We start from the raw sequence: 144,179 nt of genomic DNA on the forward strand, positions 1-144,179 counted from the left end.
CACTTTATCCTAACAAGATGCGTCTTTTTTTTTTTTTTTTTTAATAAATTTATTTATTTATTTATTTATTTTTGGCTGTGTTGGGTGTTTGTTTCTGTGCGAGGGCTTTCTCCAGTTGCGGCGAGTGGGGGCCACTCTTCATCGCGGTGCGCGGGCCTCTCACTCTCGCAGCCTCTCTTGTTGCGGAGCACAGGCTCCAGACGCGCAGGCTCAGTAGTTCTGGTTCACGGGCCCAATTGCTCCACGGCATGTGGGATCCTCCCAGACCAGGGCTCGAACCCGTGTTCTCTGCATCGGCAGGCAGACTCTCAACCACTGTGCCACCAGGAAGCCCAAGATGCGTCTTTTACGAATGTTTTCTCCGACTCTGTGGCTTGTCTTTTCATTATCTTGATAGTGATTTTCAAAGAGCAGAAATTTTCTATTTTAATGAAGTCTAGCTTATCAATTCTTTCTTTCATGGATTGTGCCTTTGGTGTTATATTTTAAAAGTCACTGCCATACCCAAGGTCATCTAGGTTTTCTCCTATGTTATCTTCTGGGAGTTTTACAGTTTTGTGTTTTACATTTAGGTCTGTGGTTCATTTTGACTTAAGTTTTATGAAGGATATAAAGTCTGTGTCTAGATTTTTTTTTTTTTTTTCACTATGGACATCCAGTTGTTTCAGCACTATTTGATGAAAAGCCAATCTTTGCTCCGTTGTATTGCCTTTGTTCTTTTGCCAAAGATCAGTTGACTGTATTTATGTGGGTCTATTTTGGGGCTCTTTATTCTGTTCCATTGATCTATTTGTTCTTTCACCAATACCACCCTGTCTTGATTACTGCACCTTCATAATAAGTCCTCAAGCTGGGTAGTGTCATCCCTTCAACTTTGTCCTTCTTCAATGAGGTGATAGCTATTCTGGGTCTCTTGCCTCTTCATATGGACTTTAGAATCAGTTTGCCAATATCCATAAAATAACTTGCTGAGATTTTGATTGGGATCGCACTGAATTTCTATAGATTAAGTCGGAAAGAACTGACATCTTGATAATACCGAGTCTTCCTATTCATGAACATGCAATATCTCTCCATTTATTTAGTTATTCTTTGACTTCATTCATCACGGTTTTGTAGTTTTCCTCCTATAGAGGTTGTACTTATTTTATTAGATTTATACTGAAGTATTACATTTTTGGCAGTGCTATTGTAAATAGTGTGGGGTTTTTTTAAACCTATTCCACTTGCTCATTATTGGTATATAGGAAAGCAATTGCCTTTTGTATATTAACCTTGGATCCTGCAACCTTGCTATAATCACTTACTAGTTACAGGAGTTTTGTGTCAACTCTTTAAGATTTTCTACATAGATGATCATGCCACCTGTGAACAAAGACAGCTTTATGTCTTCCTGCTCAATCTGTACACCATTTATTTCCTTTTCTTGCCTTATTGCATTAGCAAGGACTTACAGCACAATACTGAAAAGTTATAATAAAGGAGGACATCCTTGCCTTGTGCTTAATCTTAGTGGAAAAGCATTGAGTTTCTCTCCAGTAAGTATGATGTTAGCTATTGGTTTTTTTGTAGATTGTATTTATCAAGTTAAGAAAGTCCCTCTCTATTCCTAGTTTACTGAGAGTTTTTCTCATGAGTACACACTGGATTTTGTCAAATGCTTCTTCCGCATGTATTTATATGTTTTTTTTTCCTTTTCTTTGTCTTGGATGGATTATATTAATTAATTTTCCAAAGTTGAACCAGCCTTACTCACCTGACACAAATCCCATTTGGTCATGGTATATAATTGTTTTTATGCTTTTGTGGCGTCAACTTGCTAACATTTTGTTGAGAATCTCTGACACAATTCTTATCACATTTCTACTATAAAAGGTTTGGGAGTCTAATGAATTTAAGCTATTAATTAGTCTTATCAAATTGTGCTTTTTATTCAAAGATACACCATAGCAGAACCCTGAGGGAATAGATGGTGAACTGTAAGGCCTGAATTTACACTTCTTTTCTTCTTTATACCCTGAACCTGTCTCTCAACAAGTGTTTACGGCTGATGTTTATTTTTTTGGAAATTAGACATAGCCCACTCCATTCATTCATTCAACAGATTCTACAGCAGAAGGGAGGCTTCTAAGGAGGTAGTGTGTATTAGTGGGACTGCAGGTTATTACAGGGAATCCAAGCAAGGCCTCATAATGGAGACAGTGATATTTGAGAAAAGACCTAAAAAAGTGAGTGGAATACTACAAAGCTACAGTAATCAAGACAATATAGTACTGGCACAAAAACAGAAACATAGATCAATGGAACAAGATAGAAAGCCCAGAGATAAACCCATGCACCTATGGTCAACTAATCTATGACAAAGGAGGCAAAGATATACAATGGAGAAAAGACAGTCTCTTCAATAAGTGGTGCTGGGAAAACTAGACAGCTACATGTAAAAGAATGAAATTAGAACACTCCCTAACACCACACACAAAAATAAACTCAAAATGGATTAGAGACCTAAATGTAAGACTGGACACTATAAAACTCTTAGAGGAAAACATAGGAAGAACACTCTTTGACATAAATCACAGCAAGATCTTTTTTGATCCACCTCCTAGAGTAATGGAAATAAAAACAAAAATAAACAAATGGCACCTAATGAAACTTCAAAGCTTTTGCACAGCAAAGGAAACCATAAACAAGACGAAGAGACAACCCTCAGAATGGGAGAAAATATTTGCAAACGAATCAACGGACAAAGGATTAATCTCCAAAATAGATAAACAGCTCATTCAGCTCAATATTAAAGAAACAAACACCCCAACCCAAAAATGGGCAGAAGACCTAAATAGACATTTCTCCAAAGAAGACATACAGACGGCCACGAAGCACATGAAAAGATGCTCAACATCACTAATTATTAGAGAAATGCAAATCAAAACTACAATGAGGTATCACCTCACACCAGTTAGAATGGGCATCATCAGAAAATCTACAAACAACAAATGCTGGAGAGGGTGTGGAGAAAAGGGAACCCTCTTGCACTGTTGGTGGGAATGTAAATTGGTACAGCCACTATGGAGAACAATATGGAGGTTCCTTCAAAAACTAAAAATAGAATTACCATATGACCCAGCAATCCCACTACTGGGCATATACCCAGAGAAAACTGTAATTCAAAAAGACACATGCACCCGAGTGTTCGTTGCAGCACTATTTACAATAGCCAGGTCATGGAAGCAACCTAGATGCCCATCAACAGATGAATGGATAAAGAAGTTGGGGTACATATATACAATGGAATATTACTCAGCCATAAAAAGGAATGAAATTGAGTCATTTGTTGAGACGTGGATGGATCTAGAGACTGTCATACAGAGTGAAGTAAGTCAGAAAGAGAAAAACAAATATTGTATAGTAACGCATGTATGTGGAACCTAGAAAAATGGTACAGATGAGCCGGTTTGCAGGGCAGAGGTTGAGACACAGATGTAGAGAACGGACATATGGACACCAAGGGGGGAAAACTGCGGTGGGGTGGGGATGGTGGTGTGTTGAATTGGGCGATTGGGATTGACATGTATACACTGATGTGTATAAAATTGATGACCAATAAGAACCTGCAGTATAAAAAAACAAACAAAACAACTAATACTAAACTTTCATTGGGTTATTTGTATGGAAATATGTTAATATAAATGTTTCAGACATTACATGAAATTTCTAAAAATCTTATATGTTCTGGTATAATGTTATAAGTCATAATCCTAGTTATTACTTTAAAATGTATATCTCAGAAATAACTAATTTTCTTGTCAACTGCATTATTATGGACTTTCATCAAATCTTTAACCGTGGTCATTTTTAAGTCTTTTGTCATTTACAGACAGTTCTGGGTGTACTCTGATGCTTTTGCAAATATGTTCCTATAAAAGGGTTTCATCTTCAAGAAATTCATGGAAAAGACTCTGACAAGTACAGGTTTCTGGTAACTGACTGTACTGCTGAACTGAATGAATAAGTATTTTCAGAACTCTAATGAAAAGCTGACGAACTCATAAAAGTGCTAACAAAAGATCAAGATGAAAAAAAAATTAATTACATGGGACTGAGTGAACTGATGAGGATGAGTATAATTTTTGTGACTTTCTGTTTGAATTAAAGAAAAAAAATCCCACAAGGACTCAGAGGCAAAGAATATACAAATCAATTTTCACTGCAAAGTAAAGGAGCTGTTACAGTGGAGGATTACTGGACTGAATGTCAATATTATGACATAGTATGAGTGTGTTTCATGTGTGGTAATTGCAATCATTGTTGTTTTTGTTGTGGGCATCCATGTACAATGCTTGCTGTCAGTCTATTTACCTCTTGTAAAAATAAAATACAGTGTGTGTGTGTGAAAAAAAAAGTGAGTGGATGAGTACTGTAGATAGTAAAGAGAACAGCAATTCAGGTAAAGGGAACAGCAAGTGAAAATGTCTGCCTACTATACTTGTTGAACATCAAGGACTAAAGAGTATAAGGTGTTTGGAAAAGAGTGAGCAAGGAGTAGAGGTAGAGGAGATGAGATCAAATATATAATGTGGAGGGTAATCATGTAGCAACTTTCCAGCATTTTAAGAACTTCGGCTTCAACTATAATGAAGGGGAAGACACTGAAGTCACATAATTCTTCTGACTTAGATTCTCAAAGGGTTCTCTGGCCACTGTGTTAAGGACACATTTCAGAGGGATAATAATTAAGATGACAGACAACGAAATCTTAATCCTGAGTGATAATAGTGGAAAAATCGAGAAACTGTCAAATTCTGGTTCTATCTCAAAGATAGGGCCGACACATTTTGCTTCTGTATTGGATGTGAAAGGAGAGAGAAAGGAAAAAGTCAAAGATGAATCACATTTTGTAACTGAGCACCAGGAAGAATGGAGCTGCCCTTTTCTGCTTTGGAAAGTCTACAGGAAAAGCATGAGTGACTATGTGTGTATTTGATTGCAAGGTATATTAAGTTTGGGATGTCTATTAAATGACAAAACAGAGATATTCTGTTAGTAAGCAGTCTTGTTAGGTGGACCCAGTCCATAAAGGACAACCATCAACCTACCTAATCTGCTCAATTTGAAGACCCATAAAGGACTTTGGGGCATTAGTGTGAAGAGGGCTTCCTTTTGCGTTTGTGTGTATGTGTGTTATTTGCTTTGACACTGTGGTTAGGCTAAAGTAGCACTATTCTGGGCTTTCATCTTTGGCAACTTTTTTCTCACCAAGAAGCTTTTTTATTGGGTTGACGCCAAATGAGTATTTGCTTGATTCATGTCCTGATTCTTTAACTATTTTCCTAGTTTGGACAGCCACAAATTTGGTTAGTATTTGTTCATTTCACCCTTCAACGTGGACACACTTGAAGCGAAGTGAACTCCCACCACACTGATGGTAGACTCCATCTGAGCATGCTCAAAAGAGCACAGAAGGTTGTCCACGGGGAGGGTACTATCAGAGGCTGATTGACAGTATCTGTGTTGTAGACCAACTTAAGGGCAAACACATATGGTTCTTACGCTTTCCTGCTCCTGATAATAAGCAATGGCAGGCTCTGGATCACAATGTTTGAACCCAGCAGGAATAGTTTTGCACTCTATGTGGCATGACTATGATAAGGGGGTCTATATCTTATCTATCATGTATCTTCTTTTTTATGCTACACAAATACAAGGCTGTCACTTTCTGAGACAATAAACTTTCTCTGGCTGTGACAGATTCAAAGCAGATGCCAAGTTAGAAACATTTCTGAATTAGGTGATTTGGGTTCCTTGACCAGGTGAAAAAAACAAAACAAAACTGTTTTTCTTCTTGGTTTCACATTTAAACAATATGAGTTAGTCTAAACTATATGACCAAAAAATAGAACTACTAAAATAACAGGCCCTTATCATTATTATTTTGATATAATAAATAATAGAGGGGTATTGTTTTACTAATAATTACCAGCATTTAGTAACGACAAGCCAAACATTAAGCCTTTAGGAAATTTGTGAACTCCTTCATTTCTTACAATAACTCTGTCAGATTGGTTACCAGTATTTATCACCATTGATGAAGAAACTCAGTTTCAGAGGAAGACACTGAGGCACAGAGAGGTTAAATGTAACTTGTCCATAATTGCCCTAGCTGCTATGCTAGTCTGTTTCATCAACCACTATCACCACTATCACATTTCTTTAATTGGACTTTAGATTCAGATAAACAATTTTTCCTGGTTGCAAGGAAATCATTTAACAAGCCCAGATTGCAATGCTTGAAATGCAAGTCTGAGCCCAAATCTGAGAACCCTAAACCATGTGATCACTAAAAATACTGAGTATCAATTCTGAGCCTTCTAATATGAGTTTGCATTTAAAATAACAGGTCCTATTAGGAATAAGTGTACAAATGGCATTCTAGGAGGGAATATATCCAACAGGTGTTTTAAATTCCTTTAGTGGCAATGAAAAAGTATGAAGGCATTTCCTGCAATACTAAATGAGCTGATTTCCTTTTGGTGGGTAAACACTGAACTTTGTATACAAAACTTAACCTGAGGGCTTCCCTGGTGGCGCAGTGGTTGAGAATCTGCCTGCTAATGCAGGGGACACGGGTTCGAGCCCTGGTCTGGGAAGATCCCACATGCCGCGGAGCGGCTGGGCCCGTGAGCCACAATTGCTGAGCCTGCGCGTCTGGAGCCTGTGCCCCGCGACGGGAGGGGCCGCGATAGAGAAAGGCCCGCGCACCGCGATGAAGAGCGGTCCCCGCACCGCGATGAAGAGTGGCCCCCGCTTGCCGCAACTGGAGAAAGCCCTCGCACGAACCGAAGACCCAACACAGCCAAAAATAAATAAATAAATAAATAAATAAGAAAATCCTTTAAAAAAAAAAAAAAAAAAACTTAACCTGAAAGTATTTTCTAAGTATCTTGCTATTACTCTACTCAAAGTTAGCCTTGTTATCTCCTTTACAAACAAGAATGGTAAGACACAGTCTCAGTCAGTATAGTACGGATAAATCATTTGCAGTCTTGGGGAAACTTGTACCTTAACGAGTGTCTTCAATTTGGGGAAGACGGGAATTCACAATTGCCATTCTCTAAGCATATTATTGACATATAAACTAACTCCAGCAAAAGAAACCTATAGTTAGGTAGATCCTTTCATAAAGTGACGCAGTCACTCAGGAATACTTTATAACCTAAAACGACTGGACAGTCAGTAACCAATGAATTATCCTAATGCTGATTCATCTGAGAGGTCCTTTATTCCAATGATTTTCGCTGCTATCCTTCTCTTTTCCTTTTGGGACTAAGACCTATGCATAAAGTCTTACTTACTCTAAGGTTCACCTTGTACCTCTCCTGTCATACAACTTGTCACTTTCCCCATCATATGCCACCAAATGCCAAAAAGAAATCTGAGTACTCTGCGGTCATGGCACAGGTATTTCTAAAGAGATGAACACCTGTTCAAAAATCACTAATCCGAGAATAAATATATGGGGAAATGACCTGGGGACATGACTGGAATCAGCTGAAACTGTGAGAGGCCAGCAGGGCAGATATGTGTGCCTGTATGTGCCTTAAAGAATAATGTTCTCTATGAGAAAAAATGCTTTATTGCCCCAAACTTTAATCCAATTAATATCTGGGAATATATTTCAAGACCACTTGTATATATGTGTATGTACATAATGTTAGCATTGTATATTATTTGTGTTATGTTCTCCCTTCTATTCATGTCTATTCAACATGGGAACATGTTGCCTTTAAAGTTTAACCTTTCTTGTTGATTTTGCACATGGATGAAGGTTCACACAGTAAGATAAGTTCAAGGATTTCTTTCTCCAATATCATGAATTCCTATTACTTAATTTCTTTATGATAGATTTTCAGATGACAGTCCAAGATAGTTCTGCCAATGGAAATCACAGGACTACCAAATATGGAAAAGACTTTGGAACACTTACAGTGTGTTTTCATGGTCTGCATCAGAATTCTACAGAAGGCTTTTGGTTGAATTGGCAGTGAAATGAGAATGGAAAGTTAGTGTATCAGTTACTTTTCAGTGTGGTATTTTTTCTTTTCTACTATTCTACTATGTATTAGAAATTATGTAAAAATCAGGAGAAGAGAAATGGTTAAGAAAAAGTATGATCTGTCATGTTAAAGACATTTGGCACTTACCTAGACTCACAGGTAACATGAGAGAACATGAGAGCTGGCTTGTGAGAACTAACCTTGTTCCAATTCCCTCACTGTCTTGATGAAAAGCTTTGAGGCTCAAAGAAGGAAGTGACCCTGCCAGAAGCATACCATGAATCAGTGATGAAAGGGAGACTCCTTGGCTTCTGTAGAGCCATGCCTCTGTGCACAAGGTATTAAAGAAGCATTAATTAAATGCCCCTTTACCTAACAACGTGGAGCTTAATCATAAGGTTTGGGCTTCTTGTCTCTTCTTTTGCTTTCTATTTTACATCCTTGGGGGTCTTAATTTTTAGTTGCTCTCTTGAACTGGATTTACAAGACATTTATTTTCATTAGCCCTTATTGTTTTGGATTGTAGGTTGAATTTTTACGAAGTTGGGGAAGGATACTGAGCTGCCAAAAGTTAACAGATTATTGGCAAAGAGATAAAAATAATTATAATGCCAATTTCCCTGGGTATTCCCCGTGTACTTTAGGGGTAAAAATAGTATTTGTAAAGTGATTTCAAAATGTGCAAATATTACCTGTGGGACATAACCTACTGGTTAAGAGCACTAACTCTGAAATTAATTTGCCTGGATCTTTTTTCCCCAGCTCCACCACTTAGTAGTGGTGGGACTTCAGGAGTGTTACTTCTTTGTGTTTCGCTTCCTCTTTGAAAAACAAGGGCTTAATAACCTCACCCATTTTACAGAGCTGTGGTGTGGAGTTAATACAGGTAGAGTGCTTAGGAATCCATGCCACTCTTAAGGCTTTTAAAATCAATCTTACTATTTTTGTTACTACTATTATTATTTTGTTAGCTGTCCTTGAAAAAGTTTGCCAGCAGTACTCACTTGCTTTTCTTTTTGTTGTATATTCTCTACATCCCACTTAAGCATTCTACCAAACACGAAAAGGCTCTTTTCAGATATTTTACACCTCTTTACTTGTTTGTCACAGCAAAAGTAAAAGGAGTGTGGCTCCCCTTGATCGAACAAACCAGAACTTTGGTTTTCTCCCATTCACACACATTGGTGAAGAGATGTGAAAAAACGACTCCATGGGGCTTTCAGTCTGGAGCCAAACATCCAGGCTCTGTGTAACTCGACACTATTATGCACACATGTTGTTCCCTTAGGACCCAAAAGAATCTCAACTAAGCCCATCATTATTTCAGGAATATGAAGAATGCTTTTTATGAAGTAGCTGAACATAACAGAAACGCAAGAAAAGGCAGAGGTGTTTCGTATCACAACTTTTCGAGAAATGCTCAGAGCTCTAAGATGTAGCTGACAATTCCCCCATCAGCTAATGTTTTCAAAATTACCATAAATTTCACCATAAATACATTTTTTCAGCAATGGCAATAACGCGGTGACTATACCGCTCAATTCCTCACAGTGTCAGCATTAAATGCATTAAAAGGGTAAGTTAAAATAGCTGTCTGATTGCTTCTGACATAACCCCGAGATCTCTTTTATTTCTGTACTCCATCAATTATAATGTGGAACATTAACACAAATTATTTCTAAACACTAACAAGCAATGTAGCAACAAGTGGCAGACAATCAAGGGGAATTTTGCCATAGCACGGTGCTTATTTTGTTACAAGCAGGGATGCAAACCCAAAGGATGTAATATAGAGGAAACTCTGTCCTGTCTATTCTCTAGGAACTAGAACAAGGAGACTGAGAGAATATGATTCTGGGTAAATCAAACCGTTTTCTCCTATACAGCTGAATAATAGGGAGCAAACTCCCATGGAAGGTTGTGACCTGCTTGGAAGAAAGCTAGAAGGTTGCCCTGGCTAGGGTCTTTCATATACAGTTATTCAAGCTCAGACTTGATCATCTGTCAGGGATGCTACAGTGGGGAGAGTTTTGCCGTAGCTGTGAGACTCAGCAAGATCACTTCCAACTCTAAAACCTACAGTTTTAATTTAATCACCAACACCAGCCATCATTAAAAGCGACCTCAAATAACTCCAAATCTGTTCATCTACTCACATATTCTTTACACAGTCAACAGGCCTCGAGTGATTACTACATGCCAGACACAGTTCGAAGACACAGAATAAGGGATAAGAAAGGTAACAACCTCTGTCACTGTGGGGCTTGAGTTCCTTGGGAAGAAGTTCATTTAAATACAAAGAGACACCAAAGATAATATTTGTTTTGATTATTATTCTGTGAAAGAAGTAAGGTAATCTGATAAATTGGGACTGAGTTCGGCTAGTAGGACAATCAAGGAAAAAATATCTTTAAGAGATGAGTGCCAAAGCATAGAAAGGAATCATTTATGGACAATTTTTCTGGAAATAATATTTCCAAAACAGCAAATACAAAGGCCCTGAGGCAAGATGAAGCTTAACTACAATCAAGGAACAAAGAGAAGCTAAAAGGTTAGGTCAGGAGATAACCACACAAATTTACACCAGCTGGTCCCTAACTTCAAGTCTACGTGGATATATTCTTGAGGTGAGTTAGACATATATATCATCCAAAAAACAAAAAAAAGTTGACTCCAAAATTACCCTGGAAATTCTGAGTGAGACTCTTTACAAAGGCACAACCATATTAAAGATCACAGCCATCATTCTCCAAACTCCACTCTGGCCATCACTTGCAGGCATTTAACGGGGGTGTTTAATATCCTCTCTAAAATATTGGGCAGGAAGAACAAACATCCTAGCATGTCTGCACCGTGCACCTAGTGTCTCACAATTGAAAAGTAGCTGGAGCTCACCCTGCTGATGGCTTTTCCCGGTTTTTTTACCTTTTATTAAGAGTGCCATCTCTTTTAAGAACTGGGATATATTTTTTGAGGGAATTCAACTATAGGAAAATTCAACTGACAGAGATCATACTGTACTTGACTTTTCTGTTCTTTGTTACATTTATTTGTTGAGACAAGCGTCTGTTCTTAGCCTTTTTGTAATGGCTCTGTTAAATAGAACGGACACACAGTACACTGCACATACTTAAAGAACACAATTTAAGTTCTGAAATATGCATATACCCATGGAACTGCCAACACAATCAAGAAAAGGAACACATCCATCACTTGCAAGTGTTTTTATGCCTCATTCATAAAGCCCCTTTTTTTCCCCACATTCCACCCCTCCACATCCCCAAGTGACCACTGATATGCTTTCTATCGTTAGAGATGTGTTTGCAGTTTTCTAGAAATTTATATAAATGGATTCACACAGTGGGAACTCTTTTATCTGGCTTCTTTCACTCAATGTAATTATTTTGAGAGTAACTCATATTTTTGTGGGTATCAATAGTTGATCACTTTGTCTTGCTGAGTAGTGTTTCACTGTATGAGTATACCACAGTATGTTTATTCATTCGCCTGTTGATGGGTGCTCGAGGTTGTTACAATTCTGTCTATTAAAAATAAACATGCTATGATGATCCACGTACAAGTCTTTGTATCAACATATGCTTTCTTTTTCTTGCATAAATATCTAGGTGCAGGAAGGCTGGATCATATGGTAGGTGTATGTTCAACTTATAAAGAAACAGCCAAACTGTTGACTGAAGTGACTGTACCATTTTCCTTCCCACTAGCAGTGCAAAAGACTTCCAGTTCCTACACTGCCTCACCAGTACTTGGTGTGCTTGGACTTTTCTAATTTTAGCCATTCAACAGGTGTGTAGTGTCATCTCCTGGGGCTTTCATTTTCATTTAGATAATAATTCATTACATTGGGCAACTTCATGTGCTTATTTGCATCCGTACACCTCCTTGGCAGCATCTCTTTTTAAATATTTTTACCCATATTGTTAATTTAAAAAATTTTTTCTGATGACTGAGTTTTGAGAGTTCTATACGTGTTAGAGACACAAGTCTTTTCAGGTATATAATTTGTAAATATTTTCTTCCAACCTGTGGCTTTCCTTTTATTAATAATGGCTTCCAAAGATGAAACCCAATTTATCACTTTTTTTCATTTATGGATCTTGTTTTTGGTGTCATCTCTAGGAAATCTTTGCTTAACCCAAGGTCAAAAAGATTTTGTCCAAGTTTTAGAGATTTATGTTTTGATCTACATTTAGCTAATTCTTTATATGGTGTGAAGTAGGGATCAAAGGTCATACTTTTGCATATGGCTATCTATGCACAATATCCGTGTGCTATATACTTCCAGCACCATTTGTCAAGAAGACTATCCTTTCTCCTCAAAGTTGGCTTTGCAGCTCTGTTGAAAAATCAATTGTCCTTATATGTGTGGATATGTTTCTGGGATCTACATTCTATTTGACTGATGTATTATATCTGACTCTTGGTTATAATATATTCTTTCACTGATGTCTTTTCACTTGCTCATGTAAATAGTCTCCCAGTAATATAGCCTTACCATTTGACTGGACATACCTAGGTATACCTGAAATGCATTTGATAAATCGATGGATCTTGCACTCAAACTAGGGTTACTTTCCAAAAACACTTAAAATGTTGAGGTGTAAAAACGATGTATTCTACAGCCTTCCTGCCTCAACCAAGTGTATGTTAACACATCCCCATGAGCTATTTTGCATGTGTATGGGGCTGTAGAGTCTGGGGAGTATGAGAGTGGTATGTGCTGTCTATCCCAAAAGATCATCATACGAGGCAAAGGAAACATTAAGGAAATAGATAGGAATAGTCAAATGCCAAATGTTAAAATATTTCTCATGTGTTTTAAATATTTACATTGAGATAAATAAGCAAATTATTATAAAATAAAATACAAAACTTTAGAGAATATTTCAAAATGCTTTTTTTTTGCCAGATGCAACAAGATACTAGGAATAAATAGAGGAATTTTCTGGAACCAGCTTGTCTTTCCTTTTTTTATCACCATCGAGTGATGGGGTTGTATTTTATTCAGTGTATTGTACATGTGGGTGTGAATAAGATGGAACTTGTCTCAAAAAGAGAAGTGAGCAAAGAATATATGTTGTCAACTTGTCTAAAACATTTTTTCATGTTCTGACTCATTTTTCTTTGTATTGGCATTTCAAGGGATTTCGTTTTTTAATTTGACTATTAAAAAACCTTGGTAACTTCAGTGAAATCCCGTGAAGATAATATAAACAACTGGAATGGAAAATGAAAAGATGATAACAGCAACCAGCACTGTGATATTTCTTGTCAGTGTTCTTTACTATTTAGAATAGTAACAAATCCCATATTCATTTGACTTTTTGAACTTTGGCCTTTACTTTGGTGGAAGAAGTTCCTTTCACTTTGCTTATTATCTGTTTGCAATGAAAAACAATTAATGACCATACTTTGATATGATCATCTTAGAGTTGTTTAGAGGGAGGATAGTTATGCAACTATTTATATATCTATGGGTTCAAGGAAGTTTAAAGTCTTGATATTTGAATCCCGTGGAATGTAGCCTCCTTTCCCACAGGGAAATGAACATATACATGTACTTAATGTAGTTTAAAATAAAGCAATACCTGTTCGTAGAGGCACCTTCTATTCCAGGCATGTTTAGGTATAGGGAAGGGGAACAAGGGCTATAAAACATAATTCTTGTCTATAAGGAGTTTACAGTTTAGGGGGGTTGAGGGCACTCAATGACTCAACGGGGATGAGCCTGATGCAGCTGGCTACAAGGTCACCCTTGGATAAACTCTGCTTTAGGAAAGACCAGCCTACTCTTATTCTGTTAAACTCTTTAATGCGGTGTCCAATAAACCTGAATATCAAGCTCAAACGCCACTTTAGAAATGTTTCCAGGGGTGCTAACAGCCAACAAGTTAATATGATTCCTACACACCTGACACAACTCACCAGAGGTCTTGAATTCGGTGAGCATATTGACCTCCTTTAAGAAAGATCACCATTGAAACTTCGAATGCTAAGTTCTAAGAGAATGAAGTAAGTAATAAGTGATATTCAGCTTCAGAGGTGGAAGAGAAAAGAGGTCTCACCTTGAGTAGAACATGTTGTTGGATTCTCCAAAGTGGCAAACAATAAGGAGAACACTAACCAACTAAGACTCTGAATAAGTTGAGAATTAACATGAAAGCCTAAGATGGAGGTCAAAATGTCCCCTAGATTGAAGGATACACTTAGGCTGAAAGGGAAACGATTGAAAAAGATGTAGAAAATGCTAAATATTTCACAAAAAATTTATTAGAACTAATAAAACAACTTAGCAAAGTTTGTTTGCAGAATATGAAATCAACATATACGCATCACTTGCATTTCTGCACATTAGCAATGAACAATCCGAAAAAGAAATTAGGAGAACAATTCCATTTACAATAGCATCAAAAAGAATAAAATACTTAGGAATAAGCTTAACCAAAGACATGAAAGACTTGTACACTGAAACCTACAGTGTTACTGAAAGAAATTAAGGAAGCCATAAATAAATGGAAAGACATCTCATGTTCATGAACTATTGTTAAAATGTCCATATTACACAGAGCTATCTGCAGATTTAATGCAATGCCTATCAAAATCCCCTATTTTTGCAGAAATAGAAGAAACGGCTCCAAAATTGATATGGGACCACAAAGGACCCTCAATAACCAAAGCAAACTTGAAGACCTCACACTTTCTTTTGAAATGAAGTTTTCTTGTTATTGTGGGTTAAAAATCCAAAGTCCTAAATGTCCATAAATTATCCTCCTAAATTTACATTTTGGTTCATTCTCAGTGACAGGGCTTTCAGTGCCTGAGTGGCATTGAGGGCTCCTTCAATATCTCTAGCTTGGACTTCTGTCACTGACATGGTGTGGGCATCTCAGAGCCTTGACTCTTTTACCAGTTGATCAAGTCCCGCATGAACCATGCTCAGAAGGGCCCCACGCTTGCTTGCTTTCATGCTCTGCTATTGCTGTCTTGAAATTCTTAATGATTTTATCTTTGAACTTACGTTTTGTAAGTAAAATTTATGGGACAATAAAATATACGCATGAGCAGAGGAGACATGTGCAATATGTGTGTCTGCCACCATTCCTGCTGCCCCATTCCCATCTAGTTTTCACCCTGCTTATGGTGTGCTTTCCATGACATGCTTATTTGGTACCCATTTGGAGTCTTACTGAGTTCCACCAGAATTCTGTGCTACTGGTCACATCCAAGACTAAGTGAAGGTGTTAACAGCTCCGGGAGGCCATGCTTTCCATCTGAATCTGAACTTACTTCTAACACAGAAAGAAAGCAGTTGTTTTTTAAGAAACAAGAATGTCCAAGGAATCTTATCATATCCTTTCTTACTCTTGTCACTTCCCAATATTAGCCAAACACTTCTGCTGAAAAAGATGACATATATGAAAAAGAGAAGAGAGAACAACCCATAGAACCCATTTAGGGCTCACCCTAATCTAGTATGATGTCATCTTATCTCGATTCTATCTGAAAAAAGAATTTACTTGGGCACATTCACAGGTTCCAGGTGAACATGAATTTGGGGAGGACACTATGCACCCCAGTGCAAATACTTTCAACAACACTTTTTCTTTGCAGTTTGAACAAGAGGCACTATAGTTTCATTTTGCACTGGAGCCCACACATTATGTCACTTTTTACTGTTAGAGCCCATGTTGGAAAAAGGGGCTTCATGAGACAGCCAAGTGAGTCTGTCAACTGAATTCTAGAATTATCCAGACTTACACACTTTGTTGCAGCAAGTTGGTTCCAGGCAAACCCATGTGAAAGGGGCGTGTCCACAGTGGAGCAGAGAACTTTTGTCTATCACCACTCCCAAGATGAAGGAAAGAAGAGCTTAGCAAAGCATGGCCAGTTATTCTTCCTAACTTTGCCAGTCAAGTAGGTCACCTCACCCAGCCAGTGTCAGTGAATATAAGAGCAGGGAAGTTAAAAGTTATACTAATCAAATTCCCTTCACATGGAGGTACCATTAGGAACGAGAAGGGAAATTGTCACTAATGCTTCCCTGGTTTTTTCAATCTCTTAACCCACTCAACTATGCCTTTAAGCCTGTAATTAAGGGAATATCGCTCTCCCTTCAGGAAAAAGAATAGACCTTTATCAGGACAGTCCTGCTCACACTTTTATGGGGCTACTCATTTGAGTGGCCTCCGGGAACTGCTGGTGGACGACTTAGAGTTTCATCCCAGAAGTCTCTGATATGGGTGAGAAATTGCATTAATTTAAATTAACTCCAGGGCTACTCATATCCAATGATCAGAAGCAACTTTTTGTTCTACCAGCCATCCACAGCACAGCTAACCACAGAAAGTTGATGAGGTTAAATGACACACTAAGGTTAAATACATAAAAGCATCCAGTAATACAATTCAGAAATCATAGAAATGTTGCAAATTTGAAAGTACACCTTTGCCAGTGTCAAATTCTTCACAGACAAATTAAAAGGGCACACATTAAAGTATTAAAGCCCAACTTTGAAATCAAGTGTCCTTGTTACTGTGGGTTAAAAATCCAAAGTCTTAAATGTCCATAAACAATCCTCCCAAATGTACATTTGGTTCATTCTCAGTGACAGGGCTTTAACTGCCTGAATGGGACTGAGGGCTCCTTCAGTATCTGTAGCTTGGACTTCTGTCACTGACACGGGTGTGGGTCTCTTAGGGCCTTGGCTGTTTTATCAGTTTATCAAGTCTCTCATGAACCATGCTTTTAAAGAGTCTAAAGAGTTCCTAAGATACAATTTGATTTTACAGCACTATCCCCCAAATTTAAAAACAATCTCAAAAGCAAGCCAATCCCCCACTCCTAGAAGAGTGAAACTAGGCACATTTTTGTTCCCAGAATCCAGTACAGAATTCGACCAAAGAACATAGCAGAAACTCAATGGTATTTGAGAGAAAGATAAAGTCTCTTTCGTTTTAGCCTCACTAGGATGTCCATTAGTCTATGCCATTTATTTGAAATTTCTGACCTGCCAACTTCGAACCAGGAGGAATCTTTTAGCCTGACGTTGATTTATCACTATGAATTTGCCATGTGCAGTGCACAGCCCTGAGCATCTGTCACACGTGGACTCTTGAGTTATCCTTCCTCATTGATGACCTTGTGGTTCACACTGCAGTACTGAACTGATTATGGCTTCTGTCGAGTGACATTACACCTCCAGTTCTGATGCGTAGATTTGACAGTCCTATGCCGCCATGGCCATTTTCACTGCCTCCTGCTATGGAACTGCGTAGACCAAAGGGCTTTAAGAGAACATTTTTTTCTCCAACATAATTGACAAATCCAGTGTCAGCTTGGGTCCACATGTAAAGGGATTCACTTGAGCCTACGGTAGACCATATGTGTCAATGCCGACAAGTTCTACACAACAGGTTTTCCTTACAACTGAGTCTTTGTCTCGGTCAAGCCTGCTTGGGAAAAACTGTACCTGAAGAGTAAGGCAAGGTGGACGGCTGCCTGAGACTTTCTTGCCCTGTAAACTCCTGCACACTCTCAAGTCAAGTGCCAGGTAAAGGTCTCTGTATACTAAAGACCCTCCAGGTGCCTTATTCATTCCGCTCCAGGTATTGCTCAGTCACCTGCAACTCCCTAACGCCCCTTTTCTTTATGTCAGACGTTTACTTAAGTGGCTCTAAAGAAACAGCCACTCTCTCACGCCATAAGCTGCAGTCATCAGCCGAAATCAAAGTATCTTACGGCTGGTATAGTGGGTTGGATGGTGGCCCCCAAAAGGATATATCCATGTCCTAATCCTTGACTGTTACCTCGTTTGAAAAAAAAGGTTTTGCAAATGTCATTAAGGATCTTGAGATGGGATTTCCATCCTATATTATCTGGATGGGTCCTAAATAGAATGACAATTGTCCTTATTATACAAGAAGGGCAGAGGGACATTTGAGACAGACAAAAGAGAAGATACAGACACAGAAAGGGGGTGATGTGAAGACAGAGACAAAAGCTGAGTGATGTGGCCTCAAGCCAAGGAAGCTGGCTGCCACCAGAAGCTGAAAGAGGCAGGGATAGAATCTCCCCTAGAGCATCTGTAGGGAGAGCAGCCTTGCTGACGCCTTGATGTCACACTTCCGGCCTCTACAACTGTGAGATAGTAAATTTCTATTGTGTTAAGCCTCCAAGTTGATTAGTCTCCCAGCAAGCACGGAGGACACTTATACAGCATGCATTAAACCTTTTCTAGGCTTCAGCAGTATACTGCACAAACCTAAATATTTTCAAACAGTCAAAGGTCTCAACTTCCCACCATACATTAAAGACCAAGGCACTAGACTACCTTCCTTGGCAGTACCAAAATATTTTCCACATGGACATTTTCCTCTCCAAAATGCCTGCTCCTTTCTTTTTATTTCTCAGTGTTCCCAGGTAATGCACCAAATGTTAGGGTCTTTTCATTACCTTCCAGCAAGTACAATGCCTTAATTCCATTTGGTTTGGAATAAATTAGGAAATAAGAGAAAAGAGAAAAGATGGAGGGCCGAATATTCCTGTTACTGTGGATAACTCTGGCTTGAGAATCCAGTTTGAACTCAATGATCACATAACGGAACCCCAGAATTGGGCAGATTTATTAACTCGTAATACACAGAATGAGAGAAACAGTAGACACTCACACTCTCAAGGGAGAGAACAGAATTAGTCAAGGCAAGCATGCTCACTTAATTCTTTTCAAGCTTTCTATATAAGTCACTTGATCACCCTGGGGCAGAGTCAGTAAAGAAGCAGGGCTGAAATGACCCTAAGAGCTCTCTTGACGGGACTGAGACATCAGGAGCAGGAAAGGAACATTCCCTCACTCCCCACCACCACACCCCCAGCAGTAAAAAATGATCATCCACATTGACAATGTAAAAGAAATCAGAAACTACGCTAACTCTGATTCACTCTTAGTATACCAACAGCTAATCAGGGGCCTTGTACAAAAGCATCTTGATTAGTTGCTAATAAAACTCTTTAGAAGCAGACCCCTCCACATGTCTCAAAGGGAAGATGCAGACCTGTATGCTTCAGGATTTTCTCACCCAAACCCCACACAATTTCTTTACTATTCCAGCCAAGTATGGCCTAGCCCTACTCTTATCCCTGTTTTTCTTGGTTTAGTAATAAAGAAACATAGATGGAAATAAAGAAGAGATATCAGGTAGAAAGACATAAAATAGTGGGGAAAATAATATAAGTAAAGTCAAGTACCACCACCATTTACTATAAGTGAACTTTCAGCACCAACATTAATATTTTTTCCTGTTATATCTGTAAAGTGATAATAAGTAATATGTACATAACAATTTTCAATTTAATCAAATCTCATTTTTATAACTAACTACTTCACAACAAGTAACATGCTAAGGCAGCATCAATAGATGAAAAAAGGTAGTCCCTGGCCCCAAGGAATGTTGCCCAGGAGAACACAGAGATATGTAAAAAATACAATAACCTTTTTATGGGAAAATTTTTCCAAAGTATTGACAGCAGAGAATAGGGTCATTTTTTATCAACCCAATTTTAGCATAAAATAAATTAGAAAGCCGGCTGGGCCTTTGCTGCAAAACGTGGGCTCCCGAGTCTCAGTTCATGGTAATATATTAACCACTGCTTAGATTCTCGACTTTTGTATTGTTCAGTCATCTTTGCCTGCTATTTTGGGTGTTCTTTGTTAGTTACCCGGTGACTTGCTGCCAGAATATGCTTACAGAGATTTTACTGTCTCTCTCTAGATTCAGCAGTTTGAGAACGTTAAATGTGCCTTGCAAAGCTAAATCTGCTATGGGATATATAAGGCTGGTCTCTCATCAGTTGTAATTCTCTGGTAGTTGCATTGTTAAGAGGAGTCATCTATTATTCCACATACTACATTCCAGAAGAAGCTAAAGCAAGTGTTTAATGCATGCTTTCCAGGGCACAATACTGCACAGTCCCTAGAGTGTGATGACTTGGGACAGCTGCCCCAAGTCAATATTCAGGGAACCCAGCCATGCTGGCAGCTTGTCAGTGACTCAAGGAGCACCAGCTGGGGCCCTGTAACATGCTTGTACCACACTCACAGAGAAACAGTCTTTTTTATTAAAATAAATTTATTTATTTATTATTTATTTTTGGCTGCGTGGGGTGTTCGTTGCTACGCCTGAGCTTTCTCTAGCTATGGAGAGCGGGGGCTACTCTTTGTTGTGGTGCATGGGCTTCTCATTGTGGTGGTTTCTCTTGTTGTGAAGCCCAGGCTTTAGCCATGCGGGCTTCAGTAGTTGTGGCACGTGGGCTCAGTAGTTGTGGCACACGGGCTTAGTTGCTCTGCGGCATGTGGGATCTTCCCAGACTAGCGCTCAAACCCGTGTCCCCTGCATTGGTAGGCGGATTCTTAACAACTGCGCCACCAGGGAAGTCCTGAAAAACACTCTTAACTTGCCTCCCTTTCCTGGAGTCACCAGAATCACCACCTATTCCCTTTGTACCCCAGCATTCCCACCACAGAACAAGGTTAGTAGGTTACCTTCTGATATGAATTGTATCCTCCATGTGAAGCAGTTGTTTCCTACGTCTGTTTAGGACGCTTGCATTTTGATATTTTAATGATGTGATATCATTAAATTACATAAATAGATGAAATATGAAGACAAAGAAAAGATTTGTTTCTAGTGAACAAGTCAAAAGCTTCAGAAAGTGTGAGTGATATAGCTGCAAAAGATTGTGGGAAAAACTCTAGAAGAATTCTGCACTCAGATCGCTTCCCCTTTATCTATAAGTTTTCATTCTCCTTTAAAGACACCTAAATCTCAGTTAATGTTATGGATGTTCTTTATTTAAGAGTGATGCCCTGTGCTCAAAAGCCTTGCTCCTATGTCAAAAGATTGGTCAACTTATATATGCTTGTTTTCAGTGAAACAAAATGCTTTTGGAAATTTTCATTTTTTGACTTGTTACTTTAACCTACTTTTTAACAGAGCAACACATGCTCCTGAGGAATAAGTTGGCTTGAACTGTACATAAATTCAGCTCATCTCTACTTTCTGTTTCATCACAACAAATAAAGAACTGTGCAGACTGCCCTTTCCTGCTGCCAAACTACAAACTGCCACTTTGTGATTTTGTTTTCACATCAAGGATACTCTTCAGCTTTAGCCAGATCCCCCCAAGCCATTTCCCTCTCACTTTCCAGATTAATTCTAGAGGAATGTGATCTATTCCTGCCCCCACAAACCTCACTGGGATGGTGCTAAGTTCATGTACACAGGGAATCCTCTGCTATTTACCCAAATCTCAAAAGCTCCCCTACCCATTGCCCCAGGCAATTCCCTAGTACAGCACCTGGGTCCTTCTCTTCTTTGCTTCAACCAGTGTTTATTGGGCACCTATCACATGTCAGGCTCAGCGCCAGGTACTAGGTGTGCTGCAGTGAATAAAATGTGTTTACTTTATATTGTCAACAACAGATATGTAGTATGCGCAGAAGAGCAGTAGCTACGTCTTTTTGTCTTTTTTTTTTTAATTGATAAATTGGTAAACGAATGAAGGAGAATTTCCGTAGCACTTTTGACTTGGGAAATTGTTAGTGTATGTCATTATGTATGCATTTAGATATGGTATGTATTTATTTGCATTTCTGTGGAAATTAAAAGGGCATGTAATACTTTAGTTTAAACCAGGGGCTAACAAACTTTTTCTGTAAGGGGGTCAGAGAGTAGATATTTTTGGTTTTGTGTCACAGGGTGTCTTTCACAACTACTAAAGTAAGTAAGCTGTGACAACATAAAAACAGTCATAGATAATACATAAATGAATGGGAGTGGCTGGGTTCCAATACAATTTTATTTATAAAAACAGGCAGTAGCCCTAGTTTGCTGACCCCTGGAATCTATTAAAATACCTTACTGCTTCTCCTACTAGCAATTAAACTTGCTTAAGCCTCTTCCCTTTAAAAAAAAAAAAAATCCAAGTCCCACATCACTGCAAGAAGTTGTCTTGGACACACCATCTCTACCTCCCCACCTCTCATTCACCTCCAGTGCTAGACAGTCTGACCTCTGTGCTCACCGCCCACCGAAATTGCTCTTATCAAGGTCGCCAACAATCTCTGTGCTGCTAAATCCCTGAGAGTCTCCAGTCCTCTCTTTCTTACTCACTCTCTCCACAGCTTAGAACACAGCCGGCCACTCCCTCCTCCTGGAAACACTCTCCGCTCTTAGCTTCTGAAACCTCACAGGATTCGTTTTCCTTGTACAATAGTAGCCACTCTTTCTGCCATCAAAGGCTCCTTTTCCTCTTGACAAACTCTAAATGGCAGAGTTGCTCAGGCCTCCATCCTGGGTTCTGTTGTCTCTCCTTTGGGGACCTCATCCACTCTTTAGCTTCAAATGATATACTGAAAACTCCCACATTTATTTCTGCAGCCCACATCTTTCCCGCGTTCCTGCCTCACATATCCAACGGCCCTCTTGACATTTCAAATCTCTCAGGTGTCTTAAACATAAAGTGCTGAATAAATGAATGAGCTTCCCTGGTTGCCCAAGCAGAGCCCAGAGGCTAATCGCTAACCCCTCCCTTTTGCTCACCTCAAGCATTCCCCAAATGTAAGCCTTCTCTTTCCTACCCATCTCCTGAATCTTTCCCTGGCTCTCTATACCAAATTCCCAGACTACTACAGTTGCGTCTGGTGCTGAAATATTCAAATACTTCCATACTGGTTGCAAAGAGCTGCTAGTCTAAGCCCCGGTTGTGTTGGCCTCACCTCTGGGTTCCACCTGTCTATCCAGCCTGGCCCAGCAGAGAGACGTCTGCAGACCCTGCTCAGTACTGAAGCTACCATCCATCCTGATGAGTTAATGCTCATGCCAAACTGATTGTTAAATATTTTAATATTACCTCTACCTAATAGCACTGTTACTAAAATATTCTGGCACTAGGAAATTCTTTCTCACCCAGTTCACTGGAAAAGCCATCCAGCTGATCTCCCTACCTCTTCCTTCTGCCTTGTTCATCTCCAGACTCTGCACAGCAGCCAGAATGATTTGTCTAAAATACAAGTTGATTGCATCTCTCCTCTACTTAAAACCTTTAAACATGGATAACCATCAAGATAAAACCCCAACAGCCAGACCTAAATAGACATCTCTCCAAAGAAGACATGCAGATGGCCAAGAGGCACGTGAAAAGCTGTTCTACATCACTCGTTATTCGAGAAATGCAAATCAAAACTACAATGAGCTATCACTTCACACCAGTCAGAAAGGGCATCATCAGAAAATCTACAAACAACAAATGCTGGAGATGGTGTGGAGAAAGGGGAACCCTCTTGCACTGTTGGTGGGAATGTAAATTGGTACAGCCACTATGGAGAGGAGTATGGAGGTTCCTTAAACAACTAAAAATAGAATTACCATATGGCCCAGCAATCCCACTACTGGGCATGTACCCAGAGAAAACCATAATTCAAAAAGACACACGCACCCCAATGTTCATTGCAGCGCTATTTACAATAGCCGGGTCATGGAAGCAACCTAAATGCCCATCGACAGACTAACGGATAAAGAAGATGTGCTACATATATACAATGGATATTACTCAGCCATACAAAGGAATGAAACTGGGTCATTTGTAGAATCGTGGATGGACCTAGAGACTGTCATACAGAGTGAAGTATGTCAGAACGAGAAAAGCAAAGATCATAAATTAACACATATATGTGGAACCTAGAAAAATGGTACAGATGAACCAGTTTGCAAGGCAAAAATAGACACAGAGGTAGAGAACAAACGTATGGACACGCAGGGGGGAATGGGGGAGGGGGTGGTCGGATGAATTGGGAGGCTGGGATTGACATATATACACTAATAGGTATAAAATAGATAACTAATAAGAACCTGCTGTATAAAAAAAACAAAATTCAAAAAAAACCCCACAAAACCCACAACTCACTAATGAGGTTCATCAGGCCCTTCATGATCTGACCCTTTTTCATCCTGCAAATCTCACCTCCTCAGAGATGTCTCCTCTGAGCCCATCTTAAGCAGATTCTTCCTGTTACTCTCTCCTCACACCCATTTGTTTTCTTCATTGTATTGACTCCAATTTGACATTAGTGTTGATTTTTAAAAATCTTTTTCTCCTACTAAACTATTAGCTCCCTGAGGGCAGATACCATGTCTATCTTTTGCACTGATAGGCCCCTGGCCCCTGAATGTTTACGTTGATAAATCTGGCCCCCTGAATCCCTTTTAGCTTTGTTTTTCACCACTTTCTCCCTTGTAATCTGTAGTTTAGCTGTATGCACTCAACAAATATTCAATAATCATTTGATCACAAACTATTCTCAGTTCCTTCAACATTCCTTGTAATGGAATACTTTGCCTGGAATACTTTGCATCATTATGTCCTTTCCCCTGAACTCCTGCTTACCTTCCAGGTATCAACACTGTCATTACACCCTCCAGGACAGAACTCTTGATACTATAGTTAGTATCTAGTGCTTTCCTCACTAGATGGTAACCTTGTAGAAGGCAAGAACCGTTTGTGATTTTTCATAGTTGCATCTAAGGCACCTTGCTCAGTACCTAGCTAATATTTAGCAGACCAATTCAGCCCTAAAGCAGACACCCCAAGTCCTGAGAGGGAGTCAGTGAGTTTACATCCATTTGGGTGGCAATATACTATTTGTAAATGGGATATCTTCCCTCGAAGGTAAGGGTTTTTGCTTTCATGGGAAACATGGGAATTTTCCCATGAAAATTCACGGGAATGAATTTTCCCTTAGTGACATGCTTCTGTGATCTGCAGTGACTTCACCTGGAGCTCACTGTTTGGCTTTATGGGCAGAAAGTGGTTCTTAGTGGGAAGTACAAAATATAGGTTACTAAAAAGATCTTTAGTGAGACTGGGTTTTGTAATGTCTTAGAGGACATAACAAGATAGCAGTTTCCCTTCTTTGAAATATTTCTTTTTATATGTTCATCCTGAATTCAGTTAAAAAAACAATCTCTTTCCTCTGCTTGTTAATGGTGGTTTTCTGGTTTCATTCTTCTGGGCACATAAATATGTTATAATATGAACAAGCCAATAGTGTAATGAATTATTGCAGTCTTATTGTGCGAATGTTTTTACTAGAAATCTTGGGGGGAAAAAGCTATTCATGCTCTGCATTTTTAAATCATGCTAATGTGATTAGTCATTATGATCCTACTTACTCTTCATGATGGAGGCAAGATGTCTAAGCATCCAATGTACTTGTGAGGGGCCTGATTAGTACTTGAGACCCAATCAAGAAGCTGCTGATGAAGCTCACATAACACATTAAAAAGTTACTTAGGACAGAGGAGTTGATCGTTGCTTATGTAAGATTGTATAACAAATAAAATAAGTGTAAATTGTCCTAATGTACATTTTTATTCTTCCATGAGAATTTCAACTGCTACCATAACCTCCGAATATATTTTGCCAGGATATGTCCAGACCACTGTTTTTGTAATCAAAGTGTGAAAGTGACAGAGTAAGCTGCTATTATTGTTCAATAGGAAAATTCACACATCCACTAAACATCACTAAACAGGTGTTTTCAAAGCCCAGACTTCAAAATAGTTCACCCATTCTAGCATTTTGATCTTGTAATCAAGCAAAATGAAAAACAGAAGAGACACATTTTGGTTGATTATTATCCTGTCAAATCAGATTGTTCCTGTTATTGTCTTACACAAACACCAAGCTCAGAGGGAGAAGTGGGGAGCAGGGAGAAAACCATGGGTGTGTGTGAGAAGAGAGAAAAGATGGTTTTAGAATCTTAAATGAGTCCAATAAATGGAAGACTTGATTAACAATGTCAGAAACAAAAGTCAGTAGAAAAAGGAGTGTAACACTTTACATTCAGTTTTTTAAAAGACTTTTTTTAGGAGTAGAACCCTCTTTTCAGAAGGAATCTTATGAAGAATCACAAATATATAAAACAGATAGGAAGAATATTTTTAGTAAACATTGTATTAGTTCAGATTTATCATATTTATTCAAATTCAATGTAAAAACAAACCTGTTGTGATGAATGCCAAAAATTAAAATTAGGGGATTAATGACAATTATCTTACGTGAGCTTCAGCAACCAATTGATTTCTGTGATTTCTTACTTCTTGCATATTATCAAGATTTTTCTTGATTACAATGATAAACTGTTGGAAATGGTAAAAAATAGAGTTTTTAAACAAGTTGCTTTGTGATCTAAGGGTACCATTCCATTTCTAAGTAACAAGGGGGAGCTTCATTTGTTCTGAGGGCTGTACCAAGAGAGTTAACCTGGTGAGGCCAGTTAGCATGTTGTTGGCCTCTACTGTAGTAACATTTTGTATGTGACACCCTTGAATATGCCTTTTAAAAAAAATATATAGTTTTGTAGTAGTTAAAAATTAAGTAAAATTTGATAATGGCCATTCTGACTGGTGTGAGGTGATACCTCATTGCAGTTTTGATTTGCATTTCTCTAATGATTAGTGATGTTGAGCATCCTTTCATGTGTTTATTGGCAATCTGTATATCTTCTTGGAGAAATGTCTATTTAGGTCTTCTGCCCATATTTTGGATTGGGTTGTTTGTTTTTTGATATTGAGCTGCATGACTTGCTTGTATATTTTGGAGATTAATCTTTTGTCAGTTGCTTCATTTGCAAATATTTTCTCCCATTCTGAGGGTTGTCTTTTTGTCTTGTTTATGGTTTCCTTTGCTGTGCAAGAGCTTTGAAGTTTCATTAGGTCCCATTTGTTTATTTTTGTTTTTCTTTCCATTTCTCTAGGAGGTGGGTCAAAAGGATCTTGCTGTGATTTATTTCATTGATTGTTCTGCCTATGTTTTCCTCTAAGAGGTTTATAGAGTGTCTGGCCTTACATTTTAGGTCTTTAATCCATTTTGAGTTTATTTTTGTATATGGTGTTAGGGAGTGTTCTAATTTCATACTTTTACATATAGCCGTCCAGTTTTCCCAGCACCACTTATTGAAGAGGCTGTCTTTTCTCTATTGTATATTCTTGCCTCCTTTATCAAAGATAAGGTGACCATATGTGCGTGGGTTTATCTCTGGGCTTGCTATCCTTTTACATTGATCTATATTTCTATTTCTGTGCCAGTACCATATTGTCTTAATTACTTATTGTCTTAATTGGAGCTTTGTAGTAGAGTCTGAAGTCAGGGCACTGATTCCGCCAGCTCTGTATTTTTTTATTTTTCTCGAGATAGCTTTGGCTATTTGGGGTCTTTTGTGTCTCAATACAAATTGTGAAACTTTTTGTTCTAGTTCTGGGAAAAATGCCACTGGTACTTTGATAGGGATTGTGTTGAATCTGTAGATTGCTTTGGGTAGTATAGTCATCTTCACAATGTTGATTCTCCCAATCCAAGAACATGGTATATCTCGCCATCTGTTTGTATCATCCTTAATTTCTTTCTTCAGTGTCTTATACTTTTCTGCATACAGGTCTTTGGTCTCCTTAGGTAGGTTTATTCCTAGGTATTTTATTCTTTTTGTTACAGTGGTAAATGGGAGTGTTTCCTTAATTTCTCTTTCAGATTTTTCATCATTAGTGTATATGAATGCAAGAGATTTCTGTGCCTTAATTTTGTATCCTTCTACTTTACCAAATTCATTGATTAGCGCTAGTAGTTTTCTGGTAGCATCTTTAGGCTTCTCTGTGTATAGTATCATGTTATCTGCAAACAGTGACAGCTTTACTTGTCTTCCGATTTGGATTCCTTTTGTTTCTTTTTCCTCTATGATTGCTGTGGCTAAAACCTCCAAAACTATGTTGAATAACAGTAGTGAGAGTGGGCAAGCTTGCCTTGTTCCTGATCTTAGAGGAAATGGTTTCAGTTTTTCACCATTGAGAACAATGTTGGCTGTGGGTTTGTCATATATGGCTTTTATTCTGTTGAGGTAGGTTCCCTCTATGCCTACTTTCTGGAGAGTTTTTTTTTTTTAATTTTTTATTTATTTATGGCTGTGTTGGGTCTTCGTTTCTGTGCGAGGGCTTTCTCCAGCTGCGGCAAGCGGGGGTCACTCTTCACTGAAGTGCGCAGGCCCCTCACCATCGCGGCCTCCCTTGCTGGGGAGCACAGGCTCCAGACGCGCAGGCTCAGCAGTTGTGGCTCATGGGCCCAGCCGCTCCGCGGCATGTGGGATCCTCCCAGACCAGGGCTCGAACCCGCGTCCCCTGCACTGGCAGCAGACTCTCAACCACTGCGCCACCAGAGAAGCCCCCCTGGAGAGTTTTTTATCATAAATCGGTGTTGGATTTTGTCGAAAGCTTTTTCTGCACCTATTGAGATGATCATATGGTTTTTATCCTTCAATTTGTTAATATGGTGTATCACACGGATTGATTTGTGTATATTGAAGAATCCTTGCATTCCTGGGATAAACCCCACTTGATCATGGTGTACAATCCTTTTAATGTGTTGTTGCATTCTGTTTGCTAGTATTTTGTTGAGGATTTTTGCATCTATGTTCATCAGTGATATTGTCCTGTAGTTTTCTTTTTTTGTTAAATCTTTATCTGGGTTTGGTATCAGGGTGATGGTGGCCTTATAGAATGAGTTTGGGAGTGTTTCTCCCTCTGCTATATTTTGGAAGAGTTTGAGAAGGGCAGGTGTTAACTCTCCTCTAAATGTTTGATCGAATTCGCCTGTGAAGCCATCTGGTTCTGGGCTTTTGTTTGTTGGAAGATTTTTAATCACAGTTTCAATTTCATTACTTGTGATTGGTCTGTTTATATTTTCCATTTCTTCCTGGTTCAGTCTTGGAAGGTTATACCTTTTCTAAGAATTTGTCCATTTCTTCCAGGTTGTCCATTTTATTGGCATAGAGTTGCTCGTAGTAGTCTCTTAGGATGCTTTGTATTTCTGCGGTGTCTGTTGTAACTTCTCCTTTTTCATTTCTAATTTTATTGATTTAAGTCCTCTCCCTCTTTTTCTTGAGGAGTCTGGCTAATGGTTTATCAATTTTGTTTATCTTCTCAAAAAACCAGCTTTTAGTTTTATTGATCTTTGCTCGTTTCCTTCATTTCTTTTTCATTTATTTCTGCTCTGATCTTTATGATTTCTTTCCTTCTGTTAACTTTGGGTTTTGTTTGTTCTTCTTTCTCTAGTTCCTTTAGGTGTAAGGTTAGATTGTTTATTTGAGATTTTTCTTGTTTCTTGAGGTAGGCTTGTATAGCTATAAACTTCCCTTTAGAACTGCTTTTGCATCATCCCATAGGTTTTGGGCCATTGTGTTTTCATTGTCATTTGTCTCTAGGTATTTTTTTATTTCCTCTTTGATTTCTTCAGTGATGTCTTGGTTACTTAGTAACGTATTGTTTAGCCTCCATGTGTTTGTCTTTTTTACGTTTTGTTCCCTGTAATTCATTTCTAATCTCATAGGGTTGTGGTCAGAAAAGATGCTTGATATGATTTCAATTTTCTTAAATTTACTGAGGCTTGATTTGTGACCTAAGATGTGATCTATCTTGGAAAATGTTCCATGCACACTTGAGAAGAAAGTGTAATCTGCTGTTTTTGGATGGAATGTCCTATAAATATCAATTAAATCTATCTGGTCTATTGTGTCATTCAGAGCTTCTGTTTCCTTATTTATTTTCATTTTGGATGATCTGTCCATTGGTGTAAGTGAGGTGTTAAAGTCCCTCAGTATTATTGTGTTACTGTCGATTTCCTCTTTTATAGCTGTTAGCAGTTGCCTTATGTATTGAGGTGCTCCTATGTTGAGTGCATATATATTTATAATTGTTATATCTTCTTCTTGGATTGATACCTTGATCATTATGTAGTGTCCTTCCTTGTCTCTTGTAACATTCTTTATTTTAAAGTCTATTTTGTCTGATATGAGTATTGCTACTCCAGCGTTCTTTTGGTTTCCATTTGCATGGAATACCTTTTTCCATCCCCTCACGTTCAGTCTGTATGTGTCCCTAGATCTGAAGTGGATCTCTTCTAGACAGCATATATACAGGTCTTGATTTTTAATCCATTCAGCCAGTCTATGTCTTTTGGTTGGAACATTTATTTTTAATTTTTTTAAAAGTATTAAAGAAAATAACGTTACTTAACATTTTTTTTAATACATTTATTTATTTATTTACTTATTTTTGGCTGTGTTGGGTCTTTGTTTCTGTGCGAGGGCTTTCTCTAGTTGCGGCAAGTGGGAGCCACTCTGCATCACGGTGCGCGGGCCTCTCACTGTCGCGTCCTCTCTTGTTGCGGAGCACAGGCTCCAGACACGCAGGCTCAGTAGTTGTGGCTCACGGGCCTAGTTGCTCCGTGGCATGTGGGATCTTCCCAGACCAGGGCTCAAACCCATGTCCCCTGCATTGGCAGGCAGATTCTCAACCACTGCGCCACCAGGGAAGCCCCATTATATAATATATACCACATCTTCTTCATCCATTCATCTGTTGATGGATACTTAGGTTGCTTCCATGTCTTGACTATTGTAAATAGTGCTGCTATGAACATTGGGGTACATGTATCTTTTCGAATTAGAGTTTTTGTCTTTTCTGGATATATACCCAGGAGTGGGATTGCTGGATCATATGGTAGCTCTATTTTTAGTTTTTTAAAGAACCTCCATACTGTTCTCCATAATGGCTGTACCAATTTACATTCCCACCAACAGTGTAGGAGGGTTCCCTTTTCTCCACACCCTCTCCAACATTTATTATTTGTAGACTTTTTGATGATGGCCATTCTGACTGGTGTGAGGTGATACCTCATCGTAATTATGATTTGCATTTCTCTAACAATTAGGCATGTTGAGCATCTTTTCATGTCCCTATTGGCCATCTGTATGTCTTCTTTGGAAAAATGTCTACTTAGGTCTTCTGCCCATTTTTTGATTGGGTTGTTTGTTTTTTTGTTATTGAGTTGTATGAGTGTCTGTATATTTTGGAAATTAAGCCTCTGTTGGTCACATCATTTGCAAATATTTTCTCCCATTCCATAGGTTGTCTTTTCATTTTCTTTATTGTTTCTTTTGCGGTGCAAAGCTTTTAAGTTTCATTAGGTCCCATTTGTTTATTTTTGATTTTATTTCTTTTGCCCCTAGAGAGATTGACCTAAGAAAACATTGGTATGATTTATGTCAGAAAATGTTTTGCCTATATTCTCTTCTACGAGTTTTATGGCGTCACATCTTATATTTAAGTCTTTAAGCCATTTCAAATTTAGTTTTGTGTATGGTGTGAGGGAGTGTTCTAACTTCATTGATTTACATGTGGCTGTCCAAGTTTCCCAACACCACTTGCTGAAGAGAACTGTCTTTTCTCCATTGTATATTCTTGCCTCCTTTGTCAAAGATATAATTGACCATAGGTGTGTGGGTTTATTTCTGGGCTCTCTATTCTGCTCTCTATTGATTCATATGCCTGTTTGTGTGCCAGTACCCAACTTTTATGACTACTGTAGCACTGCAGTATTGTGTGAAGTCTGGGAGGGTTATTCCTCCACCTTTGTTCTTTTTCCTCAGGATTGCTTTGGCAATTCTGGGTCCTTTGCGGTTCCATATAAATTTTAGTATTATTTGTTATAATTCTGTGAAAAATGTCACGGGTAATATGACAGGGATCACATTAAATCTGTAGATTGCTCTGGGTAGTATGGACATTTTAATGATATTAATTCTTCCAATACAAGAGCCTGGGACACCTTTCCAATTCTTTGAATCACCTTCAGTTTCCTTAATCAATGTTTTATTGTTCTCAGCACATAAGTCTTTCACTTCCTTGGTCAGTTTTATTCCTAGGTATTTTTTTCTTTTTTGGATGTGATCTTAAATGGAATTTTTCTTTTACTTTCCCTTTCTGATATTTCACTGTTAATGTAAAGAAATGCAACGGATTTCTGGATGTTAATCTTGTACCCTGCTACCCTGCTTATTTGGTTTATCAGTTCTAATAGTTTTTGTGTGGAGTCTTTAGGGTTTTCTACATAAAGTATCATGTCATTTGCATATAATGACAATTTTACCTCTTCCCTTCCAATTTGGATACCTTTTATTTCTTTTTCTTGTCTGAATGGTGTGGCCAGGACTTCCGATACTGCATTGAATAGAAGTGGTGGCAGTGGGCATCCTTGTCTTGTTGCCAGATTTTACAGGGAAGGCTTTCAGCTTTTCACTGTTGAGTATTATATTGGCTGTGGGTTTGTCATAAATAGCTTTTATTATGTTGAGATATATTCCTCCTATACCGTTTTTGGTGAGTTTTTTTTTTTTTTACCGTGAATGAATGTTGAATTTTATCAAATGCTTTTTCGGCATCCATTGACATGAACATGTGATTTCTGTCTTCTCTTTTGTTGCTGTGGTGTTATCACAATGATTTGCATATGTTGAACATCCTGAATCCGTTTTCAGTTAATTTTTGTGTATGGTGTAAGACAGTGGCTCAGTTTCATTCTTTTGCATGTGGTTGTCCAGTTTTCCCAACACCATTTACTGAAGAGACTATCCTTTTCCCATTGTATATTCTTGGCTCCTTTGTCATAAATTAATTGACCATATATACGTGGGTTTAATTCTGGGCTCCCTATTCTGTTCCATTGATCTATGTGTCTGTTTTTATGCCTATACGGTTTTGATTACTACAGCTTTGTAACATAATTTCAGATCAGGGAGTACGATGCCTCCAGCTTTGTTCTTTCTCAAGATTGCTTTGGCTATGGGTCTTCTGTGGTTCCATTCAAATTTCAGAATTGTGTGAGTTCTGTGAAAATGCCATTGGAATTTTGATAGGGATTGCACTGAATCTGTAGATTGCGTTGAATAGTATGGAGATTTTAACAATATTTATACTTCCAATCCATGAGCATGAAATATCTTTCCACTTATTTGTTTCTTTAATTTATTTCATCAATGTCTTACAGTTTTCAGCATACAGGTCTTTCACCTTCTTGGTTAAATTTATTCCTAGATATTTTGTTATTTTTGATGCAACTGTAAATGAATTGTTTTCTTAATTTCTCTGATAGTTTGATATTAGTGTATAGAAATGCAACAGATTGCTGTATCTTGATTTTGTATCCTGCAAGTTTACCAAATTCATCTATTAATTCTAACAGTTTTCTGGTGGAGTCTTTAGGGTTTTCTATATATAGTAAATTGTCATTTGCAAATAGTGACAGTTTTAATTCTTCCTTTCCAATTTGGATGCATTTATTTATTTTTCTTCCCTAATTGCTCTGGGTGAGACTTCCAATACCATGTCAAATAAAAGTGGCAAGATTCGGCATCCCTGTCTTGTTCCTGATCGTAGAGGAAATGCTTTCAATTTTTCATCATTGAGTATGATGTTAGCTGTGGTCTTATCATATACGGCCTATATTATGTTGAGGTATGTTCTCTTTATACACACTTTGTTGAGAGATGTTGAATTTTGTCAAATGCTTTTTCTGCATCTATTGAGATGATTGTATAATTTTTATCCTTCATTTTGTTAATGTAGTGTACCATAATGACTGATTTGCACATGTTGGACCATCCTTGCATCCCTGGAATAAATCCCACTTGATCATGGTGTATGATCCTTTTAATGTATTGTTGAACTTGATTTGCTAATATTACACTGAGGATTTTTACATTGATGTTCATCAGGGATACTGGCCTGTAATTTTCTTTCTTGCAGTGTTACTTGTCCAGTTTTGGTGCACCAGCTCTTTAAAGCTTCTTCCCAAAGCAAGTCTCATGGCCACACTTAACTTCAAGTGGGCAGAGAAGTATAATCTTATCATATGCCAAGGAGAGAGGATGAGAATATTTGTCAACAGCTCTAATCATTACTATACCTGAGAAGTCAGAGGAAACACCTCTGATTATTACTCTATATTACTTTTATTGCTTGACCACTTTACAAAGAGCATATGTTACTTTATCATTTAAAAACACATTCACATGTAGATTTCATATCTGTCCATAGATGAAGATTTATACTTTGGACTGTGGGGTGAAAACTGAGGAAATGTTACTGTCTGATTATAGTAACCTTAACTACAAGTTCAATTTTAAGTGTCGGTAATAAACTTGTTTAAAAGAGGTTGTATCAGCAGGGTTAATGTAATAAAGTAACATCAAATTCTACAAATGGTTTTTAGTTTTTCTCTTAAGCTACACAGATTAGTCTAATAAACTGGCAATTATCCATCTCCCCATTGGCCTCAAAAATGTGAAGCTGTCTCTTTTAGTCCTCAGAATAAATATGTGTATGTGCAACCTGGGTATTATTAACTGCAATTTGTAAAAAAGGAAACTGAAGTGTGAGACACATAGCAGTTAATTCAATGGGCCATGATTTTCCCCCCAACACTTTATTTTAAAAATTCAAACAAATAGAATAGTTGAAAAAACTTCTCAGTGCATACTCAGAAAGCCAACACTTAGAATCTATATTTAACATTTTGCTTCGTTTGCTTCATCACATATATATTCATCTATCTATCATCTATTGATCTTATTTCTTATTCATTTCAAAGTAAGTTGCAGACAGCACTATCCTTCACCTCTAAACATCTTAATTAGATTTCGGTATTTATATTCTATATTTTAAAAGTTAAGTTATATATTAGAATGCACAAGTGTATACTTGCCTAAGTTCTAATAAATACATCCACCCATGTAACCAAAATCTCTATCAAGATATACAACAATTCCATTATCCCAGAAAGGTCCCTCACATTGGGCCTTGATTTGAACACAAGATCTCTAAAGTCTCTAAAGTCCACAGTCTTTCCCACAACACTATGCTACTTCTTTTACAAAGGCCCAATGTATAAATACATGAAGCAATAAGAATTCTATTTCTAACCCTCAATAATTAAGGTAGCTGAAATATGGAAATATGAAAAGTAGAAAATACTAGAGATTCCCTCCACTAAAGCCAGACAGCCTAGGTATTTAATATCTGTAGCACAATGACTGTACCACTTTTTGTTTACTAATTTCCACTGAATAAATACAAATCTCTACTTCCTTCCCCAAGAGTTAAAGAATTAATCAAGGAGGTATGGACATGACAATAACAACCATCTCATATGTTCATCTCTTATACCTTCAATTAAACTAATAATGCTTCAGGGCAAGACCATTTCTTAGGCTTGTAAGGCAAGCACTAGGTCAAGTGCTACACACTTTAGTGATTACTATGAGAGGCAGGGAGGAACTGGAGAAAACACAAAACCTTTGGAATCAGCCAAATCTGGATTCAGATCTCTTCATATTTATTTAGCTATATAACCATGTACAAGTTAAACTTCTCTAAGCCTCAGTATATCATATGTAAAATGAGGCCTATATTTGGACTTCCTATCAATGTCAGGTTTCTCAAATAGACGATCTACATGCAGACCCAGGCAAGAGAAGCCCCTACCCTGGACCTCAGGCTTTTGGGGGAATTTTATGTAACAGTTTGTTAATTTAACTTAGTATGTATATGGTATGTAGGTCTACATTTATATTTGCTCCAGATCCTGCAGATGTTACAAATGGGCCTGCCTGTATCTGCTACTAATAACCTAACATGTGTATTGCCATATCCACTTTCAAATATTACCCTATTTAGTCATACAACATTACCATGAGTTAGGTTTCATTAATCCCCTTGTGCAGATAAAGAAAGAGATGTGGTGAAGAAACCTACCCAGCGCCCTTATCTTCTATCACCATATCACTCTCTTCTTAACTACCAAATAGCTGAGCTTCCTTCTCTAACATATTATCAATATTTCACTCTCCAAGACAATATGCCCCTAATCCCTAAATCTACTCCCTATTTTCCATGACCTGTCGGTAGCACCTGATACTGTTAATAATTTTTCTTTTCTTAAAACAACTTTCCCTTTGGTTTCTAAGGCTAGACTATTTCATTTCTTCTCTTAGCTTTTGCTCTTTTTCTGTCTCCTCTTGTTAGAGTTTTGGTGAAGAATGAATAAGATCATGTTTTTGGAGAGTGTCAGCATAAAGCATATATTCAATAAGAGGTAGGGTTTCTTTTTAACCTAAAAAGAATAGCTACCATTATTAAGAATGGTGTCAATTACTCTACTAGGTGATACACACACATGCACACACACTATTCCATTTATCCTAAAAGCACCATAAAATTGAAGTTCAGATTGGCTGACAAATTAACCTGTATTAGAAACCTGGCTCCAACAATTCCTAGGTTTATGATACTAAGTCACTTAACTTCCCTGAGCTTCTGCTTCCCCATCGTGTAATTTTATAATGTTCTTGTGAGAATTAAATGAAACACAGGATATAAAAACACAAAGTACATGGTACACAGTCAGTAAATGTTAAACTCCTTTCTCTTCTTGTTGCTACCAGGTGAATACATTAATTTTTTATCCTTCCCTTGTGTGCATTTCTAAAAACTAAGTCCTTGATCTCTTGACCTTCTTTCTTTACTCTATACCTACACTCTGTCACACTTGGGAGTCCAACTCCTCCAGAAAGATAGTTTTGAATTATCTGTGATCATTTCTAAGTGGGCAGGCCCACATCTCTAAGTTTTGCTAGTACTTTCTGCTTGAGAATCCCACTGCATACCATCTCAAACTCTTCCTTTCCCTCACAAAGAATGGAAAGCAAAAGACTGGGAGTGGGTGACATAAAATGTTACACAGACAAAATTGATAGGATGCATGATAAAGAAGCTAATTTTATGGTTTCAAGCTTGCCTGAGAAAATTACAAAACTGGAGAAGATTCTCATAGATCATGTCTAAAGTTTTCTCCCCTTTTCCTCATTCTTCAGACATGAAACTCTAATCCTTCTATTTCCCTAACCCACAAAGCCAAAAATGTTCCCATTCCATTGAATTCCCTTACATTTAAATGCTCCATTCATCTAACACCTAATAATACTCTGTCTTCTATTACCAATTTTCTTACATTTACATCTTATCTTCCTAACTATGCTGTAAGTTCTTTAAGGCCAATAACCATCTCTTATACTTTTCGTATTCTTCATAATGCTAATCGACTACTGCTATAAAGATATGGTCAAGAATTCAGAAATTATAAATTAAGATGTTTTCACATCTTTTTCTGACATGGAAGGAAAACTTTTCAAGCCAAAAGCTGTGATCCACAAATAGAGAAGGTGTGACAAACAGGAAATTTTCTATTTCTCTCTCAAGGATTTTAGTTTTGGCTTTAAACAGAAAAAAAATCCTTTAACATATATTTCCTTAGCCATGTGTTAATACTTTATAAATTATTTCCAGGAACTGTACAAGCTTTTCTTCAAAAACTACTTATACCAGCATACCTTGGAGATACTGCAGGTTCGGTTCCAGACCACCACAATAAAGCAAATATCGCAATAAAGAGAGTCACACAAATTTTTGGTTTCCCAGTGCATATAAAATTTATGTTTATACTATTACTGCAGTCTATTAAAGTGTTCAAAGGCATTACATCCTAAAAAAACAATATACATACCTTAATTAAAAATACTTTATTGCTAAAAAATGCTAATCACCATCTGAGCCTTCAGCAAGTCATTATCTTTTTACAATAGTAACAACAAAGGTCACTGATGACGGATCACCATAACAAATATAATAATAATGAAAAAGTTTGAAATATTTAAAGAATTGCCAGAATGTGACAGAGAGACATAAAGTGAGCAAATGCTGTTGGAAAAAAGACGCCGATAGACTTGCTCCATGCAAGATTGCCAAAAACCTTCAATTTGTAAAAAAACACAATATCTGAGAAGCACGGTAAAGCAAAGCACAGTAAAACGAGATATGCCTGTATTTTCTAATACAGTTACTAGTCATTAATTTCTGTAGGAAAATAATTCCTAAAACTATAAGTCTCAAAAACCACACAATGTAGACTGATGTGCTATTTATTAAATATTAAATAATTTAAAAACTTTCAAAACCGAGATGATAAAAATACTTAGTCTAAAGTTTATTAAAAGAAATGGCTTTCTTCTTTGGTTGAATATATTTAATAACTGGGAAAATTTGATTAAATTAATTTTCTTTACTGTGATCAAAATAGAAGAACTGATTTTGATTTGCTTATTTTACCTGAGTAGCTTTATCTTTCATGCATGAAGGGTAATGAACATGAGGATCTCGTGGCCACTGTCCTGTGAGATAAGGTCGTATCCAAAGAAGAGGTTCGCCTTATTGTACCAGAGGTTCGAACTTGATGAGATTTTGGCCTGTCCACTCTAAAAAAGTGAAAAAAGATTAGATTAGTCACTAATGAATAAAGTAAAACTTAAAATTATTTAACCTTCATAGTTTGTAAAATATCACTCTGTCAATTTTCCCTACAATATTTATTTACCCTAATAGCCCTCCTGCATGATGTGATGAAATTTATAGACCCTCTCCCAGAGGAAAATACATTCACATATTAAATTTTGCACACACTTCCAGGGCTGTCAACCCTACAAAGCCCATCCATTTTAGAGACCTACTCTAAAACCTGTATAGCATCTCCACTGCCATTACTTTATTTAAGACTTCATCATGTCTCAACTGCCAGTTTCCTAAATGCTATCTCTGCGTCCACCCTAAGTAAATCTTACAGTGCCACCTCCCTCCACTGCTTAAAAAAATTTCCATGGTTATTCACTGCCTTTAACTTAAAGCCCATTATTTTTCACAGTTCAGCTCCCATATACATCAATACTTGATGTCTTGCTACTCCTCCATAAACCCATGTTAACTACGAAATGCCATACAAACTAACTGCAATTTCCCAAATGTAAAACGCTCACTTCTCTGCCTCTATACCTTCTATTATCTCCTGCACCTAAAATGTTCTCCTTCCCTGTTCACTTGACAAAAACTTATCTTCAAGATCAGCTCAGGTGTCACACTGCCTCTGTGAAACCTTTCCCAATGCTCTTCTTTTCTCCATCTCTGTCCTTTTTAAAGATATACGCACTCTCCTCTGCTTGCGTGGAGCCCTAAATTTGTCTTTCTTCCCCAACTAGAGCATAAGTTTGGTCCCTACAGATTGAAAAGAACTTGATGCTCAATACTTATGAATTGATTCACAGCTACACAAAAATAACATGTATAAAGAATCTTATATTTTAATTCAGCTTCCTCATTTATGGATGAAGAATTTGAAGCCCAGAGGGATAAACTTAAATTGTCCAATGAAACAGAACTGCTAACAGGTGATAGAGGTAAAAAGGAACCAAGATCTCCAGACATTCTACACAGTTCAATCAATCTACAGTAATAATCTACTTCTCCTCTCCATATAGGTACCATAGGTACCTGTGCTGAAAATTAAAATGATCATACTGAACTCTTTAGTTTCATTACAAAGAAACTATAAAGGATTTTTCATATATGCATCTCAATTAAGTTACTACTAATGTGCATTGAATAATCAAATCCAGTGGATTACAAGCACCAAGGCTCAGTCTTACTCAGAGTTATATCTCACATCAAACAAAATGTCTTGCACATTACAGAGGGCCAAGAAACATTTGTTATTGAATACTGTCCTTTAACTACCCTTCTGAAACCAAAATACAAAATTGGGCTTTTTAAATTGGAAAACAAAAGAAAATGCAGCATACTGTGAACTATCATATTATTTACATACAGTCGTCCTCAGTTCTGTGGGGGACTGGTTCTAGGACCCTCACGGATACCAGAATCTGAGGAAGCTCAAGTCCCTTACATTTGGCCATCCACCTCTCCGGGTTCCACATCCTTGGACACAGAGGGCTGGAGGGCCAACTTTATCTTACAACTGCAGTTCTGATTTCTTCTTTGACCCAAGAGTGTTAGAGAAGATCTGAAAATTACAAAATTTCCTTCCTATCTTTATTACTTAGCTCTAATTTTATTTTGCCATAGGCAGAGAGTCTAGGACAATCTATTTCTACTCTTTGGAATCACCTGAAATTTTATTTGTGACCAAAAATCATGGTCAATTTTCATAAATATTTCATGAGTCATGGAGAACACATATTTTCTGTTTTCAGAATAGTTATTTTTCTTGTATAGCAGCTGAAATAAAAATATAGAATATAGTAATAATAAAATTATTATCTTTATCTGTCACAGACTTAGAGAACTACTCAAGTTTCTAAACTACTCTTCAGATATAACAATTCTCTTTACCTCTTGCAATTTTTATCATTTAAATTTAGTTCTGGGGAATTCCCTGGCCGTCCAGTGGTTAGGACTCTGCACTTCCACTACAGGGGGCATGGGTTCAATCCCTGGTCATCGGGGAACTAAGATCCCGCAAGCTGCGCCGTGTGGCCAAAAACAAGAAACAAACAAAAAAAAGTTTATAGAAATTTAGTTCTGTATAATTTGGTTACATATTGATTCATGACATCATCATTATGGCTTATATGCTTCACCATTGTAGTCTGTTCCATTTATTACTTTTAAGCTCTGTCAAATTGAACATTATCACCCCTTTATGCTTTCCTTCTATTATAATGTATCTGGTTTGCCTATTCTTTTATTTTCAATTTCTTTCAATCATGCTGTTTAGGTGCTACTCTTGTATACTGTATGTAATTAGGCTTTTTGAAAAAACTTTAGAGTATGTCTTCTCCTTATAAAAGGTATGTTCATCCCACTTATATTTATTGTTATAACAAACTTGATTAAACCTGTCATAACTTTTTTCTTCCTCTTATAAATGCTTCCTTGCTACTTGTTTTCTATGTTTTACTGTTTACTTCTTTTTCCCTTCTTACCTTTTCCCCTACCATAGGTAATTTAGAAGATATGCAGATTGTTTTTAGTTCTATTACTAGGAGTTACTTCTATTAATTCTTTTAAATATTTTTTCTGGCTATAAAAGCAATATGCACAAATTTTAGCAACTTCAGGAAACACGGAAAATTAACATGTCTCTCATAATCTGATTTATAATAATTTGTTTAAAACTATTTAAAGTTACTTTACATTCCCTCCACCAAGAACAAAAAGACAAAAACAGTTTATCCCTTGAAAAAGAACATTTATAGCAATAAAAAAGGCCTACATAAAGGTCAGCCACAACCAGAAAATGAAAAGCCACTATATGCGAAATACTTGTGCCTGAACTTTAAACTGCTCCAAACTATTATGAAAGTTGTATGTAGTCTACTTATAGTTAGTAAAACTCCTGTTAACTTGGTGAATACGGATCATTTTTATGTTTTATAATAAGTATATAAAGAATCTATAAACAAATCACTTGATACATATAATATTCTAATCTGTACTTTTTTATTATATTGTTAATCACTGGACCTTTGTCTATCCCTTTCAAAGGATCCCATTTCTCCCCTTAGTGTCCATTCTCTCTGATTAGCTACTGTCAGAACTGTGGTCTTTAAGTTATTTTGACTGAGTACTCCTAATAGTAAATAGCTAAGTATGCAGCAATATGTGCAGTTATTTATTTATAAATGAGGTATATATTATATGACTAATATGTTATATATAGTGTAAACCTAAGTAGAAATTTGCATATGATATAAAAAATAAAAATATGTATAAAAAAATGGAAGTTACATTTTCTTCCTGTATCTCATAAGTGGGTGGCCTTACTTCAGTGTGAAGACCACTGGGATAAGGGACTTTAAATTGGGTGCTCCCAAGTCCCAAGGACCAGTGGCAGTCATCAGCTTGGACTCTGAAAACCTAGGCTCCAACATTTGGTGTAGAAACTTTCACCTTGTGCTGAGTATCAGAGGGGGACATTCTTACCAACGAGAGAGCCAAGAAACAGATTTGGCTACCTTTTTCTGGGACAGCGCGGACCAGAACTTCTGGTGTCATTAAATTTATGAGTTTTCTTGTATTGTCCCTTAACCAAAAGGAGCTTTTGTACTTTTAAATGTTGTATAAATGTGTTATGTTGCGTGAGAGCCTGAGGTTTTTGAACTGGAAACTTCCTGAAATTTATATCTCCATGTGGTTACCATAAAGATAATGTAATAAAAGGGAAAAATATGAATTGGGTGCTAAATTCAATCTACAGATTGGCCAGTTAGCTCTAAGTCTATGATATACCGCTATTGCTTAATTGTGTTAAGAATGTGTAAACAAGCATCACACATTACCAATACCAAAATAACAAAAATGGTCTGCCTCAAACAGAAAGAATAAGGTAGAACAACATGATATCAATATCCTGTTATAAAATTCGCTCTACCAGGGACTTCCCTGGTGGCCTAGTAGGGGGGACTCTGCGCTCCCAATGCGGGGGGCCTGGGTTCGATCCCTGGTCGGGGAACTAGATCCCACATGCATGCTGCAACTAAGAGTCCGCATGCCTCAAATGGGAGCCCACATACCGCAATGAGGATCCCGTGTGCCGCAACTAAGACCCAGCACAGCCGAGATAAATAATAAATAAATAAATATTAAAAAAAAATTCGCTCTACCAGTCATGATTTTTAAAAAAATTATAGTATATGAAGTAAATATACTTGAAAGGTTATATTTCAAACATATGCTTTAAAAGATTCTCACCATTGCTCACACAAGGAAAATTTCAAAGAAATGTAGTTGTTAGTAATTTCCACGTAAATTATTTGAAGGGTTAAAATTCAAAATAAGTTTAAAAATTGGCAAGGATAGTACTCTTCCAAGATATGATTAGCCATAATAACCCCACTTAACCAAGTATCAGTAGGGCCTTTTTTACCAACAGATTCATCATAAGCAGTGCGATTCTACTTTAACTTATTAAATAAGTTATTAAATAAGACGACTTATTCCTATTATCCAAACTATCATGGCAATGAGTTAGACTTTAACTGCCTCAACATCTAAGCCTTGATTCTCCCAAATTTTTATTTATTTAATTTGTGGTATTATTGCCTACCAATTCAGGTTTTACAATTTAGTGCAACAATAAAAATCAACACTGGTTTTGCATTATAGTAGTCCCCTCTTATCCTCACTTTCACTTTCCACAGTCAACCATGGTCTGAAAATATTAAATGGAAAATTCCAGAAATAATTCATAAGTTTAAGATTGGGGGGAAGAGTCAAGATGGCGGACTAGGAGCACATGGAATTCACGTCTCCACACAACTAGGGCACCTACCAGGCACCAGTGAGGGACCACAGACACCTAAGGGGAGGGGAGAAACCCCCAGTGACCAGGTAGGACGTGGGGCATGGGGGGAGTGAGAGGGGGAGAAGTGGAGGTGGGATGGGACTGGCGCCCGTAACGGGTGGCTGCCGGAGGGGAAGGGATCCCACCCCCAAAGGGGGAAATTGGGGGACCACTGGGAGGGCAGAGGATCAAAAGGGAGCATGGCCAGTTCTCCCCTGCCCACTTGGGCCCTCAGGAGCCTGCTGAGATCCCGGTCCTGATCCTCTGCCCATGAATGTCCCCTCCAGCTGCATGGGTCCTGAGGGAGTGGGAGGGAGGGAAGGGAAAGCAAAAGTAAAGGCCAGACCTACTGGACTCAAACCCCTGAGGGGTGGCTGGGGGAGGGGAGGAGTTCCTACACCCAGCAGGACACACCCACGGTTAGGGGTCCAGCGGGGACTGGGGAGACCCCGGGAGAGATGGGGAGTGGGGGCATGGAGGAATGGAAGGGAACGCGGCCAGTGCTTTCCCTGTCCACTTAGGCACCAGAGAGCCTGTTGGGCTCCTGGGCCTAATTCTCTGCCCTCAGAGCCTCCCTCCTGCTGTGCAGAGACCAAGCCCCATCCTTACACCCCCACCCAGGGCCCGACCTCTACACTCAGAGAACCCCTCCAATGAGCTGGGCCTAAACCGCACCCACACACCCTCACCCATGGCTTTGCCTCCAAACCCCAGAACTCCACACTCTGAAGGCCCTCCTTTGGATGTGCTGCCTCTCCCCTTCTGTAGGTCCTAAGTAGAGGCCCTGCCCGACACTTGAACATCACCCGCCCAGGCCCGGCCCCCAAGACCTTTTCTGGCTGCATGGGTCCTAAGCCTAGGCCCTGCCCCACCATAACCCCCACCAATGTCTAAGTTCCAACCCTGCCTAAACTCCGCCCCCCATAGCCAAGGCTTTTTTTTTTTTTTCCTTTTTTCCTCTTTTAGATTGGGGTTCTGTTTTACCTTGTTGATTAATTGTTCTTCATTGGGCTTCCCTGGTGGCGCAGTGGTTGAGAATCTGCCTGCTAATGCAGGAGACACGGGTTCGAGCCCTGGTCTGGGAAGATCCCACATGCCGCGGAGCAGCTGGGCCCGTGAGCCACAGCTGCTGAGCCTGCGCGTCTGGAGCCTGTGCCCCGCAACGGGAGGGGCCGCGATAGTGAGAGGCCCGCGCACCGCGATGAAGAGCGGTCCCCGCACCGCGATGAAGAGTGGCCCCCACTTGCCGCAACTGGAGAAAGCCCTCGCACGAACCGAAGACCCAGCACAGCCAAAAATAAATAAATAAATAAATAAATAAAATTAAAAAAAAAAAAAAAAGATTTAAAAAAAAAAATTGTTCTTCATTCATTTATATGTTTATTTTTTCTAATAAATGTTTTATTTTTCTAATTTTATTTTATTCTTTATGCTTTGTTATTGTTCTGCTCCTTTTTGGCTTGTTCCCCCACCCCCCTTTTTTCTTTTTCTTTTTTCTGTTACAGTTTTATTTTACCTTGTTGCAGTTGTTTCAATTATATTATTATTTTTCCTAATATATTTTTGATCTTTCTAATTTTATTTTTTTTTTATTCTTTGTTATTGTATTGCTCCTTTTCTTCTTCTTCTTTTTTTTTTTTTTTCCACGCCACATGCCTTACGGGATCTGGTTCCCAGGCCACAGGTTAGGCCCGAGCTCCTGTGGTGGCAGCTCCGAGTCCAAACCGCTGGACTAACAGAGAACCTCAGACCCCAGGGAATATAAATAGGAGTGAGGCCTCCCAGAGGTCCTCATCTCAGCACCAAGACCCGGATTTATCTAACTGCCTGCAAACTCCAGTGCTGGATGCCTCAGGCCAAATAATCTGTAAGACAGGAATACAGCCCCAACCATCAGAAAAAAAAAATAAAATGACAAAAAATATGTTACAAATGAAGAAGCAAGGTAAAAACCTACAAGACCAAATAAATGAAGGTGAAATAGGCAACCTACCTGAAAAAGAATTCAGAGTAATGATAGTAAAGACGATCCAAAATATCGGAAACAGAATGGAGAAAATAAAAGAAACATTTAACAAGGATCTAGAAGAACTAAAGAGCAAACAAACAGTGATGAACAATACAATAACTGAAATTAAAAATACTCTAGAAGAAATCAATAGCAGAAGAACTAAGGCAGAAGAACGGATAAGTGAGCTGGAAGATAAAATGGTGGAAATAACTGCCAGGGAGCAGAATAAAGAAAAAAGAATGAAAGAATTGAGGACAGTCTCAGAGACTCCTGGGACAATAGTAAACACACCAATATTCGAATTATAGGGGTCCCAGGAGAAGAAGAGAAAAAGAAAGGGTTTGAGAAAATATTTGAAGAGATTGTAGTTGAAAACTTCCCTAACATGGGAAAGGAAATAGTCAATCAAGTCCAGGAAGCACAGAGAGTCCCATACAGGATAAACCCAAAGAGCAACATGCCAAGACACATATTAATCAAACTATCAAAAATTAAATACAAAGAAAAAATATTAAAAGCAGCAAGGGAAAGGCAACAAATAACATAAAAGGGAATCCCCATAAGGTTAACAGCTGATCTTTCAGCAGAAACTCTGCAAGCCAGAAGGGAGTGGCAGGACATATTTAAAGTGATGAAGGGGAAAAAACCTACAACCAAGATTACTCTACCCAGCAAGGATCTCATTCATATTCAATGGAGAAATCAAAAGCTTTACAGACAAGCAAAAGCTAAGAGAATTCAGCACCACCAAACTAGCTTTACAACAAATGCTAAAGGAACTTCTCTAAGTGGGAAACACAAGAGAATAAAAAGACCCACAAAGACAAACCCAAATCAATTAAGACAATGGTAATAGGAACATACATATCGATAATCACCTTGAATGTAAATGGATTAAATGCTCCAACCAAAAGACACAGACTGGCTGAATGGATACAAAAACAAGCCTGTCTATATGCTGTCTACAAGAAACCCACTTCACACCTAGGGACACATACAGACTGAAAGTGAGGGGATGGAAAAAGATATTCCATGCAAATGGAAATCACAAGAAAGCTGGAGCAGCAACACTCATATCAGATAAAATAGACTTTAAAATAAAGACTGTTACAAGAGACAAGAAAGGACACTACATAATGATCAATGGACCAATCCAAGAAGAAAACAAAACAATTGTAAATATTTATGCACCCAACATAGGAGCACCTCAATATATAAGGCAAATGCAAATGGCTTGAAAAGGAAAAATCGACAGTAACACAATAATAGGGGACTTTAACACCCCACTGACACCAATAGATCATCCAGACGGAAAATAAATAAGGAAACAGAAGCTTTAAATGACACAAGAGACCACACAGACTTAATTGATATTGTTGGGACATTCCACCCCAAAGCAGAAGAATACACTTTCTTCTCAAATGCACACGGCACGTTCTCCAGAATAGATCACATTTGGGGTCACAAATCAAACCTTGGAAAATTTAAGAAAATTGAAATTGTATCAAGCATCTTTTCCGACCACAACACTGTGAGATTAGAGATCTATTACAGGAAAAAAAACAGTAAAGAAAACACAAATACATGGAGGCTAAACAGTGTGCTGCTGAATAACTAAGAGATCACTGAAGAAATCAAAGAGGGAATCAAAAAATACCTAGAAACAAATGACAACAAAAACATGACGATCCAAAACCTATGGGATGCAGCAAAAGCAGTTCTAAGAGGGAAGTTCATAGCAATTCAAGCTCACTGCAAGAAAACTCTCAAATAAACATTCTAACCTTACACCTAAAGCAACTAGAAAAAGAAGAACAAAGAAAACCCAAAATTAGTGGGAGGAAAGAAATCATAAAGATCCGAGCAGAAATAAGTGAAATGGAAACAAACCAAACAATAGCAAAGATCAATAAAACTAAAGGCTGTTGCTTTGAGAAGATAAACAAAATTGGTAATCCTTTAGCCAGTCTCATCAAGAAAAGGAGGGCGAGTACTCAAATCAATAAAATTAGAATTGAAAAAGGAGAGATTACAACTGACACTGCAGAAATACAAAAGATCGTAGGAGACTACTACAAGCAACTATATGCCAATAAAATGGACAACCTGAAAGAAATGGACAAATTCTTGGAAAAGTACAACCTTCCAAGATTGAACCAGGAAGAATTAGAAAATATAAACAGACCAATCACAGGTAATGAAATTGAAACTGTGATTAAAAATCTTCCAACAAACAAAAGTCCAGGACCAGATGGCTTCACAGGTGAATTCTATCAAACATTTAGAGAAGAGTTAACACCTCTCCTCCTCAAACTCTTCCAAAAAACGGTGGAGGGAGGAACACTCCAAAACTCATTCTATGAGGCCACCATCACCCTGATACCAAAACCAGAAAAAGATATCACAAAAAAAGAAAATTATAGACCAATACCACTGATGAACATAGACGCAAAAATCCTCAACAAAATACTAACCAACAGAACCCAACAACACATTAAAAGGATCATACACTATGATAAAGTGGGATTTATCCCAGGGATGCAAGGATTCTTCAATAAACGCAAATCAATGTGATACACCATATTAACAATTTGAAGAATAAAAACCATATGATCATCTCAATAGATGCAGAAGTATCTTTTGACAAAACTCAACACCCATTTATGATAAAAACTCTCCAGAGAGTGGGCATAAAGGGAACCTACCTCAACATAATAAAGGCCATATATGACAAACCCACAGCAAACATCATTCTCAGTGGTGATAAACTGAAAGCATTTCCTCTAAGATCAGGAACAAGACAAGGATGTCCACTCTCGCCACTCTTACTCAACATAGTTTTGGAAGTCCTAGCCACGGCAATCAGAGAAGAAAAAGAAATACAAGGAATACAAATGGGAAAAGAAGAAGTAAAACTGTCACTGTTTGCAAATGACATGATACTATACATAGAAAACCCTAAAGATGCCACCAGGAAACTACTAGAACTAATCAATGAATTTGGTAAGGCTGCAGGATACAAAATCAATGCACAGAAATCTCTTGCATTCCTATACACTAAGAACGAAAAATCAGAAAGAGAAATTAAGGAAACAATCCCACTGATCATTGCAACAAAAAGAATAAAATACCTAAAATACTCAAACAATCTTTGAATTTACAAGAGCTTAAATAATAACATTTAATAAAACATTGAATAAAAAATTAAGAGTAGCAATAAAATTGCTAAAATAAATATTCTAAAGTATGAAAGAAAATCAATTAAATAAATACTTATCATCATTACTTAAGCTAAACAGGCATCAGGAAAATAGTAATTTCATAGGTAGTGAAACCAGGTAACCACTACCACTAAACAAAACTTGCTGAATGTCTACTACTACATATGAAAAGCACTGTTCCGTATACCAAGAGGAATTACAAAATCAGTTTCAGACTCTCCTCAAGGAATTTACATTCTGGTTGAGGGAGATACAATATGTACAATTAAACTATAATATAAAGTGGTATATTATGGCACATGCACACCAATGAAGGACAGGAAGCAAACAATGCAAAAAATAAATGAGGCAGCAGATAGCTAGAATGATGTACTCCAACTACATCAAGGGAAACTTTCAAGTAGTAAGGCTCTTACCATGCCACTTATAATCCTGTTGCTAACATCGCCTACTTAAATATTTGAGGATAAAATAGAGAATATCTAAATTCAGCAATAAAATATGATGGTTAGAAAAAAATCACATCTATTTCCAGTACTAGCATCATTGTTAGGACCAGAAAATGACTCCTCATGTAGCATTCTGTAAAAAGACTTGCTCATTATATCCATCTACAGGTTGTACTTTCCCCCTCCAATTCCCCTCCCTCATGAGGGAGCAGTGGTAGGCCTGGGGTTCCTCTGGGGTTCCTACTGAGGACTATACAAAATAATTATTGCTTTCTAACAGCCAATTGGAAATTTAACTTTAAAGTGATAATAGTATAATAGGTTTAAAAACAAGGAGCTGTATTAGATAACTCTGCATCTGAATAGCATACAAGGCATTACTCTAAATAGGCAAAACTGCTTAATATCTAACTGCCAGAGCACTGTAATATGAGGTTAAACTAATTGTTCCCAACAATTTTTACTTTAGTAGCAGTGACTGAAGATTGACTGGTTAGTGAGTTTGGAAATCTGATGGATTAAGAAGCTCACCTGAAGGAGAAAATTAACAAAGTTAAGTGGAATTTCTGCAAATTAAAAAAAAGTTATTATTAGAAACTTTAAGAACTTTAGCTACAGAGAAATATGAAACAAGCCACTACGCCTTCTAAACCAACCTTAACAGGTGGTAAAGAGGATGCAATATTTTTGAGTGACATAATGTAGCCATACAGAATGTAAACTAACACACGTAATAAAAAGTGCTCACATTCTTTTCTTGGACTTTAACACACTCCAACCTTTTTCATAGGTTCAGTGTGCATAAGTAACTAAAAAATAAAAATTGTTGATTCTCTGTGTTTAGCTCTCAAGAAAGATTATTCGCCAAAGCTCTCCATTAAACACTGATTATACAAGCAAAGCACATCTAAACTTAAGAAAGCATTTAAACCTTTTGAAAAAGAGCTATTATTCCTTCAACTACTGTGTAAAGACTATAACTGCATGAAACTTAGCCATTGTAACACCACCACCAAGAATAAACTGCTTCTTACTTTATTCAAAGTTTATTACCACTCTGAAGAATCCTCAAGCCATACATTTATTACAACTCTAAAGAATCCTCAAGCCATACAATTCAGCAAAATGCTTAAGATAACTAAGTAACAAATACCAATTTTTCCAGACCTTTCTACATAGAACTCACATTAAGTAACTAGTTTTACATAAAAATATCACATTAACAATGTTAGTCAGTAGTATCAAAACACACATATATAATAATACTTTGTCTTGAATTTAAGTTCCTAAAGTGTGTAAAATCTTTTTATGTTTTAACAATTATGTTCAAAAAGAAGCTGCCATTAAATCCCATAATGTGTGCGTGTGTGTGTATGCCTTAAATCACCTAGTATTGATTAGAAAAATGTTAAAGAATGGTTAAAAAAAAAAAAAAAGGCAATACTTTTTAGTCAGTACAGTGTCAACATCTGGGCATGTCTGAGAAGTAATAGCAAAAGCTTTCTAATACAGTGTATCACCCAGAAATTAGATCTTGGGAGATCCTAGAACAGAAAGGCTCAAGGCCCTCAGGCATAGGTGGAACTAAGCAATGGATCTCAAAGATGGGATCCTGAGATGTGGCTCTCTGTATAAGCATCACCAGGCAGCTTGTTAAACATGCACGTTACTGGGCCACACTCCCAGAGATTCTAATTTAGTAGCTATAGGGTGGAACCAGGTATCAACATATTTTTTAAAATTTTTCTTTTCTCTTTTTAAAAAATTAATTTATTTATTTTTGGCTGCGTTGGGTCTTCGTTGTTGCACGCGGGCTTTCTCTAGCTGCAGAGAGCGGGGGATACTCTTTGTTGCAGTGCGCCGGCTTCTCATTGCGGTAGCTTCTCTTGTTCGGGAGCACGGGGTTCTAGGCGCACGGGCTTCAGGAGTTGTGGCTCACGGGCTCTAGAGCACAGGCTCAGCAGTTGTGGCGTGCGGGACTAGTTGCTCCACGTCATGTGGGATCCTCCTGGATCAGGGCTCGAACCCGTGTCCCCTGCACTGGCAGGCGGATTCCCAACCACTGCGCCACCAGGGAAGCCCTCAACATACTTTTTCAACCAGACCAAATTGATTCAGATGCATCATCAGCCTTGGGAACCACTGAGGTCCTAAAGCAATGTTTCTCAAAGTGTTAGACATTTGTTAAATATGCTCAATACCGGGCCCAATTTCTCATCAACAATGTGAGACTCTCTGCTAGTGGGACCAAACAATGTGAATTTTAAACACGTATCTCAAGTGAATCTACTGGTACTAAAAGCTTCAGAACCTATGTCTAAAGGATTGGGACTAGATCCTTTAGAGCTGCAGGTGCTCAAAAATAAAATCATTTTGTTGATTATAATCTACTCCATTTAGAGGCACTGAAAGCTTGAATATAATTCCAAGAAAATATCCTGCTGCAAAAAAGTCAAACAATTCTTCGAAATCTGCACTTAGCAGCTAACCTTCTAGAATCTAGTAAATTTAAACTTCTAGTCATCTCCTTCAAAAAGGTCACTTTCTAAACTGAGTGCCAGCCATGACAATAAGAACCTTCAAACCTAAATACAAAGCACTCTAGACAGAATGCTTAGGAATGCTTTCTTAGAAAGATGAGATAACAGAGAAAAAGTTCAATACAGCTTCTTTGAAAAGATTCCCTCCCACCCAAACAGGGCATTTTGCACACAAAAGTTAACTACAATAAAATTTGCTTCCTAAAAAATACAAGAAATTCTGAAAAAATACATTAAGTACGTTCCTTTTTATAAAATCAAAGTGTCAAAGAAAAATTAAATAAAATATATAAGCAGAGTAAAATTTAGATTTTAATAAATAATTTGATTAAAGAATTTAAGCCTGAGTCTCCAAATATTACAGTATTTTATAGCCTGTTTATTTAAAACCTTTATCTTTTAAGAGAAAATAAGTGTTTCATGGTGTCTGAATTTGCTCCTTCATATTATAATTTCAATCCTTATCACTGAAATCAAAATAACAAATTCATGGAGCAGAGACTGAATATAAGGCATTAAGTTGCTTTTCTTCAACTTCAAAAAAACCTGAAATGATATAGTTCCTAATTTAGTGATCAAAAATAACCAAAAGTAAATACGGGTAGAGAATATCTTGCTATTGATTCACTGAGGTTAAGCATGAACTTAACTAAAGGTCTGTTTTGTTTTGTATTTTTATAAATCTATTTATTTTTTATTTTTATTCTGGCTGTGTTGGGTCTTTGTTGCTGTGTGTGGGCTTTCTCCGGTTGCTGTGAGCGGCGGCTACTCTTCATTGCAGTGCACGGGCTTCTCACTGCAGTGTCTTCTCTTGTTGAGGAGCACGGGCTCCAGGCACGCGGGCTTCAGTAGTTGTGGCACGCGGGCTCAGTAGTTGTGGCTCGCGGGTTCTAGAGCGCAGGCTCAGTAGTTGTGGTGCACGGGCTTAGTTGCTCCGCAGCATGTGGGATCTTCCCGGGCCAGGACTCGAACCCGTGTCCCCTGCATTGGCAGGCGGATTCTTAACCACTGTGCCACCAGGGAAGCTCCTAAAGGTCTGTTTTGTTCATAGAGATTTGCTTCAGTATTTCTGTATTGAGAGTTACTTCCTTGAAAGTTATAGTTTTACATTTATTATCACTGTTGAAGAGTCTCTCCTTGACCAAACTTTAGTCAGGCTCCTCTGAACTCTTTCCAATTAGGCCCTAACTTTTGGGCTTCTGTGTTCATCTCTGCATTGTCCAATTTTAGCAAGAAACCTACTATGTCAGTTTAACCAGAATCCCCCACCCTCAATATTGATCATGCTGGATATCTGATTAGGTTCCTCATCTATACCATCCCCCATGTAATAACTGACCACCTGGCCTGCCTTCATCAACAATCCTGTTTAGGTCTGTGTAGCAGAATCCCCCTTATTTTCATGTTTCTTTCCTCTTAGTAATTTTTACTCCACCCTTCTACTTGGCTATACAGCCCCAGTTCTCCTAGTTGTATTCCAACTTTGAGGCCAATCTCTCTCCCCCACTGCAAAACCACATTGCAGTGGTCCCTACAACTATCGTGATAGTCTCCCTGAATAAAGTCTGCTTTACGAATCTTTATAAGTGTCATGAATAATTTTTTCTTAAACATCACTACCAACATTATGAGTAATTTTCTCCTTGCCTCTCGGTTACAGAGAGAAATTTTCAAAGTAAATCCCTCCCCCACCACCAGGAAAAAAACAAATTTAAAGAACTATGTAACTAAGAATAAAAAAAGTAGAAAGGAGGAGACTGGTATACATCTCTAGCCAATCTAATGCACATTAATACTGATCATCTAATAGAATTATTGTTACATTCAGTTTTCCAAAATCAGCACAGTCTAGGCACCTCACCAACGGCCTTTATGGGCCTTTCTTGCTTAAAATATAAGAAGATAAAAAGTTAGCCAAATACATGGGCCACATAAAATAAAATCATCAAAATCAAATGAACTTTAGATGAGACAGGAAGGACACCAGATCTGAATATGCTACCTGAAATAAAACTAAAGGGCAAAAGCTAAAGCCCTCTCAGTGTGAGCAGATTCTTTTTTTTTTTTTTTTTTTTTTTCCACACACACACACTGTATTTTATTTTTACAAGAGATAGATAGACTGACACCAAGCATTGTACATGGATGACCACAACAAAAGCAACAATGATTGCAATTACCAAACATGAAACACACTTATACTATGTCATAACATTGACATTCAGTCCAGTAATCCTCCACTGTAACAGCAGTGTGAGCAGATTCTGAAACACTAATCAAGACCTGGAATCCTGCCATAGAAGCAATCTAGAAGACATGCCGAAATGACCATATGGCTGCCCTGCAGAAATCTGGAAAGGAACCAGTCAAGAAGCTGACAAGAGAAACAAACATGCTTCTCACCAAATGAGGCCTGACACAGCCTGTAACCTGAGGTCTGTCAAGAAAAGCAAACAAAAAAATGTAGTCAAGATACGACATTTGGAGGAAGGCCTTCAGCCTGTTTTCAAAGAAAACCCAAGAGAGTATCTTCTTGTATCAAGGTTGTAAAAGAAAACTTCACCAAGATGGCCATGAAGGCTGGTGACAAGCACTGGAGGAATACACAACAAATTAAGATGGAGTTCTGACATCTGGAATATATCTATAAAGAAATTACATATATGGCAGCTGAGATGCTAAAGATTTTTAAGTTCATTTTTTTTCTGGTGGAAAATGCTATTTCTTTAAGGAACCCTGGCAAAGTCATAATTAGTAGAAGAACATTCTATAAACTTTATGAACTTCCAATGAATTCAATTAATAGAGCTTCCAAACATCTGAAATCTTACATAACTAATGGTCTCAAATGTTAAAGAAATAACCACAAAATATTAGCAACTATAAAACAACCAAAATCAGATGACCAAAAATGGATATTAATACAGTAAGTGAAAGGAAAGCAAATATTCCTTAACCAGAAGGCAAAATGTTTAACAAAATTTTGTTTCAAAGCACTTAACTTCCAGTTAAAGCAGCGGTAGAGCTTAGAAAATTTTTAACCAAATGAGACAGATCCACTATTATATCCCAATTAAAAACAAAAAAAACTAACAAAAAAGACTATAATAAAGGCTACAGAATGGGCTATATCTTTACCACAGTATGACAAGCAATATTACTGATCAAACTCCTTGATTTTTAAAGTAGGGAAAACTGTGATCTAATAGTTCAAAACAAGCTAAAAATATTCTTTAAATGACAGAAGCAACGAAAAACCTCAGAATTAGAAAAACTGAAAAATGTTGTGTTTGAGAACAAGGAAGATATGAAAAGAGAGGTGATCAAACTCAGGAAAGATTTAGAAATAAAAGAAAAACTTATTTCAGGAATGAAGACTAAGTTAAGAAGAAGCACAGTGGGTTAATGCCTTACCAAAAGTACAAAATGGAACATAAGACAAATTTTAGAATTAAAAAAAAAGAAGAGGTAAAAAGATTTTAAGAGACAATAATTAATATGTAACATAAGCAAGACTGTCCAATATATGTTTAGTAGGAGTCCCTGAAGAAGACCAAAGCAACAAAGCAAAAAATACTAAAAACTATAATAAAACTCTCCTGGAATAAAAGATAACTTCAAACTACATATTGAAAGACTATACATGTATCTGAGAAAATGATACAGCCCAAATCGAACACATTTTAATGAAGCTAGAGTGACCTTCAAGTATAAAAACCCATAGATGAAAACTTCTTATAGTCTTGTATATTCTTGCTACATAATACATGAGAACTCAAGGAATATTGTTCCCATAAGTCTGTCCTGAAGAATCTACCAGAGAAAAAGCTTCAAACAACCAACAGCTTGGAAAGGAATTAACATAAGGGCTCCTGGAATGTGTGAGCCATTCAGGTAGTAACTTTCAAAGGGGAAGAGAGTAGCAGAATGCTCAATATCTCTCAGGTAAGTCCTCCATCATTCCATGAAAGAAATGACCAGAGAAGGATTGGAAATTCATATAGTTATTCTCTCAGCACATCTGTAAGACTAAGAATTTCCAGAATATCTGATAACCAAATGTAGTTATTAAATTTCTTATAGAACCAGATATATATATATATATATATATACATATATTTTTAAACATTTTAATATTCCTCCAATATTTTATTGTGTTGACTCTGAGAAAAATTAATGTTAGTCTTAGAGAGGTATACTTTCTTCCTAGGTAACCTAGTAGAGAAATTAGCTCCTGCCCTACCTCGTGAAGAAACTAATTGAAATGGGGCATCCATAGTCACTCCATTAATAGAATTTTTGCCCATCCCCTTCCTCTAGAGCTGGCAATTACAGAGTAAAGTTTGAAAGTCAATCCTACAGAAGCCTGCAGCAAGAACCAGGAATGGATCAAGGAACGGGAATTCCTCTTACGGGGAAAGGTGGAGTTTACCAGGGGAAAAGGTAGAACAATGGGCTGAGGGGCTTGAAGAGAGAGTCATTTCGAAAAAAACAAGATGGAAAGAAGCCTTGAAGAGCACCTTCACCTTGCAAGGAGCTAAATCAATAAGGATCTGCTTTTTGAAGGAACAAAAGTAAGCAGCCTCTGTCCACATCATCCCAGTATCTATGGGACAGGTCAATAAAGAACAAAAAGTCCTCAAATAATTGTCAAGACCAAGAAAGAACTGATTGACTATTAACATTATGGAATCAGGGTCTTACCACTATTACAAAAGGACAACCAAATTTTACCATGTAATACAAGATCTTTATGATGAAATCTGTATGAGGACTACAGTTCCTCTGATCCTGAAAAAGAGTCTGAAAATTATCAGCTTTCTCATCTCTTATTTGAATAAAGAATAATGACTTAATATGGCAGAGAAAGCACAACAGTCTCCTAGACAAGTAAATATCTCTTCTTAAATCTAGACTGAAAATTTGTAGAATTCTAAATCCAAATACATTTTAACAACATACCATTTATAGTGAAAATAAGATTCAAGCATTTAAGTCTAAGTTATAAACATTTTGTTTAGGTAATAAAACCTACAGATTAGCTCATAATAGCATAATAATAGGGTAAACAGTTAACTCCATGGTTAAGTAGAAAAGATTAAGGAGAAAGGCTTAGGAAAAGAGTAACTGCTTAACCTCAAAAAGATAAGACTGCTAGTCAAGCTAATTTACTGATGGTAGGCAAATGATAAACAGAACTCTGAACTGAAAATACATCTGGATACCACGGATTTGCTTCATGCAAAAGAATCTAGTTAATTAAATCTAGCCGACCAGCTGTATTTTCCCCCACATTGTGTCTCCAAATCCAGCAATGGTGAATATGCTGTTGACTGGGAAATATATAACTACGCTTCTGTAGAATAAACCCAAAATCAATAGGCTCAACAGAATGAAGGCTTCAGAAATAAGGAAACACAGATGTTTATTCTAGCATTTACTTTCATAAATATTGACAGCAAAGAATCAAATATGTAGCTGTGAAGCAGTAATGTATCCAAAATTGGATGCTTCATTAAAGCTGGATATGGCCCAAAGCTGCAGGAAAACATCCTGACGGAAAAGGTCTTATACAAATGATACCTTTGTAGAGGCCATGGAGTAAAACAGAACATGGTAAAAACCAGTTCCGTGTTTGCATACACAGGACACCTTCCACCTCAACAATTCTACAAATATTGTGCATAAAAGGTTGCCAGGAAACACTGCCAAGGACTGGGATCAACTTCAGAAAAAAATGAAATAAAACTACTAGCGGCATGACTAAGAGTAGGGGAAAAGTGTCATAAAATATTTTAGAAGAGCATCATATTTTATTCCTCCAGAACAGGCATAGAACTGGCCATTATAATCTTAGCCAAAAATAGTCTATTGATATTACTGATTGAACGGGACTTCAATCAAAATGGCACTGCCCAGGAGCTACAAATGGACTGAAGTCACAAAGTTCCAGAGTTTGTTATTAGCATCTAAGTTAATTTTTTCCCTTAAATGATGAAAGAACATTGTTCAATCCAAAAGCCCAAGAAATGAGCGAACAAATATCAGACTACACTTTTTGGAAATAGCTTGAATCATTAACAATACCTACAATAGCTAGGGCATTTGTAATAAAAACCTGAACAACACTTCCAGATGTACTAAAAAGACTCATCTCAACATGGGAAGAAAACAAAACCACACTATAGAAAAGAGATGGGTCAACTGGATTTTTGTCTGCCTTTTTTTCTCCATTCTTTCCTTCTTTACCTCTGACCAGAATTTTTAAAATCCTTTCTATGTAGTGTTTGAGACAGGACAAGTACGAACAATATATATTCAAACATTATGAATAATACAGTTAACTTCTTTTTCATGGATATGTCAAATCACTCATGTATCTGTCTCTTCCCCTGCCCCATATTTTAGCTATTTTACTTTCATTTAAGAATGAAATAAGAAAGGGAAACCTAATGTGATTCACTATTTTGCTTATACTTAAATGATAAATGTAAAACTTATCTACCAGAGGGTAGTCTCCTTCCTAAAAGTAAAGCTCTTGTCTTTTTCTGTTTGTTTCTCTAACACCTAGCACAACTACTCAAGTTTTGTTGAACCTGTGGATATCAGTTATCCATCCTTTCCTTACTTTTAAATAAATTAATACTCAAAAACTAGAAATCACCTGTCATATATTATGGAACTCATTAGCAAAGGAGGCTTTCTGGAAGAGCCTCAAATAGAATGGCTCCACGTTTCTTTTTAATCTTCTGTATGTGAGGCTCATCTAAAATCATTGCGAATAAAGTGCAAGACAGTGACAAAAATAACTTGAATTCAGATCTCTATCATCCCATTTTCCACATTTACATAAAAGGCTATGATTTTCATGCTTAGGTATTTCACAAACAGCTCATTAAACAGGTTCATATAATAAATAACTCTTCATATAGTGCATAGCCAAGAAAAATAACATATTTATATAAAATAACAAGACCACTTAATAAGACCACTAAACTTCGTGTCCTGCCAGGCACTCTGGGAGACAATGGATTTATTTCCACATGGCTATCAATTCTTACAACGTCTCCAAATTTTTTTGATAATAGTTTCTTAAATTATTAATCAAAGAGTAGTTATAGTATCTTCAGTTAATGAAATAGCAAATTATATAAAACTAAATACATTCCACCAAGATCACACAATCCAACTTGATGAAGGATCTCTTGCATACTGACAGAAGCACTGATAGCAATGAACCACACTTCCCTATGTGATGGATCACACGAGGTAAGAGTGAGACTCCCAGGGTGAATTTTCAAAGCGGCTCCAGTAGTAGCAGCTGGTAGACCACCTTTCTTTAAACTGTTAGGTGCAGGAAAGTTGCTAATGCTAACAGCTACCATTTTTTAAAATTCGTGGCTTATCACAATAAAAACCCAATGTGTATCTTCCTGGCTGACAGATGGCCTTCTATATGATCATTCAGGGATTCAGACTTCCTTCATCTTATGGCTCCACCATTCCTCCAGGGCCTTGGTTGGAGTCCTCTGCTAGATTCTCTGCTTCCAGCTGGCACATGAGGGAAGAGAATGAATGACCAGGATCAAACTAGTGCTTTTTTATTGAACACAGATGAAAATGTTATATATCACAAAGCCTTATCTAATTGTAAGGAGGGGTAGGAAAAAGAGTCTTGATGTGGGCCAACAGGGAGACAAAACAGGGTTTGGTGAATCCTTAGAAGTCTCTACTATAGAAGGGCTTAACTCCCTTTGTCTGAATTACCTTGGAGATGGTTTGAGCCAAATTTTAGAGTGAGTCTTGCTAAATTATTACAATTGTCACCATAAATAGAATGATCTAACTTAATCTAATTTACAGTAATCAGTACATTACCTTCCACTGACACGGAATCCTTGCCTGACAAGGAACAAGTATGGAGCTATTGAAAGATAATAGCATTTTCAATGCAAAGTGAGTTCAGTTTACAAAGAACTTGAGGTACACCATTGAGGATGCTGAGGTGAGTCTTTTATGTCAAGCAAAGGATTCAGAATTTTTTTTTTTTTTAAAGAAAGACTATGTTTATAAAGAAAGACTGTGCAATGGGTCAATTAGAGAGGGGAGACTAATGGCGGGGGAACCACTTAAGAGGCAGCAGTTCTAACAAATCAAGCAATAAGTAATAACGGAGCCGTGAGGGGATGGAAAGAAGCTAGCAGATTCAGGACATAATTCTAAGGAGATGGGATAAGATATGGTGATCAGTAGGATGAGAGAAATGAGGGAGGAGGAAAAGTGAATAATTATGCTGCAAGGAAGTTAAGAACCCAACCCAATGATGCTCTGGGTCTGAAAGTCTTATTAATAAATTATTGATTTTCTGTTAGTAGCACAGAAAAATACACTAGGCCACTTTTTCAAAGCATGTTACCTAAGGGAGTATGATATATTCTACGTGAAACATCGGTGGAATATACTTTAAATTAAAACTTTTTATACACGTGGTAACAAGATCAGCAAGAAGGTAAAGAGCATGAGCAAAACATCCAAAGACAATTATAATGATATTTTAAAATATTTGGATATGTAGACTTGCAGGATGTAAGCATCATGTCTGTTTTAATTTGCTATATACAGTTACCACCTAGAAGAATACCCACTCCAGTCAGTAGAAATGCAATAACGACAGCTTTCAACACTTCTTTCCACTTTGAATCTAAATACCAACATAATATTCTGCTCAAAAATCACAAAGCCAACTCTAGCAGAGAAAATGATCATACACTTACTAAGAAAATTAAACTGTAGATAACTGGACTGTCATTCTAAATTATGTTAGATGATTCAGAAAAGGGAATTTATATGTAAACTGATTAATTTCTTTCTCCAAACCCATCCAACAACTTTTTACCAAATAATCCTTAAGTAAATACGTCAAAGAGTTCAGCATTTAAGACATGCCTCCCGAAGGAAATATAATTGTATTATAAATAGCAAATTTCCCCATAACCACAAGGAAGATGTTCAGAATTCTCATCTAGTTAGTTGTCCATTCGTTTTATCTTACATGAGATAAGTAAAGTCCCTAAGTCACTACCAGTTAGTATATTAAAATTACTTATAGCATTATGAAAAGATGACCATGAATTTCTACTCTATATGGAAAAAGTATCAGGAGCCAGTGATTATCCAGTGATTGCTGAGAAAGGAATGCAAACTTTACAGCATTCTCTCTTTTATACACATACATACACACCACACACACACACACACACACACACACACAGATATTGTGTAGGCCTTAGGTATAATCAAATTAGGTGACCAATTAATTTTTTTAATCTGTACACAAATTTTTTTAACATTTTTATTTGTAACAGACCCAACCTTAACCAAAATGTCCTCCAATAAGTGATGGGTAAGGAAACTGTGGTACATCCATACTGTGGAATATTGCTCAGCAATAAAGGGTAACAGACTATTGATACTCTGAACAACTGTGATAGATCTCAAGGGCATTATGTTGAGTGAAAAAGAGCCAAGCTCAAAAGGTCACATACTGTATGACTCCTTTTATCTAACATTCTCAAAATGACAAAATTATAGAGATGGAGAACAGATCAGTGATTGCCAGGGGTCAGGGTGGTAGGGGGAGGGAGTGGTGTGACTGCAACGGGCAGCACGAGGGAGATCTGAGTGGCACCTGACATCTGTGATAGAACAGGTCTCTATCTTGATTATACTGGTGGCTACACAGATCTACACATGTGATAAAATGACACACACACACAGTCACACACACCAATAGAAAAATCCTGGTTTGATGTCATACTATAATTTTGTAAAATATAACTGTTAACGGAAAAGTGGGTGAAGGATACGTGGGAGCTCTCTGTATTGTCTTTGCAACTTCCTGTGAATGTATACTTATTTACTGACTTTTAAATTTTTATTGGGGTAGAGCTTATTTACAATGTTGTGTTCGTTTCAGGTGTACAGCAAAGTGAATCTTTTATACATATACATATATCTACTCTTTTTTAGATCCTTTTCCCATATAGGCCATTACAGAGTATTGAGTAGAGTTCCCTGTGCTATACAGTAGGTCTTTATTAGTCATCTATTTTATATACAGTAGTGTGTATATGGGTGACCAATTAATTTCTCCATCCTTAAGTATATACAGAAACTTTAAGTGAAAATCAGACTGTAGGATTATACAATTATAAATAAAATCATAATCCACAGTACTAATCATATTTCTAGTCTAATTATGCTTACTTATTGCCTTGTCCTCCTGACACTGATAACAGTAGAAGGTTTGGTGAAAGTTTTTCATCAAGGAAGAAATATTTCCTCCATTAAGCTGGTTAGGAACAGTGTGGTAGGAAATTATAACTCAAGTAATAACTTTCTTTTTATAAGGACAAAATAATCCAGAAAAAAACTTGGAATATTTATCTAATTTAAAAGCATATCTTTCCACAGAGAAATGTGAGAAATAAAATCATCAGTACATATGAATTCTTTCCCTTTTAGGGGTTCACTGAATACAAAATTTCTTAGAATTTTAAAACTCAGACTAGAAAGGAAATGGAAAAGATCTATTCATGTTCATTTATAACAACTTCTTAGGATATTAGTTAATCCTGCTAAATGTCAGTAGAACATTTTATGCAGAAATGAGAAATTACACTATTCTGTAATATATTTTTACAACCTCAGATGAACCTCAATCTTGTGTAACTGACTTCCTAAAAAGTTTGTGTAAATAACACTTTGCTAAATTGAATAATTTTACTTGCACGTAAATTAGATATTCTCTAAAGCAAACAACCACCCCAAAATCTGCTCTACACTTTAAAATTTTTACATTGAAATAAAGAACAAATTAATATGTAATTTATATTCTCATTGCTTGCTTAGTATAATCATAATCTTTATGACAGATCTAAAAACATTGAGATTTTTAATTGAAAATGCCCACCAAATTTGTGGCATGATGGTTTTTTGAATTTCTCCAAATATAACAGCTTCAGAAGCTGATTCCATGTTAATCCCACCATGTTAGGCCAAACTTTAGCAGAATATTATAATATGTCCAGGCAGCAATATAGCTTACACCTAGATATAATATAGAAGCCACAAGGTAATGCTCTCCTAAGCTTCCTCTAATAAGGGAAAAACACATATAAACAAGTATTTGGTATTCAAAAAAGAATACCAAGAAGTGCAACCTAATCTTGAAAGATAAGCATAGAACATAATAATTCCCATATGAAGTCCAAACCTCAGAGAAAATAGTGGGTCAAATTCTTGGCAGATTTTAAATGACTTGACCTTGTTGAGAAAAATGAATGTGAGCACCCCAATTGCACCTAGAATGCGTATTCTGGGAGGGTTAAACAGAGCTCCTCAGACATAGCGGGGACTCAATAAATATTTATTATGTAAAACGGGGAGAAAATGCATTCGTTTTACTCATCAACATACTGCCAACAACTACAATACCTGAAAACAAAAATTTCTTGAATGAACAGTTATCACTGAAATTACATTAAAGCTACGCTCATCTTTGGCCATGTGTTAACCAAAAAGACAAGGAGTGGGCAAATGCAATCAACTGACCAGCTGTTTTTCAATAACAGGTCACTTCAATATGCAAAGAAAGAACAGAATTTTAAAATAAGTTTTTTAAAGCTATCGGATCAAAATGTTGCAGAATATTGTAGCTTTTTTCCAAAACCTGATTTCTGAGCACAGTCTAACTCCCTAATTTACAATGCTAATGAAACTGCATTTAGCAATGTTTGCTAATCCCTGTTTAGTAAGTAGTAGACACTTAAATGAAATAACCTGACTTTAAGCAGGAAAAGGACAGTTGATTCTTTTCAGGGAGATGCACCAGAGTACCTCCAAAACACTTTGGAAGAAAGAAGATGACACTGTCACAGAACACTCAAAAATATCATAATTTGTTTACAGACTACCAGCTAATATATAAACAAATCTGTATTTTACTATGATCCTTTTCCACATTCGTGGGAAGATCATTTCACAGGTTTACATAAGTATAGCAAAGTTCTTTAAGGTAACTGAGCAACTGAGCTCTACTAGTTTTTGTTATCTTCTAAGATACAAATATTACTTCATTAATCCAACTTATACACTGATGTATTTCACTACTAAAGTAATTACACAAGAAAAGTCATGAGAAACTTCATCACATAGACTCTATATAACACTTTCAGTATCATAACAATAACAATAAAAATACCATTTCTAATGTTACTTATGAAAGGATTCATGGTCCACACTGACTATCAAAGAGGGCTTAGAGTAAGCACAAGTGACACTGAAAAACGCCACAACATCCTGAAAGAAATTGTTAAAATGGAGATTGAAGTATCTTTTCTATTATACATCACATCAGCAAGCCTAGAAAATGGAAAAGAGCCCAAGGAGGCATAAATTGAGAAGATACTGCACCTTGCTGCTTTGCCATGAGAGTGAAATATAAAAAGATACTATTTTGAATGCTGCTAAATTATCAAAGAATGGTAAAATTATGTATCACAATGTTATGGTTGAATGGAGCCTTATGATGCTTTATTATAAATGTAAAGCTTACCTTATCAAATAGGAAAATGCAAAAGACTCATTCTACCCAGATTTTACGATTTCATGTGAAAGGCAATTTTAAAAATTAAATCTAAACTCTGTCTTAACAAAGTGGTAAGTACTTTCAGGACCAAGGGGAAGGCTTACTAATGACATAATAAGGTTTTGAAGTGCTATGACATATTTATATACATATCTGAGGCCTGAATCACTGGGAATACCTGCAGCTATTTTAAGTTCTATGGACCCTAGAGTTGAGTTCCATTTAGCTTTCTCTTCACACCCCACCAAAGCTAATTTTGGCCTTTCTGTGACTTAACTGTATAAGCAATGGGATAACCCATTGTGCATGCTTTCCTGCCCCATAATTAATTGGGTTCCAAAAGCAAGTTTCACCTGACCTGAGGTCGGGACGTAGAGAGTTACACGGCCCTTTGGGCCTTCTGTGCATGCCACCTGATCTTGGGCAGATTACTTAAGTTCTCAAGAGAGAAAGAGAAATTATAAAAGTGTTCTATATTGAGTTCCGGTGAAGACTAGTTGCTGACATAAAAGCTCAGTAAATAACTAATTTTACTAAGAATCATCTAGTCTACACAATGCTATAGAAACAATATGGTACTGGCAATAGAAACAGACACATAGACCAATGGAACAGAGGACCCAGAAATAAATCCACGCATATATGGTCAACTAATCTTTGACAAGGGTGCCAAGAATATACAATGGGAAAAGGACAGTCTCTTCTATACATGGTGCTGGGAAAACTGGATATCCACATGCAAAAGAATGAAACTGGACCCTTACCTTACATCATGCACAAAGTTAACTTGAAATGGATTAAAGACTTAAATTTAAGACCTGGAACTATAAAACTCCTAGAAGAAAACATAGGGAAAAAGCTCCTTGACATCAGTCTTGTCAATGATATTTTGGATATGATACCAAAAACACAAGCAACAAAAGCAAAAATAAACAAGCAACTAAAAAGCTTCTGCACAGTAAAGGAAACAATCAACAAAATAAAAAGGCAAGTTATGGAATGGGAGAAAATATCTGCAAACCATACATCTGATAAGCGTATGGTTTTTTGGATATATACATTTGCTATGTCCAAAATATATATGGAATTCATATAACTCAATAGCAAAAAACACAAATAACCTTATTAAGAAATAGGTAAAGGATCTCAATAGACATTTTCCATAGATGACATATAAATGGCTAACGAGGGTACACGAAAAAGTGCTCAACATCACTAATCACCAGTGAAATGCAAATTAAAACCACAATGAGGTACCACCTCACACTTGTTAGAATGGCTATTGTCAAAAAGACAAGAAAATAAGAAGTGTTGGTGAGGATGTGGAGAAAAGAGAACCCTTGTATAACATTGGTGGGAATATAAATTGGTGGGAATGGAAAACAGTATGGAGGTTCCTCAAAAACTTAAAAATAGACCTATCATATGATCCAGCAATCTCACTTCTGAGTATATACCCACAGGAAGTAAAATCAGTATCTTGAAAAGATATCTGCCCTCCCATGTTCTTTGCAGCATTATCCACGATAGCTAAGATGTGGAGAACCTATGTGTCCACTCACGGAGGAATGGATAAAGAAAATGTGGTATACATATAAAATGGAATATTATACAGTCTTTTCAAGAAGGAAATCCTGCCATTCATAACAACATAGATGAACCTGGAGAACATTTTGCTGAGTGAAATAAGCCAGACAGAAAAACAAATACACAGGGAAAAACAAAAACAAATATGATCTCACTTATGTGCATAATCTAAAAAAGTCTAACTCATAGAAGCAGAGAGTAGAATGATGGTTGCCAGGGACTGGCAAGTGGGAAAAGTGGGGAGGTCAAAGGGTACAAACTTTCAGTTAGGAGTAAGTTCTGGGAATCTAATGTACAGATGGTGACTACAGTCGATAATACTGTATTGTATACTTGGAATTTGCTAAGAATACATCTTAAGTGTTCTCATCACACATCAAAAAAAAAAAAAAGGCATCTATGTGAGGTGATGGATATGTTAATTATCTTGATTGTGGTAATCATCTCACATTGTAAATGTGTACCGAATCATCACACTGTATACCTTAAAATATACAGAACTTTTATTTGTCAGTTATACCTCAGTAAATAATAAACTTACTTTTCCTTTAATAAACTTACTTTTCCTTTCCACAGCGGAATCTTTCCCCTACCCAACCAAACTCTTAAAAAGCCCACCTATATCATTTTAAAGATAGAGAAAATAGGATGCAAAGAGTTAAGAACTTACTATAAGTCAAATGTTAGAAGTGCAAACAGAACCCAAGTCTCTTGACTCCAAATCTAATATTTTTCAGTATACCTTTCTGTTTCTAAGCCTCTTTTATGGAACCATTTGGAAAATCATTTCTTCGGTCTTTAACTTGATAATTAATTCTAGAGAAAAAAGCCAGGTTATTCCATTAAGGAATAAATGTAGCCACTCACTGCTTCATTCCACCTTTACCAGAAATAAGACAATCCCCAAAGCAAATGTATAGAATCAGTTACAGGGCAACTCTAGTTGTCAGTCAGTGCTCATTCAATCCTATATTCAAGAGTATCAACAGCAATCATTTTATTAGGTATATCATCGGTATTAACAAAGCTAATTAAGCCACAAAGAGTTCACTCATATCTTGTTTGTTCTGCTCAAGAAAACAACTGTATAATAATGTTAGAAAATGTTTACCTAAATAATTGATCTTTTAGTAATATAAAAGTTACAATTAGCTATAGGGACTACTAACGGAAGTTCACCCTGTGGCCATACTGGCTAAATAAGGGGATATTACTGTCAGTAGTTGATAGGTATTTTATCTTTAGACACCAAGCAGCAAGTTTTAGCAGTTTTTGCCTTCTTGTTATGCAACATCCAAAAGTTTGATGGATTTCTGAATTCTAATAACTTGGAAGACAATTTTGGATGTCAAACTTCCCACACAATAATGGATCTCACTAGTTTCTTTAACTCATCCTTATTTTTGGTGAGCCATTATTAAGGTGCACCATAGTTGCACTGCATTAAGTTACAAATATACAGAGTTCAAACCCACAAATTGCAGTGATAACTATTAGCTCTTGGTGGGGCTAAATTAACCTAGTACCAGTTGCCAGGACAATCACTTGAGACCAGAATCTCTGCTTAGTCATTCCTGAAGCATTTACCAGTTTACCACCATGTATAACTAACTTTTAATAATCATGGAGAAACATACTCCTCACTATAATACGATTCAAGAACAGCACAGATTCTAGAAGTACACAGGGCCACATACAACCAAGTCCATATCCTTGACCCCTCAGGAACCAGGATTTCTCTCACACACACTGTTGCTCATACCCTCCTCTCTGTCTCTCTCCCTCTCTCTCTCTGACACATTTTTAGACATTCTGAAAATGTCAAAGCATACCCCAGCACAGTGTAATAGTGCTGTGGAACCAATAGAAAACCTACTCTTCAGTAATTCTTAGAGCTCAGAAATCACAGCTGATGACCAATATCAGTCTCTTTTTAATTAGGAGAAATAGGATAATCCTGTGGAATGAACGCTGTATCTGGAATCGGAAGATATGATTTGAAATCCACTTTCTTGATGAATGAAAGTATATATTGCCTTATATATAGCAAAGCACTCAGATGTTTTCTTCCTTTGTACCTACAACAATTAGAGATACAACGTAATATTGGGGAGGTTATTCAGGTATTCATGAACTTGCCTCGTCCTGCAAGCTGCCACAATAACATTCACCTGAGGTAAACAACACTGCTTAAAGGGATCTGCCATGTTTGTTCCTACAAAAATGGAATACTAGGAAAGTATTTTTCCACAATTTGTTCATAATTCAGTATAATCCTGTTTTCTTTAGAATTTCTATAAATCCATCATAATTTGTTTTGCAGAACAAGCACAAGTATTATCCTTCTAGAATCAACTGGATGATCCATGGAGTCATGGTCAGTTCTAGGGTTCAGATGAGAGGCAGAAAGGGAAAGAGATTGGCTCCTGGCTCTTCCATCAGCTTCTCACTCAGGTTTTTCACATCAATAGGTGAGCAGTGTTCTCTCTTTCCTCCACTGACTGTTGGCAAACCCAGTTAGAGACCAGCATCAGAGAAGCTCAACCTCTTGTTAAAATAAATAGAATATAGGACAGAAACAGCATCAGTGATTTGGTTTCTTTGACATTTAATGAGAGAACAAAATTATATATTGAAGACAAAAAACAACAGTGCCAGGCACAGACCCAGGACAGGTGCTGTGAAAAAGCCTATCGTGGTGGTGTCTGGGGATTTAAACTCTGGAGAAAAGACTAAACTAAAATAAAGAATAACAAAGTCATTAGTATATACTTCTTGGCAGATTATTAGCTATATGTGGAAGCTTTGATAAAACAGGCCAGGCTTTTAGCAATGTGTTAAATTTCAGATTTAAGAAAAATCCTCTCCTACTCGCCATTTGTTGAACACTGCCCTTTATTTCCATTGTTATTCATTGCCATGGAGCCCAATTACTCCTTTGTTTTCTTATTCACATTTAGTCCACATTATCACAAATAAAAATCACAAGGATACCATTACCCTTCAACACTTCCCCAATGTATAAATCCTAATTTGCATTAAATCCTTGAAGCAACATACATTGCAGTGAATGAAACGTCCTTCTGTAAAAAGTACTGTAAATAATGAAAGAATTTTCAGCTCAATATATATACACGAATTTACATACAGTTAAACTGACCAAGGTGCTTTTCTACACCCTAGGTATACATATTCAATATGCTTAGAATAATAGTTATTTGAAAGGAATATAATCTTTGAACATAAAACAGTTTAAGAAAAAAAACTTCTATAAATTCACGTATCTGTTTTGCTATTGACCCACTGATGGAGAAATTTTACGTACCATAAATAATGGGAAAATTTAGTTAATGAACGCTGCTGATACTTAGTGTAGTTCTCAAAGGCTGAAAACCTTTCCCAAAAATCAGTATCTGAAACCTGTCTCTTTAGGAAAAACAGTCAAAGCTTTAACTGTTTTCAGTCTAGTATAAGAAAGCTTTGAAACAAGTTAACTCTAAGCACTCAAGGAAAACTATTTTTAAAACGGGGGGGGGGGGGACAAGAGGAGGACCTTAATTTTCAACAATATCGGCCTGAGAAATAACTCTATAAGAGAATGTCTGAGTATCTTTAAAAAGAGAGAAAAAAAGTAATTTAAAATGTTGGAAGTCCACAAACTGAGCATAGCAGTAAAAAGGACTTGAGGGAAAATTTAATGAAAAATAAAAAACTGCAAGCAAATTATTTGATCAAAACACAGACACACACACACACACACACATACATGCACACACACTGCAGGCAGTCATTCAGCATTATATGCTAGCTGGCTTTGTATTTTCTTTTAAAATATAATCATAACTTCTTAATGTATAAAACAATAAGGCTCTCAAGGTACTCATGAAAAATTCTTATCAAATTTCACTCTAGAGTTAGTGATACTAGGCATGTTAAATCAGGAATCAACACATGCTATTTTCCATAGCAGGAACTATATAAATTACAAGCTCTTCCATGTTTTTGTTATTAGGTTTGGTACACTTAAAAATAAGCGGTATTCTACATCGAGTGCTCTAACGCAACGGTTTTTATATCTTTCAGAATTTATAATTCATCTCCATGCTCAATCCTTACAAACAAACACAAAAGCACCTGCAATTGCTATTTACTGTCTAGCACAATAAAATTGTATTTGTTCTGTTTTTGAATTCATAGGTTTTGCTTTATGAAGTTTTCAGAAAGAAGCAACTTTATTATATTTTCATTGTTACTCATGATTTTAGCTTAAAGATCATTCATTTTAACACAACATCCTGCTATATTCTCATTTGGGTTGTTCTATTTATCTCAAAGGTAGACTTATATATTACCATTACAAAACAATAACTATTTGCATAATACTTCATGATTTTACATCTATTAAAAACACATCACAGGGAGCCTGAGGATGCATTCAGTAGCTTGTCATTCACCACTTCGAGAACCTTCAGAACTGAACAAGGGGGAGGGTGACATTTTGCTAAAGGCAGAAGAAATGAATATAAATAAGAAACTCTGAAGTTTTAAAAATAGAAAAGAAAAATTTAAAAATGCAAACAAAAATATGATCATATGCATAAACAAGATAATTTCAATTTTTAAAACTCCATGTTCTCTATACAGAGCAAGGTGTTTGGAGATTTATGTATCTTCTATTATGATACCCATTGAAATTATCTAAAACTGTGCTACAAAAATAAAGAAAATTACCATCTTCTTGCTAGATTTTATAAATATCATATTAAAATTGTGCCTATTTACATAATTCAGCTTTTCCTCAGCCTTGTGAAACAATCTGAGTATCATTTCTTTATTATTCTAGACTTAACCCTATAAATGTGCATATTAAGAATGTTTCAGAGGGAGATAATAATGATCTAACATGTTCAGAAATTACACTGTCTCATAACTTCTTCTTGGTAAAGCAATTACAAAGAAAATTGTTTACATCTTCTGTATTTTCTTCCATAACCACCAGTCCAGATAAAAAAAAATACCGAATGCTGTTATGTCACCTCTAGTCCAAATGCTCATAGCACTTGAAGCTTTTTGTAAGCAATATGCTTCTATACTAAACACATATCCCTGAGCCAACACCTACCTAATTTAACAGTTTTAAATGTAGTTTCAAATGCAGCGTAATACCATCTTAAACACACACACACACACGGAGTGTGCAGAAAAGGAAGGAGGGGGAGAGCCAGAAATGGAGCACGTTGTTGTTTTTCATTCATGCAGTATAGTGACGTCAGTGTCTGCAGCAGCGGCAGGAGCCTTGACCTGTGGAGGCTACAATCCACTGAAGTCAGAACCTTGCAGAATTCAAAAGAAACTGAGTAGATAATTGTTTGAAAAATTGTTCAACTGTTCATAGCATGAATTTTAAATAGATAAGTAAAAAGAATAGATTAGTTGTATCGTTTTAACTTAGGTAGAGAGGAGCAAGGTGGGATGTGGAGAAGTAACAGAAAGGTAATATCATCAGGGAACCGGGGGCAGAAGAGCCTACATTCAAAATCATTTCAATGGAAGAAACTGACAAAAGCACCTGGTGTTAAAAACAGCAGAAAGGCCTCTTCTATTCCCAATACAAGTTCTCTGATGCAAATCTGTCTCCTGAACAACCAGATTCAGAGAAGTGTTTTCCTCATGATTGCGTTAAAATTGCATTCAACTCAGATGTGACATACTACAACAAAGAGGACGGTTTAAGCCTGGTCACAAATTTCATTAAAACTACTTGATGATGGACCTTGTAATTCCTAAGCAATTAAGACTTCTGAAGGATGCAGAAAAACAAGTTGTACTACAATCTGTTGTAAGATGTGTTTATCAACAAAGGGGAGGAGGTACTAGATGAGCAATATATTGTTGCAGCAATTGCTGAAACTACTCACTATGCCCGCAAACCCTCTGAACACAGTCTTTCTGCAGTGCTTATATTATGGCTCTTACATTAGTCCCTAAAAGAAAATCCCAAAACTCAATCTATGTACTGTTGAAACTAAATCACTCAAAAATTTATGTAACTGCTGCCTTCTTTTCATTCTGTTACCTCTCATTTCATACAGTTCTAGAAAATGTGCAAAGGAGTTGCATATGGCATTAATCTGTTAGAAAACGGTGGCCTTTTCTATAAAATACAGCCAAAGATGTGTGTTCAGTTGTGGTCATTATTAGGGCGATCACGTTGTTTTCATTCATTCATTCAGGATTTGCTGGAGGATGTCAGTTTCTGCAGCGGGCTGGACCTGGGGGAGGAGTGGGGGAGCAAATGCCTTCCGGTGCATACTGATTACAGGATGCATTTCTCGGTGCTCCTGGACACATACCACTGCACTACATCCTACCCTGCCTCACCATCAGGTGGTCTGAAAACAAGGGCCTTAGCAACATGCTAATTACACGTCAGAAATATTAACACAAAACACCAAAACTGCAATCTATCTTAACACAATCACTTTCTCCAAGTCTAAGACCTTCATCAAGAAAACTCCATTAAAAAAATTGCACATACCCCATAAACATTGCACAGGCTCCACAGTGATTCCCTTCCAAGCAGAGAGTTTCCCCCTCGGTATGATCGGTTCTCTGCACAACGCAGCAGCAGCATCTGTAGCCCTAGCGTGGCATCTAATAACATGAGCTCCTCCTCCCTCCCTTAGGAGCTTTACATCCCTGTTTTGGCTAAACTTCCTCTTCTCCCCCAGGACTAAACTAGATCATTCACCGTGTCCCTAAACATAAACCAAACCACACCAAAACACAAAACATTAAGGGAAGCCGACAGCATCCACCAGCTCACCATTACCTTTGACACCTAAGAAAAACGAATAGAAGGGAAAAGGGGAGCACACTCCACAAATAGGTCCTTAGAAATTTACCATGAAAGTCTTGAGTTGGGCATAAACTGTTTCCAGTGCAGTACCGCCGTGATGCATGTGACTATATAGAGAAAAGAGGGAGCCCCCCCCCAAAAAAAAAAGCCAAACCAAACACTGTACACTTCAATTGCACATCCAAAACTGTCCCCTCTACACACCCAACAGGATATCCTTACATCATAACTGGTGCCTCCACCTCCCCACCCCCAAAAAAGAAAACAAAAATTATCCCGATAGGCACAGACACTTTATAGGAACTTTGTAGGAAAGCACAAAGAGGCTGTAGAGATTACAACCACCACCTTACCTGTTGCCGGAGAGTTTGTGTGCGTGTTGTTTTTAAGTGTTTCGCCCAGCTCCTCCTTCCCCCACTACAAACAGCAAACACATGAGTGAGCTAATCAGCTCTTAAACTGAAAAACCTTTCGATCCAGGCGAATGATGGAAGATAAAAGCTGAGGGGCGGCAGGAGGGTCAAATAAAAGTTGCTCCGCAGTTCGCTCATCCAAGCCCCGCAGCGACCGCAGGGGGGTGAGGTTCCCAAAGCCACTTTCATACCTTCGATAATGCACTAGCAAAGAGAAGCCCGGAGAGGCTGAAGTTTCCACGGAGGGCACCGTCGGGGAGACGCAGCCCGGGAGGACGCAAGGGTTGGGCTCGCTACCTCTGCACACGGGCGAGCCGGGGCTCCGGCGCTCAGGTGAGTTGCTCCTCCGGTGGCTCTCTGGGGACCGTCTCGGGTGGCCCTTGGCCCGCGGCGCCTGCTCGGTTGGGGCCGCGGTCGGCGGCGGCGTCGGGCTGGGCAGGCTGGGGCCGCGAGCCGCGCCGGGCCCCGGGAGTGTGCCCAGCGACGCGGCGGCGGCGGGCGGGCGCGTGGGACTGTGTTGGCTGCCCCGCAGGAGCTGGTAGGGCACCGTGGCGCGGATGGGCTGCAGCAGCCGGCCGGCTCCCGCAACCGGGGCGCAGTTCACGCCGCCGCCGCCGCCGCCGCCGCCGCCTCTGCCACCGCGGCCGCCGCTGCCACCGCCGCCCGCACCGTTCCCGCTCCCGGCGGCAGCAGTGGCGGGCGGGGAACCCGCGGCGCTGCGCCGCATCCTCTGCGGCGGGGGATGAGGAGTCTGAGAGGAACTGGAAGAGGAGGAGGCAGTGCACATGTTGGCTCCGCGGGCCCTGGACGATGCCGGCCAACACCGAGGCGCGGAGCGGGAGGCGCGCGAGCGTGTGGGAGCCGGCGCGCTAGTGCGTGCGAGCGTGTAAGGGGGAGGGGCGGGGGGATCGTGGAGGGGGAGGAGTCTCTCGGCTCCCCCTGCGCAACGCGCACCCCCGCCGCCTCAGCGAGGGGGGGAGGGGAAGGCTGCGAAAACTAACGTCCAACGGCCCCAACCACCCGACCGGGCTCGGGGTGGCGGTTACGGCCGGGGCCTCGAGGAGCCGGGAGCCGCCGCCGCCGCCGCCCCGGGCCTCGCGCTGACACGGGAAAGGGGCAGCCGCCGGCATCACGCAGACTCGCGGGGCTGCACGCGCAGGAGAGCCCGGCAGCTGCAGGGAGGGCCGGGATCCCTGCTTCTGGGGACCTGGTAGGGGGAAAGGGCCTCGAGGTGCCTGGCTGAACGCGGAGCCGAGCCACCGCCTCCTCTGCCCGCTCCTCACTCCATAAGGCACCTAACCCCGCAACCCGTACCCCGCCCCCTGCACCGCCTCCCGGCGCTCGGGGCGGGCAGATGACGCAACGAGAATTCCCATTGTCTCCGTCACTCTCCACCAGAACGCGAGTGATTGGTTTCCGGGTAGGAGTGAGAGGAGCATCTGCCAACGAAAGTGGGCGTCCTACTTTGGAGGCGGGATACGAAGGAGCGAAGGCGGAGAAAGGGGCTGTGCGTTCAAGGAGGGGCGTGAGAGTTGACAGGCTTTGAGGTGAGAGGGGGACCGTGATTGGGCTGCCCTGGGACAGTGGGTCCGTGTGTGTCCTGCGCGTACCCCGACACCCACAGACGCGCACGCCCAGGGAAGCAGGCTGTGAGGGCTCCACCCTCCAGGGCCGTTTGTACCACTTGAGACAGAGGATACGTCAGGCAAACTTGACTTTCCAAGTACACCTGTTCTGGTGGTGGGATGTTTGAGAAGAATCCATCCCTTCCCCACTAATTTTAGGAATCTGAGTTTCTGTGTTGAGTAGACTAATTAAAAGAATGTAAGGCCATCAGAAGCAATGTCTGGGGGTTGGATTGAACACTGGGTGGATACTTTTACAGTTATCCTATGGAGTGAAAAGAGATCATCAAATCTTCTGTTCCAAGACAATAACTCTGAATTGCAGGGGTCAACAAGGAATTGTCCATCATTGCACCGTCAGTTAAATGGAGGCGTAATGGAGGGCACGCCCTGTTGTCTTTTCCCAGAAGCAGATGGCCTCTTGGGAGAAATAATACCAGACTTGATGTAACAATCCACTGGGGTAAATTTAGTTTTTATTCTGCAGTGGAACTGAAGAGAAACTAAGATTTTGGATGACTGTCAGGAACCGAAGTTTACCCCACAGTAAACCAAGGTTTGAAACATTAAGCAGGAACAGTTGATTGAAGGGTCCAAATCAGATACCCTCCATTCGTTTCCATGAGAGAAAAAAGAAGTGGGAGATCAGATTGGTCTACTCTTGGTGTCTGCCCACACTGACAAGCTTCCTCTGATTTCAGGCACTAAATGCAGGGGTCAGTTTCACTTAGAGGAGCCATCCCTCTCAGCTTCATTGTGCCCTCAGAACAGAAAGCATACTAGGTTCTGTAAAAAGTGGATGAAACCACTTTTTCTGTAAAATGCAAGAATTGCACCCATGAATACTAGTGACAGTTCCTCACTTTATCACATAGTAGAATAACAGCTAACATTTACTGAGCATTTCATGTGTCAGCCACTGTTGTAAGAATGTTTTATGTGTTAATTCCTTCAATCCTCCTATAATCCACAAGGTACGATACTACTATTATCCCCATTGTGTTCACATGTATTTGCTTTCCAGAATAACATATATTAAATATAAATGCAGTAAAAACTTTACTCTTTTAAATTTAGTATAATTGACCTATTGTGTTATTTTTTCCATCTGAAATGAAAGATTTCCTCATTCATTAGGAAATTGCCTTCCTTCATGGGGAAAAAGAATGATAAATGGCTTCTTTCTGATGAGTTTTTCAGAATATCAAGAACAAAAATTGACGGATTAAAATATGTGAAGTGTTTAAAAATGCTGGTAAATTGCCAAGTTGTCGATTTGATTAGAGCATGGTTTCATAATAGAAATGTTATCTCTGGCCACTCCTAAATAAAAGTATGTAACGACCCCAACACTTTAGATTACAGTAATTCTAAATTTATACCAAGCCACAGTCCTAATGATCAATACCTGATTTGGATCTAAAACAACCTACCTAGCCATGTGTTAAAGTCTTTCTGTGTTTGTTCAAAACTGCCAACGCCAACTTAAATCAGACAACCAAAACAAATCTAAATGACGCACACAGAGAACTAGTATGATCTTAAAATACTATTTTCAGTTGCTCATAAGTCACCATGACCTATTTGGAGGTTCAATCACCTTCTCTTTACTAAATATATCTTGGTTGCCTCTTAAACCTTTGTTCTCATGAAATAAATACTGATCTTTATGTGTAAGGAATTCAGTCTCCAAACAAATCAAAGGTGGGCTAAAATCAACTAAACCCAGTATCGGCTTTCCAATGTCCATTTGTTGAGTTCTTAAGAGTATTTTATTCTTAGTGAGTTTGGGAGTGGGCTCCAAGGGTATGAAAAGAAGCTTTAGGAAAACATACCCCTCAGTAAATTGGGACCCCCCTTAGAAGGAAGTGTGGATTGCTGGGCGAGAAGAGCATACCCGACTGTGCTAGCTATGGGATGGCTAGGTCCCGTGCAGATTATCTCTATTTGTTGAATACAAGTGTAACATAATCCCTGGAAATTCTATATATGTTAATGTTGGTAATGACCTCTTTACTATGTTGACCTACCTAGAAGAAGACAACACTGAAAGCGCAATTTGGTGGCATGGGAAATACCTTTGTTCTCAGTAACCCGTGTCTTGGCTGTTTGTGGAACAAGATTCCACCGTTAGCTAATCTGAAGTAGAACGATTACACTTACTTCTTGGTTCATGTATGGTAATGGACTATACTTTAGGTTGCATTAAAACTTGGAATCATTGGCTACCTCTGATTAATATGTAGCCCCATGTGAAGAGAGAATGAGATAACTAACGGGCCTACAGAGCTACCAAAACCTGCCTCTTCTAGTTTCATCCAGGTTTGCCAGGGGATGCATCCAAGCCCCAACCAAATCTAAGAGGCAGTCCAGGCTGTCAGTATCAGAAATGAGGTCACGGCTGAGAGAGAACACTAAACAGATCTGCACTGATGTTCATCTTCAGCTGATTAAACTCTCTTGTAGGTGGATTCTTTAGAGCAGCAACAAAAAGAGCCTTGCCTGAATTTTTGTCCCTGGCAGATGCTTACAGTAAAACTCCTTACTGCTTGTGACAGGCTATGTGCACCTTTGCACTAGGTGTTCCCTCTGCCTGAGCAGTTCCTACCCCAGTTACCCACATGGCTTGCTCCCTCATTTCCTCCAGTCTTCACTCAGATGTCATCACCTTCACAATGAAAGCTTTTCTGAAAACTCTTTTTTAAAATTGCAAGCACCCCCTAGATGTTCCCTACTCTCTTCCTTTTTTTTTTTCCCCAGAGCACACATCACCACCTACCTATTGTATATTTTAATTATTTTTTGTTCTGTCCGTGTAGAATGTAAGAGCCATGAAGGCAAGACTTTTTATCTGTTTTATTACTGCTGACTCTCCACAATAGTGCTTGGTACCTGGTAGACAATATTTGCTCAATGTTGTTGAAAAGAGTAGCAAATTTTAACCAGTGCTTGTCCCATGAACTAAACTGTGCCTTTCATCAGAAAAAAAAAAAAATGGATAATAAGAAGTATATCACTGTTGCAAAGCCATAGCCACAGAGTAGAAAAATGTTCCATGTGGCTTTTTAAACTAAACAGATATTCGCACTGGGGCCAGCATTCAAAAGGGAAGCATATCTTGTATTATGATCCTTATACAGGCAAAGTGAAAAATACTAGTCCTAAGAGGGGTGGGATAAGGAGGGCGGGAGGGAGGGTGATACGAGAGGGAGGAGATATGGGAACATATGTATCTGTATAACTGATTCACTTTGTTATAAAGCAGAAACTAACACCATTGTAAAGCAATTAGATTCCAATAAAGATGTTTAAAAAAAAAATACTAGTCCTAGTGGCTCTTGGAGGCTCATCAGATGTTGAAAATGGAAACTGAAATTGGTAATGGAGAAAAGGCAGTTGAAATTTGCAGGAAAAAAAAATAACCAACTGAAACTGACAGAGAAGGACAGTTGAGGAGGATCCCTTACAGAGTGACATCTGCTGGTATGTAGTTAGTTCTCTCTCTCTGTTAGGAGCAATTCTCAAGAGGCCTGTGTAAGGAAACTGAAAAATATATATATTTAATTAAGTAGAAAGGAACATTTCATGTAAATAATAAATATTTTACTTTGTTTCTTTCCCCCCCAGCTTTATTGAGATGTAATCGACATAAAAGATTGTGTAAGTTGAAGGCGTGTAATGTAATGATTTGATATGGGTATTTAGTGCAAAATGATTAACACGATAAGGTTACTTAACACATCCATCACCTCACATAGTTATAAACCTTTTTTATGATGAGAACTTTTAAATTCTATTCTCTTAGTAGCTTTTAAATATACAATATACTGTCGTTAACTATAGTCACCATGCTGTACATTACGTCCCTGAACTTATTCATCTTATAACTTGAAGTTCGTACCATTGACCACCCTCACCCATTTCTCCCACTCCCCAGCCCCTGCTCCTATTCTCTGTTCATATGAGTTTGGATTTTTTTCGATTCCACATGTAAGTGAGATCATATAGTATTTGTCTTTCTCCATCTGACTTACTTCACGTATCATAATGCCCTCAAGGTTCATGCATGTCATCACAAATGGCAGGATTTCCTTCTTTTTATGGATGAATAATATTCCATTGTGTATATATACCACAATTTTTTTCCATTCATCCATCAGTGGACACTTGGGTTATTTTCATATCTTGGCTGTTGTAAATAGTGCTGCAATGAACATGGGAATGCACATATCTCTTTGAGATATTGATTTCCTTTCCTTCAGATATATACCCAGAAGTGGGATTGCTGGATCATATGGTAGTTCTATTTTTAAGTTTTTGAGGAACCTCCATAATGTTCTACATAGTGGCTGCACGAGTTTACAATCCCGTCAACAGTGCACAAGGGTTCCCATGTCTCTATATCCTCACTAGTACTTATTATTGCTTAACTTGTTGATAATAGCCATTCTAACAAGTGTGAGGTGGTATCTCATTTCGGTTTTAATTTGTATTTCTCTGATGATTAGTGATGTTGAGCACCTTTTCATATACCTGTTGACCGTTTGAATATCTTCTTTGGAAAAAATGTCTACTCAGATCCTTTGCCCATTTTTAATGGGATTGTTTTGGTTTTTTGCTATTGCATGAGTTGCTTATATATTTTGGATATGAACCCCTTATCAAATATGTTGTTTGCAAATATTTCTCCCATTCTGTGGGTGGTCTTTTCGTTTTTGTTGATTGTTTCTTTTGCTGTGCAGAAGGCTTTTTAGTTTGATGTAGTTTCACTTGTTGATTTTTGCTTTTGTTGTGATGCTTTGGGTGTCAGAACCATAAAATCCTTGATAAGACTAATGTCAAGGAGCTTTTCCCTATGCTTTTTTTTTTTTTTTTTAAAGATTTAACTTTATTTATTTTTGGCTGGGATGGGTCTTCGTTGCTGTGCACAGGCTTTCTCTAGCTGTGGCGAGCAGGGGCTATTCCTCATTGCGGTGCACGGGCTCCTCCTTGTGGTGGCTCCTCTTGTTGAGGAGCACAGGCTCTAGGCGTGTGGGCTTCAGTAGTTGCGGCGCGTGGGCTCAGTAGTTGTGGCACACAGGCTCTAGAGCACAGGCTCAGTAGTTGTGTTGCACGGGCTTAGTTGCTCCGCGGCACGTGGGATCTTCCCGGACCAGGAATTGAACCCGTGTCCCCTGCATGGACAGGCAGATTCTTATCCACTGCGCCGCCAGGGAAGTCCCTATGCTTTGTTTTTAAAAGAAGTTCAGAAGAGGCAAGAGAAAGAGGGGGTATCTTGTTTTTTAAGTGATAAATATCAAAAGAGTATGCATGCAATTATTCCTGCCTGGATAGAAAATAGTGATGAGGACCACCAATTGTTCAGCTTTCATCTCCACAGCAGTTCCTATCGCCAACTATGATGCCAGGGGCACATCCCCTAGGCTGATGCATAAGTAGAGTTTTATCATTTAACTAAACGACTGTATTGAACAAAGCCAACACATTCCGAGGCTAAATCAAGATTTGGGGGCCAGAAACCTGCAAATATTCTCTCTTTGCTGTGACATTTCATTTGTTTTAGTTCCAAACATGGTGTCAACAGTACATGAGAGCAGTAGTGGTCCTATGAAGAGACTGTGCTTGATTATCATAATACTATTTTTTTTAAGTGAGAGTTTGGAGTGATTAAAATGTGTCGATTAATTTCCTCCTCTGTGACTGAATTTTACTTTTTACCATATAAGTGTGTTGAGTGACTGCTGTTAAGGTGCAATCAACTCATCAGCAGCGCTTGACTAGAGAAGTTATTAAAATTATTTTAAACTTTTTATAGCACAGTGTCCTACCAAGCATCCTATTGAGAAGGTTTCCAGTGTCCTACCAAGCATCCTATTGAAAAGGTTCATATTAATATATTTAATAGGCCTACATGAGCATTTAATAGCAATAATACTAGCATCAGGCCTTAGTAACTCCTCATCAAGTCACTTATTAAATGCCTTCAAAGTGCGACGCTCTTGTATACTCTGTAAGAGATCCTTGTTTTCATACTTTGGTAAATTGTAGTCTCTCAGAGGTAAAAAGGTAATTTCTACAGATAAAGGTAGAAACCATGTCTAAACACAGGTCTTCCATAAGAGAGGTGCAAATAAAGCCAATGGAAGCAATGGGAGGGAAAGATCATTTTTGAGGAAAGGCTTCAGGAAAGAAGAGTATGAGGAAATCTTGTCACTAGGGATACACAGGCTGTGTTAGGAGATGATCGAGCAGTGTGCCTCGACTGATGGTAAATGGAAGATAAGTCTTGGTCTGTTGATGACATGTCATGGAGGTTGCCAGGCAAGGCTTGCCCTTTATCGAGTATGCAGGGAGGAGCTGTTGAAGATTCTTGAGCGGGTGGGGAGAACATGAATGGAGCTGGGCTTTTTGAATATTCATGCAAGAATAGTTTACAACCTGGATGGAGACTGTAAACTGGAAGATGATTTAGTAGACTTTGAGAATAGTCCATGGGAGTTTAGGTAATGAGAGTTAGGAGAATGATAGGGGACATGGAGGGGAGGAAAAGATGCAGGTGATACTCCTTCTTAGCTGATGGACCTTGAAAGTAGGACGTCAGACAACTCTGAAGCTTCAGGCTTGGATGCCTAAGAGGATAGTGGTGGCTTTAACAGGAATAGGGAGCCAAGAGAAGGAGCAGGTTTGGGAGAAGATAATGAGCTCATCTATAAATAAGAGAACCAGAGGATATTCAAGTGGAGACAGTTTTTTCCTTTGTTTTATTGAGATATAATTGACATATAGCACTGTATAAGTTGAAGGTGTACAGCGTAAAGACTTGACTTACCTATAGTATGAAATGTTTACCGTAACTAGTTGAGTTAACATTCATCATCTGATTTTGATACAAGGGGAAAAAAGAGAAAAAAACTCGTTTGGAGTTTTTAAGAGCAGTTTTTAAATGATAGTTGAGAAGAGCATAGGTATGGTTTGGGGGGTTATCCATGTACATATGATAGTTGAAGCCATGGGCACAAATGAAGTTGGCGAGGGAGAAAAATATAGAAATAAAGAAAAAGAGGATCAAGGCGAAAATTTTGAGAAATTATACATTAGTGGAGGAGGAAAAGTAAGCACATAAACAATCCAAAGAAAACAAAACTAGGAAAGAAGGCAGAAGGGAAGAACTTCTTAATTAAAGAATTTGGTGTCTCAGAGGATGTTTGGTAGATGTCTGTGGGATATCTGGGAGCTCACGTCCCCTTCTCTAAGATCTAATCCTCCGCCAACACACAGAGAGTTTGGGCCTGACAGCTATGTTTGTACAATTTGACCTTGTTCTTCTGACCATGGTTGGTTTGACCTGAGTTCGATAACTGACCAAAGCTGCACCAATCAGGTTTTCTCCCCTGGGAATTTGGAATTAAGAAATACAATGTTATTCTATTAAGGGCATGAACTGGGTGATCACAGAAACCTGTGTATGGGGTGGCCATCTTCTGTCACAGAAACAGAAAAGTGGAGGAAACCTGCCTTCTGAAAGAAACGAATGACAATCAAAATGAGAACAGATGACCTGAGAGCGAGAGAGAGAGAAACTTACAGAAAATCAAAATGAGAACAGATGACCTGAGAGTGAGAGAGAGAGCGAAACTGAGAGTATGCTCATTTTCCCATGACGACTATTTTCTGTCTTATCCCTTTTCTTCAATCTTCTAAAACCATCCCCACACCTGCCTACCCTGATGCGACTCCAGTATATTCCTACCATCAAATCTACAAATCTTTTGGCATTTGGACCCATCTCTCCTTTCTTTCTTCCTCTCCTGTCAAAAGCCATTCCTCTACTTATGATTTAAATTCCTTCCCCTCTTCTTAGGGGTTTCATTTCTTCAGTTATTCCCTTCCTCTTGTTCATCATCAAATTCTTGATTATCCTCAATATGTATAAACATGCTCCATCCTAACATTTAGAAAAAAACAAAGATTCTTATGCTATCCCTTTCCATCTGTAATACTAATTCTCTGATCCCTTCACAGCAAACCTTCTTGAGAGAGATGTCTACAGGTTAACTCTGATTTCCTATTCAATCTACTCGAATCTGACTTCCACCCCCACCACGCCAATGAAAACTGCTAATCCATGTTGTCAACAGCCTACATATTGCTGGACCCAGTGGATGTTCCTTGAACCTCATCCTACTCCAACTTTTAGCAGTTTTCAACACAGTTGGTCAGGCTCAACTTCTTGAAAACCAAATCTCTTCTATTGGCTGGTCTGTCTCCTAAATCTCTAACCACTGCTGTTCAGTGACCTTCAGGGGTTTTTCCTCCTCTACTGCCCTCTAAAAACTGGGCTCTATTCTCTGCTTTCTTGTCTGTGAACTCACCTTCTTGGTAATCTCAGTCATTCCCATAGCTTTAAATACTAAAAATGGTAACAAATTCGCAAATTAATCTCTTTAGCCTAGACATTTCCTCCAAAATCTGTATTCAGATATTCATTTGTCTGTATGACATGTCAAGTCTCCGTGAATATCTGAAATTAATGTATCTGAAATAGAACTAAACTCTCAATTTCTATCAACCTGCTTTCCTCCCCTCACTATTAAAAAGAAATTCTATCTTTACTTTTTCCCACTTCAGTAAATGTTATCACCATTCACCCAGTTATTGTAAACAAGACAACCCAGGCAATATTCTTGATTTTTCCCTCTCCTTCCCTCCCCAACTCTAACCTATCAGCTGGTCCTCTTATTTGCTCCTCGTGAATAGATGTGTAGTCCATCCACTTCTCTTCATCTCCTCTGCTACTACATTAAACCAAACTGCCATCATCTCTTACCTGAGCTATTGCTGTAGCTGCCAACTGGTCTTCTACCTTCTACTCTTGCCTCCTTTCATCTATTTTCTGCTCATCAGTCAGGGTAAACCTGGAAATACATCGGACCCTGTTGTTTCCTGCTTAAATCAGTTCAATGTTTTCCAATTAGTTTGCCATGAGATCCAAATTCCTTTAAATACTTAAAAGGCCTGGCCTGCTCTGGCTTCTGCCTCCTTCTCCAACCTTACCTCCCTCTATTCTCCCCCTCACCCTTTATGTTCCAGCCACAGTGGCCTCCTTTCACTTCCCCCGAAACAGCACTGCAGGGTCTGCACACAGGTGTATCCTCAGCCTAAAGCACTCCTTCCGCAGCCCCAATCCTCAGTTGCCCTGAGTGGCTCCCTCCCATTCTTCAGATCTCAGTTTAAATGCCTTGTCTTCAGAGTATCCTTTCTGAGTCCTTCCCTATCACTAATAACCTATAATAATGTATCATTAGGTCAGTTTGTTTCATCTGTAGTGCTCATTATACGTTGTTAATACACAATTGTTTTCCTGTTTATATAAGCCTTCCCCACTAGATTATAAGGTCTCTCAAGGCAGGGACCTTGTCTCTTCTGTTGACTACTTGGTCACTGAACACCTAGGAGTGCCTGGAATATAGCAGGTGCCCGAGAATTATTTGTTAAAACTTTATTGGTTACTGATAGCTTCCTAGTTCCTGATGCTAATCCCTGTGCAGCCCTATTATACTTTCTGTGAGAGAGTTTCTTTGGTCTTATATTACCCTCCCCCTTGCTGTTTCAATCATTTGAATAGGTTTCTGTTCTTATAGTTAAATGATCACTAATTGATAAAGTCTTTAAAAGGATGTGGTGATCAGCAATGTCAAAAGCTGTTAGATGGGGAAGAAGGTTAAGGGCTAAGCAAAGTCATTGGATCTCATCACTGGAAATCTTCACACCAATAGTGTCCATAAAATGTGGCTCTGTGGAAGCCAGGGTACAGTTGGGTTGATGAGAAGGGTGAGAAGATGAACGCAAGTAATGTAGAATTCTGTTTTTGAGAAATTTGACAGTAAACATAAGACATGAAGTAAAATGGGATCTTCGGGTTCATCAGACTCCAAGGAAGTATATGTTGCTTTAGTTTAAAAAGCAGAGGGAAGAAACGTCTACTGATATGCCAATAGAAGCCAAAAGAGAAAAAAATGAAGTTGGAATGAGGAGGACTAATAGATTTAGTTTCCATGAGGCAGTAGAGGATTTGATCAAGAGCACAAGTTTGACAAAACGGGACAATGTTTCCCCCTCCATTTACAGGAAGAAGGGACGTTAAGAGAGTGAAGGTAAAGAAAAAATTTATGTAGAGCAAAGGAAGTTGAGCATGGCCATTTGAGGAGGTAGCAATGTCATCTACAACTGGTTGTCAAGGGGAATCTCTGGAAAGACTTTTCCAGACCACACCTCCATCCCTATACTCCATGACCTCCCCACCCAAGATGGTAGATGCCCTCCACTGCAACTGCCGCAGAGACTCACTGCTGCTGAGGGCCACAGTGGTTGGTGGGAATGTGCCTTTCTTAGGTGGGGTGGAACAGAAAAAAAGCCTGCGATCACTGAGGAGAGGGGTAGTCAGAAGGGAATATTGGGGTTTGAAGGGCTCTGACATCATGAGGAATACGACAAGGACATAGAATTGTTTTCCAAACATATATCTCATCAGGCATTCTTGGGGCCCTTCTAAAAATACAGATTTCAGCCTCATTCCCTAGAGAGTCTAATTCAGCAGGTCTGGGAGCAGGAGGGGCAGGATTGTACAATTTTTAACAAGTTCCCCAGGTGATGTTTATGATTTGGCCAATTTGGGAAACAGTGGATTAAAAATGATTAAAAGTTCACTAAGTTTAATTGCAGGCCCCACATATTTTCTCAGTGTTTAGCCAAATACAAAGATTTGTGGATAACTGACGTCAATTCGTGGAAATTACCCAAAGAAAACAGTTTTCAGTGGATTGGTATCTAATTCTATGGTTCCAAATAATCTGCAGCGATATTTAAAATGTAAGACTAGTTTATGGATATTTCTTTATAGAGAATTTCATTGAGGAAAAGGTAAATGGAATGGACCAGCTAACAGTTATTATTCATAATATAATAACAAACTCAGATGTTTTAAAGCCTGTTCTGCTTCTAGTTTGCTTACCTCCCAAATTAATAAGCTAAACATAATAAAACTCTAAGAATGTAACTTGATCTTACCCATTCCTAACATTCTTAAAGGAGGTCTTTAGCCCAATAGCACTAGAGCTTCTGAGAGCAGATTCAGATCCATTTAAAATATTTTTTCCATTCCTTCCCAGGAAGAGTTATTTGTATTGATATACAACAGTTGGGCCCCAGACCACTTACTGGGACCACAGGGCCTCACTAATTTGTACCAGTTTTCCTCTATTCTAGTTGGTCCTGACCATCAGGTATAAATGAGTGCTAAATCAATATTAGCTGATACTTCCCCAGCTGTGGGAAGTATGGAAACCCTATCACATGAGCAAACACAGCCCTTCTTGGCTACATTTAAAATAAGGTGGTTATTATTACACTGTATGGGGAAAAGGCTTTTTTTTTTTTTTTTAAAGAAATCTCATGCCACCTTAATTTGCATTAACTTGATAGACTGATATCAATAGTCAGAATCAATTTTCAATTGTTATAGTTTCCCTACCACCGTTCACACTTCCTTCATTCTTTCAGGGAGCCTTCTTCTGCCTTCCTATTTCTTCCCACCTCCAGCCATGCCATATACCCCACACCATTTTTCCTTTCTAGTACTACTTACTCATCGGGTTGAGTAGAGAAGCCAAAGGTGACTTAGTTTACATACCTGCTTTAATTGCTCACCTTGGGTGGAGCAGTGTCTTAAATAAACTTCACTTTTGCCACAGCACCATTACTCAGTAAGGTATTTATACAAGTGTCACTTAATCCCATGAAAATAAACAAGGCACTTAAACTTGTTATTGAAAAAGAAGCTTTAGGCTTTAGCTGCCCACTCTCCTTACTCAAGGGCCAATCTCACCTCACTTATTCTTAGAAAACTTTTCAGCAGTTTTCCTTAAAGAAAATCAGGCAGAGCAAAGTACTGTGAGTCAGGTTTAAGCTACCCTTACCTTTGAAAGAAAGGGTTCCTTTGTTAATTATCAATAACAAGGAATCTTGTCATTTCTCCCAATATTTCCAAGTCATAGCTACTCATAGCGGAGCTATGCATTCAATGCATTCCTAAATATTGAAAGCATATATGTTCAGTATTTAACCAGAGATGAAAACAGAAACAAATATTTAACATTCCAAAGAAATGGTGCAACTCTACATGATTTTTTATTTTCTATATCCTGAACTGTATAGAAATTTCATAGTATTTTTAAAGTACTTTCATAAATATGACCTTTTTGCTTGTGATCATTCTATGAGGTAGTTATACTATTTCCATTTTTCAGATGGGAAAATTGAGGCTTGAAGCCTTGGCCAGGGTCACAGCACATGAGAGATTCAGAGCTGGGAATCAGCTCTCCTGACTCCAGGCCCAGTGTTTTCCCCTCTATAAAAATTGCCTTTATAGCAGGACAGTCAGGGATATGTTCACTCAGTAATAGAGAAGTATGGATCTTTTCCACCCCTAGTCATTGAAGGACCTATGAGCTGATAGTGTATGTGAGAGAGGACACTTCCTGCCTGAAAGATTGATGACTTACATTCAGAGCAACCTGATATTGCACTCTGATAGGAGAAGAACCTGTGTAAATCGTCCTAATTGCTTAAAACATCCAGAGTTCCCAATAGGAAGACAGGGTGTGGTAATTATATATCTTGCTTTTGGCTTATCTTCTCCATATCCTCACCCTCACAGATGTCTTTCAAACATTGGTAATTACAGCTTTCAGAGCCAAAGCCTACAAACTCATAATCCACACAGATGACATACTAAAATCTACTCAAATATGTAAGGCTGAAGAAAGTTTCAGTGCTACTGGACTCACATTAAAAAAAAACTGCTTACAAAAGAGGTAGCCTTTATTTCTATGTCACTACTGCCTAGATGTGTAATGGTTTCTTGTTGATCTGTGAGGGTGCATATTAACTCATTTACCTCTAAATGTAATCAGTAACTTAAGAATAAAGTACACATGCAGATGACAAGACCATATGATTAAAAGCAAATAGTCTGACATTGGAAAACGAATCCAAATTAATGTAACTAACTTGAAACAATGAAGGAACTGCTTCTAAGCAAGAGGAAGAATCAGTATCAAGAAATAAATGCAACACAGGAAAGCAGTTGTCCTTGTCATGCTGGCCTATAAATGGAACCTGAGTTAATAACATCATAATCTCTAAAGAATTCAGCAAGTTCTTGCTATAGTGGCAATGAGATAATATATAAAGTATGGTGGAATTTCCCACCATCTGTATCACTGGCGAGCCCAATGGTAATTGGAATGGTTCAATGTCCCACAGTTTTTAAGGGAAATCGTTTTAGGAGGAGTCACATTTCTAGATGAAGACACATTAACCCAATGATTTCAAAGACTATGGCTTGGGTCTGGTATCACATTTCAAGACCAAGAATTAGCACCTCAGTTACTTACTAAGTGAAAGATACTCCAAAGATAATTGATAAGAAAACGGCTCAGAAATATGAGTGGGATTTTAAACAACTAAACTTGTTTGTCTCCCACTCTGATTGAATCCAGAAGTATTTATTTAGGGGAGCAAAAAATCCAGATGACTTGGAAGCAAATGTTTCTGTTCGTTGAAGAATAAGGATGTCTTCTGCCAAATGCAGCCATTTCCAAACGCAATGAAGGACTATGGCTCATATATCAATCCTGCCCCTTCCTAGCTCGGCCCTCATTCTCTGACCATCTTCTCCGAATTCCCTTGCAGGATTCCCTTCAGGACCATTGCTAATTCATGCCTTCTGGAATCCACCTTCCTCATAACTATTGAGGCTTTTCCCACCTTTTCAGAAAAAAGTTTGCCCTGGGTGATATACATAAATCTTTGCCCAGCCTCAACCAGCTTGCTTTCTAGCTAACAGGTTTATCTGTGGCCCCAGGGGGCAGGATAGTGTGAGAGAGGGGCCTCAAAAGACCATTACCTTTCAGTACACAGCTAGGTAAACTAATTCCACCAAAGATCACAGGTTTCTATATTTCCTTGAATATGCTTTTTTTTTTAAAACGTCATCAAAATTTCACGTTTTAAATATTTTTTTTAAAGGAATTCCTTTTATTTTTTAATTATTTATTTATTTATTTTTGGCTGTGTTGGGTCTTCGTTTCTGTGCAAGGGCTTTCTCTAGTTGCGGCAAGCGGGGGCCACTCTTCATGGTGGTGCACGGGCCTCTCACTATCGCGGCCTCTCTTGTTGCGGAGCACAAGCTCCAGACGTGCAGGCTCAGTAGTTGTGGCTCACAGGCCTAGTTGCTCCGCGGCATGTGGGATCTTCCCAGACCAGGGCTTGAACCCGTGTCCCCTGCAATGGCGGGCAGATTCTCAACCACTGCGCCACTAGGGAAGCCCAGGATTTGTACTGTATTGCTAACAAAGAGACTGCATTTCTCCTCTGATGAATGTGCACAAGAAAGCATGCTGTCCCCGGTGATCGTTGGGTACCGTCTCATGATCCTGAGGGAAGCCATCCTATCCTTCTGGTTACGTGATACAGTGGGTTTCCTTATTGTTTAGGCCAGTTTTATTTGGAGTTTCAATTTTTACAGTGAAAAGTTGTCATAACTCTTTCTGTTCTAGGGGGTTTTTTTTGTTTGTTTTGTTTTTGTCAATTCCTGTTGGGTATTATTTGTATTGTTGATGTGGCAAGAACTCTACTGAGATATAGTCTTCTTGTCTTTATATTATGAATATATCTCTAAGTTTATCACTTATCATTTACTCCTTACTCTTGTTTAATATAGAGAAGATTATAATTTAAGTCTATTAAATACATCAGTGTGTTTCTGCATGATGTATTCCATTGCTTTTACTTTTATTCATTCATTCATTAGAGTGTGTGTGTGTGTGTGTGTGTGTGTGTGTGTGTGTGTGTGTACTACAAGGTGCCAAGTACTACGAGAGGCAATAAGACTATTTATTGTGAGACAAGAAAGACACAGCCCCTGCCCTCGTGGAGTTCATATCCTGGTGGGGGATTGAGAATATGTTAGACGTTCACTGAAAAGCCACACAAGTGTGTGTAAGCTACTAAAGGATAGAGGCTACAGAGGGAAGGACCCAGTCTAGGAGCGCTTTCATAGGAGGGTTAGGTCTAGTTAGGGAAGTCAGGGGAAGCTTTCCTGGGGAAGTGGTGACTGAGCTAAGAATGATAAAGAGGACTTAGGTAGTGGGCTAAGAGCATTACAGGCAGTGGAAAGAGCAGGTCCAAATGTCCTGCTCAGGGGCAAGCACAGGAAACAGGAAGGACTGAAAGAATGTAGAACATGGTCCACATCCTCAGAGGGGCCTGGCGTAAGTGAAGGCGGAAGGTTGAAGGGTGGGAAGTGGGGGATGCTGACCACGCAGGGCCAGTAAGTCCATGTTAAGGAGTTGTGTCTCCTTCCTAAGATCTATGGGAAATCACTGAAGGTGTCATCTTTGACAACCACATTACTTTTACCTCCAAACATCCAATCTCATAACAAGTCCTAACAACTTTGCTTTCTAAATATCTCTTCAATCTATCCACTTCAATCCATCCACTTCTGTTCATCATTACCAACACTTCCTCAGCCCATTCTATCATCATTTGTGTCTGGACTAGGGGAATAGCGTCCTCAATGATCTATTTGCACCTACTGTTGCCCCACTCCAATCCATTCCTGCACAGTTATGGGAAGACAGGCCTGACCTTGATACCATTTGATGACACAGAAAACACTGAAAGAGGACCAGTTTGTTTTTCATTAGTCTTGTTCTTGAGAGGTTGTGGAGTGGGCAGTTCATGAGTTTAATCTTGGACCTGCTGAGTTTTAAATATCCCTGGGATGTCCTAGAGAAGAAGCCAAGCCGGAGGTGTCTGTTAGGTAGATATCTTCTGCCTCCCCATCTAGAGCCACTCTCCACCCATCTCTACGCTGATCCCTGCCCGGAGACATTGACGTGTGTGGGATGTCAAGATTCCATGTATCCCCAGCACCTGCTCCCGTGTGCTCTGCCTTCTAGTTGCGTTCAGCCCATAGGAGGTACATGAAGGAAGAAGCGTGAAGGCTGAGTATTTACTCGATACGATATACATCCTGCATCATCTCTTCCTCTTCCCCACCTCCTCCTCTTTCCACCCTGCCTCCTTGAAGCCCTCTTCCTCTGCCTCCTGCTCCTCCTGCTCTTCTTCCTCCCACCTCTTCCTCTTTTTTTCTCTCTCGAATCCAGTAATCATTTCCACCTCCTCCTTTTTTTAAAAATTAATTAAGTAATTTTTGGCTGGGTTGGATCTTTGCTGCGCCCGGGCTTTCTCTAGTCGTGGTAAGTGGGGGCTACTCTTCGTTGCAGTGAGTGGGCTTCTCATTTCGGTGGCTTCTCTTGTTGCAGAGCACGGGTTCTAGGTGCCCGGTCTTCAGAAGTTGCGGCACGTGGGCTTCAGTAGTTGCGGCACGTGGGCTCAGTAGTTGTGGCTCGCGGGCTCTAGAGTGCAGGCTGAGTAGTTGTGGCGCACAGGCTCAGTTGCTCCGTGGCATGTGGGATCTTTCCGGACCAGGGCTTGAACCCCTGCACTGGCAGGTGGATTCTTAACCACTGAGCCACCAGGGAAGTCCCTAACCTCCTCCTTTAAGCCTAGGCAGTAAAAGCTCCCTGAGATGCTGGACTACTGTCCTCTGTTGTTTTCCCCAAACCCTTTGCAAATGATCTCTTGACTACAGTCTCCTTAATTACGGTACATTTGAGTGTGCCACCTTTCTCTTTCAGGGATTCTGACTTATACTGATAGGTAAGAAATGCCTGGGGGAGAGTTACATTTGAGTCACCTGAGTAGAGGTGGTAATTGGAGCCGTGGGTAAATGTGAATATCTTGGGAGACAGTGTAGAGAAGGAATGGGCCCTGAGGAACTCAAACATGTAATGGCTTTCAAAGGACGATAATCTTGCAAAGGAATTGGAGAAGTAGCAACCAAAGTGAGGTGAAAAATCAGGGCAGTGTGTGTCATAGAAGTCAAAGGAAGCAAAGGGAAGAAAAAGAGTGTTGGTAGTCAAGATTATCAGTTGGTCCTGCAAAGTCATTGGATTTAGTGACTTATACCATCGTGAATCTGTTACATATTTTCTGTGCTCCCTCTGAACAATGATTTAATTTTTTTTACATTAACTTCTCTATAATTGATTTTAGGTAAATACAGTCAGATTTGTTTTAGAACGTATTTTAAGGTAAAAAATTAACTACCCTTCCTTAACCATTATTCCAACATTATTTATTTTATACTTTCTCTATTACCATTATTTCCTCCAACATTCACTGTTTCCAAAAATATGAAGAGATGTTTGAGCACTTTCTGCTAGATGTATAAGAGCTTTCTATTTGACTGTATCATAGTGGTTCAACGGTTGTCTCTTTAGCATTCATTTTAAAATGTATCCATTAGAACAAGTCTGACCTCTTAATTTTAATTTTCAGAATTCTATTATCAATAGCCCCATTTATTCTTCCAGATAAACTTTATATTTTTTTAACATCTTTATTGGAGTATAATTGCTTTACTATGGTGTGTTAGTTTCTGCTTTATAACAAAGTGAATCAGTTATACATATACATATGTCCCCACATCTCTTCCCTCTTGCATCTCCAGATAAACTTTAGAACCATTTTATCAATTAAAAAAGACTTCATTGTGATTTTTTTCAAGACCGTGAGACATAGATGGCCAACCAGAGTTCCTAAGGTTCAGTGTATGTAACTGTTGCCGCCGCTTAAGCCTGCCAAAGCAGTGGTACGGCTGCTGCCCTTGTATTTGCTACCTCTAGAAACATTCTTGCCAGTAGTGGCAGCAGCGGGACTCAATTACCCTCTTTTCACACTCCCTCCAGAAGCTCCAGATGGCGTCTTCCGTGGGCAACGTGGCCGACAGCACAGACCCAACGAAACGTATGCTTTCCTTCCAAGGGTTAGCAGAGTTGACACAGCGAGCCTATCAGGCGGGAGATTTTGAGGCAGCTGAGAGACACTGCATGCAGCTCTGGAGACAAGAGCCAGACAATACTGGTGTACTTTTATTACTTTCATCTATACACTTCCGGTGTCGAAGGCTGGACGGATCTGCCCGCTTTAGTAGTCTGGCAATTAAAAAGAACCCTCTTCTGGCAGAAGCCTATTCGAATTTGGGGAATGTGTACAAGGAAAGCGGGCAGTTGCAGGAAGCAATCGAGCATTACCGGCATGCGTTGCATCTCAAACCAGATTTCATCGATGGTTATATTAACCTGGCAGCCGCTTTGGTAGCAGCAGGCGACATGGAAGGGGCAGTACAAGCTTACGCCTCTGCTCTTCAGTACAATCCTGATCTGTACTGTGTTTGCAGTGACCTGGGGAACCTGCTCAAAGCCCTGGGTCGCGTGGAAGAAGCCAAGGCATGTTATTTGAAAGCAATTGAGACGCAACCGAACTTTGCAGTAGCTTGGAGTAATCTTGGCTGTGTTTTCAATGCACAAGGGGCGATTTGGCTTGCAATTCATCACTTTGAAAAGGCTGTCACCCATGACCCCAATTTTCTGGATGCTTATATCAATTTAGGAAATGTCTTCAAAGAGGCACGGATTTTTGAACGAGCTGTGGCAGCTTACCTTCGTGCCCTAAGCTTGAGTCCAAATCATGCAGTGGTACATGGCAGCCTGGCTTGTGTATACTATGAGCAAGGCCTGATAGATCTGGCAATAGACACCTACAGGCGAGCTATTGAATTGCAACCACACTTCCCGGACGCTTACTGCAACCTAGCCAACGCTCTCAAAGAGAAGGGCAGTGTTGCCGAAGCAGAAGATTGTTATAATACAGCTCTCTGGCTGTGTCCCACCCATGCAGACTCTCTGAATAACCTAGCCAATACCAAGCGAGAACAGGGAAACACTGAAGAGGCAGTTCGCTTGTATTGTAAAGCATTAGAAGTCTTCCCAGAGTTTGCTGCTGCCCATTCAAATTTAGCAAGTGTATTGCAGCAGCAGGGAAAAGTGCAGGAAGCTCTGATGCATTATAAGGAGGCTATTCGAATCAGTCCTACCTTTGCCGAGGCCTACTGTAATATGGGAAACACTCTAACGGGGATGCAGGATGTTCAGGGAGCCTTGCAGTGTTATACCCGTGCCATTCAGATTGACCCTGCATTTGCGGAAGCCCACAGCAATCTGGCTTCCATTCACCAGGATTCAGGGAATATTCCAGAAGCAATTGCTTCTTATCGCACTGCTCTGAAGCTTCAACCTGATTTTCCTGACGCGTATTGTAATCTGGCTCATTGCCTGCAGACTGTCTGTGACTGGACAGACTATGATGAGCGCATGAAGAGGTTGGTCAGCGTTGTGGCTGACCAGTTAGAGAAGAACAGGTTGCCTTCCGTGCAGCCTCATCACAGCATGTTATATCCTCTTCCTCACGGCGTCAGGAAGGCTATTGCCGAGAGGCATGGGCACCTCTGCCTGGATAACATCAGTGTCCTTCATAAACCACCATATGAACATCCAAAGGACTTGAAGCTCAGTGATGGTCGACTGCGTGTAGGATACGTGAGTTCTGACTTTGGGAACCATCCTACTTCTCATCTTATGCAGTCTATTCCAGGCATGCACAATCGTGATAAATTTGAGGTATTCTGTTATGCCCTGAGCCCAGATGATGGCACAAACTTCCGAGCGAAGGTGATGGCAGAAGCCGATCATTTCGTTGATCTTTCTCAGATTCCATGCGATGGAAAAGCAGCTGATCGCATCCATCAAGATGGTATACACATCCTTGTAAATATGAATGGTTATACCAGGGGTGCTCGAAATGAACTCTTTGCTCTCAGGCCAGCTCCTCTTCAGGCAATGTGGCTGGGGTACCCTGGGACTAGTGGCGCACTTTTCATGGATTATATCATCACTGATCAGGAAACTTCACCTGCTGAAGTTGCTGAGCAGTATTCTGAGAAACTGGCTTATATGCCCCATACTTTCTTTATTGGTGATCATGCTAATATGTTCCCTCACCTGAAGGAAAAAGCAGTCATCGATTTTAAGTCCAATGGGCACATTTATGACAATCGAATCGTGCTGAATGGCATCGACCTCAAAGCATTTCTTGATAGTCTACCAGATGTGAAAATTGTCAAGATGAAATGTCCTGATGGAGGAAACAACACTGACAGCAGTAATATAGCTCTCAATATGCCTGTCATTCCTATGAATACGATTGCAGAAGCAGTTATTGAAATGATTAACAGAGGACAAATTCAGATAACAATTAATGGATTCAGTATTAGCAATGGACTGGCAACTACCCAGATCAACAATAAGGCTGCCACTGGAGAGGAGGTTCCCCGTACCATTATTGTAACCACACGTTCTCAGTACGGGTTACCGGAAGATGCCATTGTGTACTGTAACTTTAATCAGTTATATAAAATTGACCCATCTACTTTGCAGATGTGGGCAAATATTCTGAAGCGTGTTCCCAATAGCGTACTGTGGCTGTTGCGTTTCCCAGCAGTAGGAGAACCTAATATTCAACAGTACGTGCAAAATATGGGCCTTCCCCAGAACCGTATCATTTTTTCACCAGTTGCTCCTAAAGAGGAACATGTTCGGAGAGGCCAGCTGGCTGATGTCTGCTTGGACACTCCACTCTGTAATGGACACACCACAGGGATGGATGTCCTTTGGTCGGGGACACCCATGGTGACTATGCCAGGAGAGACTCTTGCTTCCCGAGTTGCAGCTTCCCAGCTCACTTGTTTAGGCTGTCTTGAGCTTATTGCTAAAAATAGACAAGAGTATGAAGACATAGCTGTGAAACTGGGAACTGATCTAGAATACCTGAAGAGAATTCGTGGCAAAGTCTGGAAGCAGAGAATATCTCGCCCTCTGTTCAACACCAAACAATACACAATGGAACTAGAGCAGCTCTATCTACAGATGTGGGAGCATTATGCAGCTGGCAACAAACCTGATCACATGATGAAGCCTGTTGTAGTCACTGAGTCGGCCTAAATTATGACTGTGTGCACAGGAGAATTACCCCTGTACCTGAGCCTCAACCTTCTGGGGGAAAGGGAACTAGATACGTTACTTTGTACTTACCTTTGTAGCAATATCATGTTGCAGATGGGTGACAGACAGTGATAACAAATAGCACAGCCAGACTTGCTTCCTGCATGATCATGACAGGGAGAGACACAAGAGATGGGAGACTGCTGTTCCACAAGGAGTCTCTGTAGAATTTTGCGGCAGCCAGGTGTTGCCTAAGTCTGGAAAGTCTGATCTCCCTTGGTCTTCCATGGGATGGGTAGTTAGTGTGGAGGGGAGATAGAGATTGCCCAGTCTTCTGAATTAATTTTTTCTTTATATTTGGGGTATTGGAGCAATTAAAAATGTCTGGTTTCAGGTTTTTTTTTTTTTTTGGTTTCAGGTATTTTTATTCATGTGAAGTGTATATGATTCTCTTGAGATAAGGTTTTAAGCTAAAATATTCCTTGTTTTAGTTTCTGAACTCTACAGATAAATGGGGACTTTGCTGGTGTAGTCTTTTTATAGGTTTAATAAACCACTTGAGCCTATATCAGTCATTTTAGTGTCTGACATGTTTGGAACTATCAGTGCTTTGTTGGTTTATGGCTTAAATTCTTTTTCTGGTCCGTTTCCTTCTTCCCTTCCCCCCACTTTAAACATTTTCCTGTAACTTGGCTAACAAAAAACCAAGACTGATTCAAAGCCTCCCAGAGTGTTTCTCTTAAACGCATCAGCTGGTGCCAAATGAAGATTCTTAGGAGTGATTATTAATTATGAAGGGCACAGTTGTGGTACTGTCACTGATGATAATAATAATGGATTTTTGGCCTAGAGTTTTGACCTACTTCACCAGTGTTTTACCGTTGACTGCCCCTCTATGCTGCTTCCAAAAGTGATAGTGTGTGATAAGATTTTTACTTTCACTTATAAAGTTTGTTTTCTTTTTTAAGTGAGTCCTGTTCTTCCTTTTTCTTTCACCAGAAATGAAATCCCAGGTAAGTACAAGTACTCAAATATTTGATCAGTAAGTCACAGTTATCTCCAGTACATTAAATAACTTTCATCAAAAAACATGTTATAGGTAAAAAGCTCTGGAGGACCTGCTATGTATATGATTATTATGTTTCAGACCTTCTAGGGTGTTATATATAATAACTTGTCTTCTGGACGTGGTCTTGAAGTCTTTATGGATTCAGCCTCAGTAGTAGCGAACTGCACTGCTACTTGGTTTGGAGTATAAATTAGACTTTAGCCCTCCTGGAGGTTGAGTTTTTGGTATTAAAAACCATAGGAATGAAAAAAAAAAAACCCATAGGAATGAAATTATTGTATTTCAACAAAGGATTGAGGGCTTGAGGCTTAAACAAGCCAACATATGAATATATGTTTTTATCTTGCTGTACTGCACATATGCTGTCTAGAAACAGATATTTTGTCTGCTAGTAGTGTTCTAGATTCTGTCTTTCCCAAGCGCTGAGGCAGTGCATCTATTCTGTAGTTGCAGCTGATGCCTGAATGTATCCTAGCTGACAAATGATTGATTAATAAGAACTTGAATTTCGGAAAGATTTGTACTGTTAACCAAAATCTGAACAAGGAGTCTCAAATGTAATTCTTAGCCAGAATTACATGTTAATGAACGATTTAACAGTGTAAATCAAGGAACATCAGTGTAGGGATTTCTTTTAATTTATTTTTTACCTGCTTGAAAGAATCAGTTAAAGGTTGCCAGCTTGGTTGCAGATGAACGGACGTTTGAAGTTCACCACACTACTTCATGTGGAACAGGAGAATAGACTTCCAGCGCCCTCAAGGCTGTGACCTTGCAGCCATTTTACATAGCACAGCATCCCCCTAGAGGGATGAACCTTTCCCTGCCCGAAAAGTAGCCGCTCTTCTTGAAGCTTTGCTTTTTGTAACAGGCTTTTGTTTCCAGGTGACATGTCTGTGGAAGACTTAATTCTGAATAGAGATATAGATATTACTGGAAACTAATTGTTTTTTTCTATTATACTCTGCTTTATCAAAAAAGTAAAACATTTACATTGTGCTACAGAAATTCAGATGTTGTCTTGCAATCTTTAAACAATAAATGAATGATTTGCCCTTAAAAACAAAAAACAAAAACCAAAAAAACTTCATTGTGATTTTGTTTGGGATTATTTTAATCCTGTAAATTAAATGGGAAAGAAGTTAAATCTTTATTATATTGCCTTTTAGCCAGAAACTTGGTAGATAGATAGATAAATCCATTTATCTTCAAATCTCATTTTTAACTCTAATAAAAGTGTAACCATTTTCTTCAAATAATATGTTAATATATTTTGTGAAGGTCATTTCCAAATATTTTATATTTACATTCTTCTTTCTGATGTTTCTTAGATATTCTTTGCTACTCTTTCTCTGACTTTTTTTGGTATAATAGTAATATATGTTTCTGGTAGAAAAAAATGAGAAGAAATCAAGAGAAAACAACCTAAATATAATTCTAATAGTCAACACCCAGATTCCAATACAGTTAACTTTTTGGTGTACTCACTCAATGCTTTTTATATTCTTATGTATGTGTATTTTTATATTTCTTATGTAAATGAGATATCATACTGTTCTGTAACTTCTTTCATCTACTATACAAGGAACATCTCATGTCAGTGTATGCACTTCATTGCTGGATGCTATTCTGTTATACAGATGTACCTTAATTTATTTAACCAGACCTTTACTGGGGACCTTTGTTATTGTTTCTAACTTTCCAGCATGAAATCATTCTGTGATAAAGCTCTTTTTACCTCCTCAATTCCAAAGAGCCTTGACATTTTATTAAGTATCGGATATATACAAAAGAATATTTATAAAATAAATGTTTAAGGACAAAAAAAGTAACAAGGACATGATCACTTGTGCACCTACTGTCCCATTTAAGACATAGAACATTTAAGCCCCTATGTGTCCCTCTCCAATCCCATCCTTCCTAATCATTCTATATATACATCTGTTTGTGTATGTATATATACATATATATGTATGTATATATGATTTTTGCATGCTTTTGAACTTCATATAATTGGAATTTACCATATGGGTCTTTCTGGGACATACTTTTTCCACTTAATAACATGTTCCTGAGATGCATCCACGTTGTTGCAAATAACTACAGTTTATTCATGTTTATTTCTGTATAGTATTCAATTATATGAATATACCAGAATTTTACTGCATTCTACTGTTGGTGAATATCTTGGTTATATCTAGTTTTTGCTCTTACAGATATGCTACTATGAACATCTTGTACCTACCGCCCACTACATGTGTACAAGAGTTTCTCTAGGCCAAACATCAGAGAGTAGAATTGCTGAGTCAAAAGGCATGCATACCTTCAACCTAATAGATAATGCAAATTATCTTCCAAAATGGTTGAAATAAATTGACTCTCCCACAAACACTGTATAAGAATTCAGTGGTTCCACATCTCTAATTCTTGGTATTCCACACTGAAAAATTTTTGTCAAGCAGATGAGATTGAAATAATATGCCACTGTGGTTTTAATTTGCATTTCCCTGATTACAAATGAAGTTGAACATATTTTCATATGTTATTTTACCATTTGTGTTCTCTCTTCAGTGATATGCCCAGTCAAATCTTTTTCCCCTTTAAAATAAATTAGGTTGTAGTTTTCTGAATGGCTTATAGTTTTTATATGGTCTGGATACTAACCCTTTGTCATATGGGTATAGCAAATACCTTCTCCCAGTGTGTGACTCACCTTTTCACTTCTGTTATGGTATATCTTGATGAACAGAAGTTCTTCATTTTAATGTAATTGACTTTAATAGTAATTTACTTTACTCCCTGTGCTTTTCTGTCTCGCTTCAGAGATTCTTCTCATCCGTTAATTGAAAAGGGCATTTTCTTTTATTACTTTCAAAAAGTTTAAAAACTCTACCTAATTTTGAGTCTTTTAGACACCTAGAACTGATTTTTGGCATGTGGTGTGAGGTAGGGGTTCAGATACCTTCTTTTCTATATGAATACCCAGTTGTCTCAGCATCAGTTATTTATAGCTCATACTTTCTCAACTGATTTTCAGTGTCCGTTCTGATACACTTGAGAATCAACTTGCCAAGTTCCACTATCCATTCCTCAATGCCCACCAGTCAAAATAAATACTTTGTTGGGATTTTAAATGTAATAAAAGAAATCTATGGATCAATTGGAAAAGCAATGACAACTTTATAATATTGAATTTTCCTACCCATAAACATAGTATCTCTTTCCATTTATTTAAATTTCCTTTGATTTCTCTCAGTCATTTTATGATTTTCTGTATATAGGTCTTACTCATATTTTGTTAAATCTCTTCCTAGGTAATTAATATTTTTGATACTACTGTAAATGGCATCTGTCTTTTTATTACACGTTCTAATTTTTTGTTGCTGGTATATAGAAATGCATTTTTAAAATATTGACCTTATAAGTATCAATTTTACTAAAAAAAATCTTAATTCTATTTTTATGTATAGGAAAAATTTTAAAGTGGGGGGAAGGGAAGAAGGAAACGGACCAGAAAAAGAATTTAAGCCATAAACCAACAAAGCACTGATAGTTCCAAACATGTCAGACACTAAAATGACTGATATAGGCTCAAGTGGTTTATAAAACCTATAAAAAGACTACACCGGCAAAGTCCCCATCTTTAATATGTATTTTTATGTCTATGTAAAAATCTTATCTCCTGCAGATGACTCCCTAGTTTCTGCTCTCTAATCATTATAAACTGTATATAAATTTTATACTATCTGATATTTCCAACACCTGATTGACTTTTTGTGGGTGATGTGAGTTGCTTGTTATTTTGTTGGGTCTCGCTCATGATGCTTTTCTTTTCTAATTGTGAATTCATATTTCTATGGGAATTCTTTGAAGCCTAGATAGAAGGGAGTTCATTTAAAAAGGATTTGCATGTGTTTCTGCCAGATGCTCATGGGTACTACTGAAGGAGGGCCACTTTAAACTAAATTCTCAGCTTGAAGGTTTTCCAGACCACCCAGGTAGTGCAACTCTGGCAACAAAACTCACACGTGAGGGCTAGCTTGTACTTAGAAACTTTCAGGAAAGATTTTTCTTCTCCTTTACCAGCGCCAAATTTTAACATAAGCAAATGTCCTTGTTGTCTGCAATGGGGGCAATTTTATTTCTAGTATACCCTTTCGAGCTTTATGTAGGATTGTCTTTTATGCTGCCCTCTTTGGGCTGGACCTAGGCTTTGTCAACTATCATCCATATTTCACAAGGCTGTGAACACTGGATCTCAAGATCCCCTGATTTGTCAAAAGTCCTCAGTGCAAAGGCCATTAGCAGTGCCTGGGTCATCTCACTTGGGCCTTGCTTTGAATTCCTTTTGGCCTTACTTTATTAGCAGGTCCCTGATGCATTTAAAAATATATATATTTCTATATTTTATTCATTGTTTTTAGTTATTCTCAATGGGAAGTTTGTTAAGGGCATGTAGTTTGCTAAGCACCCCCCACCTCACTTCAGCTACACCGTCTCATATCCTAGATCTTTCATTTCCAATATCTATTTCACCTCCTAAATCTCAATTTCAAATATCTTCTCTATGGCCATCATCTCCTATCTTTGGGTGCCTCTAATTTACCAGTCCCACCTTAACAATTCTCCAGCCCTATTAGGACTCCCAATTCAATCACCCCCAAATATTCACTGGCCCTTTACTCAGGTTCTTCCTCATCCACATTAGAGTCTACGCTGGGTCTCTGTGTTGCAAAATACAATAAAAATAGTGCCTTCTGTACTTGTGCCATGCTATGGTACTGACTTTGTGTTTCATCATCATAATCACTCCTTTATGCACACCCTCCATGTCTTTTTTTTTTTTTAAGTTTCATTAGGTCCCATTTGTTTATTTTTGTTTTTCTTTCCATTTCTCTAGGAGGTGGATCAAAAAATATCTTGCTGTGATTTATGTCAAAGAGTGTTCTTCCTATGTTTTCCTCTAAGAGTTTTATAGTGTCCAGTCTTACATTTAGTTCTCGAAGCCATTTTGAGTTTATTTTTGTGTATCGTGTTAGGGAGTATTCTAATTTCATTCTTTTCCATGTAGCTGTCCAGTTTTCCCAGCACCACTTATTGAAGAGACTGTCTTTTCTCCATTGTATATCTTTGCCTCTTTTGTCATAGATTAGTTGACCATAGGTGCGTGGGTTTATCTCTGGGCTTTCTATCTTGTTCCATTGATCTATGTTTCTGTTTTTGTGCCAGTACCATATTGTCTTGATTACTGTAGTGTTGTAGTATAGTCTGAAGTCAGGGAGTCTGATTCCTCCAGCTCCGTTTTTTTCCCTCAAGACTGCTTTGGCTATTCGGGGTCTTTTGTGTCTCCATACAAATTTTAAGATGATTTGTTCTAGCTCCGTAAAAAATGCCATTGGTAATTTGATAGGGATTGCATTGAATCTGTAGATTGCTTTGGGTAGTAGAGTCATTTTCACAATGTTGATTCTTCCAATCCAAGAACATGGTATATCTCTCCATCTGTTGGTATCATCTTTAATTTCTTTCATCAGTGTCTTATAGTTTTCTGCATACAGGTCTTTTGTCTCCCTAGGTAGGTGTATTCCTAGGTATTTTATTCTTTTTGTTGCAATGGTAAATGGGAGTGTTTCCATAATTTCTCTTTCAGATTTTTCATCATCAGTGTATAGGAATGCAAGAGATTTCTGTGCATTAATTTTGTATCCTGCAACTTTACCATATTCATTAATTAGCTCTAGCAGTTTTCTGGTGGCAGTTTTAGGATTCTCTATGTATAGTATCATGTCATCTGCAAACAGTGACAGTTTTACTTCTTTTCCAATTTGTATTCGTTTTATTTCTTTTTCTTCTCTGATTGCCGTGGCTAGGACTTCCAGAACTATGTTGAATAATAGTGGTGAGAGTGGACATCCTTGTCTCGTTCCTGATCTTAGAGGAAATGCTTTCAGTTTTTCACCATTGAGAATGATGTTTGCTGTGGGTTTGTCATATATGGCCTTTATTATGTTGAGGTAGGTTCCCTCTATGCCCACTTTCTGGAGAGTTTTTATCATAAATCGGTGTTGAATTTTGTCAAAAGCTTTTTCTGCATCTATTGAGATGATCATATGGTTTTTCTTCTTCAACTTGTTAATATGGTGTATCACATTTTGCGTATATTGAAGAATCCTTGCATCCCTGGGATAAATCCCACTTGATCGTGGTGTATGATCGTTTTAATGTGTTGTTGGATTCTGTTTGCTAGTATTTTGTTGAGGATTTTTGCATCTATATTCATCAGTGCTATTGGTCTGTAATTTTCTTTTTTTGTAGTGTCTTTGTCTGGTTTTGGGATCAGGGTGATGGTGGCCTCATAGAATGAGTTTGGGAGTGTTCCTTCCTCTGCGATTTTTTGGAAGAGTTTGAGGAGGAGAGGTGTTAACTCTTCTCTAAATGTTTGATAGAATTCACCTGTGAAGCCATCTGGTCCTGGACTTTTGTTTGTTGGAAGATTTTTTTTTTTTTTTTTTTTTTTTTAAAGGATTTTCTTATTTATTTATTTATTTATTTATTTATTTTTGGCTGTGTTGGGTCTTCGGTTCGTGCGAGGGCTTTCTCCAGTTGCGGCAAGCGGGGGCCACTCTTCATCGCGGTGCGGGGACCGCTCTTCATCGCGGTGCGCGGGCCTTTCTCTATCGCGGCCCCTCCCGTCACGGGGCACAGGCTCCAGACGCGCAGGCTCAGCAATTGTGGCTCACGGGCCCAGCTGCTCCGTGGCATGTGGGATCTTCCCAGACCAGGGCTCGAACCCGTGTCCCCTGCATTAGCAGGCAGATTCTCAACCACTGCGCCACCAGGGAAGCCCAGTTGGAAGATTTTTAATCATAGTTTCAATTTCATTACTTGTGATTGGTCTGTTCATATTTTCTGTTTCTTCCTGGTTCAGTCTTGGAAGGTTATACCTTTGTAAGAATTTGTCCATTTCTTCCAGGTTGTCCATTTTATTGGCATAAAGTTGATTGTAGTAGTTTCTTAGGATGCTTTGTATTTCTGCGGTGTCTGTTGTAACTTCTCCTTTTTCATTTCTGATTTTATTGATTTGAGTCCTCTCCCTCTTTTTCTTGATGAGTCTGGCTAATGGCTTATCAATTTTGTTTATCTTCTCAAAGAACCAACTTTTAGTTTTATTGATCTTTGCTATTGTTTTCTTTGTTTCTATTTCATTTATTTCCGCTCTGATCTTTATGATTTCTTTCCTTCTGCTAACTTTGGGTTTTGTTTGTTCTTCTTTCTCTAGTTTCTTTAGGTGTAAGGTTAGATTGTTTACTTGAGATTTTTCTTGTTTCTTTTGTTAGGCTTGTATAGCTATAAACTTCCCTCTTAGAACTGCTTTTGCTGCATCCCATAGGTTTTGGGTCGTCATGTTTTCGTTGGCATTTGCCTCTAGGTATTTTTTGATTTCTTCTTTGATTTCTTCAGTGATGTCTTGGTTATTTAGTTACGTATTATTTAGCCTCCATGTCTTTGTGTGTTTTACGTTTTTTTCCCTGTAATTCATTTCTAATCTCATAGCATTGTGGTCAGAAAAGATGTTTGATATGATTTCAATTTTCTTAAATTTACTGAGGCTTCATTTGTGACCCAAGATGTGATCTATCCTGGAGAATGTTCCGTGTGCACTTGAGAAGAATGTGTAATCTGCTGTTTTTGGATGGAATGTCCTATAAATATCAATTAAATCTATCTGGTCTATTGTGTCATTTAAAGCTTCTGTTTCCTTATTTATTTTCATTTTGGATGATCTGTCCATTGGTGTAAGTGAGGTGTTAAAGTCCCCCACTATTGGGTTCCCTGGTGGCACAGTGGTTGGGAGTCCGCCTGCCAATGCAGGGGACACGGGTTCGTGTCCCGGTCCGGGAAGATCCCACATGCCGCAGAGCGGCTAGGCCCGTGAGCCACAACTACTGAGCCTGCGCGTCTGGAGCCTGTGCTCTGCAATGGGAGAGGCCGCGACAGTGAGAGGCCCGCGCACCGCGATGAAGAGTGGCCCCCGCTCGCCGCAACTGGAGAAAGCCCTCGCATAGAAACGAAGACCCAACACAGCCAAAATAAATAAATAAATAAATATATTTAAAGTCCCCCACTATGATTGTGTTACTGTCAATTTCCTCTTTTATAGCTGTTAGCAGTCGCCTTATGTACTGAGGTGCTCCTATGTTGGGTGCATATATATTTATAATTGTTATATCTTCTTCTTGGATTGATCCCTTGATCATTATGTAGTGTCCTTCCTTGTCTCTTGTAACATTCTTTATTTTAAAGTCTATTTTATCTGATATGAGTATAGCTACTCCAGCTTTCTTTTAATTTCCATTTGCATGGAATATCTTTTTCCATCCCCTCACTTTCAGTCTGTATGTGTCCCTAGGTCTGAAGTGGGTCTCTTGTAGACAGCATATATATGGGTTTGTTTTTGTATCCATTCAGCAAGCCTGTGTCTTTTGGTTGGAGCATTTAATCCATTCACGTTTATGGTAATTATTGATATGTATATTCCTATGACCATTTTCTTAATTGTTTTGGGTTTGTTTTTGTAGGTCCTTTTCTTCTCTTGTGTTTCCCACTTAGAGAAGTTCCTTTAGCACTTGTTGTAGAGCTGGTTTGGTGGTGCTGAATTCTCTTAGCTTTTGCTTGTCTGTAAAGCTTTTGATTTCTCCATCGAATCTGAATGAGATCCTTGCCGGGTAGAGTAATGTTGGTTGTAGGTTCTTCCCTTTCATCACTTTAAGTATATCATGCCACTCCCTTCTGGCTTGTAGAGTTTCTGCTGAGAAATCAGCTGTTAACCTTATGGGAGTTCCCTTGTATGTTATTTGTCGTTTTTCCCTTGCTGCTTTCAATAATTTTTCTTTGTCTTTAATTTTTGCCACTTTGATTACTATGTGTCTCGGCGTGTTTCTCCTTGGGATTATCCTGTATGGGACTCTCTGCGCTTCCTGAACTTGGGTGGCTATTTCCTTTCCCATTGTAGGGAAGTTTTCGACTATAATCTCTTCAAATATTTTCTCTGGTCTTTTCTCTCTCTCTTCTCCTTCTGGGACCCCTATAATGCGAATGTTGTTGCTTTTAATGTTGTCCCAGAGGTCTCTTAGGCTGTCTTCATTTCTTTTCATTCTTTTTTCTTCATTCTGTTCCGCAGCAGTGAATTCCACCATTCTGTCTTCCAGGTCACTTATCCGTTCTTCTGCTTCAGTTATTCTGCTATTGATTCCTTCTAGTGTAGTTTTCATTTCAGTTATTGTATTGGTCATCTCTGTTTGTTTGTTCTTTAATTCTTCTAGGTCTTTGTTAAACATTTCTTGCATCTTCTCGGTCTTTGTCTCCATTCTTATTCCGAGGTCCTGGATCATCTTCACTATCATTATTCTGAATTCTTTTTTGGAAGGTTGCCTATCTCCACTTCATTGAGTTGTTTTTCTGGGGTTTTTTCTTGTTCCTTCATCTGGTATATAGCCCTCTGCCTTTTCATCTTGTCTATCTTTCTGTAAATGTGGTTTTTGTTCCACAGGCTGCAGGATTGTTGTTTTTCTTGCTTCTGCTGTCTGCCCTCTCACCCTCCATGTCTTTTTTTTTTTTTTTTTTCTTCCTGCTTCTCTCATCTGATCTGGCACAGTTATTGATTAAACCCACATTTATCTGCCTACTCTGTACCTAGTTCTGGAGGAAAACAAGCAACTAGGCTAACTGGTTTCCTTCTAAATTTATGTGGCTTCAGGATGTAGAGAAATCCTTCTGTATTCCTCTAGTCAGTTCTCTCCACCACCTTTCAAAGCAGCTTCTCTCTGCAAATCCTTGGCCTTCCCTGACCCCGGCCCCCTTTCTCAGTTGATGGCTTCCCTTATTCCATGGAGACATCCTCATCCACTCACCACCAAACTCCCTGCATTTTTAATAGATGCTCATCTTTTCCTCTTGTGACTTCAGATGAACTGTCCATGTTCACATCTAGGGCCATCCTTTTCACTTGTGCACAGGATCCCACCCCCTTTTGCTCCCCTCCACCCCTATCAGTGGTTCTCTGTCATTCTGACTCTCCTCCTGCTCTGAGAATGAACACATCCTGTCAGATTTTTTTTTTTTCTTAACATAAGAGACAACTTCTTCTGGGAAGATGAAGTTGATGTACTTTCCCATATTCCTCCAGCTAAGTGAAACTAACACCCTTGGACATTACATATAAAAGAAACATAAGAAGGCTGAAAGGTAGAGAGAGGAAGGCAGATCAGCTAGGGACTTTGAGACCTGAGGAATGACACATGGTTAGTTCCTACCTTGTTTGTTTGTTTACCTCATATATCCCAGACTTGGAGCTGAAGAAGCTAGCAACCTGCAAATGCCAACAGGCACAGACAAAAAAAACAAAACAAAACAAAAACCTTCAACCAAACCGTGCTCTGCTTAGCCAGAGAACCAGGTATAGGTCATCCTAGTGAAATAGAAAACTTTTAGAATTATCTAAGCAGCTCTACTCCAGCCAAAAACCACAGAAAAAAAACAAAACAAAACTGTGACCCCACTCCCACCCATGCCAGGCAAGTCCTAGAGGGGAGACTAGACTTCAGCCTTCCGCTAGGCTGTACCAAGGCACCCCAACACACCTGCCAAGGTGGCGGCAGAGAAGGATACATAGGGAGCTGGGAGTTTCATCCCCACCAGGCATGAATGATACACACTCTCCTCCCTCCCCTCTCCACAGTACCAGTGGAGACCACACGGGGTGCCTGGACTTCCACCCCCACTGGCAGTAACAAGGCCTCTCTCCCCATCCCAGATGGGGTACTGCCAGAGAAGGCCTAGGGGAGCTTCAGGGCTTTTGCCACCACCTGGCGGTAACGAGGCACTTCTGCCCCTCCCATCCAGGAAGGCATCTGTGAAGGCCTCGTGAGAAGCTGGCACTCCCACACCTGCCCAGCAGTAATGAGGAGCTCACAGCTGTAAGAGAGCATAGACTTTGCCTTCTAGGTCACTGTGTAACCCCAGTGCCTGGAATGACAGGGGCTAGTTGCATGATCTCGCTCAAATCACTCATCCCTTCGGTGTCGCAATTTGTTCCTGTGTAAAATGAGAATGAAAATAATAGCATCTACCTGTAGGTTGCTGTGAGGATTAAATGAGTCCATACATATAAAGCTCCTAGAATAGAAAGTGTTAGCCATTGCTGCTGCTGCTGGCATTGTCATTATTCACTCCTTACTGATTTATGTGCCTCTTAAAATATAGCTTTAGCCGTATCCCATGAGTTTTGATTTGTAGTGTTTTCATTATTTTTATTTTCTAAATATTCTATGATTGCAATCATATTTCCCCTTTTATGCCCAAGAGATATACAGAAGGGTATTTTTGAATTTCCAAGTGGGTGGGAAATTTTTGTTTAAATGTTCCTAATTTATAATTTTATTGCTCTGTGGTCAGAGAATGTCTGTGCACTTTGTGCTTTAGGAGATTTGTTGATGTTTTCTTTATAGTCTAGTACATGATCTATTTTAAAAAATAAGTTCTTCAATTAAAATAGTTTTTCCCCTTTTCCTCATTGTGAAGGATACATCTTATCCCTAGCATAAAAGCTGGAAACATACTTTCCAACACACCAAACTAGAGAGTTAAATGAAATAAAAGCGTCAATCATGTTGAGTTAACATGCTTTATTCCCATTCAATTTGCAGTAAGCACACATTGCAAAGTTCCCCAGAGGGAGAGAAATGGGAGCAGGCATACTCAGACTTCAGGTGTGATTGGTTAGTTGTTCTTCTGCTGCCTCTTTTGTCCCTCTAATTTTTTTCTTGTAAAGAAGGCATTTAATTCTAGTTGTAGCAGATTGTCATTTCCATAAGTGGCCACAGCAATATTTCTGACCCCACACGCTCTTCCAGGACCTTGCCACTTCCCGTCAAGAGGTGAAGTCTATTCCCTTCCCCTTGAACTGGGGTAGAACTTTATGACTGCCCCAACAAAAAGAGGATGGAGTGGATGTCATGTTGCATGACTTCCCAGCTGGGTCATAAATGGCAATAGAGCCTCTGCCTGACTGTCTCGTGATGCCCACTCTTGGAAGCCAGTCACCATGTTGTGAGGAAGCTCAGGCTACATAGAGAGGCTGCTTGTAGGTGTTGAGGTCCCAGCAATAGCCACCATCAGTCAGCAGACGTGTGAGTGAGTGAGTGAGTGAGTCTTCAGGGGATCTTAGCCCCAAGTCATCTCCACAGCCCCTGTCTGAATTGTGACCCACAGACCCAATAAGCATTATAAACAGTTGTTTCACCTCATTGATTTGTAGGGTAATTTGGTCCTCAGCTATAGTAACCATATCTCTAAGGATACAGTGACCCCAGCTAATCAGAAAATTCCAACTAGAAGGTGGGTGTTATAATGAGAAAAACATGAGACTACGACCTGGGAGACCTAGGTCATAGGCTGGATTAACTCATAATTGACCTTAGGACCTTGAACATATCATGTAACCTTTCTGAGTCCTAACATTTGAACCTTTTAGGCCCCTTCAAGTTCTACCATTAATTAAGGCCTTGATAGAGAACAATATGAAAAGGTTTCATATTGGAAATACTCGATCTCTTGAGAGACTGCATATCTATATGTAATCAATGACATTCTTGGTTTTACAGTTAATTCTCACAGGGAAATCTTATTTCCCTCCTTTCCAAACTATGGGAAAATTTTTCCAAAGTATTGACAGCAGAGAATAGGGTCATTTTTTATCAACCCAATTTTAGCATAAAATAAATTAGAAAGCTGGCTGGGCCTTTGCTGCAAAACGTGGGCTCCCGAGTCTCAGTTCATGGTAATATATTAACCACTGCTTAGATTCTCGACTTTTATATTGTTCAGTCATCTTTGCCTGCTATTTAGGGTGTTCTTTGTTAGTTACCCGGTGACTTGCTGCCAGAATATGCTTACACAGATTTTACTGTCTCTCTCTAGATTCAGCAGTTTGAGAACGTTAAATGTGCCTTGCAAAGCTAAATCTGCTATGGGATATATAAGGCTGTCCTCTCATCAGTTGTAATTCTCTGGTAGTTGCATTGTTAAGAGGAGTCATCTATTATTCCACATACTACATTCCAGAAGAAGCTAAAGCAAGTGTTTAATGCATGCTTTCCAGGGCACAATACTGCACAGTCCCTAGAGTGTGATGACTTGGGACAGCTGCCCCAAGTCAATATTCAGGGGACCCAGCCATGCTGGCAGCCTGTCAGTGACTCAAGGAGCACCAGCTGGGGCCCTGTAACATGCTTGTACCACACTCACAGAGAAACAGTCTTTTTTATTAAAATACATTTATTTATTTATTATTTATTTTTGGCTGTGTGGGGTCTTCGTTGCTACGCGTTAGCTTTCTCTAGCTGTGGAGAGCGGGTGCTACTCTTCGTTGCGGTGCATGGGCTTCTCATTGTGGTGGTTTCTCTTGTTGTGGAGCCCAGGCTTTAGCCATGCAGGCTTCAGTAGTTGTGGCACATGGGCTCAGTAGTTGTGGCACATGGGTTTAGTTGCTCTGCGGCATGTGGGATCTTCCCAGACTAGCGCTCAAACCCGTGTCCCCTGCATTGGTAGGCGGATTCTCAACAACTGCGCCACCAGGGAAGTCCTGAGAAACCCTCTTAACTTGCCTCTTTTTCCTGGAGTCACCAGAATCACCACCTATTCCCTTTGTACCCCAGCGTTCCCACCACAGAACAAGGTTAGTAGGTTACCTTCTGATATGAATTGTATCCTCCCTGTGAAGCAGTTGTTTCCTATGTCTGTTTAGGACACCTGCATTTTGTTATTTTAATGATGTGATATCATTAAATATTACATAAATAGATGAAATATGAAGACAAAGAAAAGAGTTTTTTCTAGTGAATAAGTCAAAAGATTCCTAAAGTGTGAGCGATATAGCTGCAAAAGATTGTGGGAAAATCTCTAGAAGAATTCTGCACTCAGATCGCTTCCCCTTTATCTATAAGTTTTCATTCTCCTTTAAAGACACCCATACTTCAAATCTCAGTTAATGTTATGGGTGTTCTTTATTCAAGAGTGATGCCCTGTGCTCAAAAGCCTTCCTCCTGTGTCAAAAGATTGGGCAACTTATATGCTTGTATGCTTGTATATGTATATGCTTGTTTTCAGTGAAACAAAATGTTTTTGGAAATTTTCATTTTTTGACTTGTTACTTTAACCTAGTTTTTAACAGAGCAACACATGCTCCTGAGGAATAAGTTGGCTTGAATTGTACATAAATTCAGCTCATCTCTACTTTCTGTTTCATCACAACAAATAAAGAACTGTGCAGACTGCCCTTTCCTGCTGCCAAACTACAAACTGCCACTTTGTGATTTTGTTTTCACATCAAGGATACACTTCAGCTTTAGCCAGATCTCCCCAGGCCATTTCCCCCTCACTTTCCAGATTAATTCTAGAGGAATGTGATCTATTCCAGCCCCCACAAACCTCACTGGGATGGTTCTAAGTTCATGTACACAGGGAATGCTCTGCTATTTACCCCAATCTCAAAAGCTCCCCTACCCCTTGCCCCAGACAATTCCCTAGTACAGCACCTGGTTCCTTCTCTTCTTTGCTTCAACCAGTGTTTATTGGGCACCTACCACATGTCAGGCTCAGCGCGAGGTACTAGGTGTGCTGCAGTGAATAAAATGTGTTTACTTTATATTGTCAACAACAGAACTCTAGTATGCGCAGAAGAGCAGTAGCTACGTCTTTTGGTCTTTTTTTTTTAATTGATAAATTTGTAAACGAATGAAGGAGAATTTCCGTAGCACTTTTGACTTGGGAAATTGTTAGTGTATGTCATTATGTATGCATTTAGATATGGTATGTATTTATTTGCATTTCTGTGGAAATTAAAAGGGCATGTAATACTTTAGTTTAAACCAGGGGCTAACAAACTTTTTCTGTAAGGGGGTCAGAGAGTAGATATTTTTGGTTTTGTGTCACAGGGTGTCTTTCACAAGTACTAAAGTAAGTAAGCTGTTACAGCATAAAAACAGTCATCGATAATACATAAATGAATGGGAGTGGCTGGGTTCCAATACAATTTTATTTATAAAAACAGGCAGTAGCCCTAGTTTGCTGACCCCTGGAATCTATTAAAATACCTTACTGCTTCTCCTACTAGCAATTAAACTTGCTTAAGCCTCTTCCCTTTAAAAAAGAAAAAAAAAAATCCAAGTCTCACATCACTGCAAGTAGTTGTCTTGGACACACCATCTCTACCTCCCCACCTCTCATTCACCTCCAGTGCTAGACAGTCTGACCTCTGTGCTCACCGCCCACTGAAATTGCTCTTATCAAGGTCACCAACAATCTCTGTGCTGCTAAATCCCTGAGAGTCTCTAGTCCTCTCTTTCTTACTCACTCTCTCCGCAGTTTAGAACACAGCCGGCCACTCCCTCCTCCTGGAAACACTCTCCGCTCTTAGCTTCCGAAACCTCACAGGATTTGTTTTCCTTGTACAATAGTAGCCACTCTTTCTGCCATCAAAGGCTCCTTTTCCTCCTGACAAACTCTAAATGGCAGAGTTGCTCAGGCCTCCATGCTGGGTTCTATTGTCTCTCCTTTGGGGACCTCATCCGGTCTTTAGCTTCAAATGATGTACTGAAAACTCCCACAGTTATTTCTGCAGCCCACATCTTTCCCGCGTTCCTGCCTCACATATCCAGCGGCCCTCGTGACATTTCAAATCTCTCAGGTGTCTTAAACATAAAGTGCTGAATAAATGAATGAGTTTCCCTGGTTGCCCAAGCAGAGCCCAGAGCCTAATCGCTAACCCTTCCCTTTTGCTCACCTCAAGCATTCCCCAAATGTAAGCCTTCTCTTTCCTACCCATCTCCTGAATCTTTCCCTGGCTCTCTATACCAAATTCCCAGACTACTACAGTTGCGTCTGGTGCTGAAATATTCAAATACTTCCATACTGGTTGCAAAGAGCTGCTAGTCTAAGCCCCGGTTGTGTTGGCCTCACCTCTGTGTTCCACCTGTCTATCCAGCCTGGCCCAGCAGAGAGACGTCTGCAGACCCTGCTCAGTACTGAAGCTACCATCCATCCTGATGAGTTAATGCTCATGCCAAACTGATTGTTAAATATTTTAATATTACCTCTACCTAATAGCACTGTTACTAAAATATTCTGGCACTAGGAAATTCTTTCTCACCCAGTTCACTGGAAAAGCCATCCAGCTGATCTCCCTACCTCTTCCTTCTGCCTTGTTCATCTCCAAACTCTGCATAGCAGCCAGAATGATGTGTCTAAAATAGAAGTTGATTGCATCTCTCCTCCACTTAAAACCTTTAAACATGGATAAGCATCAAGATAAAACCCCAACTCCCAGACCTAAATAGACATCTCTCCAAAGAACACATGCAGATGGCCAAGAGGCACGTGAAAAGCTGTTCTACATCACTCGTTATTCGAGAAATGCAAATCAAAACTACAATGAGCTATCACTTCACACCAGTCAGAAAGGGCATCATCAGAAAATCTACAAACAACAAATGCTGGAGATGGTGTGGAGAAAAGGGAACCCTCTTGCACTGTTGGTGGGAATGTAAATTGGTACAGCCACTATGGAGAGGAGTATGGAGGTTCCTTAAACAACTAAATATAGAATTACCATATGGCCCAGCAATCCCACTACTGGGCATGTACCCAGAGAAAACCATAATTCAAAAAGACACACGCACCCCAATGTTCATTGCAGCGCTATTTACAATAGCCGGGTCATGGAAGCAACCTAAATGCCCATCGACAGACTAACGGATAAAGAAGATGTGCTACATATATACAATGGATATTACTCAGCCATAAAAAGGAATGAAACTGGGTCATTTGTAGAGACGTGGATGGACCTAGAGACTGTCATACAGAGTGAAGTATGTCAGAATGAGAAAAGCAAAGATCATAAGTTAACGCATATATGTGGAACCTAGAAAAATGGTACAGATGAACCAGTTTGCAAGGCAAAAATAGACACAGAGGTAGAGAACAAACGTATGGACACGCAGGGGGGAATGGGGGAGGGGGTGGTCGGATGAATTGGGAGGCTGGGATTGACATATATACACTAATAGGTATAAAATAGATAACTAATAAGAACCTGCTGTATAAAAAAAACAAAATTCAAAAAAACCCCCACAAAACCCACAACTCACTAATGAGGTTCATCAGGCCCTTCATGATCTGACCCTTTTTCATCCTGCAAATCTCACCTCCTCAGAGATGTCTCCTCTGAGCCCATCTTAAGCAGATTCTTCCTGTTACTCTCTCCTCACACCCATTTGTTTTCTTCATTGTATTGATTCCAATTTGACATTAGTGTTGATTTTTAAAAATCTTTTTCTCCTACTAAACTATTAGCTCCCTGAGGGCAGATACCATGTCTATCTTTTGCACTGATAGGCCCCTGGCCCCTGAATGTTTACGTTGATAAATCTGGCCCCCTGAATCCCTTTTAGCTTTGTTTTTCACCACTTTCTCCCTTGTAATCTGTAGTTTAGCTGTATGCACTCAACAAATATTCAATAATCATTTGATCACAAACTATTCTCAGTTCCTTCAACATTCCTTGTAATGGAATACTTTGCCTGGAATACTTTGCATCATTATGTCCTTTCCCCTGAACTCCTGCTTACCTTCCAGGTATCAACAGTGTCATTACACCCTCCAGGACAGAACTCTTGATACTACAGTATCTAGTGCTTTCCTCACAAGATGGTAAGCTTGTAGAAGGCAAGAACCGTTTGTGATTTTTCATAGTTGCATCTAAGGCACCTTGCTCAGTACCTAGCTAATATTTAGCAGACCAATTCAGCCCTAAAGCAGACACCCCAAGTCCTGAGAGGGAGTCAGTGAATTTACATCCATTTGGGTGGCAATATACTATTTGTAAATGGGATATCTTCCCCCGAAGGTAAGGGTTTTTGCTTTCATGGGAAACATGGGAATTTTCCCATGAAAATTCACGGGAATGAATTTTCCCTTAGTGACATGCTTCTGTGATCTGCAGTGACTTCACCTGGAACTCACTGTTTGGCTTTATGGGCAGAAAGTGGTTCTTAGTGGGAAGTACAAAATATAGGTTACTAAAAAGATCTTTAGTGAGACTGGGTTTTGTAATGTCTTAGAGGACATAACAAGATAGCAGTTTCCCTTCTTTGAAAAATTTCTTCTTATATGTTCATCCTGAATTCAGTTAAAAAACAATCTCTTTCCTCTGCTTGTTAATGGTGGTTTTCTGGTTTCATTCTTCTGGGCACATAAATATGTTATAATATAAACAAGCCAATGGTGTAATGAATTATTGCAGTCTTATTCTGCGAATGTTTTTACTAGAAATCTTGGGGGGAAAAGCTATTCACGCTCTGCATTTTTAAATCATGCTAATGTGATTAGTCATTATGATCCTACTTACTCTTCATGATGGAGGCAAGATGTCTAAGCATCCAATGTACTTGTGAGGGGCCTGATTAGTGCTTGAGACCCAATCAAGAGGCTGCTGATGAAGTTCACATAACACATTAAAAACTTACTTAGGACAGAGGAGTTGATCGTTGCTTATGTAAGATTGTATAACAAATAAAATAAGTGTAAATTGTCCTAATGTACATTTTTATTCTTCCATGAGAATTTCAACTGCTACCATAACCTCCGAATATATTTTGCCAGGATATGTCCAGACCACTGTTTTTGTAATCAAAGTGTGAAAGTGACAGAGTAAGCTGCTATTATTGTTCAATAGGAAAATTCACACATCCACTAAACATCAGTAAACAGGTGTTTTCAAAGCCCAGACTTCAAATAGTTCACCCATTCTAGCATTTTGATGTTGTAATCAAGCAAAATGACAAACAGAAGAGACACATTTTGGTTGATTATTATGCTGCCAAATCAGATTGTTCCTGTTATTGTCTTACACAAACACCAAGCTCAGAGGGAGAAGTGGGGAGCAGGGAGAAAAATATGGGTGTGTGTGAGAAGAGAGAGAAGATGGTTTTAGAATCTTAAATGAGTCCAATAAATTGAAGACTTGCTTAACAATCTCAGAAACAAAAGTCAGTAGAAAAAGAAGGAGTGTAACACTTTACATTCAGTTTTTTAAAAGACTTTTTTTAGGAGTAGAACCCTCTTTTCAGAAGGAATCTTATGAAGAATCACAAATATATAAAACAGATAGGAAGAATATTTTTAGTAAACATTGTATTAGTTCAGATTTATCATATTTATTCAAATTCAATGTAAAAACAAACCTGTTGTGATGAACGCCAAAAATTAAAATTAGGGGATTAATGACAATTATCTTACGTGAGCTTCAGCAACCAATTGATTTCTGTGATTTCTTACTTCTTGCATATTATCAAGATTTTTCTTGATTACAATGATAAACTGTTGGAAATGGTAAAAAATAGAGTTTTTAAACAAGTTGCCTTGTGATCTAAGGGTACCATTCCATTTCTAAGTGACAAGGGGGAGCTTCATTTGTTCTGAGGGCTGTACCAAGAGAGTTAACCTGGTGAGGCCAGTAAGCATGTTGTTGGCCTCTACTGTAGTAACATTTTGTATGTGACACCCTTGAATATGCCTTTTTAAAAATATATATAGTTTTGTAGTAGTTAAAAATTAAGTAAAATTTGATAATGGCCATTCTGTCTGGTGTGAGGTGATACCTCATTGCAGTTTTGATTTGCATTTCTCTAATGATTAGTGATGTTGAGCATCCTTTCATGTGTTTATTGGCAATCTGTATATCTTCTTGGAGAAATGTCTATTTAGGTCTTCTGCCCATATTTTGGATTGGGTTGTTTGTTTTTTGATATTGAGCTGCATGACTTGCTTGTATATTTTGGAGATTAATCTTTTGTCAGTTGCTTCATTTGCAAATATTTTCTCCCATTCTGAGGGTTCTTTTTGTCTTGTTTATGGTTTCCTTTGCTGTGCAAGAGCTTTGAAGTTTCATTAGGTCCCATTTGTTTATTTTTGTTTTTCTTTCCATTTCTCTAGGAGGTGGGTCAAAAGGATCTTGCTGTGATTTATTTCATTGATTGTTCTGCCTATGTTTTCCTCTAAGAGGTTTATAGAGTGTCTGGCCTTACATTTTAGGTCTTTAATCCATTTTGAGTTTATTTTTGTATATGGTGTTAGGGAGTGTTCTAATTTCATACTTTTACATATAGCTGTCCAGTTTTCCCAGCACCACTTATTGAAGAGGCTGTCTTTTCTCTATTGTATATTCTTGCCTCCTTTATCAAAGATAAGGTGACCATATGTGCGTGGGTTTATCTCTGGGCTTGCTATCCTTTTACATTGATCTATATTTCTATTTCTGTGCCAGTACCATATTGTCTTAATTACTTATTGTCTTAATTGGAGCTTTGTAGTAGAGTCTGAAGTCAGGGCACTGATTCCGCCAGCTCCGTATTTTTTTATTTTTCTCGAGATTGCTTTGGCTATTTGGGGTCTTTTGTGTCTCAATACAAATTGTGAAACTTTTTGTTCTAGTTCTGGGAAAAATGCCACTGGTACTTTGATAGGGATTGCGTTGAATCTGTAGATTGCTTTGGGTAGTATAGTCATCTTCACAATGTTGATTCTTCCAATCCAAGAACATGGTATATCTCGCCATCTGTTTGTATCATCCTTAATTTCTTTCTTCAGTGTCTTATACTTTTCTGCATACAGGTCTTTGGTCTCCTTAGGTACATTTACTCCTAGGTATTTTATTCTTTTTGTTACAGTGGTAAATGGGAGTGTTTCCTTAATTTCTCTTTCAGATTTTTCATCATTAGTGTATATGAATGCAAGAGATTTCTGTGCCTTAATTTTGTATCCTTCTACTTTACCAAATTCATTGATTAGCTCTAGTAGTTTTCTGGTAGCATCTTTAGGCTTCTGTGTGTATAGTATCATGTTATCTGCAAACAGTGACAGCTTTACTTGTCTTCCGATTTGGATTCCTTTTGTTTCTTTTTCCTCTCTGATTGCTGTGGCTAAAACCTCCAAAACTATGTTGAATAATAGTAGTGAGAGTGGGCAAGCTTGCCTTGTTCCTGATCTTAGAGGAAATGGTTTCAGTTTTTCACCATTGAGAACGATGTTGGCTGTGGGTTTGTCATATATGGCTTTTATTCTGTTGAGGTAGGTTCCCTCTATGCCTACTTTCTGGAGAGTTTTTTTTTTTTAATTTTTTATTTATTTATGGCTGTGTTGGGTCTTCGTTTCTGTGCGAGGGCTTTCTCCAGCTGCGGCAAGCGGGGGTCACTCTTCACTGCAGTGCGCAGGCCCCTCACCATCGCGGCCTCCCTTGTTGGGGAGCACAGGCTCCAGACGCGCAGGCTCAGCAGTTGTGACTCACGGGCCCAGCCGCTCCGCGGCATGTGGGATACTCCCAGACCAGGGCTCGAACCCGCGTCCCCTGCACTGGCAGCAGACTCTCAACCACTGCGCCACCAGAGAAGCCCCTCTGGAGAGTTTTTTATCATAAATCGGTGTTGGATTTTGTCGAAAGCTTTTTCTGCACCTATTGAGATGATCATATGGTTTTTATCCTTCAATTTTTTAATATGGTGTATCACACGGATTGATTTGCGTATATTGAAGAATCCTTGCATTCCTGGGATAAACCCCACTTGATCATGGTGTACAATCCTTTTAATGTGTTGTTGCATTCTGTTTGCTAGTATTTTGTTGAGGATTTTTGCATCTATGTTCATCAGTGATATTGTCCTGTAGTTTTCTTTTTTTGTTAAATCTTTATCTGGGTTTGGTATCAGGGTGATGGTGGCCTCATAGAATGAGTTTGGGAGTGTTCCTCCCTCTGCTATATTTTGGAAGAGTTTGAGAAGGGTAGGTGTTAACTCTCCTCTAAATGTTTGATCAAATTCGCCTGTGAAGCCATCTGGTTCTGGGCTTTTGTTTGTTGGAAGATTTTTAATCACAGTTTCAATTTCATTACTTGTGATTGGTCTGTTCATATTTTCCATTTCTTCCTGGTTCAGTCTTGGAAGGTTATACCTTTTCTAAGAATTTGTCCATTTCTTCCAGGTTGTCCATTTTATTGGCATAGAGTTGCTCGTAGTAGTCTCTTAGGATGCTTTGTATTTCTGCGGTGTCTGTTGTAACTTCTCCTCTTTCATTTCTAATTTTATTGATTTGAGTCCTCTCCCTCTTTTTCTTGATGAGTCTGGCTAATGGTTTATCAATTTTGTTTATCTTCTCAAAAAACCAGCTTTTAGTTTTATTGATCTTTGCTCGGTTCCTTCATTTCTTTTTCATTTATTTCTGCTCTGATCTTTATGATTTCTTTCCTTCTGTTAACTTTGGGTTTTGTTTGTTCTTCTTTCTCTAGTTCCTTTAGGTGTAAGGTTAGATTGTTTATTTGAGATTTTTCTTGTTTCTTGAGGTAGGCTTGTATAGCTATAAACTTCCCTCTAGAACTGCTTTTGCATCATCCCATAGGTTTTGGGCCATTGTGTTTTCATTGTCATTTGTCTCTAGGTATTTTTTTATTTCCTCTTTGATTTCTTCAGTGATGTCTTGGTTACTTAGTAACGTATTGTTTAGCCTCCATGTGTTTGTTTTTTTTACGTTTTGTTCCCTGTAATTCATTTCTAATCTCATAGGGTTGTGGTCAGAAAAGATGCTTGATATGATTCCAATTTTCTTAAATTTAGTGAGGCTTGATTTGTGACCTAAGATGTGATCTATCTTGGAAAATGTTCCATGCACACTTGAGAAGAAAGTGTAATCTGCTGTTTTTGGATGGAATGTCCTATAAATATCAATTAAATCTATCTGGTCTATTGTGTCATTCTAAGCTTCTGTTTCCTTATTTATTTTCATTTTGGATGATCTGTCCATTGCTGTAAGTGAGGTGTTAAAGTCCCCCAGTATTATTGTGTTACTGTCGATTTCCTCTTTTATAGCTGTTAGCAGTTGCCTTATGTATTGAGGTGCTCCTATGTTGAGTGCATATATATTTATAATTGTTATATCTTCTTCTTGGATTGATACCTTGATCATTATGTAGTGTCCTTCCTTGTCTCTTGTAACATTCTTTATTTTAAAGTCTATTTTGTCTGATATGAGTATTGCTACTCCAGCGTTCTTTTGGTTTCCATTTGCATGGAATACCTTTTTCCATCCCCTCACGTTCAGTCTGTATGTGTCCCTAGATCTGAAGTGGATCTCTTCTAGACAGCATATATACAGGTCTTGATTTTTAATCCATTCAGCCAGTCTATGTCTTTTGGTTGGAACATTTATTTTTAATTTTTTTAAAAGTATTAAAGAAAATAACGTTACTTAAAATTTTTTTTAATACATTTATTTATTTATTTACTTATTTTTGGCTGTGTTGGGTCTTTGTTTCTGTGCGAGGGCTTTCTCTAGTTGCGGCAAGTGGGAGCCACTCTGCATCACGGTGCGCGGGCCTCTCACTGTCGCGTCCTCTCTTGTTGCGGAGCACAGGCTCCAGACACGCAGGCTCAGTAGTTGTGGCTCACGGGCCTAGTTGCTCCGTGGCATGTGGGATCTTCCCAGACCAGGGCTCGAACCCATGTCCCCTGCATTGGCAGGCAGATTCTCAACCACTGCACCACCAGGGAAGCCCCATTATATAATATATACCACATCTTCTTCATCCATTCATCTGTTGATGGATACTTAGGTTGCTTCCATGTCTTGACTATTGTAAATAGTGCTGCTATGAACATTGGGGTACATGTATCTTTTCGAATTAGAGTTTTTGTCTTTTCTGGATATATACCCAGGAGTGGGATTGCTGGATCATATGGTAGCTCTATTTTTAGTTTTTTAAAGAACCTCCATACTGTTCTCCATAATGGCTGTACCAATTTACATTCCCACCAACAGTGTAGGAGGGTTCCCTTTTCTCCACACCCTCTCCAACATTTATTATTTGTAGACTTTTTGATGATGGCCATTCTGACTGGTGTGAGGTGATACCTCATCGTAATTATGATTTGCATTTCTCTAACAATTAGGCATGTTGAGCATCTTTTCATGTCCCTATTGGCCATCTGTATGTCTTCTTTGGAAAAATGTCTACTTAGGTCTTCTGCCCATTTTTTGATTGGGTTGTTTGTTTTTTTGTTATTGAGTTGTATGAGTGTCTGTATATTTTGGAAATTAAGCCTCTGTTGGTCACATCATTTGCAAATATTTTCTCCCATTCCATAGGTTGTCTTTTCATTTTCTTTATTGTTTCTTTTGCGGTGCAAAGCTTTTAAGTTTCATTAGGTCCCATTTGTTTATTTTTGATTTTATTTCTTTTGCCCCTAGAGAGATTGACCTAAGAAAACATTGGTGTGATTTATTTTAGAAAATGTTTTGCCTATATTCTCTTCTACGAGTTTTATGGCGTCACATCTTATATTTAAGTCTTTAAGCCATTTCAAATTTAGTTTTGTGTATGGTGTGAGGGAGTGTTCTAACTTCATTGATTTACATGTGGCTGTCCAAGTTTCCCAACACCACTTGCTGAAGAGAACTGTCTTTTCTCCATTGTATATTCTTGCCTCCTTTGTCAAAGATATAATTGACCGTAGGTGTGTGGGTTTATTTCTGGGCTCTCTATTCTGCTCTCTATTGATTCATATGCCTGTTTGTGTGCCAGTACCAAACTTTTTTGACTACTGTAGCACTGCAGTATTGTGTGAAGTCTGGGAGGGTTATGGCTACACCTTTGTTCTTTTTCCTCAGGATTGCTTTGGCAATTCTGGGTCCTTTGTGGTTCCATATAAATTTTAGTATTATTTGTTATAATTCTGTGAAAAATGTCACGGGTAATATGACAGGGATCACATTAAATCTGTAGATTGCTCTGGGTAGTATGGACATTTTAATGATATTAATTCTTCCAATACAAGAGCCTGGGACACCTTTCCATTTCTTTGAATCACCTTCAGTTTCCTTAATCAATGTTTTATTGTTCTCAGCACATAAGTCTTTCACTTCCTTGGTCAGTTTTATTCCTAGGTATTTTTTTCTTTTTTGGATGTGATCTTAAATGGAATTTTTCTTTTACTTTCCCTTTCTGATATTTCACTGTTAATGTAAAGAAATGCAACGGATTTCTGTATGTTAATCTTGTACCCTGCTACCCTGCTTATTTGGTTTATCAGTTCTAATAGTTTTTGTGTGGAGTCTTTAGGGTTTTCTACATAAAGTATCATGTCATTTGCATATAATGACAATTTTACCTATTCCCTTCCAATTTGGATACCTTTTATTTCTTTTTCTTGTCTGAATGGTGTGGCCAGGACTTCCGATACTGCATTGAATAGAAGTGGTGGCAGTGGGCATCCTTGTCTTGTGCCAGATTTTACAGGGAAGGCTTTCAGCTTTTCACTGTTGAGTATTATATTGGCTGTGGGTTTGTCATACATAGCTTTTATTATGTTGAGATATATTCCTCCTATACCGTTTTTGGTGAGTTTTTTTTTTTTTTAACCATGAATGAATGTTGAATTTTATCAAATGCTTTTTCGGCATCCATTGAGATGAACATGTGATTTCTGTCTTCTCTTTTGTTGCTGTGGTGTTATCACAATGATTTGCATATGTTGAACATCCTGAATCCGTTTTCAGTTAATTTTTGTGTATGGTGTAAGACAGTGGCTCAGTTTCATTCTTTTGCATGTGGTTGTCCAGTTTTCCCAACACCATTTACTGAAGAGACTATCCTTTTCCCATTGTATATTCTTGGCTCCTTTGTCATAAATTCATTGACCATATATACGTGGGTTTAATTCTGGGCTCCCTATTCTGTTCCATTGATCTATGTGCCTGTTTTTATGCCTATACGGTTTTGATTACTACAGCTTTGTAACATAATTTCAGATCAGGGAGTACGATGCCTCCAGCTTTGTTCTTTCTCAAGATTGCTTTGGCTATGGGTCTTCTGTGGTTCCATTCAAATTTCAGAATTGTGTGAGTTCTGTGAAAATGCCATTGGAATTTTGATAGGGATTGCACTGAATCTGTAGATTGCGTTGAATAGTATGGAGATTTTAACAATATTTATACTTCCAATCCATGAGCATGAAATATCTTTCCACTTATTTGTTTCTTTAATTTATTTCATCAATGTCGTATAGTTTTCAGCATACAGGTCTTTCACCTTCTTGGTTAAATTTATTCCTAGATATTTTGTTATTTTTGATGCAACTGTAAATGAATTGTTTTCTTACTTTCTCTGATAGTTTGATATTAGTGTATAGAAATGCAACAGATTTCTGTATCTTGATTTTGTATCCTGCAAGTTTACCAAATTCATCTATTAATTCTAACAGTTTTCTGGTGGGGTCTTTAGGGTTTTCTATATATAGTAAATTGTCATTTGCAAATAGTGACAGTTTTAATTCTTCCTTTCCAATTTGGATGCCTTTTATTTATTTTTCTTCCCTAATTGCTCTGGGTGAGACTTCCAATACCATGTCAAATAAAAGTGGCAAGATTCGGCATCCCTGTCTTGTTCCTGATCGTAGAGGAAATGCTTTCAATTTTTCATCATTGAGTATGATGTTAGCTGTGGTCTTGTTATATACAGCCTACATTATGTTGAGGTATGTTCTCTTCATACACACTTTGTTGAGAGATGTTGAATTTTGTCAAATGCTTTTTCTGTATCTATTGAGATGACTGTATAATTATTATCCTTCATTTTGTTAATGTAGTGTACCAAAATGACTGATTTGCAGATGTTGGACCATCCTTGCATCCCTGGAATAAATCCCACTTGATCATGGTGTATGATCCTTTTAATGTATTGTTGAACTTGATTTGCTAATATTACACTGAGGACTTTTACATTGATATGCATCAGGGATACTGGCCTGTAATTTTCTTTCTTGTGGTGTTACTTGTCTAGTTTTGGTGCACCAGCTCTTTAAAGCTTCTTACCAAAGCAAGTCTCATGGCCACACATAACTTCAAGTGGGCAGAGAAGTATAATCTTATCATATGCCAAGGAGAGAGGATGAGAATATTTGTTAACAGCTCTAATCATTACTATACCTGGGAAGTCAGAGGAAACACCTTTGATTATTACTCTATATTACTTTTATTGTTTGACCACTTTACAAAGAGCATATGTTACTTTATCATTTAAAAACACATTCACATGTAGATTTCGTATCTGTCCACAGATGAAGATTTATACTTTGGACTGTGGGGTGAAAACTGAGGAAATGCTACTGTCTGATTATAGTAACCTTAACTACAAGTTCAGTTTTAAGTGTCGGTAATAAACTTGTTTAAAAAAGGTTGTATCAGCAGGGTTAATGTAATAAAGTAACATCAAATTCTACAAATGGTTTTCAGTTTTTCTATTAAGCTACACAGATTAGTCTAATAAACTGGCAATTATCCATCTCCCCATTGGCCTCAAAAATGTGTCGCTGTCTCTTTAAGTCCTTAGAATAAATATGTGTATGTTCAACCTGGGTATTATTAACTGCAATTTGTAAAAAAGGAAACTGAACTGTGAGATACATAGCAGTTAATTCAATGGGCCATGATTTCACCCCCAACACTTTATTTTAAAAATTCAAACAAATACAATAGTTGAAAAAACTTCTCAGTGCATACTCAGAAAGCCAACACTTAGAATCTATATTTAACATTTTGCTACTTTCGCTTCATCACATATATATTCACCTGTCTATCATCTATTGATCTTATTTTTATTCATTTCAAAGTTGCAGACAGCAGTATCCTTCACCTCTAAACATGTTAAATAGTTTTCAGTATTTATATTCTATATTTTAAAAGTTAAGTTATATGTTAGAATGCACAAGTGTATACTTGCCTAAGTTCTAATAAATACATCCACCCATGTAACCAAAATCTCTATCAAGATATACAACAATTCCATTATCCCAGAAAGTTCCCTCACATTGGGCCTTGATTTGAAATTTTATATAATGTCTGAAACATTTATATTAACATATTTCCATACATATTTCCCCACAATACAAGATTTTTAGAAATTTCATGTAATGTCTGAAACATTTATATTAACATATTTCCATACAAATAACCCAATGAAAGTTTAGTATTAGTTGTTTTGTTTGTTTGTTTTTTTATACTGCAGGTTCTTATTAGGCATCAATTTTATACACATCAGTGTATACATGTCAATCCCAATCGCCCAATTCAGCACACCACCATCCCCACCCCACCGCAGTTTTCCCCCCTTTGTGTCCATATGTCCGTTCTCTACATCTGTGTCTCAACTTCTGCCCTGCAAACTTGCTCATCTGTACCATTTTTCTAGGTTCCACATACATGCGTTAATATACGATATTTGTTTTTCTCTTTCTGACTTACTTCACTCTGTATGACAGTCTCTAGATCCATCCACGTCTCAACAAATGACTCAATTTCGTTCCGTTTTATGGCTGAGTAATATTCCATTGTATATATGTACCACAACTTCTTTATCCATTCGTCTGTTGATGGGCATTTAGGTTGCTTCCATGACCTGGCTATTGTAAATAGTGCTGCAATGAACATTTGGGTGCATGTGTCTTTTTGAATTACGGTTTTCTCTGGGTATATGCCCAGTAGTGGGATTGCTGGGTCATATGGTAATTCTATTTTTAGTTTTTGAAGGAACCTCCATATTGTTCTCCATAGTGGCTGTATCAATTTACATTCCCACCAACAGTGCAAGAGGGTTCCCTTTTCTCCACACCCTCTCCAGAATTTGTTGTTTGTAGATTTTCTGATGATGCCCATTCTAACTGGTGTGAGGTGATACCTCATTGTAGTTTTGATTTGCATTTCTCTAATAATTAGTGATGTTGAGCATCTTTTCATGTGCTTCGTGGCCGTCTGTATGTCTTCTTTGGAGAAATGTCTATTTAGGTCTTCTGCCCATTTTTGGATTGGGGTGTTTGTTTCTTTAATATTGAGCTGAATGAGCTGTTTATATATTTTGGGGATTAATCCTTTGTCCGTTGATTCGTTTGCAAATATTTTCTCCCATTCTGAGGGTTGTCTTTTCGTCTTGTTTATGGTTTCCTTTGCTGTGCAAAAGCTTTGAAGTTTCATTAGGTCCTATTTGTTTATTTTTGTTTTTATTTCCATTTCTCTAAGAGGTGGATCAAAAAAGATCTTGCTGTGATTTATGTCAAAGAGTGTTCTTCCTATGTTTTCCTCTAAGAGTTTTATAGTGTCCAGTCTTATATTTAGGTCTCTAATCCATTTTGAGTTTATTCTTGTGTATGGTGTTAGGGAGTGTTCTAATTTCATTCTTTTACATGTAGCTGTCCAGTTTTCCCAGCACCACTTATTGAAGAGACTGGCTTTTCTCCATTGTATATCTTTGCCTCTTTTGTCATAGATTAGTTGACCATAGGTGCGTGGGTTAATCTCTGGGCTTTCTATCTTGTTCCATTGATGTATGTTTCTGTTTTTGTGCCAGTACCATATTGTCTTGATTACTGTAGCTTTGTAGTATAGTCTGAAGTCAGGGAGTCTGATTCCTCCAGCTCCATTTTTTTGCCTCAAGACTGCTTTGGCTATTCGGGGTCTTTTGTGTCTCCATACAAATTTTAAGATGATTTGTTCTAGCTCCGTAAAAAATGCCATTGGTAATTTGATAGGGATTGCATTGAATCTGTAGATTGCTTTGGGTAGTATAGTCATTTTCACAATGTTGATTCTTCCAGTCCAAGAACATGGCATATCTCTCCATCTGTTGGTATCATCTTTAATTTCTTTCATCAGTGTCTTATAGTTTTCTGCATACAGGTCTTTTGTCTCCCTAGGTAGGTGTATTCCTAGGTATTTTATTCTTTTTGTTGCAATGGTAAATGGGAGTGTTTCCATAATTTCTCTTTCAGATTTTTCATCATTAGTGTATAGGAATGCAAGAGATTTCTGTGCATTAATTTTGTATCCTGCAACTTTACCATATTCATTAATTAGCTCTAGCAGTTTTCTGGTGGCAGTTTTAGGATTCTCTATGTATAGTATCATGTCATCCGCAAACAGTGACAGTTTTACCTCTTCTTTTCCAATTTGTATTCCCTTTATTTCTTTTTCTTCTCTGATTGCCGTGGCTAGGACTTCCAGAACTATGTTGAATAATAGTGGTGAGAGTGGACATCCTTGTCTCGTTCCTGATCTTAGAGGAAATGCTTTCAGTTTTTCACCATTGAGAATGATGTTTGCTGTGGGTTTGTCATATATGGCCTTTATTATGTTGAGGTAGGTTCCCTCTACGCCCATTTTCTTGAGAGTTTTTATCATAAATGGGTGTTGAATTTTGTCAAAAGATTTTTCTGCATCTATTGAGATGATCATATGGTTTTCATTCTTCAATTTCTAATATGGTGTATCACATTGATTGATTTGCGTATATTGAAGAATCCTTGCATCCCTGGGATAAATCCCACTTGATCATGGTGTATGATCCTTTTAATGTGTTGTTGGATTCTGTTTGCTAGTATTTTGTTGAGGATTTTTGCATCTATATTCATCAGTGATATTGGTCTGTAATTTTCTTTCTTTGTAGTGTCTTTGTCTGGTTTTGGGATCAGGGTGATGGTGGCCTCATAGAATGAGTTTGGGAGTGTTCCTTCCTCTGCAATTTTTTGGAAGAGTTTGAGAAGGATAGGTGTTAGCTCTTCTCTAAATGTTTGATAGAATTCACCTGTGAAGCCATCTGGTCCTGGACTTTTGTTTGTTGGAAGATTTTTAATCACAGTTTCAATTTCTTTACTTGTGATTGGTCTGTTCATATTTTCTGTTTCTTCCTGGTTCAGTCTTGGAAGGTTATACCTTTCTAAAAATTTGTCCATTTCTTCCAGGTTGTCCATTTTATTGGGATAAAGTTGCTTGTAGTAGTCTCTTAGGATGCTTTGTATTTCTGCGGTGTCTGTTGTAACTTCTCCTTTTTCATTTCTGATTTTATTGATTTGAGTCCTCTCCCTCTTTTTCTTGATGAGTCTGGCTAATGGCTTATCAATTTTGTTTATCTTCTCAAAGAACCACCTTTTAGTTTATTGATCTTTGCTCTTGTTTCCTTTGTTTCTTTTTCATTTATTTCTGCTCTAATCTTTATGATTTCTTTCCTTCTGTAAACTTTGGGTTTTGTTTGTTCTTCTTCTCTAGTTCCTTTAGGTGTAAGGTTAGATTGTTTACTTGAGATTTTTCTTGTTTCTTTAGGTAGGCTTGTAGAGCTATAAACGTCCCTCTTACAACTGCTTTTGCTGCATCCCATAGGTTTTGGGCCGTCGTGTTTTCATTGTCATTCCTCTCTAGGTATTTTTTGATTTCCTCTTTGATTTCTTCAGTGATCTCTTGGTTATTTAGTAACGTATTGTTTAGCCTCCATGTGTTTGTCTTTTTTACGCTTTTTTCCCTGTAATTCATTTCTCATCTCATAGTGTTGTGGTCAGAAAAGATGCTGGATATGATTTCAAGTTTCTTAAATTTACTGAGGCTTGATTTGTGACCCAAGATGTGATCTATCCTGGAGAATGTTCTGTGCGCACTTGAGAAGAACGTGTAATCTGCTGTTTTTGGATGGAATGTACTATATATATCAATTAAATCTATCTGGTCTATTGTGTCATTTAAAGCTTCTGTTTCCTTATTTATTTTCATTTTGGATGATCTGTCCATTGGTGTAAGTGAGGTGTTAAAGTCCCCCACTATGATTGTGTTACTGTCAATTTCCTCTTTTATAGCTGTTAGCAGTCGCCTTATGTATTGCGGTGCTCCTATGTTGGGTGAATATATATTTATAATTGTTATATCTTCTTCTTGGATTGATCCCTGGATCATTATGTAGTGTCCTTCCTTGTCTCTTGTAAAATTCTTTATTTTAAAGTCTATTTTATCTGATATGAGTATAGCTACTCCACCTTTCTTTTGATTTCCATTTGCATGGAATACCTTTTTCCATCCCCTCACTTTCAGTCTGTATGTGTCCCTAGGTCTAAAGTGGGTCTCTTGTAGACAGCATATATATGGGTCTTGTTTTTGTATCCATTCAGCCAGTCTATGTCTTTTGGTTGGGGCATTTAATCCATTCACGTTTAAGGTAATTATCGATATGTATGTTCCTATGACCATTTTCTTAATTGTTTTGGGTTTGTTTTTGTAGGTCCTTTTCTTCTCTTGTGTTTCCCACTTAGAGAAGTTCCTTTAGCATTTGTTGTAGAGCTGGTTTGGTGGTGCTGAATTCTCTTAGCTTTTGCTTGTCTGTAAAGCTTTTGATTTCTCCATCAAATCTGAATGAGATCCTTGCCGGGTACAGTAATCTTGGTTGTAGGTTCTTCCCTTTCATCACTTTAAGTATATCATGCCACTCCCTTCTGGCTTGTAGAGTTTCTGCTGAGAAATCAGCTGTTAACCTTATGGGAGTTCCCTTGTATGTTATTTGTCATTTTTCCCTTGCTGCTTTCAATAATTTTTCTTTGTCTTTAATTTTTGCCACTTTGATTACTATGTGTCTCGGCGTGTTTCTCCTTGGGTTTATCCTGTATGGGACTCTCTGCGCTTCCTGGACTTGGGTGGCTATTTCCTTTCCCATGTTAGGGAAGTTTTCGACTATAATCTCTTCAAATATTTTCTCTGGTCCTTTCTCTCTCTCTTCACCTTCTGGGACCCCTATAATGTGAATGTTGTTGCGTTTAATGTTTTCCCAGAGGTCTCTTAGGCTGTCTTCATTTCTTTTCATTCTTTTTTCTTTAGTCTGTTCCGCAGCAGTGAATTCCACCATTCTGTCTTCCAGGTCACTTATCCATTTTTCTGCCTCAGTTATTCTGCTAATGAGTCCTTCTAGTGTAGGTTTCATTTCAGTTATTGTATTGGTCATCTCTGTTTGTTTGTTCTTTAATTCTTCTAGGTCTTTGTTAATCATTTCTTGCATCTTCTCAATCTTTGCCTCCATTCTTATTCAGAGGTCCTGGATCATCTTCACTATCATTATTTTGAATTCTTTTTCTGGAAGGTTGCCTATCTCCACTTCATTTAGTTGTTTTTCTGGGGTTTTTTCTTGTTCCTTCATCTGGTACATAGCCCTCTGCCTTTTCATCTTGTCTATCTTTCTGTAACTGTGGTTTTTGGTCCACAGGCTGCAGGATTGTAGTTTTTCTTGCTTCTGCTGTCTGCCCTCTGGTGGTTGAGGCTATCCAAGAGGCTTGATGGGAGGCTCTGGTGGTGTGTAGAGCTGACTGTTGCTGTGGTGGTCAGAGCTCAGTAAAACTTTAATCCACTTGACTCCTGATGGGTGGGGCTGGGTTCCCTCCCTGTTGGTTGTTTTACCTGAGGAAACCCAACACTGGAGCCTACCTCGGCTCTTTGGTGGGGTTAATGGCAGAGTCTGGGAGGGCTTACGCCAAGGAACACTTCCCAGAACCTCCGCTGCCAGAGTCCTTGTCCCCACAGTGAAACAGAGCCACCCCCTGCCTCTGCAGGAGACCCCCCAACACCAGCAGGTAGGTCTCGTTCAGTCTCCCCCAGGGTCACTGCTCCTTCCCCTGGGTCCCGATGCGCACACTACTTTGTGTGTGCCCTCCAAGAGTGGGGTCTCAGTTTCTCCCAGTCCTGTCGAAGTCCTGCAATCAATTCCCACTAGGCTTCAAAGTCAGATTCTCTAGGAATTCCTCCTCCCGTTGCCGGAACCCCAGGTTGGGAAGCCTGACGTGGGGCTCAGAACCTTCACTCCAGTGGGTGGACTTCTGTGGTATAAGTGTTTGCCAGTCTGTGAGTCACCCACCCAGCAGTTATGGGATTAGATATTACTGTGATTGCGCCCCTCCTACCGTCTCACTGTGGCTTCTCCTCTGTCCTTGGACGTGGGGTATCCTCCTTGGAGAAGTCCAGGGTCATCCTGTCAATGATTGTCCAGCAGCCAGTTGTGATTCTGGTGCTCTCACCAGAGGGAGTGAGAGCACGTCCTTCTACTCCGCCATCTTGGTTAATCCTGGGCCTTGATTTGAACACAAGATCTGTCTCTAAAGTCCACAGTCTTTCCCACAACACTATGCTACTTCTTTTAAAAAGGCCCAATGTATAAATACATTAAGCAATAAAAATTCTAACCCTCAATAATTAAGGTAGCTGAAATATGGAAATATGAAAGGTAGAAAATACTAGAGATTTCCTCTACTAAAGCCAGACAGCCTAGGTATTTAATATCTGTAGCACAATGACTGTACCACTTTCTGTTTACTAATTTCCACTGAATAAATACAAATCTCTACTTCCTTCCCCAAGAGTTAAAGAATGAATCAAGGAGGTATGGACATGACAATAACAACCATCTCATATGTTCATCTCTTATACCTTCAATTAAACTAATAATGCTTCAGGGCAAGACCATTTCTTAGGCTTGTAAGGCAAGCACTAGGTCAAGTGCTATACACTTTAGTGATTACTATGAGAGGCAGGGAGGAACTGGAGAAAACACAAAACCTTTGGAATCAGCCAAATCTGGATTCAGATCTCTTCGTATTTATTTAGCTATATAACCATGTACAAGTTAAGCTTCTCTAAGCCTCAGTGTATCATATGTAAAATGAGGCCTATATTTGGACTTCCTATCAATGTCAGGTTTCTCAAATAGACGATCTACATGCAGACCCAGGCAAGAGAAGCCCCTACCCTGGACCTCAGGCTTTTGGGGGAATTTTATGTAACAGTTTGTTAATTTAACTTAGTATGTATATGGTATGTAGGTCTACATTTATATTTGCTCCAGATCCTGCAGATGTTACAAATGGGCCTGTCTGTATCTACTACTAATAACCTAACATGTGTATTGCCATATTCACTTTCAAATATTACCCTATTTAGTCACACAACATTACCATGAGTTAGGTTTCATTAATCCCATTGTGCAGATAAAGAAAGAGATGTGGTGAAGAAACCTACCCAGCGCCCTTATCTTCTATCACCATATCACTCTCTTCTTAACACCCAAATAGCTGAGCTTCCTTCTCTAACATATTATCAATATTTCACTCTCCAAGACAATATGCCCCTAATCCCTAAATCTACTCCCTATTTTCCATGACCTGTTGGTAGCACCTGATACTGTTAATAATTTTTCCTTTCTTAAAACAACTTTCCCTTTGGTTTCTAAGGCAAGACTATTTCATTTCTTCTCTTAGCTTTTGCTCTTTTTCTGTCTCCTCTTGTTAGAGTTTTGGTGAAGAATGAATAAGATAATGTTTTTGGAGAGTGTCAGCATAAAGCATATATTCAATAAGGGGTAGGGTTTCTTTTTAACCTAAAAAGAATAGCTACCATTTTTAAGAATGGTGTCAACTACTCTACTAGGTGATACACACACATGCACACACACTATTCCATTTATCCTAAAAGCACCATAAAATTGAAGTTCAGATTGGCTGACAAATTAACCTGTATTAGAAACCTGGCTCCAACAATTCCTAGGTTTAGGATACTAGGTCACTTAACTTCCCTGAGCTTCTGCTTCCCCATCGTGTAATTTTATAATGTTCTTGTGAGAATTAAATGAAACACAGGATATAAAAACACAAAGTACATGGTACACAGTCAGTAAATGTTAAACTCCTTTCTCTTCTTGTTGCTACCAGGTGAATACATTCATTTTTTTATCCTTCCCGTGTGTGCATTTCTAAAAACTAAGTCCTTGATCTCTTGACCTTCTTTCTTTACTCTATACCTACACTCTGTCACACTTGGGAGTCCAACTCCTCCAGAAAGATAGTTTTGAATTATCTGTGACCATTTCTAAATGTGCAGGCCCACATCTCTAAGTTTTGCTAGTACTTTCTACTTGAGAATCCCACTGCATACCATCTCAAACTCCTCCTTTCCCTCACAAAGAATGGAAAGCAAAAGACTGGGAGTGGGTGACATAAAATGTTACACAGACAAAATTGATAGGATGCATGATAAAGAAGCTAATTTTATGGTTTCAAGCTTGCCTGAGAAAATTACAAAACTGGAGAAGATTCTCATAGATCATGTCCAAAATTTTCTCCCCTTTTCCTCATTCTTCAGACATGAAACTCTAATCCTTCTATTTCCCTAACCCACAAAGCCAAAAATGTTCCCATTCCATTGAATTCCCTTACATTTAAATGCTCCATTCATCTAACACCTAATAATACTCTGTCTTCTATTACCAATTTTCTTACATTTACATCTTATCTTCCTAACTATGCTGTAAGTTCTTTAAGGCCAATAACCATCTCTTATACTTTTCGTATTCTTCATAATGCTAATCGACTACTGCTATAAAGATATGGTCAAGAATTCAGAAATTATAAATTAAGATGTTTTCACATCTTTTTCTGACACGGAAGGAAAACTCTTCAAGTCAAAAGCTGTGATCCACAAATAGAGAAGGTGTGACAAACAGGAAATTTTCTATTTCTCTCTCAAGGATTTTAGTTTTGGCTTTAAACAGAAAAAATATCCTTTAACATATATTTCCTTAGCCATGTGTTAATACTTTATAAATTATTTCCAGGAACTGTACAAGCTTTTCTTCAAAAATTACTTATACCAGCATACCTCGGAGATACTGCAGGTTCGGTTCCAGACCACCACAATAAAGCAAATATCGCAATAAAGAGAGTCACACAAATTTTTGGTTTCCCAGTGCATATAAAATTTATGTTTATACTATTACTGTAGTCTATTAAAGTGTTCAAAGGCATTACATCCTAAAAAAACAATATACATACCTTAATTAAAAATACTTTATTGCTAAAAAATGCTAATCATCATCTGAGCCTTCAGCAAGTCATAATCTTTTTACAATAGTAACAAAAAAGATCATTGAGGATGGATCACCATAACAAATATAATAATAATGAAAAAGTTTGAAATATTTAAAGAATTGCCAGAATGTGACCGAGAGACATAAAGTGAGCAAATGCTGTTGGAAAAAGGACGCCGATAGACTTGCTCCATGCAAGATTGCCAAAAACCTTCAATTTGTAAAAAAACACAATATCTGAGAAGCATAGTAAAGCAAAGCACAGTAAAACGAGATATGCCTGTATTTTCTAATACAGTTACTAGTCATTAATTTCTGTAGGAAAATAATTCCTAAAACTATAAGTCTCAAAAACCACACAATGTAGACTGATGTGCTATTTATTAAATATTAAATAATTTAAAAACTTTCAAAACCGAGATGATAAAAATACTTAGTCTAAAGTTTATTAAAAGAAATGGCTTTCTTCTTTGGTTGAATATATTTAATAACTGGGAAAATTTGATTAAATTAATTTTCTTTACTGTGATCAAAATAGAAGAACTGCAGGTTAATAAAACTGATTTTGATTTGCTTATTTTACCTGAGTAGCTTTATCTTTCATGCATGAAGGGTAATGAACATGAGGATCTCGTGGCCACTGTCCTGTGAGATAAGGTCCTGTTATCGTATCCAAAGAAGAGGTTCGCCTTATTGTACCAGAGGTTCGAACTTGATGAGATTTTGGCCTGTCCACTCTAAAAAAGTGAAAAAAGATTAGATTAGTCACTAATGAATAAAGTAAAACTTAAAATTATTTAACCCTCATGGTTTGTAAAATATCACTCTGTCAATTTTCCCTACAATATATATTTACCCTAAGAGCCCTCCTGCATGATGTGATGAAATTTATAGACCCTCTCCCAGAGGAAAATACATTCACATATTAAATTTTGCACACACTTCCAGGGCTGTCAACCCTACAAAGCCCATCCATTTTAGAGACCTACTCTAAAACCTGTATAGCATCTCCACTGCCATTACTTTATTTAAGACTTCATCATGTCTCAACTCCCAGTTTCCTAAATGCTATCTCTGCATCCACCCTAACTAAATCTTACAGTGCCACCTCCCTCCACTGCTTAAAAAAATTTCCATGGTTATTCACTGCCTTTAACTTAAAGCCCATTATTTTTCACAGTTCAGCTCCCATATACATCAATACTTGATGTCTTGCTACTCCTCCATAAACCCATGTTAACTACGAAATGCCATACAAACTAACTGCAACTTCCCAAATGTAAAACGCTCACTTCTCTGCCTCTATACCTTCTATTATCTCCTGCACCTAAAATGTTCTCCTTCCCTGTTCACTTGACAAAAACTTATCTTCAAGATCAGCTCAGGTGTCACACTGCCTCTGTGAAACCTTTCTCAATGCTCTTCTTTTCTCCATCTCTGTCCTTTTTAAAGATATACGCACTCTCCTCTGTTTGCGTGGAGCCCTAAATTTGTCTTTTTTCCCCAACTAGAGCATACGTTTGGTCCCTACAGACTGAAAAGAAGTTGATGCTCAATACTTATGAATTGATTCACAGCTACACAAAAATAACATGTATAAAGAATCTTATATTTTAATTCAGCTTCCTCATTTATGGATGAAGAATTTGAAGCCCAGAGGGATAAACTTAAATTGTCCAATGAAACAGAACTGCTACCAGGTGATAGAGGTAAAAAGGAACGGAGATATCCAGACATTCTACACAGTTCAATCAATCTACTATAATAATCTACTTCTCCTCTCCATATAGGTACCATAGGTACCTCTGCTGAAAATTAAAATGATCATACTGAACTCTATCGTTTCTTTACAAAGAAACTATAAAGGATTTTTCATACATGCATCTCAAATAAGTTACTACTAATGTGCATTGAATAATAAAATCCAGTGGATTACAAGCACCAAGGCTCAGTCTTACTCAGAGTTATATCTCACATCAAACAAAATGTCTTGCACATTACAGAGGGCCAAGAAACATTTGTTATTGAATACTGTCCTTTAACTACCCTTCTGAAACCAAAATACAAAATTGGGTTTTTTTAATCGGAAAACAAAAGAAAATGGAGCATACTGTGAACTATCGTATTATTTACATACAGTCGTCCTCAGTTCTGTGGGGGACTGGTTCTAGGACCCTCACGGATACCAGAATCTGAGGAAGCTCAAGTCCCTTACGTTTGGCCATCCACCTCTCCGGGTTCCACATCCTTGGACACAGAGGGCTGGAGGGCCAATTTTATCTTACAACTGCAGTTCTGATTTCTTCTTTGACCCAAGAGTGTTAGAGAAGATCTGAAAATTACAAAATTTCCTTCCTATCTTTATTACTTAGCTCTCATTTTATTTTGCCATAGGCAGAGAGTCTAGGACAATCTATGTCTACTCTTTGGGATCACCTGAAATTTTATTTGTGACCAAAAATCATGGTCAATTTTTATAAATATTTCATGAGTCACGGAGAACACATATTTTCTGTTTTCAGAATAGTTATTTTTCTTGTACATCAACTGAAATAAAAATATAGAATATATTAATAAGAAAATTATTAGCTTTATCTGTCACAGACTTAGAGAACTACTCAAGTTTCTAAACTACTCTTGAGATATAACAATTCTCTTTATCTCTTGCAATTTTTATCATTTAAATTTAGTTCTGGGGAATTCCCTGGCAGTCCAATGGTTAGGACTCTGCACTTCCACTACAGGGGGCATGGGTTCAATCCCTGGTCATCGGGGAACTAAGATCCCGCAAGCTGCGCCGTGTGGCCAAAAACAAGAAACAAACAAAAAAAAGTTTATAGAAATTTAGTTCTGTATAATTTGGTTCCATATTGATTCATGACATCATCATTATGGCTTATATGCTTCACCATTGCAGTCTGTTCCATTTATTACTTTTAAGCTCTGTCAAATTGAACATTATCACCCCTTTATGCTTTCCTTCTATTATAATGTATCTGGTTTGCCTATTCTTTTATTTTCAATTTCTTTCAATCATGCTGTTTAGGTGCGACTCTTGTATACTGTATGTAATTAGGCTTTTTGAAAAAACTTTAGAGTATGTCTTCTCCTTATAAAAGGTATGTTCATCCCACTTATATTTATTGTTATAACAAACTTGATTAAACCTGTCATAACTTTTTTCTTCCTCCTATAAATGCTTCCTTGCTAGTTGTTTTCTATGTTTTACTGTTTACTTCTTTTTCTCCTTCTTACCTTTTCCCCTACCATAGATAATTTAGAAGATATGCAGATTGTTTTTAGTTCTATTACTAGGAGTTACTTCTATTAATTCTTTTAAATATTTTTTCTGGCTATAAAAGCAATATGCACAAATTTTAGCAACTTTAGGAAACACGGAAAATTAACATGTCTCTCATAATCTGATTTATAATAGTTTGTTTAAAACTTTTTAAAGTTACTTTACATTCCCTCCACCAAGAACAAAAAGACAAAAACAGTTTATCCCTTGAAAAAGAACATTTATAGCAATAAAAAAGGCCTACATAAAGGTCAGCCACAACCAGAAAATGAAAAGCCACTATATGCAAAAAACTTGTGCCTGAACTTTAAACTGCTCCAAACTATTATGAGAGTTGTATGTAGTCTACCTATAGTTATTAAAACTCCCGTTAACTTGGTGAACAATAGGGATAATTTTTATGTTTTATAGTACGTATATAAAGAATCTATAAACAAGTCCCTTGATACATATAATATTCTAATCTATACTTTTTTATTATATTGTTAATCACTGGACCTTTGTCTATACCTTCCAAAGGATCCCATTTCTCCCCTTAGTGTCCATTCTCTCTGATTAGCTACTGTCAGAACTGTGGTCTTCAAGTTATTTTGACTGAGTACTCCTAATAGTAAATATCTAAGTATGCAGCAATATGTGCAGTTATTTATTTATAAATGAGGTATATATTATATGACTAATATGTTATATATAGTGTAAACCTAAGTAGAAATTTACACATGATATAAAAAATAAAAATATGTATGAAAAAAATGGAAGTTACATTTTCTTCCTGTATCTCATAAGTGGGTGGCCTTACTTCAGTGTGAAGACCACTGGGATAAGGGACTTTAAATTGGGTGCTCCCAAGGCCCAAGGACCAGTGGCGGTCATCAGCTTGGACTCTGAAAACCTAGGCTCCAACATTTGGTGTAGAAACACTCACCTTGTGCTGAGTATAAGAGGGGGACATTCTTACCAATGAAAGAGCCAAGAAACAGATTTGGCAACCTTATTCTGGGACAGCGCGGACCGAAAATTCTGGTGTCATTAAATTCATGAGTTTTCTTGTATTGTCCCTTAACCAAAAGGAGCTTTTGTACTTTTAAATGTTGTATAAATGTGTTATATTGGGTGAGAGCCTGAGGTTTTTGAACTGGAAACTTCCTGAAATTTATTATCTCCATGTGGTTACCATAAAGATAATGTAATAAAAGGGAAAAATATGAATTGGGTGCTAAATTCAATCTACAGATTGGCCAGTTAGCTCTAATTCTGTGATATAACCGCTAATGCTTAATTGTGTTAGGAATGTGTAAACAAGCATCACACATTACCAATACCAAAAAAACAAAAACGGTCTGCCTTAAGTAGAAAGAATAAGGTAGGACAACATGGTATCGATATCCTGTTATAAAATTCGCTCTACCAGGGACATCCCTGGTGGCCTAGTGGGGGGGACTCTGCGCTCCCAATGCGGGGGGCCTGGGTTCGATCCCTGGTCGGGGAACTAGATCCCACATGCATGCCACAAGTAAGAGCCTGCATGCCACAAATGGGAGCCCACATACCGCAATGAGGATCCTGTGTGCCGCAACTAAGACCCAGCACAGCCAAGATAAATAATAAATAAATAAAGAAATATAAAAAAAAAATTCCCTCTACCAGTCATGATTTTTTTAAAAATTATAGTATATGAAGTAAATATACTTGAAAGGTTATATTTCAAACATATGCTTTAAAAGACTCTCGGAAGATGGTGGAAGAGTAAGACGCGGAGATCACCTTCCTTCCCACTTATACATTAGAAATACATCTACACGTGGAACTGCTCCTACAGAACACCCACTGAATGCTGGCAGAAAACGTCAGACCTCCCAAAAGGCTCTTGGTGCTCCAGCCAGGCATCAGGGCTGTGCCTCTGAGGTGGGAGAGCCAAGTTCAGGACACTGGTCCACAAGAGACCTCCCAGCTCCACGTAATACCAAATGGCAAAAATCTCTCAGAGATCTCCATCTCAACATCAAGACCCAGCTTCACTCAACGACCAGCAAGCTACAGTGCTGGACACCCTATGCCAAACAACTAGCAAGACAGGAACACAGCCCCATCCATTAGCAGAGAGGCTGCCTAAAATCAGAATAAGGCCACAGACACCCCAAAATACACCACCAGACGTGGACGTGCCCACCAGAAAGACAAGATCCAGCCTCATCCCCCAGAACACAGGCACTAGTTCCCTCCACCAGGAAGCCTACACGACCCACTGAACCAACCTTAGCCACTGGGGACAGATACCAAAAACAACGGGAACTACGAACCTGCAGCCTGTGAAAAGGAGACCCCAAACACAGTAAGATAAGCAAAATGAGACAACAGAAAAACACACAGCAGATGAAGGAGCAGGGTCAAAACACACCAGACCTAACAAATGAAGAGGAAATAGGTAGTCTACCTGAAAAAGAATTCAGAATAATGATAGTAAGGATGATCCAAAATCTGGGAAATAGAATAGACAAAATGCAAGAAACATTTAACAAGGACATAGAAGAACTAAAGAGGAACCAAGCAACAATGAAAAACACAATAAATGAAATGAAAAATACTCTAGATGGGATCAATAGCAGAATAACTGAGGCAGAAGAACGGATAAGTGACCTGGAAGATAAAATGGTGGAAATAACTACTGCAGAGCAAGATAAAGAAAAAAGAATGAAAAGAACTGAGGACAGTCTCAGAGACCTCTGGGACAACATTAAACGCACCAACATTCGAATTATAGGGGTTCCAGAAGAAGAAGAGAAAAAGAAAGGGACTGAGAAAATATTTGAAGAGATTATAGTTGAAAACTTCCCTAATATGGGAAAGGAAATAGTTACTCAAGTCCTGGAAGCACAGAGAGTCCCATACAGGATAAATCCAAGGAGAAACACGCCAAGACACATATTAATCAAACTGTCAAAAATTAAATATAAAGAAAACATATTAAAAGCAGCAAGGGAAAAACAACAAATAACACACAAGGGAATCCCCATAATGTTAACAGCTGATCTTTCAGCAGAAACTCTGCAAGCCAGAAGGGAGTGGCAGGATATACTTAAAGTCATGAAGGAGAAAAACCTACAACCAAGATTAATCTACCCAGCAAGGATCTCATTCAGATTTTATGCAGAAATTAAAACCTTTACAGACAAGCAAAAGCTGAGAGAGTTCAGGAACACCAAACCAGCTTTACAACAAATGCTAAAGGAACTTCTCTAGGCAAGAAACACAAGAGAAGGAAAACACCTACAATAACAAACCCAAAACATTTAAGAAAATGGGAATAGGAACATACATATCGATAATTACCTTAAATGTAAATGGATTAAATGCTCCACCAAAAGACACAGACTGGCTGAATGGATACAAAAACAAGACCCATATATATGCTGTCTACAAGAGACCCACTTCAGACCTAGAGACACATACAGACTGAAAGTGAGGGGATGGAAAAAGATATTCCATGCAAATGGAAATCAAAAGAAAGCTGGAGTACCAATTCTCAGATCAGACAAAATAGACTTTAAAACAAAGACTATTACAAGAGACAAAGAAGGACACTATATAATGATCAAGGGATCGATCCAAGAGGAAGGTATAACAATTGTAAATATTTATGCACCCAACATAGGAGCACCTCAATACATAAGGCAAATACTAGCAGCCATAAAAGGGGAAATCGACAGCAACACAATCATAGTAGGGGACTTTAACACCCCACTTTCACCAATGGACAGATCATCCAAAATGAAAATAAATAAGGAAACACAAGCTTTAAATGATACATTAAACAAGATGGACTTAATTGATATTTATAGGACATTCCACCCAAAACAACAGAATACACATTTTTCTCAACTGCTCATGGAACATTCTCCAGGATAGATCATATCTTGGGTCACAAATCAAGCCTTGGTAAATTTAAGAAAATTGAAATCGTATCAAGTATCTTTTCCGACCACAACGCTATGAGACTAGATATCAATTACAGGAAAAGATCTGTAAAAAAGACAAACACACGGAGGCTACACAATACACTACTTAATAACGAAGTGATCACTGAAGAAATCAAAGGGGAAATCAAAAAATACCTAGAAACAAATGACAATGGAGACACGACGACCCAAAACCTATGGGACGCAGCAAAAGCAGTGCTAAGAGCGAAGTGTATAGCAATACAAGCCTACCTCAAGAAACAGGAAACATCTCGAATAAACAACCTAACCTTGCACCGGCAGCAATTAGAGAAAGAAGAACATAAAAACCCCAAAGCTAGCAGAAGGAAAGAAACCATAAAGATCAGATCAGAAATAAATGAAAAAGAAATGAAGGAGACAATAGCAAAAATCAGTGAAACTAAAAGCTGGTTCTTTGAGAATATAAACAAAATTGATAAACCATTAGCCAGACTCATCAAGAGAAAGAGGGAGAAGACTCAAATCAATAGAATTAGAAATGAAAAAGGAGAAGTAACCACTGACACTGCAGAAATACAAAGGATCATGAGAGATTACTACAAGCAACTCTATGCCAATAAAATGGACAACCTGGAAGAAATGGACAGATTCTTAGAAATGCACAACCTGCCGAGACTGAACCAGGAAGAAATAGAAAATATGAACAGACCAATCACAAGCACTGAAATTGAAACTGTGATTAAAAATCTTCCAACAAACAAAATCCCAGGACCAGATGGCTTCACAGGAGAATTCTATCAAACATTTAGAGAAGAGCTAACACCTATCCTTCTCAAACTCTTCCAAAATATTGCAGAGGGAGGAACACTCCCCAACTCATTCTACGAGGCCACCATCACCCTGATACCAAAACCAGACAAAGATGTCACAAAGAAAGAAAACTACAGGCCAATATCACTGATGAACATAGATGCAAAAATCCTCAAAAAATACTAGCAAACAGAATCCAACAGCACATTAAAAGGATCATACACCATGATCAAGTGGGGTTTATCCCAGGAATGCAAGGATTCTTCAGTATACGCAAATCAATCAACGTGATACACCATATCAACAAATTGAAGGAGAAAAACCATATGATCATCTCAATAGATGCAGAGAAAGCTTTTGACAAAATTCAACACCCATTTATGATAAAAGTCCTGCAGAAAGTAGGCATAGAGGGAACTTTCCTCAACATAATAAAGGCCATATATGACAAACCCACAGCCAACATTGTCCTCAATGGTGAAAAACTGAAACCATTTCCACTAAGATCAGGAACAAGACAAGGTTGCCCACTCTCACCACTATTATTCAACATAGTTTTGGAAGTGTTAGCCACAGCAATCAGAGAAGAAAAAGAAATAAAAGGAATCCAAATCGGAAAAGAAGAAGTAAAGCTGTCACTGTTTGCAGATGACATGATACTATACACAGAGAATCCTAAAGATGCTACCAGAAAACTACTAGAGCTAATCAATGAATTTGGTAAAGTAGCAGGATACAAAATTAATGCACAGAAATCTCTTGCATTTCTATACACTAATGACGAAAAATCTGAAAGTGAAATTAAGAAAACACTCCCGTTTACCATTGCAACAAAAAGAATAAAATATCTAGGAATAAACCTACCTAAGGAGACAAAAGACCTGTGTGCAGAAAATTATAAGACACTGATGAAAGAAATTAAAGATGATACAAATAGATGGAGAGATATACCATGTTCTTGGATTGGAAGAATCAACATTGTGAAAATGACTCTACTACCCAAAGCAATCTACAGATTCAATGCAATCCCTATCAAACTACCACTGGCATTTTTCACAGAACTAGAACAAAAAATTTCACAATTGGTATGGAAACACAAAAGACCCCGAATAGCCAAAGCAATCTTGAGAACGAAAAATGGAGCTGGAGGAATCAGGCTCCCTGACTGCAGACTATATTACAAAGCTACAGTAATCAAGACAGTTTGGTACTGGCACAAAAATAGAAATATAGATCAATGGAACAGGATAGAAAGCCCAGAGATAAACCCACGCACATATGGTCACCTTATCTTTGATAAAGGAGGCAGGCATATACAGTGGAGAAAAGACAGTCTCTTCAATAAATGGTGCTGGGGGGCTTCCCTGGTGGCGCAGTGGTTGCAAATCTGCCTGCCAATGCAGGGGACACGGGTTCGAGCCCTGGTCTGGGAAGATCCCACATGCCGCGGAGCAACTAGGCCCATGAGCCACACTTACTGAGCCTGCGCGTCTGGAGCCTGTGCTCCGCAACAAGAGAGGCCGCGATACTGAGAGGCCCGCGCACCGCAATGAAGAGTGGCCCCCGCTTGCCGCAACTGGAGAAAGCCCTCGCACAGAAACGAAGACCCAACACAGCCATAAATAAATAAATAAATAAATAAAATTAAAAAAAAAAGTGGTGCTGGGAAAATTGGACAGATATATGTAAAATTATGAAATTAGAACACTCCCTGACACCATACACAAAAATAAATTCAAAATGGATTAAAGACCTAAGTGTAAGGCCAGACACTATCAAACTCGTAGAGGAAAACATAGGCAGAACACTCTATGACATAAATCACAGCAAGATTCTTTTTGACCCAGTTCCTAGAGAAATGGAAATAAAAACACAAATAAACAAATGGGACCTAATGAAACTTAAAAGCTTTTGCACAGCAAAGGAAACCATAAACAAGACCAAAAGACAACCATCAGAATGGGAGAAAATATTTACAAATGAGGCAAATGACAAAGGATTAATCTCCAAGATTTACAAGCAGCTCATGCAGCTCAATAACAAAAACACGAACAACCCAATCCAAAAATGGGCAGAAGACCTAAATAGACATTTCTCCAAAAAAGATATACAGATTGCCAACAGACACATGAAAGAATACTCAACATCATTAATCATTAGAGAAATGCAAATCAAAACTACAATGAGATATCATCTCACACTGGTCAGAATGGCCATCATCAAAAAATCTACAAACAATAAATGCTGGAGAGGGTGTGGAGGAAAGGGAACCCTCTTGCACTGTTGGTGGGAATGTAAATTGATACAGCCACTATGGAGAACAGTATGGAGGTTCCTTACAAAACTAAAAATAGAACTACCATACGACACAGCAATCCCACTACTGGGCATATACCCTGAGAAAACCATAGTTCAAAAAGAGTCATGTACCAAAATGTTCATTGCAGCTCTATTTACAATAGCCAGGACATGGAAGCAACCTAAGTGTCCATCATCGGATGAATGGATAAAGAAGATGTGGCACATATATACAATGGAATATTACTCAGCCATAAAAAGAAATGAAATGGAGGTACTTGTAATGAGGTGGATGGAGTTAGAGTCTGTCATACAGAGTGAAGTAAGTCAGAAAGAGAAAAACAAATACAGTATGCTAACACATATATATGGAATCTAA

General features: G+C 38.4%; 1 protein-coding gene across 1 annotated transcript; it reads left to right on the plus strand.

Annotated features, from left to right (window-relative positions):
* Nucleotides 1-74,411: 74,411 nt before the first annotated feature.
* Nucleotides 74,412-95,579, plus strand: LOC130707362 (UDP-N-acetylglucosamine--peptide N-acetylglucosaminyltransferase 110 kDa subunit-like). The gene is made up of 2 exons (XM_057541593.1): nucleotides 74,412-74,472; nucleotides 92,430-95,579. The coding sequence occupies exon 2, from the start codon at nucleotides 92,439-92,441 to the stop codon at nucleotides 95,577-95,579; it is 3,141 nt and encodes a 1,046-aa protein (XP_057397576.1). The 5' UTR covers nucleotides 74,412-74,472; nucleotides 92,430-92,438.
* The last annotated feature ends 48,600 nt before the right edge of the window (nucleotides 95,580-144,179 follow it).

Source organism: Balaenoptera acutorostrata, chromosome 2 (genome assembly GCF_949987535.1).
Source record: "Balaenoptera acutorostrata chromosome 2, mBalAcu1.1, whole genome shotgun sequence".
NCBI classification, from domain to species: Eukaryota; Metazoa; Chordata; class Mammalia; order Artiodactyla; family Balaenopteridae; genus Balaenoptera; species Balaenoptera acutorostrata.

Excerpts from the sequence above, each read along its gene's own strand:
- LOC130707362 (XM_057541593.1), top strand. The coding sequence starts at position 92,439 with ATGGCGTCTTCCGTGGGCAACGTGGCCGACAGCACAGACCCAACGAAA.